We start from the raw sequence: 135,377 nt of genomic DNA, 5'->3' as shown, positions 1-135,377 counted from the left end.
TATGCATTGGGAAAAATCTTCCTCTTTGTTCATATATTCTTAAAATATTGTGATTTAACCTATTGCTATCTCATAACCGACTTCTTACTAATATAAAAAAATATCGTCTGACCATCACTATCTTCCTCTCTTTTATGAAAAATTATCCTAAAAAATTTTTTTGATTTAAGTTAAATCAAAAAAAAATGGTAATCAATATTAATGAGCCAATCTTCTTCTGAGATGGCAATTGACACTCTTAAAGCGATAAGGAGCAAAAATGGACTTGTCGGAGACATTATTGTAAGCCACCAATGCGTTAAAAGATAATAGCCAACTATATTTCAAAATATCCGCGAGTAAAACGATAGGTGATAAAAATTACTCCTATCGCTCAGTATCATTAGCTATTTTCGATGAAGAAACCTACTATATTTATCCACGTATTACTGCAACAATGAAGGCCATACTCAATAGGATTTTATTATTTTGGAAATAGTAATTTTATTGTTGTTGTTCCCTAGAATCGAGGGAATGTAATTTATTTAATTCATATTAGGTGTGGGCTGCGTTGTTTGCCCAATCCCTTTTTAATCCACAGACTTTTAAGTAATAGCTCTAAGATTATTAATCGTGCAAATACAAGAGGCTTTCATTTTTTTCTCAATATTAAATATATAGTTTGTAGGATTTGAGGAAAATCTAGAATAGCTCTGTCGTTTGTCAACACTAAGAAGGCTTAACGCTAAAATCATGTATCAAATAAATAGTAGATTGGTCGAGTATGGTACGATTATTATTTTTACTCAAGTGCTGCACTAAATAAACCCATTAAATCTTTTTTATCCCCTTTAATCATTTAATTTATCAGGCCCCAATCCCTATACCTATGATGTATATAGTAAAGATGTTGTAAGATGTTATGATATAAAAATCAACATAATATAGACTTCATATATTACACCGAGGATATCCTATATTATATATATATAATAAATTATTTTTTTATACCACATTATAAAAGTAATCTCTTTTATAATGAAAAAATTTTAAGTTTAGTTTATGATGTTAATCAATATAGCGAATTTCAAGATTTTTTACAAATAACACATAATTATTTAAAATCCAAAATTAAATTTAAATGATATGTCATCTTTCTCAATACCTGAGATTTGTAAGGGTTGTGATAATTATAAATTGCTCAAGCTGTGAGATAGTTTAAATAATAAGAAAATTATCAATCATTTTAATTTACGCAATAAATTAAATGTAAATTAAACCATGATGTAAACTGAATTTTTAAACAAAAACTAAATATAAGTACAAATCCTATCAATGATATTTTTGTTACTGCTGTGAGACATTAAAACTTTAAAATTATAATAAATAAAAAACTAAAACTTAAAATAAATTTATATAACAAAAATAAAATAAATTCCTAAAACTATGTTAAATCATTTTCCGCATCTAATATTATCCCTGAGGTGCATTGTGTTATTCCTGCATCAACCTAATAATTGGATTCTTTCAAATGCGTACGCAGGAATTTGGTCTGGGGGGTGGGGGATAATAAATTTTTTTAAGAAATATTATTGTTAATTAAAAATATCAAGCATAAATTTATTAGGACTAATAACTATTTCTAATACACAATATTAAATTATATGAATTATAAAAAAAATTATATATATAAACCGGCAGAAAAAACTATAAAATAAATGTGAATTAAAAAATATAAAGTGAATATAACCACCATATGAATCACTTAAATGACCCAAAATAGAAATTTTGAGCCTTTAAAATTTATATATAAAGTAAAAAAATTTAATGTTGGAAATATAACAATTAATACACAAAAAGTTTCTAAGGAATAATTGTATTTTGTATTATATTTACAATGTAAAATCCAATCTTCGTTGGGATTGAGCTAATTTTTCAATTACTCATCCTTGCTTGGCGCCAAATGCCTATAAATATTTAAAAGATCCAAACCATGCAATCCACTTTTATAAGTTGTACTTCTTAGGTATGTTTTCAGAGAAGTGCAGGCCCAGTTCCCAGTTCTGACCGTATTTTAATTTTTTAAATACACCCGGGCAGGGCCCGAAATTTTTTTAAAAAAATTATCCGGGCCCGGCTATATATTTTAAAACCAAATATTTGAAATTAGCTATAAAAATCAAAAATAAATATAATTTCTAAAAACCCGGGCCGGGCCGAAAAAAAATTTTGTAAAAAAAATCCAGGCCGTGCCCTGCAAATTGTATCCTTCAGATGTTATTCTTCTTAAAAAGAGAATGTTCTCTCATTAGTTTACTAATGGAAAGAGTTGCTAATATATATATATATAATCATTTTAATACATTGGGAATAAAATCTAAAATGTGTTTGAAATTATACAGAGCATCCATAGCATTTTTTGGGACTATAAGTTAATCTTTTAAACTTAATTATTCATTTGATAAGGCATCAAACAAATATTATTTTTTTCTATCACCATCTGAAAATGATTGGGAAGGCTTTTGTGGAAGTAATATCTGCAGATTGGTAAGTGCTGCATGATGAATTAAAAACCATTCATATATTTAGATTATAGTTTTATAATACTTTTCTACTGATCTTATACTAATGTTTTGACGATAAGCTTGCCTTGCTACAAATCGAGTGAGACTAATATTAAACACGTATAGCTCTCATTTTGACTCAACAATAATATATAAAATTGAAATTCTTTATCAACATTAGCCCTAATTTCGTTGAGTTCTAATAAAATGCTCTCCGCTATTCTCATCTTCTTAATCAAGTCAATGCCATGTTTTTAAAAAGTATTACATAAAATAGTTGTATAATTGAATAATACATTCTAATGAGAAAAAAAAATTGAAATAAGTATTGAATCCAATAAGTTTCTTGCTTCTGAGGAAATATTTCTTTCAGGCCATTGTGATATTTCAGTAATAGCATTAATATTCATTTCTTCTAACTCCATAAAAGCTGTTACTGCTTGATGGCGGAGACTCCATCTCGTTGGACAAGCTTACACTTTCTTTCTCCCTGTTGGACTCAGGAAAATTATTATTTGACTAGAAATATGGAAATGGTAGATAAATATTACGCCACTAGAAATTTGAAAATAATAGGTAAATATTACGCCAATGTAAACTTGAAATCGAAATTAATTGTTAAAATAACTTAATAGATGAATGTGATAAATAAATGTAATTAAATATATATTTAATATGAGATAGGAATAAATATTAACAAATATAAATTAATATAAACATTAATATTTTTGAAAAATATATTAGGCATCTGTATTTTTTGGCTTTGGGGGGGGGGGGAGAATTTGTCCCCCTGCCCCCCCCCCCGCTGCCTACGCCAATAGATTCTTTTTGCCTATAACAACATTTTTGAAATTTATAGAAAAAAAATTTACATAATTATGAAATATTCGATTTTTTGAGATTAGGCGCTATTTATATGAATATATGATTATTTAAATTTGACTGTGATAATATCAAGTCCCCTTTTTAAACAATTATTTATTAAAAACCAATAAAAATGAGAGGTTCATTTCCAGCCAATAATTTCATTAAAATAAACAAAATACAATTGAAACAACGTTGAATAAAAAATATTTTGATAGAAACTATCCGTAAATTTTAGTCTCAAATTGACCTAATAACAAGACTATCATTTAAACTTAGAAATTACCAACAGATATTTTTAAATAATTTCTATTTGTTATCCAGTGTGCCAATCATATTTTTCAGAGTTATCGATAGAAAAATTAAGAATGCAATCATAAATTTTGTAAAGTTTGGGTTGGTTTTTCTAGTCAAAATATAAATATTTTTAAAATTTATTTATTGAAGTTTATTTTATTTATTCCCCAACGTTAACTTTTTATGATAAATATTATAAAACCATTCAAAATTATTTTCTGTCTATTTATTTTAAAAAAAGCAATTTTATATTCCCCCTTTGTTTATTTTTAAAAATAAATAAATACAACAAAAATATTTCCCAAACTTCCTTGATTTTTTTTTTATTTAATAAGAAAATCTGAGATGATAATTTAATGGGTTTTTTTACGTAGTATAAATTGAATTTTTTAAGAAAAATTAAAAAGGAAGCAATGCTTTCCTTGCTTTTATTGATACTTTGTATCTTAATACATATATTGGTATTCATATAAATTATATGTAGATTCTTACATATCTACCACCAACCAAAATGATTAATTAATAAATATAAGAAAAGTTCAAATTTCTTATAATGAGATATAACTCAAAAAAAGATTTTTAAAAAATCTCAAATTTACTTCCTATACTTATAATATTCGAAATCCTCTTCGTCTTAATTTACACCTTATTTTTAATTTATGATAATAGTTCACTTACAACATATAATAATGATAAAATATATCCCCAAATTTTGTTCAACACAATATTAGCTTATCAGTCATCAATTTCCCGACATCTGACTTCTTTATAATATTGAAATATCGTCAATCACTATTGCTTGCTTGAAAATACACTTAAATGAAATGTTACCCGAATATAATTATTTTAACTCCATAAATTCTAAAACTAATAAAATACAGCAGCTAAATAATTTCTCGCCTGTTCTCCTATATTCCTTCCGATATTATTAATTTATTCTGGCTTCCAATCTTAATTTTTTTAAATTATAGAAGAAAGCTTGATTAACCCAAGACAACTAAAACAGGATTACTGGTTGTTTCATATACCCTTTTGAATCACTCCAACCACCATTCGCATATATAAATTTTAGTACATATATATAATTATTTTTAAGGTTTTGCCTTAGCTAAGCCTTCAGTCAGATAAAGTAGGACCTGTTAAAATTAAATTGTAAGATAATTTTGAAAAGAAATACCAGCTGAATTATCAACAATATAAGATTTAATCTAATTTTTGAATCTATACATTCCAAAATTGTTGCATATATTCCATCCTTTATCTTTCTTTGCAAACATTAATTTCCAGATTAAAATTCAGTACAAATTCAAAAAATTCGTTGAAAATCGGGCTAATAATAGATTCGAAAGGCAGATATGACCTAATTGTTTGAGTAGTCAAGGGAGATGTCAACGTCACACTTCAATAAATCATGTCATAAATAAATGTTTGATAACCGCTCACATACCAAGCAATCTTGAACCCCCCCCCCCCACATAGATGGATTAAGACCTGACGGAATTACTACTATTGATTGGGACCTAATTTATGCCTCATCACTTCCCTACAACATAAACATAAATTTATTAACCTAAACCGAATAAAGAAAACAAAAAAAACAAAGATCTCAACAATTTTATATTTGCCCCAATGGTCATCTTCACAAACGACCACTTTTCGCCTAAAAATTAAAAATTTGAATACTCCTAATTCTCAAAAATAAGACATTTCACCATAGCAATGAGGCTTGGAAATTCCTTTATCCGATGAAAAATTAAACTAGAAATATTTTGACATAACCAACTCCTTGGTATGCAAATAGTCAATATTTTAGTTAATTATAATATATATTCTTTAAAATATTTTATTTTTATTTTAAATAAATTATACAAATAAAGATGATTAAAAAAAATAAAATAAAAAACGAATAAAATCTAACAATGAAAATATAATAAATAAATAAAAATGATGAACTTTGGTAGTTGATCGACTCCTTTCCTTCAGAAATTAATTCAAACCCACTTGCTAGCGGGAAAGATAAAAAGATTAATAAATATTCAAAACTCAATAATTTTATATTTCAGCCAATAGTCATATCAACTAACGGCAATATTTCCCAGTCTACATATTTTTTTCTAAAAATTTTATCGCTTTTTAAAATAACAAACAAAATCGCGAATCCATATTTCTTAAAAAAAACTTTAACTATAAATTTTTAAACATAATTATACTTGTTTTTTTAGGTACATATTCATTATTGAATTAGCTCTTTTTAGCGCCTTCGATACTTATAATATATTTATAAATTTACTTTTATTTAGTAATTTTATATATATTTTATATACTGTTTTAATATTTTATGATTGAATCAAAAATTCTGCTTAAATTATTTTAAAACTTAGAAAAAAATACATTATTTTTAAGAAATAATTTAAATAATTAACGAATAAATTTTTGCATTACCATTATTCAAATTCCTTACTCCTTAGTTGTTATCTTTAAAAACAATCAAATGGCGTTCTTATACTCAAAAAAGGTAACATATTAGTAATGACGTTACTTTTATCGACATTACTTTACAGCTCTACAAGTAAGAGATGAATCAGATATAGTTGTAAATCCCCAAAAAAAATTTATAAACATTATATATTGACATGGAATGAATATATTTTAAGTTTTAACGTTTTTAGGAGAAGTAAAGATGGAATAATTAGAAATAAAAAATAAAAAATATTAATTAATAACATTTTTTTAAATTATAAATTAAAAATTATACATATTTTTTATTAACATTTTACGAAATAATTATTATATCAAGTATAGAGATTAATATTATTCGAGAAGATCTATTTGGAGCTACATATTGGGAAGATAGAAATTTATATAAACTAGTAGATAGCCGGCCAAAAAATGACTGGGAATGAGAATTTTCTTCTTATATTTATGCTAGATGTTACCTGTTATTTGAAAAATATCCAATTTTATTCTTTTTACCTCCTCCCCCTTCAGGTCAGGTTCAATCCATTAAAACTAAGACTAAATACTATGGTTTGAGTAAGAATAAATTTAAAGCTTTTATTAGATAATACCAATATGTCAAATTTACTGATCATTTTATACATAATATTTAATATTTAAAAAAATTCCCAGGTAAAGTACAAAGTCATAATAATTTTGAAAAATTCATCCAAGCTGAATGAAAGATCATAATAATTTTGATAGTTGAGAACTTAAATAAAACATTTAAATAATCATAATGAATTTAAAAATACAATAAAAATCAGATTTTCATGAGCCTTGGTTTTTTGGGGAAGATAGAAATTTATAAAATAATAAAAATAGAGTACTATATTATACTAGTTAATAACTCGTCAAGAATGACTGGGTTGTGTGGTAATTAATTTGTGATGGTACTAAATATCATTTATTTATATATTTTATAAAAATATTAAAATTTAGGCGAAAAAGTGGTAAATTTGTGAATCACACCTCATAAGATATTCTTAATTTCTAATTAATCTATCATCGAATAAGGGAGAAAATTATGATGATCCGTCTTTTTTGAAGGGTAAAATGAAATATATAACTAAGAGTACCAGAGCTCCCGTTAGTTAGCATTGCTGAGTCTGTCAAAAATGACTGGAAATGAGAATTTTCTCCTTTCTCTTATGATAGTTGTTACAATATTGAAAAAATTCTCAAGCAAGGTCCAAGGCCATAATAACTTTGGAAAAATTTCCTCAACCCCACCTAAAGATCATAATAATTTTAGTAGTTGTTGAGAACTGGAATAAAATAATTAAAAAATCATAATGAATTTAAAAATACAATCAAAATCAGATTTTATGGGCCTTGGTTTAATTGTTTTAGGAAAATATCTGATCCATAGTTAATAATAAAAATTTCCAAGTCTCCAAACAAAATTTTCCCTAAGCGTAGCCCAATATAATTCAAATAATATTTTCCAATTGTAGTCGACCTATTATAATTTTTTAAAATATTTTCTCAAACCTGGCCAACCGACAATAATTTTGAAATTGTTATCCCAAGCCGTGGCTTCCAGTAAAAAAAGTATTGATATAATTACATTATTATATCATAAAATAGTTTATATATAATATATAAGAAGAATTGTATTGCAAATTTAATATAGAAGGGGGGGGGGGGTGACTGGAAAGAACGTTTGCCGAAGTCAGTGGTTCGAATCTCATTGATGTATAAAAAAAATTTTAAGAAAGTTTCTTTAAAAAAAAATAATTTAACATTAGAGGTATATAGTCCCCACATTAAGATGATAGGAAAGTTGATAACAAAAATAAAAATTAATATTAAGATAATAGGAAAGTTAATATAAAAATAAAAATTAACATTAAGGTTATACGAAAACGTTTATTTCTTAATTAAGGCGATTATATATAATAGATATCGTACTTGCGTCAGATATACAAATAATCAGAAGGGAATGACGAAAAAAGGTTTTATTTATTATGATTAACAAATGATAATTCCAAGAAGATAGACTCTTATTTATAGAATAAAATTAGTTTTCTATATATTCATATATATTCCTTTTTAAGCTATGCAAAATAAGTAGGGAATCATGAATTGAGAAGAATATTGTTCGGGGAGATGAATTAGTAAGCTTTAAATAAGTACCAACCTTAATAATATATGTAAATCTTATACACATAAATAATGAAATATATTACTAAGTATCGTCCACTTATAAGTTAATTACCAGATTCCGAAGCGAATTACAAGTAGAAATGAGTATCTTTCAAATTGATTGACAAATTTAAAATAAATGTAAGGTCCCTGAGAGAGAAGAAATAGGAATTAAAATTTTTTAGTCATCAGGTCTTAATTTAATGGTAGATTTTATTAGTAAATTATATAAATGAATATAAATATTAGGTTATCATCTGACGATATAGCTAGTTATTAATACTTCTTATCTTATCATTCGTCATAATTTTAAATTATGAGGAGAATATACTTGATTTAGGGCTAAATATAAATGAAAAGGAACCATAATTAATTATACTTAACCAATTTACACTTTTTATAATCATCAATGTAAGATATAAGTTGCCAGTGATTGTTTGTATCTGTCACTCAATTTTTAAAGCTGGTTTCAATATGCTTGAAATTTTAAAAAACTTCAGATGGAAATATTGAAAGTAGCTATCGAAGAAGTTGCTTTAGAAGGGCTAGAAGGTATAACCTTAAATTCTCTGGTGCATAGATTACATTGTAGATTTGAATCAATCAATCCTCCTGAAGACCTTCAATACAAATTAATAAATTTATTAGTTAATAATAATAATGTAGAGTTTTATATATTACCTTATCAAAAATCAACAATTTTAATACCAAACAGTGATGAGTTTACTGCAGTTAATATAGAAAATAAATTTTTTGACTTTAACATTGTGAAAAATCAATTCAACAAAGGATCTTGTTCTGATATGGATGTTAGAACAAATGTTTCCAATATAATTAGGAAATTTAATATTTCTTCTCTTAAAAATTATATCGATGAAAAACAAGACAGTTTAATTATAGTAGCTACTCAGAATATACGTTATAGAATTTTATTTGGGCCATATTTTACCAATTTTGAAATAATAACAGATGAAGCATATTGTATGTTGGAAGCAATAGCCAAAATGAGAGATACAGGTTTTCCTTCATGTGGATCCTACAGTTTTGAAAATTTTAAAATTAATCATAAGAAATCATCTTATTATATACAAAAATATTTAAAAAAATATAATTTATTAAATAATCAACGTATTGATGCAAATATGCATCATGGTGTTAATTCTTATACACTTTTTCATTTGAAGAGGTATATTTTATTGGAAATTTATTTTTAATGTTTTTTAGGTATAAAATATATAAACATAAAACTAAGTATAAGGAAATCATTGAATATCTGAATAATTGTTATGAGAAAACATGTCTAAGATCTAAACTTGTGACAAAGTTTAAAATGAGGGTATAAATGTAGTATAAAATATTAATATAATTTGATGATTATAGGAAGAAAATATCAAAATATTAAAAAAACTTGGCCAAGATGTTATATCCTTTCAGTACTCACAAAAAGTTAAATTATTATTTTATATTTTACATAAAATAATAATTATATATTGAGTCTGTCTATATTCAAATAATATATATAAAAAACAAATAGAAACTTAATCGTAGACCATTCATCATGGTCCATTTATTGAATTATGAAAAGGCCCTTTCAGAACTGCCCAAGTTTATAAACATCAATCCTCATCCTCCCCCCAGATCAAACAAACTTCTTTTGAAATTAAATTCTACATATGACCAAGATTTTGATGAAATTTCTGAAAAAGATAATTCTGCTGGGACTAGTTCTCATGACGATAGTGTAATATCTGAAAATAGCAAAATCAACAAAGTCTTTTTTAAAAGACAAAAAAGTTTAGAAAACATGGAAAATATAAATTGCATGCGACATTATTTGCACATCAAAACTCCAATGATGGCACAAGCATACAGGTTAGCCAATTAAAAATGTTGACTTATAGTTTATTATATCTTCATTTTTTGTTAAAACACAAATTTATGATTCTGGTTAAAACTGTTTGATATTTTTTGGGTAAAATAAAATATATCGAATATATAGAGTGTGGGTTAAAAATTTACCAATACCATGATACTTTTTTTACAAACTGCATTAATGTGAATGTTGATTAATAATACAAATGAGTATTACTGTAAAGGCTTCAAAAATTTTGGCCCACTAAACTTTTATCGTAAATTTGTTATTATTTGCTGGTATAAAATATTCCCTCTAAAAAATATTTCCTCCAAAAAAACTTTGCCCACCCCCTCTCACCCACTCCACCTTAACTGAAGCTTCCTGTTTATTAGCTTGCTACCTGACCTTTGCATGCGCCTTATTTCATTAAAATTAAATGGCATATTTTTACTATTAATTGATATTAATCTAATTATCTGATAGTTTGGATACATGTTTAAGGGACAATTAGATTAAGAAAACAATTATTAAATCGCTTCAATCTACAGATCTTCCCTAATCTTTTGATTTTAATCACGGGTATCAACAAAACACATTTTTTTTTATCTTTCAAAATTTTATTTTTAAATCACAATTTAAATAAAATAAGATTTGTTAATGTTAATATCTCAATATAATTATACATATACAGGATAATATTTTATCATTTATTAATTAAGGCCATTTTGTTTTGTTTTAGATCTTTAATTTATTTTAAAGAATTTAAGCAATATTACAAACTTTTAGATTTTAAAATATAACGTAGACAATACATCTTCCCACACAAAGTAAACGAAACTTTTTCCTACAAATAGACATTTTATTTTTAATTGTTATGATAGATCCATCTCCAAACTTCTTCCAGGCATATCTATTTTGATTAAGACTTTGTAAATTAGCTAAAGAAAAATTAAATTGTTTTTTGCCTCTCTTGAATTCGATCTTACAAAGCTTATAAAATTGAGACCCCTGGTATTAATATAACGAAAAAAATGAGGGTAGATACAAAAAAAATGTACATAAAGTTATATAATCATAATATTACAGGAAGTTTGAGCTAGTATAATTATGGCTTTTTTTGTAAAAATAATTTATTGTTACTCCTAACACAAACACTCACACACATATACAAGTTACATAGTGCAGACAAGCTTAATCAATGGGGGCTTAGGGGTTAAAGAAATAGATTTACGGCAAGATCTAGGCTTGGATGCCTTGGAATCGCGACATTTCGTCAAAATATTGGGAAGACTTTCTATTATCAAGGGTATCACGACTAGCGAAGGCAGACAAATGGTTAAACGATATGTGCCCTCGAATATGTCAATCGATGCAAAAAATAATCCATTACCCGAGTTATTATTACGTTCATTTTAATTTATTCCCCATTTATATCTTCTTTTGCACCCCTCATTTAGCCGCCATTTTATTTATATTTTTTGTGCATAAATACATTTATCGAAAGCATCTTTATCATTTTAATGAAATAATATAACCTTAAAGCTATTTCTTAGCGAGAAATTAAGATCGCACAATTTTATTTACATATAATTTAATTTTGTTTCAAGTAAAAATGGGTTTGGTTGCTATAAAAAAATGAGTTGAAAAGTAAATCGCACGATTAGTTTACTTTTGCCACTCACTCGTTCGCCTTATTTCTGAGGTGCAATATCTGTATCCGATACTTTTGATGCTTTAAAATGGAACATATGTTATGCATAAAAATCACAAAAGATTGTTTATAATAGATTTTTTTTAAAAAAATGTTTTTGGATTCTAGGTGAAATTTTATCATGAATTTTGAAGAGTATCTTATAAGTGTTCACCTCTATTCACGGACCTTTTCAGAGGTTCAGATGACAAAATTTATAACTGTTCAGATTCGATAAGTAAATAAAGGTTAATAAACCCAGTATCTATGTTCAGGTTCGGTTCGAGTACGAGGGTTTGTAGTGCATTAAATAGCTTATATACAAAACTATTAAGGTCTTGCCTTGATTAATTTTATTTAAAAAAAATTAAAACAGTTAAAGTTAGTCACTTTTTTTTGACCGATACCTATCTGATAGTCACAGACGTGACCTAAAACTGGCATGATACTGATTTTTTTTCACTTAGATATTTATGATATATACTGAAATCCTTATCTTACATTATTTTCCTTTGGTATTAATAAGTAAGATGATAGTCCAAATCATTCTCTGAGTCATTTTAAGATCCCCTTCAACGATTTTTTTGTGTGTACATGAGTATTAAATTTACCAGATTAATAAGGATATCCTTAAAAAGAAATTTATAATAAATAAAGTTTGAATATATTCCCTCACGTTCATGCTCATCTCAACTCTCGTTTTATAATTGCTCACTTTTTGTAAATTAAGCAGGATTATGGCTATTATCTTGTCGAACATTTTATTTATTACATTTTACCTTTTAAATTATTAGTTCGAATTTTTTTTAGCATATCACCTTATACTTCCAAAATTGGGCTGCACCGATCCACATTTTTTTCACCAATCCGATCCGATATTTATTTCAAACGGCACCGATGATATTAACATTGATTTTTTATAAAATAATGGTTTTTTATAAATCGTTTTAATCAGAAGATTTACTTTTCTCGGATCTTAAAATTTAAAAAATAAAAAATAGTAAAAGTTTAAAATTGTAAAAATATGTCATTAAATTTTTAGAAAGGTTCTTATTTATAAGATATAATGTCTTATCCCATAGAAAATAATTATTCATATAGTTCCATATTATTTTTTTTAAACAATGATCAAAATTTTCATTTAGCCTTAATGCAAATCAATATAAATTTATGTGCTAGCACATTATATAACTTCATATTAAATTTTCTGTGTAACAAACTATGTATGAATAAAAATTGAATACAAATTAAAATATCAATATCGAATAATGTAATAATGGAATATTAAATAATTAAAATTAAAATATCAATATCGAATAATGTAATAATGGAATATTAAATAATTAAAATTATATTATTGGATATTTTTCTTTATAAAGATGAAAGCCTCTAGTTTATGTGATAATATCTATATCCAGTACTATTAAGCGGCTCGATTTGAGCCTAATTTGAAAACGGATAACTCAATATTTTATTCAGAAAAATATTATGCAACTTGAAGATTTTGGTTGGTTATAGATGACGCATAGGTTTGGACATTAATTAGCTCGAGGCCTAGGCAATGTTTTTTTGGCTAGAATTATGAGATAGCCCTTTTTAAATATAGGCTTAAATCGAGCCGTTTAACAATATCTATATCACCAGCTGTATTGAAGACTAATTCCGATAGAACACCTTGCAGGAGATGCAAAATACTTAGATGTAAAGTATGCCAAAGTTGGAAACCTTTGAGCATTAACCCACCAATAATCAATAGGATCGATGGGAGATAAAATATCGATATTTTTGTAAATTAATTAAATTTAAAATTCGCAAGATATTTTATTTAATAAGTTCTTTCGTAATAAAAAAACATTGGAATAAACAATAAACAAATAAGAATACACAATTTTTGGGGTATATTTTCTTTTATATTAATTTATTAATATATTTTACTTCTTCTATCGTTAATAAAAATGTTAAAAAAACATTAAGATTTTGTCCTGGGTCTGCTTAATTTGGATACTTAATTTCTTTTTATTGGCTAAAAGGTTTTTGAATTAGGACTATTTTGGTTTGTTTTAAGTATTAGGTGGTATTGTTATTTTTCGTCTTTTTTTTAAAAAAAAATTTCTTTTGCCTTTTTGGCTATTTAGTTTTAAGCCGACCTAGGACACTGCCTGAACATTTTATTATATAAAACACTTTTATAGAAATTATGAAGATTTTTATTACGAGAAAGGGAAATTAATTCAAAAATAAATTTAAAAAAATGTGACAAAAAAAGAAAATAAGATATGTGTAATAAAAATAAAAATATGCATAAAATCGGTATCGTTCCGATCCAATACCGATATTTAATATCGATACAGCCCTACTCGAAAGTTTTTTTTTTTTGAAAACTGGTTTACTTATTTCGTCGGCTGAGTATTATATTGTTCTATATCCATTTTTCAAAATTTTTCTGGAGAGTTTTTCTAAAAATTAGGGCTGTGCCGATATTAAATAACGGATCGGATCCGATACCTGTAGAAAATCCGATCCGATCTTTTTACTTTTCTTTTTTTTTTGTTGTTTTATGTGTATTTATTTTACATTATTAATATTTTCTAAATAATTTTTTTTAAACAATGCCAATGCACAATACCCCCAAAATTTTATTTATTTTTTTAAATAGATTTATAGTAATTTAAAAGTTTTTTATAAAAAGAGAAAGGAACACCTAAAGTTTTATTTATTTTAAATCTTTTTAAATAATAACGCCAATTTTATTATTTATACTTTAAATAAAAGAATTTTTTAAATATGGTATCTGAATTATGTAAATATTTTACAAAAGACAAAGATAATTTTGTAAAATGCTTTACTGCGGAATTCTAATTTCACGGGTAGGAATAATAAAAAATTCATTTAATACTACCAATATCCGTAAACTTTTTTTTAATTATTGTAGAAATAAGAAAATTAAATTAAATTTATAATTCGATTTTTTGCATAAAAAATATTGATTTCTTAATTACATTTAGTTCAAATGGGGTGGTGAAAAATCAATATAAACATCGGATCGGTTTTGAACTAATATCGGATAGGATCGGTGAAAGATAAATGGATCGGCACAGCCTTACTAAAAATAAATTATCTTATATTTTAGTTAGGAGATGGCATCATTTGAATGATATTTTAACATTTTTAATGGTGATATGGAAGAATACAATATATAAGCATTGATTTGTTTGGCATTTTTTTAAAAAAAACAAAAATAATAGCTTCGAGGTTTTATCTGATATTTCTTTTCTAAATTACTTTTTTAAGATTTAACAAAGCGGAAACAGATTTCATAAATTTTTTCAAATCTACGAATAACGAGGAAGGATTACGACTCTTTAAGCAGGATAAAGAAAAAATGATTTATACCGCACTTTCGCTCAACCGCCTCCTAGAATTATCTCAATATATCCACACTCACCGGTTTAAATATTATCATGATCTTATGCCGTTGGCGTTTTTTTTCTCGCTCTCTCTTACCAAAGCATATTGATACAAAATATTTTTTAGGCATGTCGCGCACCTATTTCACTATCATAGGAACCGCCACTAAAACTTATTTTTGATAAATGGGGAATAGGGGAAGAAAAAATCCATTTAATGTAACAGATAAACATGGTCCCTTTTATAAGCTACCATATAATGTTTGAGTAAATTTTCCATCCGAAGTCATCTTTAAAAAAAAATCCATCTCAATTTGACTCTTCTGATTTTTTTTAAAAATTTTCATAGAAGGTTGTATGCATATCAACTAGGGCTATTCAAAAACTAATTGCTATCTGAATCGTTAATTATTCATGTTTGATTATTTTGAACGAATCGATTAATTTTGCTCTTTATAATTATACCATTCGAAATAGAAGAAGTGGGTTTAATTAAATTATTTATCATTTCAAAACTGATTAACGAGAAAAGATTTTTGTATTCCATTGTTGAGAGATCCCATTACAATATTAAAGAACTCATTGTAACCTTTTCTTTTTCTGGGATTATATTTTATAACGGGGTTTTGGCATATTCTTATTAATAAATGTCGATTATTTAAAATTAATTATATTATTTTTTTTAATAATCTGTATTTGGATTTTATACTGGAACCGGAAATTCAGAGTTATTGGTTCGCAATATTGTCTGGCATCACATTTGCGAGACAAGGAAAGTCAAAACAATATAGCTTTTAAGATGTGCCTTAAAACGCTCTACAAGTTGGTGTCTAAATTGGCCGAATTCAAAATTGTCAAATTGATAAAACTCGCCTTATCATCCAACAATGATGTATTTAATTTTGAATATTATTTATAAAAATGCCAGACATGCAGAAGTACCATATGAACGGCCCGGATTTTTTTTAAAAAAAACTTTCGACCCGGCCCGATTTTTTTATGATATATTTCATTTATTTTTATTTTTTTATAGATAATAATGGTCATTTAAGATATTCGGTGGCCTGGCCCGGGTATTTTTAAAAAAAATTTTATGCCTGATATTTAAAAAAAGAGAGAAAGACGATTATTAAAATTATATTTAATTTAATCTATCCATAAATTTTTAATTTAAAACAGCTGCAAACCACCATAGTATGTGACGCAAGTGTACCACTAGATGACCCCTTGATCGTTCGGTACACGAGCGAGATCAAGTTGTTATTTTTGAGCCAAGCCACTGATAAGAGACTTAAAGATGGCGGAGAACAGAACCTTATACACGAAAATATCGAAGTTTGAAAAAAAATAAAACATTATCTATTTAAAAAAGTCTTTTTCGAACCATTTACTTAAAGGTAGGGATGGAAAATAAACATTTTTTTTTCAGTTTAAATTTTTTTATATTTCTAACACAGTCCCATGGAAAATATAATCTACCAATATTTTTTTGCAAATTTATCATTTTCACTAAAAAATTTTTGATATCTTCATTTATCGTTTTGGTTTTATAAAAAAATAAAATAATTTTATTAATTTAATCTTTGTAAAAATTATTGGCTTTTTTTTAAAAAATGTTTTTTTTATGATATTAGATTATTTTTAACAAGTAGGAAAATGGAATTAGTTGATGTTTACATTTCACCAGCTCAAACATTAAGGCATTTATGTATAATAACATTTTATATTAAGTCTTGGTATTCATATTCAATTTCCTTTATTTGATTAATCATATTTATACATTACTTCATTTATTACCATTTTAAATTAAAAGATTAACGCATCTATCCAACATTTCAATGAGAAGATTTTAACATACGACAAAAATGCAAGAATTTTGCGAGGCGTTAACGAGATTATATTGAATCCGACCTCTAAAATCCAGGTGGAACCTACAAGTTAAACCCTTTTGATTTGTATTTAGCTTAATAATTTATAATTTAGTTCGAAAGAAAAGAGTGAAAGAAAGATAAAGAACTAAAGACTAGATATAGACATTGCTTATAAATGAAAGGGGGTTCCTTTTTTCTGTAAAAGGGTGTTGTATTTGATTTAATAATGGTATTTAAGATCACCCCCCCCCCACTCCCCTACCAAAAAAACGATAGAATGTTTTCATATTTGTAAAACAAACCGCGAACTAAAAATTATAAAGTATTTCATAAATTTTCCACTATTTAATCTTTTTAATACATTCTACTCTTTTTTTAAAAAAATAACAAATGACACGTTATCAGATCTATACTACGGGAGGGAACCTAGAATGATACGTTGCGGTTTTCTTCATCAATATTTGCTATACCTAAATCAAATCGAACTTTTACAAGATCACATATCGCCATTACAACCCGTCAAAGAGCCTAAAATATATTATTCTGGTGACAATAATTTATACCCGTGGAGAAAGTACATTCCTTTCAAGGCCTATAAACCCAAATCTAGAATCGCCGAAATGGGTATTGAATATTTCTTTTGTTTTAAAAAAAATGATAAAATAATCCCTCATCTTAATTCACATGACCCTTTATTTACCTTAGAGCACGGTCTCGAGATGACGCATATAGTTTTCGAGTAATTTGTAAATATAAAGAATATATCAGGAACGCAAAAAATGCATTAATTGTCATCATTGTTAATTAGCAATGTCAGGAAAAATTAAGGTGGGAAAATGAACATTTTAAAGTCAAGAGGGGGGGCTACTAAATGATGATACCAAATTTTTACCCATTTTTGTCTTCCTTGGACAACCGTAAATTTAGAACCAGTTGATTAGTTACATTTTTTTTAAAAAATTCAGAATATATTTTGACGAATTTTTTTTTAAAAATGGAAATAATAAATATCTTTTAGGTTGTTTGTCAATTTCCAACGTTTAATTTTTCGCAAAAATTTGCCAATTTTTTCGTACTTTAGCTGCCCCATAACTCCAAGTTCTGACAAAATTTGATAGCTAAAATGGTAGATTATATAAAATTATTTTTCATAAATGGAAATTTGGAGGGTCAGACCGTTGACTGATTTGTCCCACGGAATGCGCCATATATAATATAAAAAACACTAAATTAAAATGCACGTTACTCTCATTTTAGAGAAAATGGACATTCAAACTGTTGTCGATTACATGCCCCTGTCATTGTTCATCGCCACAGTTTTCATATCGTGGAAAGTGGACGGCTTAGAAAACTATTTTTGTGATAAAGATAAAAAACATTATCTTGTGTCTCATCTTCCTACCAAAATTCAGGAACAGGTATTTTTTATTTAAATATCATAAAACAAAATGAATTTATCCTGTTTGAGCATTCTCAAAAAAAATCTTGAGAGATCAAAATTTTTTGAAGATTTATTATTTTCTATAGCATTTCAAACTGATATTTTTTATACCGACACTTAAGAATGAATGTATCTGTAATAACCCTATTTTTGTATTCTTCGCCCTGAATTCGCGCTAACTATGAATGCAGTATAATACAGGTACATAATTATCAAAAGTATCAGGATGTTTATATAACATAACAATCATTATTATGCACGGATTTATTATTTTTTTTAAAGTTATTTGTGAGGCGCAAATACCTTCGGAATGTAGTGGACTGTATTTTATGTTTGGTGACTATAGGCTTGGTAGAATTGGATAAAAGTGGCCGGATATACAGTAAAGTAAAATTAAACTATTTTTTTTAAATCTAACAATTTGAAACAAAAAATGACGCATTGCTTAAACAACCCCTATGTCCAAGGCTGTTTTATAGCGCTAATTTAATTAAGAAATAAAGAATTTTCCTTTGTAAAAAGCAGATTGACGTGTCCCCTTTTTTAAACGAAATAACTCCAAAAAGATTATATGATTTTTTTTAAAATTATTTTAAAATTTCTCTTTTTTGAAAATGATTTTTTTTTTATCAAAAGCCTTTCAATCTTTGAATAAATTTATTTATTTATCTACCAGAAATGTAAAAAGCTAATTTTGAAAATAATTTTAGAATAAAAAAAAATCACTAAGAAATGTTCATTTTTTTAAAAAATAAATAATATGTTGTTAACCTAAAGGAAATAAAAGAAATAAAGAAAATAAAAAATCTATAGTTAATTTTATAATGAATTGTATTCTACAGTTCCTCGTGCAACCCTATCCATGCGCTACACTGATTGACACTCGGATGTCCCTTCCCGGCCATTTTACCATTAAAGAACCATTTAAATCTTCAAAAAAAGTATGTTCCAGCAAAGGGGACAACGAAACGGGTACAACTTTTTTCCCCCACAAGCATTACGATTTCTTTCGAGACTTCGAGGACCCTCACCGATATTGGGAAGATGTGAAATTCATTACCAGTCATACGTCTTTAAGTAATATATTTTTATCTACTTTCTAAACTTATGATTTCCTCTCTCACAGGACATTAGAGTGCGCACAAATTGACCTTTTGAGTTTTTCCGGACTTTTTTAATAAAAAAACGAAACGCATTCGTTGTTTAAATTGAGATTGCTTCATTAGTTTCCTAAATTTTAACTAAGGGCGAATTTATAGTAAACGCGTTATGTTTTAGCGGTGCGTTATATAATGCAGGGTTATTTACAAAATCAAGCTAATAAATATGGAGAGTTATGATGTTTATAGATATGAAAAAATTGAAAAACATATGTTGCAATGCGATGATAATAAAAATATATGATACAATTTTTAAAATAGTAGCGAATTAGTTAAAAAGGTATGTGATATTTCTGAAATATTATATAAGATATTTATCTCTTAAAAAATATTAACGTTATTAGCTCTGATTTCAATAGTGTTAAATTACCGTATCAGGTCAATTCAGCGAAACTTTTATCGCGAAACACTTTTTCGCGAAACTTTTATCGCGAATGTCGTTTATCGCGAAGGAATTTTATAGCGAAGGCAATATCGCGAAACCAATTCCGCGAATTTTTCCGCGAAACTTTTATAGCGAAGACAATATCGCGAACTTATTATCGCGAATTTATTTCCGCGAAACCATGACCGCGAATACTTTATAGCGAATACATTATAGCGAAACTTTGATCGCGAACTCGTTATAGCGAATTTATTTCCGCGAAACCGTAACCGCGAATACTTTATAGCGAATACGTTTTAGCGAAACTTTTATCGCGAACTCTTTATAGCGAATTTATTTTCGCGAAACTTTAACCGCGAATACTTTATAGCGAATACATTTTGGCGAAACTTTGATCGCGAACTCATTATCGTGAATTTATTTCCGCGAAACCTAAACCGCGAATACATTTTAGCGAAACTTTGATCGCGAACTCGTTATAGCGAAACTTTAATCGCGAACCATTTATAGCGAATTTTCTACCGCGAATGTATTTGCGCGAAATTATTATAACGAGCGCATGACCGCGAAAATTGTGAATTCATTTTAAGTGAAATCGATATATTCAATATCAATTTACCAACTGAAGTTTCTTAAATCATAAACGCTAATGTTTTAAGAATATTTTATTACGTATTGTTTATTTAATAAGCATGTAACCTCTATCTGATGTGATAGAAAATATATTAGTCTTCCTGGTCTCACTCACTCATGGTTGTAAGTATGGAGCGGACATTTTGGGTTAAGTTTTTAGCAGAATAAGTTAACCCCCCCCCAACATAAAATTTAAAAGTGTGCTTTATGTCATTTAAAGTAATACTTTATTTCTAATCTAGATAAAAAAAATATACTGAAAGCTAAGAATTTTTTATTGATTTTCTCAGATTATTTTAATTATAGAAAATTTTACTGATAATTAATGCCTCCTAATTACAATTTTGAGATAATGCACATCGATATGACTTTGATATAATAGTAACTAATTCATTTGAATATTATGACCTTTCCTTTTTCTTCTATTCGCATTTTAATAAATAGAAATAACTGCAAAGTTATGATTTATCAAAAAAAAAATTCAAAATATTCTAGATTACATAAATTTGTAATATTTATGAAGAATAAATTTTGGAAATAAATCATTAGATCTTCAATTATTTTAGTTTTTTTGCTGATTTCACAAGTCAAACTAAACAATATAAAAAAAAAATTAAAAAACGTAAAATAGTTTTCATCATTTTTTAAAATAATACCAGTTCAATATAGCGTATTTGTGAAAACATCGCTAAACGCTTCTACTCAATTTGTAAGCACTTTTACTCATTTTTTCTAATAAAAATGGAATTAAAAAAATCAGGGTTTTTTGAAAATAAATAGAAAATCCAAATCAAGAAAATAAAGATATTCCAATATCGGGAAATCAGGGCAAAATGGGTTAAGTGTTTATTTATTTACTTTTACATATTTTACCACGACAAGGGTGGGGGGGGGGGGGGGGGTTGATAAAAACATTTTCTAAATTTTGAGAGGAATTTATAAATGAAGGATAATAAAAAATAATTATAAAAAGTGGCTATATTTTAATTATATTAAATAGGTGTATTATTCAATTTTCTCATTCATTTTGTAAATTGCAAAAATTTTTAGGCCCGGCCATACCTCCCATATTCTAAGAGTGAGGTGGGATTTTTAATGACTAAAGGATAAAAAGCGGGAAAGCGCCACAACTGCAATCCTTTTATATATTAATATTGGTGAATAATTTTTTTCAAATTATAATTTACAAATTTTGAATTTGAATATAAAGTCAAAATATATAAAAATTAGATCCAAATCTACATATTTATCGGAAGGAATTTATTTTATTTAAAAGTTTATTATATATGAAATAAATTTTAACTCTTCGCAATTCATGTCAAAATTCTGCTTTATCATTAATTCGGCCTCTAATAAATCAAATGAGACGGAAGAAAAATTTTTTCGCCTAATCATATTCATTAAACTCATTTCTGAGCCAGCATTTGAATGTAGAATTAAAAATAAATTTTTAGATATTTTTTAGGCTTATATTTACATTTTTATTTAATTCTTTCTAAATATTCTAACTTAATCGTATCATTCAAAATCAAAGGTTTAAGCTATTTATATCTATAATTACCATAATAGTTTGATAATTCTGAGTAACTTCTTTATATGCTTCAACTTGTGTATCACAGAGGAATAAACAAGATTTATATATTTTAATATCAGCGCCGTTAAATTTGGCGGCTGAATAGTTCTACGAACTAATTGTAAATTATATCATTATTTCTTGCTTTATTTGTACCAATTGAGTATTTAAACGAGTATAGTAGCTCGTAAAAGGAATAAACTATTAGTAACAAAATTTTGGCAAATCTATGATTTAAGCGACGGAAATAATTTATTCAGAAAATTTTATCGATGTTCCGAATTAATTATAATTTAATTCGTTTAAGAGACAGTATAAAGAAAAAGTTTATTAGCAAAATAAGAAAAATTGCCTAATTTGGCATTATTGATAGAATGGAAAATAGCTGGTTTGCGCTAATATTTATTAATTCTTCAGTCATTTTTTTCACACACAAAAAGGTAATCGTACTATAAGAGAAATAAAATCTATATCTCCCATTAAAGCGTAAAACCAACCAAATTTCTGGAAGCATTTAATCTGGAACTTAAATCAATAATTGAAATTTATTACATTGATTATTCAATTCATTAGATAGTTTTTCGACAAAATAAGATAAAATTGCCACGATTGGCAACATGCGAAAAAAAACAAATATTTTTGGGTGAGCTCATACCATAGAAATGCCAGATTAGTACTTACTATTCCATCAATCCGTTTTTCTAGTCAATAAACAAAAACTAATTTTAATAAGAGAAATAGACAGTAGCAACCTTTAAGTATGAACAGGGTTGCCATGTCTCTCCCCATCAGCGGGACTCCCGCAATTTTTTAGTTTACACGCAAATATCTCTCTCCCGCAAAACTACGGCAATTGGAAATCTCCCGCAAAAATCTACCGCAATTTAATTTCTCCCGCGGTTTTTAAAAAAAAGTATTTTAAACGTTTTTAATATGTAAATAATAATTTTGAGACATTAATTGATTATTTTTATATTTTTAAATTAAATTTTAAATATTTATTCGAAAAACATGTCTAGTTTGTAAATTTCTTTCTATCCTGTTTTATTTTTATCCAATAATAAATCAACATTATTTCAAAACATGTCTAGTTTGTAAATTTCTTTCTATCCTGTTTTATTTTTATCCAATAATAAATCAACATTATTTCATTAATATTAGTCAGTACAGGGGAGTATATCAACATCGATTGCAATACAAAAATATTCTCAAAATGAAACTATATTTGCGGAAATCGTATACATCTATTATGTAGTTCAATATTCACAGAGCTCTATATATATCATTACAATGTGGGTAGAATCTTTTTCTCATGATATTTAACGACTCCAATATAACTGCAAACCTTACTTGTGGCAATAAAAATGAGCAAGGCTATCACAATGTTTTGGTACCTGAATCCTAGAGGTCAATTCTAGACGATTTGAAAGATGGGCATCCATATGCAATTCTAACAAATGTATCTAATAATGGAAATATTAAAACATTTCCCTCGATCCTTTGCAATTTCAACAAGAATAAGAACATTTCAATAAAACTGTTAAAAAAAAGTCCTCAAATAGTGAAAAATCCAACGATGTAGCTAGCCACATAAGGGTAAATATAGCTGATTCAAGGTTATCAATGATTTGCATGCCAGCTTTCTGCGCTGATAATGCCTCTGTAAATTTGGGCCAAAACTAAAGTTACCGAATTGAGGCAGCACAAATGAATTATTACCAATTGGCTGTATATGCCATATATACTACATAGTTCTTGCAAGAAGGCAATGAATGTACTGTCTGTGGATGTCGAAATAATTGTGATGAAATATTTTAACGAATTTAGTTCAACTAAAAGAGTTAATGAATTAAAAGAGTTGGTGAAGTGGTCTGACTTGGAATGGTGTGAGTTGTTGCGATATATACCTATCAGGTGGTTGTCATTAATACCTGCCATCGATAGAATTTTAAAATTTTACAAACCCTTAAAAAAATACTTCCTAAATAAAGATTTTAAAGGCTGTCCTAAAATTTGAAAAAAATTTTCTAATATGAAATGGCAGAAGTATATTTGGGATTCTTTTCACATGTAGGAAATCTACTGCATGCAGTTAATATTCAGTTGCAATCAGAATATTCTTTATTAAAAATGATTCACAAAATTATGCTACAGCTCTGTTCATCTCTATATTTAAAAATTGAAAATAAATTTTATGGCGCTATTGCTAAAAATATTATATTAAAATGTTCAAATAATACTCTAATTAATACATATTTAAATAATGCAGATATTTTTATTCAGACAATTTTAGAATATTTACAATCAAAATTTGATTTTAATAACTCTATTTACAATTGTATAAATATTATGACCTTGGAACAGAAACCATCAATTAAGGTTTTTGTAATTTAATAAATATATTAAAAATACCGAAAGACATTGATGTCTTATTTGAAAAGATTTTAATTCTCTCTATTTTTTATGATTCGCCAAAACTTCTCCTTACCTCATTCTACTCATCTGAGCGCATTTTTAGCCTGAAGATAAGAAATAATTTTTAAAGGTTTATAAAATTTTAAAATTCTATCGATGGCCGATATTAGGAACATATCTCAACCAACATTGTGTAGACTCGCTTCTGTAAATACACTCTGTTTTTTCCAAATTCACTGAGGCATTAACAGATCAGAAAGCTGACATGCAATTTATTGATCATCTCGAATCTGATATTATATGGTTAGCTATGTCTTTGGATTTTTCACTATTTGAGTGAAAAAATTTAATAGTTTTATTGAAATGACCTTAATTTTGTTGAAATAGCGGAAGATCAAGGGAAATCCCTTTAGATGCATCTGTTAGAATTGCATATATATGCCCTCTTTCAAATCGTCAAAAATTGACCTCCTGGATTTAAGTCTTAAAACATTAATGATAGCCTTGCTCATTTGTTCTACAAGTATAATTTTCATTTATATTAGAGTCGTTAAATATTATGGAAAAAAGATTCTACCAACATTGTGATGATAAGTACCTCTGTGAATGTTGTACTACAAGATAAGTACAATTGCCGCAACTGTAGTTGCATCTGTATTATATCTTATTTTGGAGTACCTTATTATGTATTTAAACGTGATACTTGATAATTAAGCGCCTATCCCTATAATGTTATACACACACACGGTAGATTTCCAATTGCGGTCGTTTTGAGGGACATTCGCTTAAAATATATTTTTAATTGTAAAATTAAAATCGTTTTTTATATTTAAAAAAGATCGTTGGTTTTTTTTATAAATTAATATAATTTAATAAATCAAGATTTTATTGTATTTTGAAAAATAGTTACCGACTTTGTATTTATATAACTAATTATAAAAAATAATAGGCGGATAATTAAATCAATTCAAAATCCCGGCCGAAGGCCGCCCGCAAAAAATTTTTTTTAGCAATTTTTATATTTCTACCGCAATTTTCATGTTTCTCCCACATCTCCCTCAATTTGAAAATTTTGACCTGGCAACCCTGAGTATGAACCAAAAGTTATTAGAATTTTAAAAATTATCAAATTTTGATTGAACAAAGAATCTAAAGAAAGCAATTATAATAAAAAAATTAAATGAAATTATCATTATTTATAAAATCAACTTTTTTCCTTATTTCAAAATATGAGGATAAAGATAAAAGGCTAACTCGATATTTTATACAAAAGAAAATTAAGCTTGGAAACTTTTCCGACAGATGACATAACTTGCGGCAACTTTGGAAAATGTTATATCAAAATGAGATGGATTGGTTATGGTAAAATCAATTAGGATAGCTAATTATTTTCATCAAGCCGCGAATAGGTTGAGCTATTAATAAAAAAAATTTAGAAAATAATTTTTAAAAAATATAACCAAAAAAAATGATGTATTTTAATTTTATTATTCATGACATGACATGAAGCCACCCAAGCTCATTTACATTGTTATCAAATCAAATGAAAATATAGTATATTAAAAAAATTTAACCAAATTCCAATATTTAAATAATTAATAACCTTAAGGAATTTTAAAGCTATATAACAAAATTAATACAACCAATTTTTTCCCAAATTTTTATAGCAAGGTCAATATCGTAACTTGAACTGCCAACTCATTGGAGGAGCATCATTGAAATTAGAGGGGGGATAGTTAGTTATGAAATAATTATCATTATTTGAAAAATTGGAAAGTGGTGAAAGGTATTTTTTTTTTAAATTATTTATATTTGGCAGGAGGTTAAAAGTTTTGAGAGGGTTGATATCATTTATTTAAAAAATAATTTTTTTTTTATTGAATATGAAAGTAGAGCATTGTCATAACATATCGTCTAAACCAATAGGTTTGTTTGTTAAATATATAACTAAAGTGTAAATTTTTAAAAGAATCACTGATTTGAACAAAGACTGGTTAAAAATAACCATGGGAAAAAAATCTGACAAAAACACCCCGATATAAATTTATATGCTTTAATAAATAAAAGGAAAATGTAATCCTCGTTTTAAACTTTGCCCTTTAGTGTAATACTTGAGTATTATTTTAATAGTACTTTTCTAATAATGTTGCTCATCAAAAATGATCATATTTGTAAGGGGAAACAACTATATGACTCAAGGGCTAGGAATATGAATTTTAAAATAATTTTATAATGCATGACGAAAGGTAGTTATTTTTGAAATATTAATCGTGGGATTGATGTGGTAGATAAAGAATGTGTCACACACATATAAAAGAATTTGTAAATACCCTCATAAAATCTATATCTTGATGAATGAGTCTTAAGTAACCAGCTAAATTTTATACCAAAGTATCCTATATTTTTGTCACAAAAAAATAATGAAAATATAAAAATTTTGAGACTATTATATAAAAACAAACAAAATTTTTATTATTGTAGATAAGAATTTAAAAAATTAAACATTCAATGTTATATTAATAGCGATTCCTTTAAGATAATCTAATCTTGATCGATTTTCGAAGTCAGAAACAATTGTTACTATTCTCGCATGTAGATTTCGATATTTTTTTCTCGGGGTAGAGGGTGTTTCACCAGAATTATATTGAGCAATTTTTAACTCTGTCAACCCTTGTTGTTTTTTTAAGCCTAGGAAAAATTATATAGTTTATTAGTAAATCTTTATACTTTTTAAATCATTTTAAAATAATAGATATATAGATAACTTGATATAAATTTCCACATGTTTGGATGGTAACTTGTTAGGAGGGAACTGAAGCATCTATGCCACCCTTCAACCGCGTTGTTGGTTTTCGCTTCCCCGTTCAGTGTTGATTGGTAACAATTCCAGGGTTCAATATTAAACAAAGCAGGTAGTCTGCCTCTTCCAAACGTTTTACCAATATAAGCTTTTTCAAAAGTTTCAATTAGAGGCTGAAGTAACAATTGATTATTAGAATAAAATTCGGAGTTTATTAGTAATTCAAATGTTTCAACTACATTTAAGGGTGGCACAAACGCCAAACAAACCATCATTCTAAGTTGTATATTAAATTCTACATCTGTTTTATATTTATGCGATATTTCTGGATATTTTTGAATGTTTCGCCAAAAGGATTGGCCAAAATGGAAATAGCAACATTTGTGTTGCGAATTGGGAAACACTTCATTGAAAGCTTTTACACTGGCCATTTCAAAATCGGTCATAATTTTTTTTGGAGTTGATATTAAGTTGTCACCTATAATAGTAAATATTCTTTTATAAGTTTCATAATCCTTTCTATTGGTCAATATATATATGAGAGGTAAAACATTATTATTTCTAATCCCATGAATTGTATAAATTTGCATAAATAAAGGTGGCGACGATTTAAATGTACCATCAGAAAACCAATGTTCGCATGAAGCTAAGTCCAAATTTTTTCTTGTTCCAAATATGATAACACGGTCGGGAACCTGACACACATGATAAATAAATAAGCAATTATAATAAAGTGTTTCTTATCGGGCAGCTTATCGCAACAAAAATGAAGGATTTAGTTATATTTGTTCAAAAAATTTATAGAAAATCTTACGGAACCATCATCATGAAGTATGAAATCCTCATATTTATCCGTAATTGAATATTCATGCGGAATTACCAGCTCAATAAGGCTGCTAGGATTCGGAGGTGCAAAACTGTTTGAACTCCGCGTTCGGTGAATTATACGTTTCATAAGATTCGGTGATGGTAGTGCCATTGATATAGAATCACTTAATTGAGATACGTGTTTCGCCACAATAAAGTTTGGAGTTTCCATAGTATTATTCAAAGCTTCATTTTTAATTGAATTGATTATTTTCTTGGTTTCCATTTCGATTGGATTTTCTGGATGATTGTGTATTTCATTATTATCTTTTATCTTACCATTTTTTTTTGTGATTCGTACGGGACATTTAAAAATATCCTGATTGATACATCTATAATAATTAGTATCTGAGACTACTTTATCCAGGCGGAACAAATAATTTTTAAAGGTTAAGATCTCCTTATTTTTGCTTGATAACATATTTTATAAGACTCCGAAATAAAGAGGAAGGAATGGCGAAAATATTTATAATTTATAACCAAAGGAATGGCACCAGCCAGACGGGAAAATTTTTTTTTTTAAATTTCGGCAATACTTTTTTTTTAAAATAGTTATAATTTATCAAATATGTCATTAATTATTTGTTAATTTTTAGTGTAGCTATTTTTTTTATTATATTTTAAAATTATTTAAGATTCAATAAGAACCCATATCAAAATATTATATTTAAATTAATGCCGAGTTATTAAACTAAAAATTTTATCACGCCTCCTCCCCCCCCCCTTCAAATAAACAGAAAAGATAAAAAGATATCTATAAAGATTGAAAATAATAAAATTAATAAATATTTTAAATTGGGGAAATCCCTTATTTCACTTAGATGTAATTTATTTTTGAATTGCCATTCAAAATTGATATTCTAAACAGTAATGTTGTAGACTTTATTCATCTACACTGTTTAAGAATAGTGACTGCCAAAACCACGGTTGTGCATTTGACCGATCAAATATAGTTAAAATCAAATAAATATTATTTTATATTGAATATCATCATTTTCTTTAATATTTTTTAATCAATTTTCTTTTTGTCTAAATCTTCAATCGATTTCTTTTTTAGTAAGATTATTGACACAAATAGACCAATTTCTTTCTGAAGAAGAAGTAGATCAAGAAATTGTTAGTAATGTCACTTCTCTTAATGGCCATGGTGGTCAAAGCTAATTCCACTGCTTGAGTTTGAAATCTGATTGTTTCTTATGGAAGTTACTGCTATCCCCATGATTTTCTATTAAACAAGCCGCTTTTATTTCTGAAATTTATGATATAGCTTGAAATATTTTGATCACCACCTTGTATGCCTAATTCTTTTATTATATTACATACTTCATTAAATTCACTATGATTAAAATGCTCTCCTTAATATTAGGAACTCAATAAGCATTGTGATCACATTTCACATGTATTTATATCGTTTTTTCTTTTTCAAACATATTTTTATATTCAGATCTTATAGAATATATGACCACTTGACCAGGTCAAATATTCTCCTTTTCAATTGACCCGTCAAAATCTAGTCATTTGACTGGTCATTTGACTGACTTGCTAACCCTGGCCAAAATTGATTGATAAATTTATAAATATTAAGTCATCAGACAATAAATAGGAATGCTACCCAGATATCTATTTCGCCAATAAATATCAAGATTTAACTAATAAACTCAATGATTAATATATTGATAAAGCTGAGTTCCTTGTGCGCGATTATTATAAAATAAGAACTTCGAAGGAAAGGATAGGATAGCGAAAAAAGTGTATTTCAATAACAAATTTCATAAACCAGTCTAAGTTAATTAATCATTGTAAAAAATTTTTAAGGTTATAAGAAAATTACAAACTATGTGAATTAAAAAAATATTATTCAAATAATATAATTATAAAAAAATGATTCAAAATAAATTAGTCATTATTAGCAATTACCGCGATATTAAATTCTCTATAATATCTTCGCGATATATGTTTCGCGAAATAATTGTCGCTACATTGTCTTCGCGATTTGGGTTTCGCGATAATAATTTCGCTATAAAATTTTCGCGATTAAAGTTTCGCGGTAATGTATTCGCTTTAAAGGTTTCGCGATAAAGGTTTCGCTATAAAATTTTCGCGATTATTGATTCGCGATAAAAGTTTCGCGGTAATGTATTCGCTTAAAATGTTTCGCGATAAAAGTTTCGCTATAAAAAATTCGCGATATTTGTTTCGCTATATTGTATTCGCGGTAATGTATTCGCTATAAAGGTTTCGCGATAAAAGTTTCGCTATAAAAAATTCGCGATATTTGTTTCGCTATATTGTATTCGCGGTAATGTATTCGCTATAAAGGTTTCGCGATAAAGGTTTCGCTATAAAAAATTCGCGATATTGCATTCGCGGAATAGTATTCGCTATTATGGATTCGCGATAAAAGTTTCGCTATAAAATCCATTCGCGATAAACGACATTCGCGATAAAAGTTTCGCGAAAAAGTGTTTCGCGATAAAATTTTCGCTGAATTGACATGGAACCTTAAATTACGTAACCCTTGAACAAAGCACGTTTACTATAAATTCAACTTAACTCCTCATTTATAGTAAACGCGTTATGTTCGAGTGTTGTGTTATTTAACATAGCTTTCTTAAAAAAATCAAGTTAATAAATAAATATGATTTATAAACATGGAACGTTATAATGCTAACGCTATAATAAAATTTGAAAAAGTTGCGACGTATTTTTAAAAATTATTAACTCTATGAAGAATTAGCTGTGATTTCGATAGCGTTAAATAACGCAACGCCTTGAACATAACGCTTTTACTATAAAGGAGGCCCTAAGTTATAAAAAAAATTTTGATGAATTATATTATCGTTTGCCTTTTATTTCATTAGTTTCTGGATATTCCATTTTAAAGGATAAGTTATTTTTTAATATTTTATATATTTAATTAATTTACATATAATGGAACTAGTTTTTAATGCCTTCCCCCTTATTATTCTTATCTGGGTAATTTCACCTCTCTTGCGAAAAACTGAGTAAGAAAGAAAGAAAAAGAACGAGTCATAGACCAACGTGCAAATTGAATGAATAAAAAAACAAACAAGTTTGTCATTTTTTAAAATGGTTTCTAAAGCCATGCCATAATTTGACTAATTTGCACGATACCTTTTGAAATGCTTTACTGGAAACGTTCAATTTGTGTGCACCATTAGATATTTATGATAATATAATATTTCTTTTTAAAAAACATACTCATATTTAAATTTAAAAGGATCGTATTATTATTACTATTCTCATTATTCTGTTTAACCCAATGATATATATATATACTACTAGTAGCGATTCATTGATCTCAAGTGTCCATTCACAGGAGTCAGCTATTGCGCCATTTTGTGGGTTGAACTTTGATCAATTGTCATTAATTATCATTATATGAATGCAAAAAAATTGGGTTTGGTTAAATTTTGTTTTCAGTTTTTGATTTTTTAAAAGTTTTATGTTTAAAATATTTTATTATTTTTTTTTATTCAAGAATTTATGTTGAGATTTTTAGATTTTATGGTTTCATATATAAATGTAAGAATTTTATTTAAAAAAGAAATATTTCTTGACCTTTACCCCAAAGTAAACCCCCCCCCATTCAATTTTAATAACGATCTTTCATCATACATCTCTCCCCCCCCCCAGGAATAGAAACCTCTTCCCTTGACACTCGATTACCTATCGGGCCTTATCCAACACCTAGTTTCTGTGAAATTACGCTACTATTTATTAATATTTATTTTAACTCCAGTCCAACTCATGTCGTAGCTTTAGTATTGTTAAATAGCCTGATTCGGATCAATTTTTAAAAATGGTCCGGTTAAGATTATAACCATAATATTATATAAGCTTGGATGGCAGATAGGTTTAGACATCTATTTAACAAATCTCGAGGCATGCGTTATATTATTTTGGCTAAATCTTAATCGGGCCGTTTTTAAAATCGACTCAAATCGGGCTTTTTAACAACACTACATAGCTTAGATCAGGAATAAATTTAAAAATAAATACTAATGGTCGCCGCCCTAAGACATCTGTTTGATTTTTACTCACGAGGCTGGTTTTCCTTCTATTTGTTTTTGATCTTGGGATTTTCTCCGGTGTTTTATTTCTTCCCCATTATCGATTAAAAAAAATGATCGGTTAATTAAGCTAATATGGTTATTCTAAATTCGAGATTCTTTAAAGGAGTTTTCTTTATGTTTGATGCAGGGCAAATGAGGAGTTCATTGGAAATTATGGCACCCGGGAACAAGTTTACAACTGACAATGTAACAGAATCGAAAGACGTTGGAACAGCTTATGTTATAAATGTTTTTCTGTCTCAGCTAATGAAACTTTACTCCGATAATACCTTTCTATTTGGATCGCCTCGCGAGTTCGATTGCAAAAGTAACCCATATATTCAATGATACATATAGGAAAAAAATTTACATTTGATTGCTTTGTAAAATCAGGAATCCTCATTCATAAACATAAATTTTTTTTAAAATAGACAAAAGATATTTTAAATCAGCCAAACAAAAAAAACACATTCTATTTTATTAAATTTTGAATCAAACAACACCCAATAGGAATTAAATATATCACGTGACAAGATAATAACTCCACCTATAGTTTTTAACCCCCAACCAAAAACTTTATTACAAAAGCAACTCGCCTCGCCCTATAAGGTTTTTAAGGGACTAGATTTTTTTAACGTTTTAAAGGCTGGAAAGGGTAGAACTAAGTAAATCCTTTGTAATTACACGAAATTTCTGTTTGAAATCAAAACGTTATAAACTTAATATATTGGGAAGATTGCTGGGTGGCAAGCATTTCGCTCTTTTACGACAAATATATTTTTATTTCCGGTTCTAAAAATAGTTATATTATTGTTTGATTACAAAATAAAAATTCTGAGTCCAATAATTATTATCTATCATAATCTTGGGCACTAGCTAAATTTTTGTAAAAGAATTACCTTTTTGTCCCACCTTAGATCTGAGTAAAATGGCTATATACCTGGGGTAAAATAAAAGTAAAACGCCTATAACTTTTTTTCTTATATTTTATGTTATATTATTTAATCAAATATATTCTAAAGGTCTGATTTGATAATAACAAAATCCCTGTTAAAATTATCAATGTATAAATAATATAACACATTAATCTTAACAAATTAACCTAAATTAACAGTTGGTACTCGAAATCCGGCATATTTAGAAGTATTCATAATTTGTTAAGATTAATGTGTTATATTATTTATACATTGATAATTTTAACAGGGATTTTGTTATTATCAAATCAGACCTTTAGAATATATTTGATTAAATTTTTAGTTTCTTTATTATAGGAATAAGGTGGTAATGTCAAAATTTATCTATTACACTGTTAATTAATTACATGTGTTAGCAATCGGCATTGTACATAATTATACGACATGAATAAACATTTTATCCAGATGATTTAATATTGTTACAATAAAGTTACTACTGCGGCACCAACTGTTATTTTATTGTATGTAACAATATTAAATCATCTGGATAAAATGTTTATTCATGTCATATAAATATGTACAATGCCACTACCGATATAACAATAATAATAATTAAATGATTGATTGATTGATTGACAAGCTTCATATCAACTACAACTATTAGGGGGATATATTATAATTTGATTGCAAAGGAATAGGGAGCCTTGATACTGTTGCATCTCCTGTTGTCCTAATTTGAGGAAATTGCAGGGCTCTATTGGATTGCACAGGAATAGGGAGCCTTGATACTGTTGCATCTCCTGTTGTCCTAATTTGAGGAAATTGCATGACTCTATTGGATTGCAAAGGAATAGGGAGCCTTGATACTGTTGCATCTTCTGTTGTGCTCAGAAAAACAATGATGTAATTGTCTATTTGGACTATGAATATTTAATCAAGGGCAATGGTCAAAATTACATTTACCTAATATGCAGAGGTAACTGTAGGGGTCGAGCTAAGCTTTCATTAGTAGATGTTGTTGTTACAAAACAACATATTGACACTTGTAAATATGCAACTGTATCAAGGCTCACTATTCCTTTGCAATCAAATTATAATAGTATCCCCTAATACCTCAAATAAGCACAACAGGAGATGCAACAGTATCAAGGCTTCCTATTCCTTTGCAATCCAATAGAGTCCTGCAATTTCCTCAAATTAGGATAACAGGAGAAGCAACAGTATCAAGGCTCCCTATTCCTTTGCAATCCAATATAGTCCTGCAATTTCCTCAGATTAGGAGAACAGGAGATGCAACAGTATCAAGGCTCCCTATTCCTTTGCAATCCAATAGAGTCCTGCAATTTCCTCAGATTAGGACAACAGGAGATGCAACAGTATCAAGGCTCCCTATTCCTTTGCAATCAAATTATAATAGTACCCCCCTAATAGTTGTAGTTGATGTGAAGTTGTCAATCATTTAATTATTGTTATATCGGTCGCGGCATTGTACATATTTATACGACATGAATAAACATTTTATCCAGATGATTTAATATTATTACAATATCATAACATTTTATATAGCTCATTTATTGTATTATAATATTATTTCAATATAATAGTTTATATTAAATATAATTATCATTCTCTAGTATGCATTGAATGGAACATGATAAAATCTAACCAAGTACATTGGCCTTTATGGCTTTTATACTTAGATACTTGATTAGTAATTATAAACCGAAAATTTGGTTCCAAGTAGATCACAATAATGTGATAAAAAGTAAAATGTTAAATATAAGTATAAAACAATTTCAGAAAGAAAAACAACAATAAAGTACGTTATTAAAATGCGCGATATATATAATAAATCGAGTGAATGAATCGTTCTAAATATTATGTTGTTTGTTTTCGGTTTATGGTCTTCAGTTCGGATTGTATCGGGACTTGTTCAAAATTTCACGTTGTTGTAGATGATTCCTATAGTCCGGAGATAAGTGAGAAAGTTCCGACAGTTTCGATACCAAATATTGAGGCGTTGGTTTCCATCAGGTATTTATGCCCGTTGGTGGATCTGCAAATAGGTTTTAGGGAGCCCGGTCTCCTGTCCAATTCCTTGAGAGGTCGTCCGCTGGGTTTTCGCCTGTCGGGACCCATTAGATGTTTTGGGAAATAGCGGTGAAGATGGGGATTCTGATCCTCCTTTCCTAAATACATAGCAGCAGACCGTAGAGTCCTTAAAGATCATAGGCGGTATCCCGTCTTTGTTGATTGCTAGTAGAACTCCAACACCGGCGGCAAGTACCTCTTTTGCGTTGATGTGGGCTATAGAATGCATGGTAATATTGAACAGAAAGGTTGCTTCTTGGAAGGAAACCGCCATATTGTCATATCTCCAAAAAGATAGACCTATGAAGTTGTTTGAGGCGTCTCCGTAGAGTAGATTTATTGCGTGATACCTTAGGTTGATAGGGTTGCGAAGAGCGTCGATTATTACGGCCTTCTTGAACGCTAGGTATGTATCCACTACTGGGATGATGGGAACGCTGTTCATAGTTGTATAGTATGGCGAAAATAATCTGGAGTCTGGACATACCTGTGATGGTATAGGCGTAGTAGTTTACTACTCTTAAGACACGAGCTGCTAGCTATCGGCCGACATCTAGTTGGTATGAGTGGCGTCGAAAAATTTCTACACCTGGCTAGTCGCCGTCTAGTGTTGTTATCGGCTGTTGGTGTCTGTTTCAAATCAATAGGGATACCCAGGTAAGTTATACGTGGCGTTGGGTCAAGGATGGATTTGTTGACAGCGATTGTTGGGCTTCAACCTTCTTGAGTGCATCGGAGAGATCTAGTGGACCATTTGACGTCGAATTCGTTGTCTCCGTAAATTAAGATGTCATCTAGGTATACGTTGAACGAGGCTTTCCTCGCGGTTTTGGTACAGGCATCACGGGCTAAACAAGGCTCCCATGGGTAATACCTTATATCGATATTTGGTCCCTTGGAAGCGAATGCCGAAAAAACGTCTAACCTGCATCGCCAGTGGGATGGAAAAGAATGCAGATTTGATGTCTATTTTGACAGCAAATTTGGCCTTTTCAAGATTGGCGACATCGAGGGAATCGATTTGAGTCTGAATGGGTAGTGAAGGAAGTTTTTGATACTTTGGAGAAATCGCTAATGACTCGGGGTCCCGACTTGGAAATGATGTACATAGGGGAGCAGATTTGGTTCCGCCTCTTCGATCACGCCAGCTGCCAGGAGTTGCTGGATGATCGGTTGGAAGCAGTCAGGAATTATCTGCCCTCATTGCTTCGAGTGCGCAAATGGTCAAGTCTGGGTCTGAACCCCCCTCTGGCTACTGCTTTTGTGAAGGTCGACATATGAGGTCCCACCATGAGCTTAGCCTCAGCGATGTTCAGCCTGAAAACTCCTTCGAAGTTAGCATCTGCAGAGGAAAGAGTAGTAGAAGTAGCCAAGAAGGAAGGAAAAGGTTTGTTTTTATTGGTATCACGGGGGCTTCTTTCTCTTCTTACCCCTGGTGGCGGTCGTTTCATTCTTGGGACGGCGGTATGTATAGGTAGCTCGGCTGGGCCGTCCATTTTTTCGAAAGGGCCGGTCTGGGATGACCTTGATTTTTTCAGCATTTATGTGTCATTGAATAATGATATTATCGTTTAGATACGTTTTATCTTAAATTTAAACCAAAATGAAATAAAGTTGAAATACTATTTAATTCCGTAAAAAGAGAACATTCCAAAGATGGATGAAAAATATTATTCCCCAAAGAAAATTGAAGATGTGCTATGGTCAGAAATAGTTTAAAACATCTAAACAATTATGTCAAAGATGGTCGCACACGTTTTTGCGTTAAAAATAGATTTTTATTAGAACGATTCGTGAGCTAACAGAAACGGTGATAGGCAACTTAAAGAAATCGAGGAAATGACTCTATACGAATTTAAGAAAAATATAGAAGTGCATATCCATGGCCAATTTATCAGGGCTAAAGATATCCAATTAGACAAAGAATTATGATTGAAATATCCCAACACCAAGGACGAATGTTAACACTTAAGGTTTAAATAAATTTATAATAAATGACCCTTGTTATGAAATGCGGAGGCTTAAAATTATATAATTCAAAAATAGCATATAAAATTAGAGTGATGACAAAAATACAATAATATATTAGATACCAAAGTAATAATAATAAGTAATAATTAATAAACATAATAATAATACTCGATCTTATCAAAAATTATAATAAAACCTATATATACAATTTAATAAATCAGTCCAAAATTCCAATATCATATACTTATAAGAATAACAGGAAGACATAGCTGTGATTGCAATCAGTGCCATCCGATACGAAATTGTCCTGCGTATGGGGAAAAAAACTTGTAGAAAATGTAAAAAAATTTAAACTACTTTTCTGTACGCTGTTGTTATAGTAAAGGAAAAATCAATGTTTACAAATTACGACGAGAATAGCAACTGAGGTTATTCGAACTACTCAATAATAAAAATGTTTACAATTATGGGCAGAATCCAACTAATGGTCTTGATAAACATCCATGAAATCGAGATGGAATTATGATATAGGTTCAGCAGTATCCTAGAATTAATTTATTAATTTAACCATATGGAAAAAAATTTGGAGTAACCAAAGTTTAGAATAGTCAAAAGTCCCCACATATCACGAGAATCCTAATATTACGAGAGAAACTTATTGGCAAATAGGGCTTTCACTTTTACAAATTACAAGCCAAGTGGTTTGGCTTTTTACATTTATTAGAAGTTTTTCTAAACTCTCTACAGTTTCGTATTGAACGACACCGATTGCATTTTTAATGGTTATTGTGATCTTGGACTCGTTTTTAATCGCGTTTATATGGTATAGAATGATCATCATGTTGATTATATTAATTAATTATTATTAATAGGTATCGATTTATATTATTTTATTTTGTCGTTCTCTCATTTTATATATCATTTTTGAATTATTTATGTTCCAAGTCGGCGCTTTCCAATATCTAGAGCCATTTATTATAACTTTATTTAAACCTAGAGGTTGACCACCACATTTAGTGATATCTTAATCGTAATTTTTAGAGACCCAATTCTATTTATTTTTTTTTAAAATAGGAATTCTGAGATTATTTTTTCTAGAGTTAGAAAATTATGGAAGGGGTTTTATCAATTCTAAAAGAAATGAAAGCAAATTGACGTCTAGATATCAATATAAAAGTATTATGAACATTTTTTTTTAAATTTAATCATAACCCCCCCCCCCCCCCGTCAATGCCCACCGTATATCCTCGATTTTGAATGATTAGAAACTATTTAATAAAAATTATTTTAAAAATTAAATCTTTAATAAAAATTATTTTAAAATTTGGTCAGAAAATGAATTTTGATACAATTACAGGGTTTGGACAGTTGTTACACCATTTATTTAGATTTAAATTAAATATAATTGTATTAATTTTATTATTCACTGATAAATTATATTTGCATGCCCACATTTTATTATCGTTCTTTTCATAATTTCGTTAATATTTTACTCTCACAATTGTTGTATAAAAGATTTTGTAAAATGTTTTGTCATGTTACTGGCGAGATATTTTACCAGAGGCACACGAATGACTAGCGCGACTAAATAATAAACAAAAATCCAATTTTCGGTAAATATTAGAAAAATGTGGTTTCTCCTCTTCTCAATATTTAAAACCATAGAAATGAGGGATATTATTCCTATTCCAAAGCGAATCAAATATTCGATTCGTTTAAAATTATTTGAATCGAACATAGATGCGGAAATAATTTAAAAATTTTTTTATGAAATAGTGGATTATTTCCTCTTCAATTTTAGGATTTTTTTTATAACCCCGCCTTTATTTTGAATTTTATAGCAAATTTTATGGAAGACTTTACACATTTCAAAACTCTAATAAATAAATTAATAACATTTTTTAATGAATTTGATTTGTGACAACATTTAAAAGCTGCCATAATTATGGACAATGCCTTATGTTTTTCATTTATCTTTATGATCAAAGGATCAAATTGATAATAAATTTTCATTGTGAAAGTGCTACTTGCAATAATTGAGAAGGAGAGTTATAAAACTGTTAGGGAAAAGCAACATATTTTAATTATTAATCATTAATAATCGTTTCTTCACACCCAAATAAAGGACGTTTAGTAGTAAAATTGATTTTAGCCTAAATCATCAACTTACGTAAGATTATATCTTTACGTAGATTGTATGTTAAATTTTATATCGTAGTTTTTAATTTTTATTTTGGCCTTGAAGGAAATGTTGATAATCAGAAAACAATATTATATTATAAGTATTTTATTTTTTTCCTACGTATTTGTATTAGTTTTATTTATAAAAAAGGAAGATATTTTTTATTAATTAATTATTTTATATATTATTTAAAAAGAAATATTTGAAACAAAAAAAAATATATTTACAGGAATTTAAAAAAATATAATTATCAAGAAAAATAAAGGAAAACTTCATAAAGAAAAAGTGTTGTAAGAAATAATTAGTTTATAATTTAAATATTAACGAAAAAATATATTTAAGAAATCTTAGAAATGATAATAAAAAGTTGCCATATTATATATTAAGGCGCGAATTAAAACATTAAGAAATATGAGCATTGATTTAGTCAGGTAAGTAAAATTTGTATAAAAGAAAATTCTTTCAACTCAAGCTTCTCATTTTACTAACAGCCCATTTTTTTATATTAATTCTTTATTCATATTAGTTTGTTTTTTTGGGTAATTAAAATACTTTTTTTTGTACGCATTTCATCCCAAACCAAACTCTTCTACTTGGCTAAACGTTTTAAAGACTGGTTATACTTCGTAATTAGAGAAAAGATTTGTTATTCGATTTTAAAAATTATTTTTTGCTTCGAAATTTATATAATATATATATATTCTTTAAATATTACAGAGTCGACTAACAGCTCAGAATGTTATTTGCCGCCGGGAGACAATTTAGGAACTTGCGGCTTTGATTCAAAACTAAGAATCCACGGTTCCAACAATTGGGAACTCACCATAGAAGACGTTAAATGCAGGAACAATTATATTGAACAATACAAAATGAATATTGATGACGTTGCCGTCAAACGCAAGAAAGAGAAATCGAGTTAAATAAAAATTATAATCAATAATTCTAACATTATTACTATTAGTATTCCTATTGGTTAAATTTTTTGAATTTTGAATATTTCGAAATCTTTGGCTCACACTTGAGAGCTTTTTAAGTCCAGCCCTAAGAAGTTTTTTGGGCCGGGACGACTGGGTTGGGCCTAAAACTAGGTTATGAAACACAGTTGGTCAAGAAAAGAATGAAGGAAAGGTAAAATCCGATTTTTCAGATTAAAAAATTATCAACGGTAAAATGAATTATAATTGGGAGACTCCCAATTCTCGCATATTCCGAATTAACTTACCGCACTGAATCTCAATTTTAATTCATTTTTACTTGTAGTAGGGGTGATTTTCAAATTTGAAAAAAAATCTGATTTGACTTTAAATGTATTCTAAAACAGGGCCTTTCAAATTTCAGACAATTTTGCGATGACTTTCGAAAGTGAACTTGCTCTTAATAATTTATATTAACTTTTATAGAAATTTTTTTCATAATAATGAGTAAAAAAAATACACAAAAGTTCATGGCACACATTATGCAAATATCGTAGGATAGGCACTACTCTACCCATATTGAATTTAGAGACCTACGAATTCGATATTTTTTGGGACCCGTCTTCATTTTTAAATTTTGTTTTAGCCGGATTTGAATTTTGACCGAGCCCAGAACGCATATCTTAATTGAAAAACTTCTTCTTTTTTTTAAAGTTAAAATAAAATAAAAATTACTAATTGTGTGTCCCTAATCTCACTGAAATCGTAATTATCTATCTTATTATTTGATATTAAACCTAAAAGATTTTATTTTTTAGAACTTTTTTAAATAACCCTAAAGCCTGTGCATGACGGATTCAGAAATAAACTGAGCCGCAATCCCAGGTTAATACTTTTTCGACTTCGGACTGACTTGCAGGGCTTCAGTTGGAATACATTTTCGGTCAAATTAGATTTTTCGAATTTAAAAATCGCGCCCTTAGCAAATGAGAATTAAAATTAAGCCCTCGTAATATTCCAACTCAATATAAAAATATATTTTTTAAAAAAAATCTAATGAGAACCATTTATACACAGATGTTTCAAGAATAAAATTTCGAAAGCTCGAAAAAGAGAAAAAAAAAAGGTAAAAAAATACTTAATATTTTTTAGCATTTATCCCTCGAGAATATTCATAGAGTTCATACATGCCCCAGAGTTTAAGAAAACGTTATTCAAATTCTTTCTGATTTTTTTTTCAAGTAGTTAAAAATATTTTGGCTAAAAAACATTTAATATGCAAAATTTAGTTTACTTTTTTAAACAGGTGCTTTTTTGAGTCAATTAATTTTTTAAATGATTTGGATGAGTTATTATTTTATTTTATTTTTAAAATTCTATAAATTTGATATAAATAGAAATTAGAAGAAAGCGTTTTTGAATTGATTTGATTGATAAAATATTTAAAATTATTATTTATTTACTGATAAAATATTTTTTTTTTGACTCGAAAATAGCCCTTATTAAATTGTTATTAATGGATTGAGTTTTAAAATAATCATCATGTTAGATTGCTGAATGTTTTATAAATATCATGACGATAAATAAATAAATTAATGAGATATAGCAGTTCAAGATTCAGTTCTCACCTCTTGGAACGCTCTCGTGTAGTATTGTTAAACTACTCGATTTTTAAAAACGACTAACCCAATTTGTTATTTTTAAAAAATCGAGCCGCTTAGCAACACTATTTCTCGCGTTATTTATTTATTTTTCTCAACGAATATTCACAAGGTATAGAGTTGTATCTAATTTCATTTCTAGTCTTAATAGATAATTTGGAAGTCAAAGTCGCATTTTAGCCTGTGAATCCAAGAATTATTCCTCTAACTCTTTAAAATAAAATGATATAATAATACAATATTTTTTGCTTGAGTTTAATTCATTTTAATGAAATTCTTATACTACATAAATATATAGTGTCAATGGCAAGTCTATATCGTTTTTACCGTTGCATCAACAATATGTTCGTTCACTTCAAGTATACCTTTTGACCAAAAAATTATTTAAAAAATTAATATTATAATGCAAAAAAAACCACTGAAAAAATATCCCATGGAAAATTTTTTTTTTATATTTTTAGATGAACGAACGGTTAATAAAGAAAACACTGGTTGAAAAAAAAACACCAGAGCATTATATAACATTTCTTTCTTTTTTTATAATAATTTCCTACCTTGGTTACACCTTATGAATTAAAAAAGGTTTTTAAAAACGTGAAGGATGGGCTGAATGATTTTATAAAAACGATACAATTAATATTCAAACTTTTGGGTTTAAGATATTAATTCTAATTAGATTTTCCGGAAGTGAGTGAGTTTATCAATTTTTTTAGGGTGTAATGTTTTCACTTGGTATTAAATATATATTTTTTTTATAAAAATCGTTCAAGAAGGTAGGCAATAAATGCCTTACAAATTTACCATCACAATTCAGTCATAAGTAGAAGTTTAAACTTCGGCGAAATAAGGGTTTTAAGATTAGCTTAGTAAAAAGATTTGGCCCTATTTTGTCGAGATCTCGAGGCTTCAGTTGGTTATATTATTTAGTTAAAATCTTGGTTTCGCTTTTTTTTAAATATAACTTAAATCGAGGTTTTAACAGCATAAGTCAACTGAGCGATCAAATTATATTATTTTTTAAAAATATTTCGATCCAAAAATATTCGCGTATGATCTCACTAAGTGGTAAAATTTTAATATACTTTTTTTTTGGCTTAATGTTTTGCAGCTAATATTGAAAATCGAGAAAATTTGTTATCAAACGACCAGCAATAAGAGTGTCTAGCAAAAAATTCTAATTTTTTGTTAAAATTTAATATTATTTTTTTCCCTCTCAAAAAAGATAAGTAGGAAACCAAGGATAGAAAAAATGGACAAAGTTGCCAAGAATTTAAAAAAAATGTGTAATCTAGTTGCCCTATTTGGAATCGTTATCGAAAAAATTATCTTCCTTTATACTCGCAAAGCCCGAAAAACTCGTACCTTAGCAAGTATATTTTTTTGCATATCTTTTTATTGATTAACTTTAGATGAGGGAGCTGTGTCTTTATACTTCCTCCCCTCTTATTTAACCATGCATTTATTAACGCGAATTAGCTGCGAAATATACACCAAAATACAGCATATTTTTTATACTTTGTAGTGAATCACCTCATATATAGTTAGCACGAATTTGCGGCGGAAAATACAAATATACAGTGTATTTTGTATGATTCGCCGCATTCGCGAACTATGATGAGAGGCAATAAGAAACGGCAACCTTATTTAGAATTGAAAAAAAGATTTTTAAAGGTGATCAAAATTTATAATTAATAAGATAGATATAAACAAAAAAAACGATGTAAGGTAGAAACCCTATGCGGATTTACTCCAGACGAATTCGGATTTTTGGTGAACAAAATAATTTCTTACCGGAACTCGACTCACCATAAGATATCTAAACATAGATCTTTGTAAATATCTACGTATTGGAATGTGGAATCCATGTGGGTTGCAATCTCTTAATTTTAAACCATTTTACTGAGGGGAATTTTTGAATTTGGAAAATCTGATTTGACCGGAAATGTATTCTAGCAACAATTATTTGTCGCAAATTTTTGAATTACTCTTTAACTTTTATATTCATATATATATAAAATGTTCATATAAATTGTTTAATACACAAAATATAATGATAAAAATTGTGTTATATGTAGGGGGCAGCTATTTTACATATGCCTGAACACTTCCAGAAGCAAATTCAAAAAATATTTTTGTTTTTATTAAAAAAAAAATTCTTTTGGTTTATTTGTTTTTGAATAATCAGAAATATTTTATTTTTTGATCTATGCCCTGTCTAGAGTAGAAGGGGCTCAACTTTTCAAAAAATTTCTAACATTAGCAAGAAATGGAGGTAATTCTATCTAAAATTTGCACACAAAAAACTAATTAAACCTAAAATTAGCCATAATAAAGTGATTCTACCTAAAATTTGCAAAAAAAAGGTCATTTCAAAAAACAATATTTTTTAGGGGCCTCTTAAAAATTTTATAGGGGCTTGACCTTCTATCCCCTATACGCCATTATCTTCAACGGGCGAGGCTTAGCCGTCCGCTTATCTATTTTAGCTTATGGTTTTGGAAAGATATTCGCCCCACTCCATAAAAATATATTTGTAAAATTTTAAAAAAAATTAATTATATTTATAATTCGCCCATCCTTCTCACTCGAATAGTAAAATATTTTGAGTTACCCCGCCCAACCGCAAAATATGAATTGATTTTAAAAAAAATTTATTTAAGAAAGAATATTATGTTCAGCCTCAATACAATTTAAATATTTTTAAAAATCTTTCAGCTGTAAAACTATATTTTGGAAGAGAAAGAATTTCGATGGCCTTGAGAATCTTTCTTATACTCAGCTATATACAGTAATATTTAAAAATTTTATTGATATTCATTAATCAAAACTAATTATTAATGCTTTAAAAGAAAACCAGATTCTCAGACTTTTTTAAACAACTGATTTAAAGGCCATAAAATCTTTTAACGGTTGGTTTAGGTTCGCGAATATTAACGGTTAATAACCGGTTTAAGTTCGCTTTTATCTCTTAATAAAAAATGAATCTTTTGAACGTAGCTTTTAAATTAAGAAATAAAATACAAAAATACCACGTTGAGTTTATTTAATTTTAATATTTTTAAGTCATTTTTAAAAGATTTTTTTCCCTATGCATTGAGAAAAGATTTTAAAAAAATTTTTGCCATTTTTAATTGAAATTTGATCAAAAAAATCCTTCTTCTTCAAAATAAAAAAAAATAAGATTTTTCAAAAGTTTTTTGAATATTTATTTCAAACTCTGAAAAAAAAACACACACAAAAGAATCGGACTTAATATACCATTATCTCTGCAAACTGATAGAATCTTTAGGGTATTACATACCTCCCGTATGTCAGAAACAAGCTTACAAAAAGCCTGGGAGTAATTCCGACTTCGTCATTATGCTCGCTAGCAGAGCGTCGACATTCCGCTTTATACATCATTACAGGAAATTATTAATCGGGGAACAAAAAAACGAGGATCATTTGACCAATTTTTGCGTCTCCTATTTGGTTACCACGAAAAATTTGACCCAACTTTTTGTCAAATACAATTCTAGCTCGGATCAGGTTATTTTTTTTAACAACCTCTATATTTACCTTTCTAGAAGACGCAAGGGAAGAACCGACAAATCCCAAGTCATTTTTAACGATTTTTTAAAAAAATTATTAATTTTGGTGTAGGCAAACAATGTGAATCTCAATTTTTTATATTATCTTTTATACTTTATAAAATTGTTGTTGTTTTAAAATGGGAACATCAGGAATTTAAACATGTTAAAACGGCAAAAAAAAATCAAATATATAGAATATTTTTTAGACCATTTTCCATTCTAATCCCCTTTCTCTTTTTCCTTTGTCATATAATTATTTTCGAAATATTTTTCGTTCTCAAATCTCAACATATTATAAATGGCCGATGTATTATCTTATCTTATATGTAGAAGAAAAAACTTCAAATAATTTTCTATAAAGATCAGGAAAGAGAAGTGGATAGAATTTTTTTTCTCCAAAATGAAACTATTCCCATGCCGGAATATAGAGCAAAAGAGTGTTTATATATTTTTTTTTTAAATAAAGAACTATAGAAAAGGAGGGAAAGGAGGTTTTGCATCATCAAAAATTCAAACCCAGAACCAACTTGTCTGGGCCGCACCTATCACATATAATACTTACCTATACTGATGGCTCATTTTTATTAAATGTATTTTGAAGTGGCGTAGAATACAAATCAGCTGGTTACACGCCATTTTTTAGTAATTGAAGCTGATTTTTTTTTAAATAAAAATTTTCATAAAATTTTAAAAGTAAATTTTTTTTACCAAAATGACGTGTCAACAGCTGATTTGTATTTTTTACAAATTTAAATTAACGAATCATTGGTTTAGGTATTATTGCATTCTATTGGGCCCCACTGTTTAGGCCAAAAAAATGGTAATTTTTATTATATTTATTTTTACTATTCTCAAAATTTTGCTTTCTTAAAAAAAAAATTTCCATCTTATCCCGGCTGCCCATAAAAGTTATTTTACTATCTGATGAACGATTTGGTCGATTATTTTTTGATACCCGTTGAAATTTTTGATTCCGACGTTCCTATTCGATTGAAATTGTCGCCCAAAAACCGTCACAATGCGATAACTTCTAAAAGTTATTCCTACGAAGCGTTCATCAAATCTTTATCATTCTGGGACGAGTTTCAAAACGTGGCGAAGAGGCATGCCGATAAGCCGCTTTCACTAAACAATAGTTATCAAGTTTTAGAAATAATTTTATCGAAATTTCTCATTTGAATTTACCTTTCGGAATGATAATATTAAAGAAAAGAATTGAATTTATAAAAAAAGAAGAAAATTACATGAAATATTTAAAAAAACAGTATTTTTTTAAAAAAACAGTAATTTTTTAAAAAAATTCTTATTTTCTTATTAAAAGCCTCCCTCGGCCATCCTTTGTTTTGATATATTGTGCAGCCATGTAATTGGCAGAGCGTTCGATCAAAAGCTTCCTTACAAATACACTTTTAATCCCTTGTGGATGGTAAGACCTATCGAAATGACGAAAATGAGGTTTAAAAGTTTATTTATTTATTGAGTTTTTTTAAACAAAAAAAAAAGAGGATGATCGATCATGTAAGAAATTAAAGTTCTTGGTAGGATCTTAGAGCCCTGTAAAGACCTCCTTTGAATCGTTCGAGTCGGATATTGATTTTTTAAAGTTTCATTGAAACCGAACTGAGATTTCAATTTTTCTTAGAAATCACCCCATAATTTTTTATTTTCCTCTAATACTTATAATTTACCCACTTTAATTCATATATTTCCTTTGTTTTTTTGCTAAGTTGGACTCTTATTTAAAGTTATGTAGTTGATTGAAAATATTAGTTCGAGCTGTGCTGGATTGAAGTGTGGAGGGGGGGGGGTCTTGTAGTTTGGATCAAAAAATCACATTTTATATAAAATAACGTATATAGCTAAAAGTTTCAATGCCAAATACAATATTATTATCACAAGGATAATAAAAATGCACTTTTAGAAGGAGGGGGGGTTTAAATGATTTTAAAAGACTTAACAAAGTAAAGAAAGAATTTAACTATTAGTCGGATGATTATTATAGAATCCTCACCCTGTAATAAGTGTTTTTCCTAAAGAAATCTACATAAAGATCACACGAGTGGATTTTATAAATAAAGCTAGAATGGGATAGATCGGCAAATTCAGGAGCATTAAATTTCAATTGCATTTTTTTTACCTCTTCAAGATTATTTTACGAGTTAGAAAAGATTAAAGATGAAAGGGTGCCAAGATCATTAAATAATTCTTGGGTAAAAATTCTTAGCGGAGGGGGGGATAGAATTAGATCCCTAAATTATGGTTAATGTTAGATACCGCTAAAGACAGTGTTGAATGAATCGGTATTTTTATATTTTTCGTTTGGGTCATCACTGCCACATATGGTTTATAATATATATTACAAAACTCCTCGTTTTTAATAAACGTATCTGGCCTGATCGGTAAGGTGAGAGCTTGGATCACTAATCCGATAAATATGGGATTTGAATCCAACAAAGACCGATTTGTTTTTCCTGAAGCCAACTAGGTGGTTCCCTGCTATGGGGTACTATATATAGTAGAATCGGAAGTGATGAATTCTATCTCTTGATATATAAAAAATGAATCTTATTGATTGGTTGTTGTTTAGAAAATTGCTCTATGTTGACGTGGCAGTATAGCATTAACCCAGAATGATAAGATTTTAACCATCTATCGATCGATGGAATTTTGCTCGAATTTTTTTAACAAGAAAAAAATGTTTTATTAAATGAATATCAAAATCAAAAAAATAAAGAGTCACGTGGAACGCTGTGTCGGCCATTATGTGCGAGCGAAGCTTAGTTTATTTCAAATCTATCAAAAGAATTAAACCAGAATTCCTTTTAAACACATCACGGTTTTATAAAATTATCAAAGAATACGCTAAGCCAGACGTTTTAAGTTTATTTCTCTTTTTTTTTATTTAAATTTATATTTTTTTTTTCTAATCCCGCAATTTTTAAGATTGGGGATGTTTGCTATAAATATTAGGCAAAACCAAATTGTTAAAATATTTTTTTGCCAACAAATGTTATTATTTAAAATAATGATTTATTCGAATGGTCGTACCAATTCACGATTTTTTTCCGAATCGATATATTTTCATATTCATGCAAAACCGATCTTTTAATATATACCGATCCGATATTTGGAATGATATTTTTTATTTACCACCCTATTTTAAATCAATGTCATAAAAAAATTATATTTTTATACGAAAAAATAATAATTAACTGTAAATGTAGGGGCAAAGCAAGAAGCACTTTAAAATTTTCCATTTCTCATGGCCGAGGCGATATTATGTTCATACTGTATTATGTTTATTTTATTCACCTAAATATTATTGTTTAAACGTCTATTTAGCTAATATAATATTACGGAGACCTCAAAATTTCGTTAATAAAGTGTCTAAACCTTTATGCCATCTATGAACAACACCTTTCAGGCTTGGGTAATATTTTTTGGCTAAATATTGGGCTAGCCGTTTAACAACACTACCACCCACCCCCTAATGTTACAAATCATTTAAAATATGAACGGTTGAATATGAATAACGATAATATCTGATCCGTTTTTTTTTGTTTTAAAATATTGCCATATCGGCACAGCCCTATTAATTAATCAAAATTATATATTGTAAAGATATAGAATTAATATGTATTTTATTTGTAATAATAACAAATAAATTTAGAAATTTCAAATGCCGATTTATAAAAATTTTTAAGTTAGTTTTAAAAAAAATCTTTAATTTGGTAGATATTCTTACTCCTCAGGGAAAATAAATCATATACATTTATATTTTTTAAAATAAGCCCAAATCTTGCCTCTCAATTTAATTTAAGCGTCCATTTATAAAAAAATTTCTCATTTGAATATTAAAAATAATAAATTATTATAATAAAAAATGAAATTAATATTTAAAGAATTATAAAGTATCTTTAAAATATAATTTTTTTGTAACCTTATTTTCGACATGCACCAATACTACCCCTTTAGCCGATATTAAGACCCAAAGATACTAGGACAGTATCGGTCGATAATAATAAAGTATCGGCCGGCACCCATATTTTTACGAATTTTTTATAAACATAAAACAGATAATATTATAAGCTTGATTCCTGAAATTTTAATAGACTTTATAAGCCAATAGTTTTTTTTTCTTTAATATGATTGTAGAATGAGAATTTATTATTTTACACAATCGGTATATTTTAGAAAAAAAATGTTTAAATATTTTTTATATATAGAAATTCTTATCGATACATACATACGTTTTAAATTCTCTCCCGGGAAAGCGTTGTTACAAATTACTCAGAATTTTGACGTCTTTCCCCTCCGCGATGACGAATCTGATGGCGATATTCATATCCTAACAACTTTGAAATCATCTTCAGAATCTGAAAATCCATGCTCGTCGAATATTCTTCTTGATATAGGAGCAGACAAAAATGTTATAAAAAAATCGGAGATACCCATAAAACAGCTGATTATCGACATGAAACATGGGACTATACAAGGTAATTATTATATTTCTAAGTATGTGGCAAGACATGCGCTATCCTGGGGGCAAAACAATATGGACACTTTACCTTCTTTAAGAGAGCGCTCAAAAATTTATAAGATCGCTCTGCGTTAAGTTGACGCCACTGAATTTTATTCTGTTAAATTATAATACAAATTATGTTAAAGTTTTATTAATATGAATTTTACCATTTGCTATTCATATATATTTTTTTTTAAATTTAAAAATGGCAGGTGCCACTACTGAACCTTTATATAACGTCTACGATATTTCGAGTATTATAATATCCGGAGAATCGAATTTTAAACGTATTTTGAATTTTCAAAAAATTTCGCTTGAAAATTTCCATGTCCAATTCGACAATGACGATGACAAAAAAAATACTTTTCAAAATGATAGTGGCAAAATATCGAATTCTCTCTCTAAAAGTGTCGACAAATATAAAGATATCGATTCTATACCCAAACTCGTTGCCAAACTTAAATATGTTCCTAGGTTTTCGAGATGTCAATTAGCACCTGTTCTCTCGCGTTTTTTGGGCCAAGACGATTCTCTATCAAACATAAATGTGATTTTAGACCCAGGTTCTTCTTACTCCCCCCCCCCTCCAAACTAAAAAAGATAATTTGATATATTTTGTACCAGTTTTTTCATTATTATTTAATCAACTATCATAATTTTATTGAATTTATTTATTTCTTTTTCTGGCGTTTAATTTCAAATAAATCACGGACCCGGTAGTTCGAGCCGAAACCCGAAATTTGACTTGAACCCAAATATTAAAAATCGGGTTCAACAATTTTTTTCTTAGAATTTCTTACTAATTTTTTTAATTATCGTTTATTAACATGAATAAACATCCATTTGACAAGAAAATATTAAAGTGATTGTGGAATATATTTTTTGCCAAATTTTTAAAATAAGGATAGAATTGAAGTTTTAAATAATAATGAAATAAGATACTTCTGTTTGATAAATTAGCTTATGAACTTTTAAGATATGATTAAAAAAACTTAAAATCTATATAAGTTCCAAAAAAACGCCTCTTAAAAATATTCCACCCCCCCCCCCACCTGTTCTTTTTAAAAATATTTTTCACCCACTCGTTTCCAATGCTAGATTTATTTTTATAGTTCGCTTGAATCATAAGCCAAAACTAGCCCTTTGAATACCTCTAAATCTGATAATTGTTTAGTTGAATTAAAAAGAAAAATTATTTGTGATATCTTATAAAGGTGTACATCTAGTCAGTCCAATGGTTATTAATGTTTGTATTTTGACCCTAATCAGTTGAAATATAAAAATGTTTAGAAAAAAGTTGCATGTTATTGTTTGAAATGATCGGCCATTCTTACCTAAGAAATTTCTACCCGAAAAGGTATATATCAAAAAGAAAAATATTGGAAATATTAGAATCGCTAAAAAAATCAAAATGTTTCGGTGTAATCGACATTCTCGGTAATGTATGAAATAAGGCCAAATTAAAAAAAACAAAAATATTCAATAATAACTATCGAGAATATTTAAATGTCAAAAATAATAAAAACAAGTATGTAATGTCGCGACCCTCCATTTTAATATGGACTGAACGGAGCTACGGTCAACTAAATATTCAAAAAAACTGAGTGATCCTTTTTTTATATAAAAATCGAGATTTCATTTCCAACACTAAAATGTTTAGGATGTTTCCATAGTCCTAGCTACCCTCACTAGAGGTCGAGCTTGTATGGTTGGGGTTGTTTAGGCTCCGCCCCTCTAACCTTATCTACTGAGTACCTTTCTGTCTATTTTTTATTATTAAACAATTTATTAAATATTAAATTTATTTTTGTAAAATATTTTTTTATAGATAGTAAACGTATCGGCGTTGCCCAGCACAAATCTACCCACTTAGGCTCTCGTAAAAACGATCCCTATTGCTATTATTCTGCCAGAGTAAAAAGACTTTTGATGTTGGAAGGAGCGGATGAGAGAATTGAGCAAAATGATCTAAAATATACGTTCACTCATCTCATTCAAGAAGCATTTTTCGTCCCTTTTAAACTGAAGATTCGCATGAAAAATGAATGTGTCAAGGAACGTTATAAACACAGATGGGACTTTAGTTTTTTTTAAACATATTTAAATTTATATTTTTTATTATAATTAGAAATACTTTGTCTACCAGATTGAGGAAATAAAAAAGAATATATTGCCTATTCCATAAAAACATTTTAAAAAAGAGGAGAATTAGGCTCCCAGAAAATTTTATTATATGATTCGTAAACTTCAAATCGAACAATTTAGTATTCGTTTTTATACGAATAATGAATAAAATTTTTTTTATAAAAATAAAAACTAGATTTTTTGGAATATTTAATAGAACAAAACTAACAAAAGAAGATAAAATTTAAATCTTTTATTCCATAATCGTACTTAAGTTATAATTAATAATCAACAAAATTTCTTTTTGGTAAAAAACAGACATTCCTTAGTTCTCTCTTTGTTCCTTCTTTTAATAATGTGCAATGTTTGAGGAATGTCATAAATTTTTGGCCTATAAAATTTGACTCCGACAATATATATAAAAGAGAAGCCCTATTGGTGGTCCGCAAAAGGCAAAATCTCTTCAGGTCCGGTAAGAATTTAGGTTTTGCCTGGCCCGAGCCGGTTTCAATTTTTCACTAAGGTTGCCCGGCATCGGGTTTTTAAAAATCCGATCAGTATATTTTAAATTATTTGCAGTTGAACGTCAAAATGAATAATTATTTATAATATTGGGGAGTTGTTAAATTAAAAATACAATACTTTATGTAGTATCACTTATTCAAATAATCAGAATTCATATATAAGTCTAAAATATGTCCTATTTATCCCAATAATAATTTAACCGTGTTTTGAGATTAAATTAAAATAATATAAAACCTGATAATAATTTTAAATCCAGGGTTATTTATTTTGTAACCCCCTCCCGTTATATTCTTTCCCCGCCCTTACATCCCCCCCCCCTCCTCACTTATTATTAAATGAACATAAAGACTGCTATATCACAATTAATATGGAAAATTCCAATGACGTTTAGGATTTAGCAAAAAATGTAAGAAAAAGAAATCATATTTTTATGAATTACTGGTAGCAGGTCATAATTTAATTATGAAATTTATAAGGCAATAAAATAAATTATTTTAGCAAAATTAGGCTTTAGAATGACTTTCTTTATATACTCTTATCTCTATTAAGCTGAGCTGGCCGGATATCTCTACCTTTTGCCCCATCCTACCAGTTAATTTTTTGCTCCAAAAAATTTGGTTCAGGTAACGGGTCAGGCCGGATATTGCAGACTACTGAGCTCTATTATTTCCTCTCCTTTATGATTACACAATCTTAACAAATTTTATAAAAAATATTTTTAACTTGGTTTTAGAAAATAAAAAGAGTCATTCATATCACAAACAAAAAAAATTACAGTGGCTTTAATAATTTTTTATAAATTTAATTAGGAATATTTGCCTTCTAATTTATAATTAACAAGTGAAAGTTTACGAATCATACGATATTTGCCCTCTAATTTATAATTAACGAGTGAAAGTTTACGAATCATACTAAAAATTCTTACTAATATTTTTTAGTATTCATTATATTACATGATATGTTATTCGTAAATTTCAAATCGAATCGTGTTTCGGATAATTTTTGATATGCCTAGCCACAATCAGTCTTATTTTGGAAGACTTCTGATATTTAAGTAACTTTTTTTTTAATTTAGGAATACATATTTAGAGTTCCGCTACTTAAAATTTTCATATTTAGAGAAAACCGGTAAGTTATGGAAGGTGTTGCCAGAATTTTCCGGGAATACTTTATAGTCATAATGACATTTCATCTTCATGGAATATGTTGAATATTTAAATCCGAAAGTAAACTAGAACCTGAATTTTTTTGATTTCAAGACTGCCTCCACAACTGATTTACTCTTTCTAAGCAATAACGCATTAAAGATGTAACCTGTCCAAACAAAATACTAAGGGCAGTTGTGGCTTAACTCATTATTTGCTTGCTAAAAGTAAATCAACTTGGGACTAAGGATAAATAGAACTAGATATGAGGGGCGTTCACCGACCCACTATTTTTTTATAAGAAACCGGACCGGAAGTGGAACGAAAAAAATAATATTCTATGTTCCTGTATCCCCGATTTAAAATAAGGATAAAAATAATATTAAAGCCTTGGCGGAGAAGATCGATATGTTGATTCCACTATTAGGGTTCGTGAAATATGAGAATTATGTTTTAGCTTTGCATCCAGACTTCGACGTTACGCAAGGTTTATTACTATTTTATTATATTAACTACTCGCATATATTATTTTTAACATCGCTCGCTAATATATAAATGGTTATTTCCCATCCTTTATTCGCCTTTTTTCCCCGCTTTTGACATTTATATTTTTCTGGGTCATAGGAGCTAAAAAAAAAATTTTTTTTTGGATAAATTAAATATTTTTGGGCTGTTTCGAGCATTAAAGTTTATCGACTTCTTTTAGGGGCCGTTTTACCTAGGTTTTTTAAACCAAAATAAGAAGAGTTTCGAAATTTTTGATCACTTTTTTTTGAATAAGCGGTTATTAAAAAAAAATATCGCTTTTCTCGCAAAGTTAAAAAAATTCTATTTAGATTACTACGTTGGAAAAAGGCGGGGATTAATAAGTGAGCTAGGAGGGCCTTTTAAAAATAAGAAACTATAGATAAAACTGCGGTGAAACCTTTATAAAGTGTTATACTATGCTTGAGTGACCACACTACGAAGCTTTCACTATATAATTATATTTTATTTTGCACTTTTTGAGCCCTGTTTTTTTTCATCATTTAAAGCATCGAAACTTGATATTTTATTTTTTATCTTAATGAATGTAAAATATTTAGATATAAAATGATTACATTTAATCAAGCTTGGATTTTAATAATAGTACTAAAGTTTTTTTTATTATAAAAAAAATCTACCTAAGTAATTAAAAATGATGATCCGACTATCGATCCATTAACTTACGCCGATATATTGAAAAGTATCTATCTAGATATCGACACGAGTGGCCAGAAAGGAGTGTCTGAAAAAGAATTGCTAGGAAAATATGGAAGCGACCATCTTATATCTAACACAAGTTTAATAAAATATGTTGTAACTATTAATACATACTTTAGCTCCATGACCTATCCGAGATTCATACAGACATTCCTTAGGGAGTTTTCAGACTGGATCCTGATTCTTATGCTGATTATACTCACACGAATTTTTTTTATAAAAATTATATTATTTTCTTGGTACTTTTATCTTTTATTATATATTATTAAAATTTCCTCAGCGCATGTTACTTTTTCGCCTTTTCTCTCTTACTCCAATAGTTTTCCTATTTTTAGGATCAGGTCTTTGAAAAATAATCCTATCGGGCTGATAAAAATATTTTTAATATAACTTTTTCTCGGACCGGAACGGATTTGAGTTGGTCGGAATCTGATACGGGTTCTAACCGATGGCATAATTTGAGCAAACTTGGTCATCCCGGGAAAGAATGTTAGTTTTTAATACCATGCTTAAATTATACAGATATTTATTGTGAGCAGTTATTTTTTATAGTTAGATGACACCCTTTTTTTTATAATTTGTATATTTTAAATTGTCATTTTGGAATTTGTCCGTACTTTAAATTAAATAAGGACACAGTGTATGTTAGCACTCTAAATGTTTGGTCGAGAAGGATAGTTAAAATTTTACATCTTTTTTTTGGATGATAGCTATTCCTCCTTTAGTGATATAATGTTTTATCATCACCGATTGTTACGAATATATTATAAATTGCCTCTAACCCCCTCTTAAAATAAAATAAAATAATCAAATAAACATTCAATCTTAGAAAGAAAGAAAAGAAAGGAAAAAAAGAATTGTAATGCTTTTAAAATAAGGAGGAAAATTATTAAAATATGATTAATTGATTTATTACTTATTCCTTTTTATGAAGAAAGAAAGGTTCCTGAAATACTTCATAAATTAATTCATTCCGGATTCGTATTCATGGTTGGAATAATGGAAGTGACATACGTTACCTTAAAACACATATCCCATTGGAGTATCGACATAACGCAAAATAACTCCGAAAATTTTCTAGTTAAGAATTTAGAAAATTATATCGATTGCTCTATACTCTTCAGGTATATTTATATAAATGAACTACATATATGCATAATAATGGCTCAACTCTAGGAATGGTCAAATAAACGAATTTTTTTAATTGGTTGAAATATAATATAACATTAAACAAGTTATATGAAGGAAAGAGTAGGATTAAAAGATAAGGGTATATGGGTTAGAATTAATTGATGGTTTGAGCATATAGGTTAAGGTTAAGATATATAAAATAGTTTTTGATCAAAAATTTATTCATTTTTATTAATAACTTGTCAAATCTGACAGTTTACGTGATTTTAAATAGACATAGAAATTTAAATAAAGCTGCTGTTGTGACGGCAATTTCCTTGAGTTGGACCATTATCATTATACATGAAGTTAAAAAATAAAACATTCATGAAAAGTCATTCAATTTTTGAGTTTGGATTGATTTATATTGAGTAATTTTTGAAATTTTTCTTTGTGTTTAGAAATAAAATTTTTGATTCCTCATTTAGAAACTTAAAATTCAAAATAAAATATACTCCATGAAAAGTTATTATATCAGACTTAGACTCAAAATTTTATCTTTGGCCCGAGTCATGCCTGAAATGTAAATCCCAATAAAATAATTTATTTTCTGATCTGGGCTCTATAAGGCCCAAATTGAGTGAGTTTAATCTAAAAATTTAAATTAAACTCATATTTTATATGTATAAAGGTTTAATAAGTTAAGATTTTTTTAAAAAATGACTAATTCACTTTTTCCCAAATCATAGAGAATTTTAGCACTCTATTTAAGATAATAATCTGTTTGACTTTTTTTTGAAATTAACTGTTTGCTTAGGGTATGATTAAAAAGGTCGCCATATATGGGATAGGGTAATAAAATTTGGTCGCTGTTTGATTAATTGCTATATATTGTCTGACCACGTGTGCTTTATCATTGGTTGAAGTTTTACTTAAATCTGTTATTGGCATGTCCGATTATTTAACTGTCATATAATCTATCAAATCTGACAGTAGGATATATAGCATAGCACACATCAATTGAAATGTTATAATTTTTATCTTACATTTATATACTTAAAAGCTTTTTACTTCATACCTCATTGTTTTGAGAAATAAAAACTCACTGAAACCTTTAATAATCCACTCAATCGCCCCAATTTTTTTAAAAAAAATTTAAGTCCAGTCCAAACTAAATACTACGCTTTTAAACACTTATATTTAAATCTAAAAAATAGCGCTATATTTACCTCATCTCTCACTCAAAACCGGTCAAATGAGGTTTCATCCATAACTATCCCCAAAATTTGCAAATTTGTGAGTCAACCCTGGCTCGACACTGAAACACTTCTACCGCCTTTAGTTATCACCGAAGATCCGGACACCAAGCTTTATGACACACCTTGTTTTTCTTCGGATCCTGTTAATCGGGTATTTATAATTTTTTTTAAAATATATTATATTTATAAATATCAGAGTTGTTAATAGATACTTTTTAAGTGTATCTAGATTAATACTTTTTAAATATGTCAAGGTGTACATACGTAGTCTAAAGATTTATCTGGATATAAATATAGAATTATATAAAAGTGTATCAAGTTACCGATACCACATTTTTGTATCTAGACTAGATACATTAACAACTCTGATAAATATAAATGAAATAACCAATCATAAACTTGTACTCGGTCTTATTTTTTGTTTAAATAATATTTTTATTATTTGTTTTCAATTCCTATGAGCTGGCAAACATTCTAAATCAAAGTTTCACCTGACTTATCTTTTCAATTTTAACCTATATCAGTGACCGATACCCAAAATAGTAATTAATCCTTATAAAAAAAATTCTTAAAAATTGACCTAATTAGGTTAGGTCATTTTTTTATATGTAAAACATAATATCGAGGTTGCAATTTTTTCCTAAATAGATAAGAAAAAAAGAAGGATAACGTTTTAGAGGTAAATTTAGGCTAATACTGTTTATTTGAAATGCCCTAATTATTTTACTTTTCATATTAATAGCCATCATAAAAACCGATATTAACCCTTGTGTCCTGCTATATTAATAACAAAAGATAGCTTTGATAATTTTTAAAATTTTTATTGCTTATATTGAATTTCCTTAAAGAGGAATAATAAACATTCGAGAAAGTAAAATTACGACCACAAAGCTACATTAGAATTCGAAGGGACGTAGGACTTAAAAAAAATATTTTTTTCCTAGAAATTAAGGACTGAGGAAAAAAAATCCTATAATACTTTCAAATAAACTTAAAAAATTTGTTGGGATTATATTTTCTTTATAAAAGGGAGCATTATCTATAGTTGGTATATGAATAAAACGGGATGCCTTGCATCTTAGAATGTGTATAGGAACTTTGATTTTGTCAAATTTTGTTAAAGTAATATATTTACTACATTTTGGGTAAATTAAGGGTTAATGATTATGATAACCAAGTGGTGGGTTGATATTGTGATATTATTTTTCAGAACTCAATAAAATCAACTATGATTTATAATCACGCTATTAAGAGTACTTAAAAAGTAATTCCTGGTTTATCTGGCTTATTCTAGGCTGGCAAAATAATTAGTAAATTTTTCTCTGTCTTGGCAGCAGCTTCTATAACATAATTACCAAATTATTATTAACCTTAAAAAAGCTATATACAAATCTAAACATGATCATAATTCATGATCCAATGCACGGCATAACCTAAGATTATTTTTGTTTTAATTCTGTTATGCTTTTTTTTTCAATGTAAAAATTTTAAAAAAACTCTTTTAATTTTTTTGTTTTTTATTTTTAAATAATTTTTGTTTGGTTTATTTATTTTTAAATATTTTGTTAAGTTTTTTAAATATTTTATAACCCGATTTTATTATAGATCAATTAATAAAATATATGATAATTTTAAAAAAATCCAAAATTTATAAAAGCCGATCTAGCCAATATAAATTTATAAACCTACATGAGCCAATATAAATTTGTTACAAATAACCGAAATAAAATTGAACCGATTTTAAACTAAGAACAGGAATGGAATCGAGCCCTTATACCTATCTATTCGACATCTTATAAAATATGATGATTTTATACAGGCACCCGAATCGTAAACGAATATCAATTCGGTTCAAATAAGAGGAAGTTTTGACACCTTAACTACTGATGCACTCTACACTATAGTTATATTCTTAAATGGTCCTCTTTTATTATGCTATATAATTACTCCTATAAATATTTTTAAATCAAAAATTACCAAAAATCTAATTATATACATATATATTATGACAAGATTAAATGCCACGATTTCACCTCCATTATTTCCAACTTCGTTTTTTGGTACGATTTGGTCTACCGAGCCGGCTGCCTCCCGATGCGAGAGCTATTGATCCAATCTTCGGTCACTCTGACCCCTTCCAAATTGCGTTATTTGTTATCGTTTCTGGTTCAAGCCCGCTTTTTAGCCATACGACCCGCTCCGATCATTCATAGTTTTCCACTTAACCCGAAAATTAATCCCCTGTGTAGCAATAAGCGACCCATATTTCGCCTAACTGATTCTGAGGGAGAACTCGAATTTGAAAGGAATGTGGCAGAGATGTTTGAAAATCGAGCGAATAGATGGGAAGCTCAAATAAGGGATCCACTCTACGGGTTGAAAGACAATGATTCGTTTTACGTTTGTGATGTGACAGTCTCACCCATCGATGCCTTAAAGTTTTTCTTCCGAGGGCTTGTCATGAAAATCGATTTTGGGTGAATGGAAAAATTATAATTTGAAGGGTAATGTCAAAATAACTATCAGTATTTTCGTCTTATGGTCAGAACGTAAAGTGATTGACAATCATTTACTATCATTCTTTGTTTAATATCATAACATTGATAGAGTTTGTGATTATTTATTATCAAACAAAATAGCTGGCTATTTGAATATATATTATAATTTTAAAAAAAAACAAAACGAAATTTACAATCATTTTATATTTTAGATAAGTCTAATAAATCCAATAGAATTATGGAGTTTAGCACTTTGGTTTTTTTTGTGAGGGCTAATTTAATTTTAATATCATTATAATTACTTTTTTTCTGGATATCATGATTATTATATATAGTCTAATAATACTATTGCCAGAATATCGAAAATTATACTAAACTTACATTTTGTTTAAAAAATATATCTCTAGATCGCAATAAACTTTACTCAACTCAGGAAAAATGCACCGTTTTCAAATTGGGATGTTATAAATTTTGCATTCTATAATTATTTATGAGTGGATCGAACTGAATAATGATTATATTTTTTATTTGCTTTTAAAATTTAATATTTAAATATAATGTAAATAATTAAATAAATTATATCAGATCTATATATTATTTGAGTCGTAGGGGAGATCGGGGCATTACGCCAGGTGTGGTAAAAAGGGAAACGTCTTTAACGTTATAAAGATATATTTCTATGCATACTATCTAAATTTACCATATATTCATTTACTAGCGGGAACTTCTCATTTAAAGATTATTAATCACAAACGACTTTTTCGTACTTTTTTATTTAGTGTTTCTTGTTTTGAGAAAAAGTACCCTCACGAATGTATGAAATTTATAAGATATATTCATCAATATGATATCCGTTTTAAACAAATTCTTCCACTATTTTTCAAAGAATCAAATAGTAAATGCAGAGGTTCCCATAGACATTCGATATTACAAGGGACTATATTATGTAAGATGGTTGGAAATTCATTAAATATATATCGACCCAGTGATATATATTACTGGATTAACGATTCATTAATTTAAAGCGTACATACATAGAAGCCATCTGTACCGTCACTTTCTGATTTCCACGTTGATTCAATAACAATTGCCAATCGAGTAGTATGTAATATAATTATATTGACCTTATTTACTTTTTTTTATTTTTGTAAATATAAAGTGCAAATTTATTTTTATTATTATAATATTTTATCTAAATTTTGTAAAGATTTTTATTTGTACTTTCATTTTAAGGTATGCCTAAAAAAATTAATAATAAAAATTTAGAATAATTTTAACCCTTGGCAAATAAGGTTGAAAAGTTAGATCATAGTCTTTTAGACCACAAATATTTTTGGAGCTTAGGAAACCGGGGCCTAATGTATTTTCATAAAAAAATAGATGAATAAATTTGACATAATTTTTATTCTTTACATATATATCTAAGCTTTTTATGGCAAATAAAAAATATTACAATAAAAGCGATTATCATTATGTATTCCAAAAAAAACGTTAAAAACAAAATAGAAATTAAGGAAAGATATTAAATAAATTTGATATTTGTGTGCGATGTGAATTCAGGAAATTAATAAACAAATTATATTGGATACTACAAATTAAATAAGAAAAGGGGATTTATAAAAGTTGATTATGATGGATTATTTATTGGTTAGGATGAAGAATTTATCTGATACAAAAATCTATTGATGTTAAAAATATAATGAATTGATATATATGAAAAAGTATATACGTCGAGATTCTTCAATTTTAATTATACTGATAGTCTATATTCCACGCTATTTCTTAAAATATTTCTCACTAAATCTTTTACAAATTTTTAATTTAATCGAAGCGACATACCCCTCAGCCAAATAATATTCTACTTTTCCAATCAGAGCTCTTTCAAGATGTTTTTCTTGTTTTTTTAAATTTCTTATTTAATATCAATTAAATCAGATGGCTTGATTATCAATTATGTTATAAAAAAACATGATTCATGGATTCTAAATTGTCAGTCAATAAATCAGTTATAATAGTATTTCTTAAGAAAAGAGATATACACATAATTTTCAACACTTTTTCTATTCTTTTTGTTTAAAATATTATTTGTCAAACATCAAAGAGTGATTAAGCCAATCAAAAATCTGAAAGAGATGACAAAATTAGGCAAATCTTCATTACAAAAAGCAAAGCGACGTAAAAGGCACGAATAAGTACAATCGAAGTAGCCTTATAAATTTTAAAAACAAGCATCATTATTTAATTTTGTTAAAAATTTTCTTAAAATTTTAATACTAATGAATAATTTAAGCAATTTATTCAAATTTAGAGCTAGCTTTCACAGAGTACATCCGTACGTGGATAAAGATAATTGTGTAATTAATCATAAATTAAATTCAAATATATACTTAAGATATTATTAGTATTGAGTAGTTAATCATTTTTTTAAGATTGTGTATTAAGGCGAAATGGGTTTAATATTAATGTAAGTCATTTATTAAGTAAAAAAAATGTCAATATATTGGAATAAAAAGGTATAAATCCCTCATTTCATGGTTGAACATGGACGAGGTAAGGTAAGGATTATTTAAAACACCTTCTGTATATATATATAAATAAAGTATTTATATCAATTCAATTTTATGTAATAAATTCTAAAAGAGCAGACCAGAAAGAGTGTCAATGACAAATACTATCAACTTCAAATGTAAAATTGAGGTATTGTATTTGTTGTTTTCCCTTGTAAATAATTTGCATTTTAAAGCATTTTTTGCTTTTAGTACAATACCAAGTTGTTATGGACCGTCTAGTCCCAATTTATCCAAACACAAACAATTAAACGTAATTTATTATTATAAATCGAATATATATTTAATAGTTATGGGAAAAATTAATTGGTATTGGGTACGATCAGACATAGTTAAACAGCTGATAAAGTTTATAAAATCTTGTAATTGAGAATGGTTTTACTTATTGATCTTAATTTTATCTTTATTTTCAATTATAATAATATTTTAAGGATTTTCGATGATCTGTTAAATAGCGTCGAGTTACTAAGAATTTCGTCTAAAGTAAATTTATACTAATTTAATTAAAATAAATAGTTTATTTATTGAGTGCTCTCTTATATATTTAAAAAATCTGTTTTTTTTTATGCAATTATTCATATTTATTATTATAAACAGTTTAATTTATATAAAATCTATTATAATAATTATTTATAATTGTAATCAAAATAAAATGCTTATAATATAAATACATTATAAATGAATGATTAGATTGATTAATGATATAATTCAATAATCATAATTGTACAGGAAAAAATCAATTTAATTCATATAGAAATTAATATTTGAGAAAAGAAAATTTTTTTTATATATAAATGATTAAAAAAACCACATATATTTCTTAATCTGAGAAAGAAATAAAAAGATCATAACAATGAATGGAAGGAGAAAAAAATTTAGATCATTCCGGCTTGCTAGGGATGAATATTAAATTTGATTTTATAATCAAAATTTCTAAGCTTTGACATTAGTAGACGTCTTTTTTAGGTCTCATGATTGAATTCTTATGGCTCTGCCAAGCTTTTTAATTAGGTTAAGAGCCTGGCTTCCAAGGGATGTTATGGTTGTAGTGACAATTGGTACGATGATTTTCCCTGTAAATTTTTATTTATTTATATCAATATCTGATCTAATCACTCATTTATAATGTATAGTCATATTATTTAATTTGTAATTAATATGTTTTCATTTATAAAAGTTATTATATAATATGTATATTTATTTTTTATAATATTTTCTTATTATGAAAGCAAATAAAAATTTATATATATATACTATTTTAGAATGTTCTATTCTAATATAACAAATATCAATACATTACATGAAACAAATTGATAATTATTATATCTTTATAAAACAAATGTTTTATTTTAAATGTGGTTTCTTAAACTATTATTTATAATAATTTAAGAAAAATTTAATAATATAAAATCATTTTTATCATCTTTATCTAAAAGTTCATGTATAATCTTAATCAACAAAATAAAAAATTTATAAAATTATTTTTTTTTAATTTTATTTAACTATTTTAAAAAGATGGCGCTAAATTGCTTTATATTAAAAAACATTTTTGAAAAAAAATCGATTTGAGACCGGAGATAAAACTTGTAAAATAAACTTATAGCGTTATTGAAATAATGCGTTGAAAACCCTGAAATGATGATGCATGAACTGTTAATTTCAATATATCCTTTTTTTGACGAGGAAGTAGAGGATGGATTGAAGGAGGATTAATTATTTCAATTTTTTGAAGCAAAGGACAAAACAATAAATGTTTTTAATAAATTCCCCACGTTAAAAGAGTTGTTTATTAAGTATAATACTGCAATCCCCTCATCTGCCCCAGTAGAACGCATGTTTAGTATAGCTAATGCCGTATTAATTGCCAAGCTTTCATGTCTATCCCATGAAAATCTTAAAAAACAATTGTTATTAAAAATTAATAAGGAAATTTTTTTTATAAATAATATCTTTTTATTCGCTATATAATATTGTATTTATAATTATATTATCAAATAAAACTATATTATTTTAACATGGCTAATATATTGTGTTAAAAAATATAAGACATTTATTTATATTAAATTAAATTTAAAAAAAAATTTATCATAAAATTTTGATTTGAACAATTGTGAACGCGTTCCTTTTTTTTGAAAGTGAACTTGTAAACATTTTTTTTGTCAAGGAATGTAAAATGCGTTTGATTTTTTTAGAAATGTTTATAGCACTAAAATGATATCGATTGAAAGCATTTCATATTTTTGATATATCTTTAAAATCCGCTGTTTTGGTCTAGACAACTATAATTTCTCTCCCTTTTTAATAAGATTTTTTATTTTATTTATTTTATTCCCCATCTACTTAATGATACTAGCTTATGTAGTCCATTCCCCAAAGATAAATGATGGTAATATTCCCCTAGACGAACACTTTTCTTTACATTGGGTCGTGCATCAGTAACCATTTGAATTTTCTTAGACCCTAAATTGAATTTATTTTCAATTTTATTTATCTTTAAAAAAATAGTTTCAGCGATATGTTTTTGAGTGACATGATGCAGGGCCAATGTAAAAAATGAGGTATTAAAATTATTATATATTTTAAGAAATGTAAAGCTAATGTAATTTCGCCGTCCATATTTGTCGGGCCACATATCAAAAGTTATTGCAAAAAATAAAATCGCATTTTTTAATAATTTAAAATATACTTAATATTATTTCTTATTTACAAATAATATAAGAAATCAATATTATTTTTAATAGTAAAAAAATGTATCACATCGCCGCGCCACTATTTTTCCATCAGTAGCGGCGTGTTGAACGCTGACACTTTTATGGCGGCGTCGTCATCGTGGTCAAAATATACCGGCTTATTGGAGCGGCCACGCACAGATCTAAGTATACCTATGATATTATCATTCCGGATGATAGGAGAGGATTAAAATTAATTCGAATAAGAATAAGTTTTTAAATACATCTGTGGAACATCTCATTTTAACGTTTTAATATTTACTTATTTTTCCCTTTTTTTTTATTTAGGCTTTTTTTGCCTGAGATTCTCCACTTTTTTTTATAGATGAATTGTACTGCAAAATTAAAATTATGAATCTCTTGAATCCGTTATTTGTACTTTACGTTTTTTATATTTTTTATTTAAAATTTTAACTTCATTTTTAATTTTATTAATTTTAACCGTTATTTACTTTTTTTAAAAAACATATTTACGCGTTTCCTTTATTATTTACCATATTTTTATTCTCCTTTGTATTTTATTAATTATTAAATTTATTATTTCTAATTATATCGATCTATTTTCATTTATGAATTTATATTTATTACTTTTTAAAAAATTTTGAATTTATCATCCCATGAATTTCTGGAATTAAATTAAATATTATTTGATTGATAATCGCTTATTTCTTTTTTGTTCATTTCGATAGATATATGTCGATGAGTGCCGATTTTATTTTGTTAGTTTCTTTTTTTTATTATAGCGCCGTTTTATTCCCTTGAATTTTATTTATATCATAATTTCTCTATTTTTTATTTTTGCTCTGTGTTTTCCCAAATTTTTTATTTTTAATCAGACTATTCCTCGTCGCTTCTGTAACAAATGGAGTAAAAGATATTGAACTACATTTTCTTAGAAAATAATTTATAATTAAATTTATTACAAAGCATTCTATTCTAATATCAAATATTTGATATGTCATTGGTTTGCAGACGTTATACATAATTTTTTTTTTTTTTCAAAACATATTTTCTTATTTATCATAGATTTATATAAAACTATATCGTAATTTTAAAATAATACTTTGAACGTTAAAAGTAAAACTTATATACTTAATTTAAAAATATATATTAAAAATATCATGTAAACTATTTGTAAATTAAAATCTATATAAAAAACTGTATAATAAAAAAAATAATTAGTATACAAATAGTAAATAATTCCATTCATTCATTTATATTATTTAAAAAAAAATATTCAATGAAATGGTAAAATTATATTATATATAATAAAACTTATATATCCACTTAGTCTGAAAATATAGAAAATATTGATCATGATAAAAAACATTATTTTACAAAAGAACTTAAATGTATGATGTATGGTTTTGGTGATGATCAAAACCCATATACAGAAACTGTTGAAGTTTTAGAAGATATAGTTATCAAATTTATTCTAGAAACGGTATATTATTTTAATATAAATATAATTAACCTTATTATAGACTAAAAAGGCCTTGGAAATAGGCCGTGTGGGTAGAGTTCAAGTTGAGGACTTAATCTTTATAATACGAAAAGATCCTAGAAAATTTGCAAGAGTTAAAGATCTTTTGACAATTAACGAAGAATTACGTAAAGCCAGAAAAGCATTTGATGAGGCAAAATTTGAATTTAAATAATTTGAAAATGAATGCCATTAAACAAATGTTTACCATAAATAAAATGAATAACAAAAAATTTAGTTTTTTAGCATATTTTAGCTCATATTCTAACATACAAAATATGATTTTTTACCATAAACCCAAATTTTTTAAGTTAAGATCATGCTATTTTTGTTCTAACATTCAAAAATGCTGGAATTGTAAAAATGATGTTATATATAATAATTTATTCTTCTGTTTAAAATGTAACTCTATTTTACCTATTCCTAAAAATAAATCATACTTTGAAATATTTGGCTTGCCAAGCCCTAGTTTTGATATTGAAGCTTCAGAATTGAGTAAAAGTTATCGTTATATGCAATCATTATTACATCCAGACAAATATACACTAAAAAATACAAATGAAAAAGATTTGTCAGCAGAGAATTCATCGTATCTTAATAAAGCTTTCAGGTTTATAAATAATCAAAACTCCTAACTTATGTTTTTATTATTAGTGTTTTAAGTCAACCACTCTCAAGGGCTAAATATTTGTTGAACTTACTGGGGAAAAAATTTAGTGAAGATGATAAAATGAATGAAGATTTTTTAAATGACATTTTAGATGTAAGATTGATTTTCATATTTTAATTTATGTTTATCAGTCACCATATTTTCATTGCTACAATCAATTAAAAAATGGTTATAGTGACTAAGTAGGATTTTCTTAAGGTTGGTGTAAATCATTATGGGGGGGGGGGGGGGGGTATTTATTTAATCAAAATATTTTAAAACTCATTCCCAATATTTATATCGTTGACATTTTAAATGATTATTTAGTTAATCTCAAATTTTAATCAAAATTGATGTTTATAAAATTTATTTAATTTGAACCACAAAAGTATAGTAAATCAATAAAATTTTATGAACCTTAATATATATATCAGTGTCTAGCTCAGATTTTTAAATTTTCGGCCTGGTCCAGATTTTTAAAAATATTCCATTTATTTTTAAAACTAATAATTGCAATTTGAAATATTCGGTATAGAATATATGGCTTAGCCAGGGTATTTTTTTTAAAAAAAATTATAGGCCTGGCCCAGGTTTATTTAAAAAAATTAAAATACAGCTCAATCCATATATCCAGGCCTGATGGTCTCTGATATATATTAAATTCTCAAAATGAATCATTATTAAATAATAATAAACAAAGCTTATAGCATCCATATTCATATTAGTTTTATAATAAAATAAAGAATTTCAACTTATTTTCCTAATTTTTTTTATCAGATCAAGGGTCAATTATAAAATATTTATTAACTGGATCTATTTTTTTAAAAAAAATTAGGGACATGTTTATTTTGAAATATAATATGATTCAATTTTGTGAAATAAAAATAGATATTTTTTAAAATTTTTGCAAGGAAACTTTTGGTATAATAACAATGTCTAAATTAATAATAAAACAAAAGGTAATAGTAAAAATTTATATATTTTTTAATATATTCGGGCCAAGCAAAGAATTTTTATCTTATATTGGTCTTTTTTGGTCAAATAATAGGCCATGCAAATTTTCTAAAAAATATTAGATTGGATACAAATCAATAATTTTTTAAAATTTGTAAAGGCCAGAATCAATAAAAATTTATTCAAAAAATAACCAGAATGAAACAAAAGTGTATTAATATTTTAAGCTAAGAACTGGAATGGAACTGAACCATACAGAAAAGAAAATGAATGAAACTTGATAGGCTACTAAACCCCACCCCATAAAATTTTTTAAAAGAATATGAATCACATTTATCCCAAATTATGTATTTTTGGCTTCATTTATTGAATATTTTCATCTTAATATTCATGAATGTTATTCGAAAGTTGGGATTCTAAAGATTTGACACCCACAAATTTAAAGAGTCAGCAAATTCAAAGGTTTTTTTAAAAAAAGTTGGCATTAACTTTTAAATCTCTTTGTCAACTTTAATTTCTATAATATTTCTATTTTTATTAATAATTAATATAGATAAATCAAAAGTTAATTGAAATTGACAATAAATCTGATCTTAAGACAATGGAAACGGAAAATGAAGATAGAATAAACATGATTATAAAAGAAATTTCAGATAATTTTAACCAAAAAAATTTAGAATACGCATATCAAAATGCAATTAAACTTACATACTTTATTAATCTAAGACAAAAAATAAATGAAAAATACTTCATTCTCACTTAAAATATAATAACGACAGATTAATATTGTAATGTATACATCATTATTTTAATTTATATTTTATATAGTGATATAATTAAAGTATATTATAAATATAATACATGATGATTAAAAAAGCATATAATTTTTTTTTATCTAATAAACTAAGGATTGGGTAAATTAGATATACATTATATATTGGGGGGAAAGGCATAACATTATTATCTAAAAATATTGGGTTTATGATTCAATAAATAGGACTGATGTTATTTTATATATATATATAGCTTTATAAAAAATCTGTCAAGTCTAGTTCATTATAATATATTTATTATATGTTTGTGGTTTTATTTAAATTTTAAAAACTAATAAAAAAAATAGAATAAATAAAAAAAGTCATCCAAGTGTTATTCCAAATATAATCATACCAATCACTGAAAAAAATATTTTAATTTAAAAATAACTTAAAAATTTTTTTTTGTTAAATAGATTCACAAATAAAATATTTAATTCTATTAGATATAATTATAGAGAAATGAGTATAATAATTTTGCAAAAAATCTCATTTTGTTAAATAAGGAAGCCCAAAATGATGCGGAAAGAAGATGCTTAATAGAAAATGAGGGTAGTGTTTTTGGGGGGCCATAGTATTGTTGAGTTTTCAAGATAACCGGTTTATCGACAAATTTGGCACTTTGAGAAGGAAATTCGCATGGTGGCTTAGCCTCGAGCTCGAAAATTATTAAAACGTTTGATTTAGGGTAAGGTTGAAGGTAGATGCCCGGAACGTAGAGCGTGCGTTGAGGCCCTTTGTTGGTCCAGTAACGACCCAAGTTGTGATTGTTTAAAAAGACTTGACCCTGATGAAAAATACAAGGTATTTGTTTTATATAAAAAAAATTTAGAGGAAAATATTATATAATTGATTTAAAAATTTATAAAAAACCTAATCAAAAAAAAGGAATATTTTCTATAACTGATAATTTGAAGATTTGCATAATATAAATTATTAGGTCCAGTAGAGAAAAACAGTAAAATATTAAAGTATTAGCAGCTGCACGAATTCCAAGTTCATATTTGATCAAACTGATAAACTTATTAATTAGTATCCTAATTAGTTATATTTTTTTAAAGGGATGATGTTTAGAATATTTTTGAAACGTTTTTAGACTGCGTTTCTTATTTTTTTAGGGGGGGCTCCACACACGCTTAAAAATATGAATTTCATAAAAAACAGGACCTTTCAAATATAAAAATGGCATGCTATAAATGATCTAAGTTTTAAAAAATTTGGTGAAAACTAATATCAATAAAAGTAAGCCATGAATTTGTCTACCTCCAATGATATGTTAACCACTATTGGCCCTAGAAAATATAAATTTGCTTGATCAATCTAAAAGTTTAATCACGGGAGCGTCTCATTATATCGTATTTTTGTTCCATTTCGATCGACGAGATCATTATTCATATGAATTTTTTTTATTTCGGGCAATTATTCTAAGCAAGGAATTGTAAAATATATCAGATAATTATTCAGAACACTTTATATTGTACAGTACAATATAAGGAATTCTTTTTATACAGCAGACAGCTAATTTTAATTATAATTAAGAACAACTACATGATAGACACAAATTTTTCTTTGATGTTGAAATATATTTATTGATTACTAGATAAGTTAAACTGGGTTATATAAGTTTTGTGATCATTATAAGATGCATTAATTATCCAAATAAATGTAATCTTCTAGACCAGCCTGGAAGACATAAAAAATACTGAAACCTTATTAGAATTACAAAATTTCAATAGTAATTCAAGTAAATAAATTTTACATAATATGATAATAAATAATTAATAGTGTTCCTTTAAAATAGATACACATTATAACACAACATCAAAAGGAAATTTGTGTCTATATTATGAGAAATATAAAAAAAAGTATACTACATATTACAAATGCCGTCAACGTCTATGTTTGGGATAAGCAAATATAAAGAAGTTGAATGTACTTAAGTTTGTAATAAAATGAAAATCTTACGATTGTAATTGGTGTTGTAAAGTAACGGCGTTACCTTTATTGAGAATAAGGAACACCATTCATTACTTGTTTCAAAAGGTTTTTTAAAAATATTTTCTAGATTATGGCCAAAACGTTCAATATCCATTCTGGATTTTTTATATATCCATTAATCAACATAGAAATAGTGAAATAAAACTTATATACATTTCCATTATATAATTTTAATAGATTTTTAAGAACGTTCTGGACTCTCCCAGAAAGGAGCCAGAATATATATTTCTGTAAATTTACTTACTCAAAGGTGCGTTCTCGGACTTTTCAAAGATTCCAGGTCCCTAATCCTAATAAATTTTGTTATCAAATATAACTTCTACCAACTTGGGTAAACCTGGAAATCGCCATTAAATGGAGAAGAAGAAAAATAATCAAAATAACTTCACAAAATAAAGTATATAAATCAGCTGTGTTATATTAAATAATTGTTTGGAATTATCTGAAAAATTTTTAAAAAATTGACTGCTTAAGAATAAATTGCCTGACATAAAATAATGGTTATGAATAATGATCTCCATTTTAACCAAAATGGCTGAAAAATTTTAAGCTCAAAAGAGGTCATCCATAAATTCCTTGGAATAATTGTGTGATATATTTATAAAAAAATTCTCGGAATTATCTTATATAAAGAAATATCGCTTTTGCATGACATATGAATTGAATGACATTTTTTTTTTTGGTTTTTGAAATCATTCAATTTATATTTTGATTGCTTCACTTTATGAAATTTAAACTGAAATATAAAATTGATTGATTCATTAGTATAATATAAAATCAATGCCGTGTTGTAATTAATTTTATTACTAGACATTGGAAAAAAAATTGATGAACCTTGTTCCAATTCTTAAGGTCTAGATACGTATCGTTAGGAGTATCACCTATGCTAGGGGGTAAATGAAAATGAGCTGCGTAGAAGGTGGGAGGACAAGTGTTTCCTGTCGTATCCTTTTGTTCGTTCTCGAAATATTTCCTTTCTTTACTTTTGCCTTTTTTTAAAAAAATAAATAAATATGAAAGTATAAATAAATTAAAAAGAAAGTTTGATTTTGGGTTTTTTACTAATTATCTAAATACTATTGCTTATAATATAATATAATATAAAAGAGCATGTTAGTAGGGAAGGTCAAACGTCCATCCTTTCCATATGTAGTGTTGAATGTGACCACATCTTGAAAATAAAAGATGGGGTGGATGCTTGACCTTCCTTCTAATATTCATTTTCTCTAAAAGCTAAATCCTCTAGTCAATCGATTACCCAATATAAGTCCTTTTGATTTGTTTGGTGTGCTATTGGGATGATTTGATATAAATTCTATATCACCATGAAATAAATTATTTGTGGAGTTATTTTCCAGTGTGACTTTATCGGTTATTGTTTTAGTTAGTTGGTCAAATTCTAGTGGATATGTAACCTTAAATTATATTATAATGTATTTTAAATTAAAGTAAAGTATGGTGGAAACAATATCATGAGAAGTGGTATATATATTTAATTACATTTATTTATCACATTCATCTACTAAGTTATTTTATCAATTAATTTCGATTTCAAGTTTTCCTTGGCGTAATTTACCTATTATTTTCAAATTTTAGTGGCGTATTATTTATCTAAATTTCTAGTCAATAATAATTATCTCTGAAACTCCTTGTCCAACAGAGAGAAAGAAATTGCAAGCTTGCCCAACGAGATCGAGTCTCCGCTATCAAGCAGTAACAGCTTTTATGGAGTATGAAGAGCCGATTATAATGCTATTATTGAAATATCACAATGGTTGAAAGAAATATTTCCTCAAAAGGAAGAAAATTATTGGATTCAATACTTATTACAAATTTTTTTTTCTCATTGAATGTATTATTTAATTATACAACTATTTTATGTAATACTTTTCAAAAACATGACATTGACTTGATTAAGAAGGTGAGAATAGTGGAGAGCATTTTATTAGAACTCAAGGAAATTAGAACTAATGTTGATGAAGAATTTCATATTTTATATGTTATTGTTGAGTCGAAAGCAGAGCTATACGTGTTTAATATTTGCCCCCCCCCCCGACTTGCAGCAAGCAAGCTCATTGTCAAAACATTAATTTAGGAACAGTAGAAGAGTATTATAAAACAAATGGCCCCTCTCTTAGATACATTTATAACTCAAATAAATGAATGGTTTTTAATTCATCATGCAGCACTTACAAATCCGCAGATATTACTTCCACAAAAGCCTTACCTTTTTCAGATGGTGATGGAAAAAAAAAATATTTGTTAGATTTTTATCACGAAGATGTTAAAATATCTTATGATGCCTTATTAGCTGAATAACTATGATTAAAAGATTAACTATGGTTGATACATTCCCAAAAAATGCTATGGATGCTTTACATTATTTCAAACAAATTTTAGATTATATTCCCAATGTATTAAAATGGTTGTATATATATTAGCAACTCTTCCCATTAGTAAACTAATGAGAGAACATTCTCTTTAAGAAGAATAACAGAGCCCTGCAGAGGTACCATTTGCAGGGCACGGCCCAGATTTTTTTTAAAAATTTTCAGGCCCAGCCCGACTTTTTTGAAAATAAAATTTTCAGGCCTGGCCCAAATTTTTTTAAAATAAATTATTTTGATTTTTATAGCTAATAATGGCGATTTCAAATATACAGCTCGGCCCGGATATTTTTTTTTAAAAAAAATTCAGGCCCAGCCCGGGTGTTTTTTTAAAAAAAATTTTGGGCCCGGCCCGGGTATGTTTAAAAAAATTAAAATACGGTCCGGCTCGGAGGCCGGGCCTGCAAGTCTCTGAAAAACATACCTATGAAATACAACTTCTGAAAGTAGATTGAATGATTTGGATCTTGAATATTCATAGGCATTTAACGCCAAGCAAGGATAGATAATTGAAAAATTAGCTCAAAACATACAAAATACAATTATTCCTAAGAAACTTTTTATGTATTAATTTATATTTCCAAGATTTAAATTTTTTATACTTTATATATATTTTAAAGGCTCAAAAAAAATTCAAATTTCAATTTTGGGTCATTTAAGTGATTCATATCGTGGTTATATTCACTTTATATTTTATAATTCACATTTATTTTATAGTTTTTTAATGCCGGTTTATATATATAATTTTTTTGTAATTCACATTAATTTAAAATTGTGTATTAGAAAAATTATTAGTTTAGCCCCCTTATAAGTTTAATGATAAATTATGCATTAAAACATGAGATTTACCCAATCAACAAGCTTGTCGCCATTAATGGAGAATGATTCTAATCCCTTGCTATCGTTCATGAAAGGCCCATAACATATTCTCCCCTGGTTTTCTACGAGTATGTGAATATTTGTGTTCACTGGGAATGGCCATTCATCGGTTATGTACTCAAGAGTGTATGAATTAGACATACGATCCATTATTCCTACTACTATCTTAGAATTATATATTTTTTTAAAAAATTTATTATGTTTCGATAAATTTGTTAGAAATTTTGTCATGAAAAATATTAGTTTCATAAATTGATTAAAAAAGTGTTTTCTTACCCCCAAAATTATCCGAAATTGTTTGATGTGTTCAAAATAGTAACCTTGCATTCAGAGTTAGCGCGAATTGGAACTAAAGTATACAAAAATTAATGTAAAATTATTATATTAATATCATATTTTGCATACTTTACAGCGCATGCTAACTGAATGCAGGGTGATGATTCCAACATATACATAACTGGATTTTTATTGGATGAGAGCTATTTTAATATTTAACCTTTCTAACAATATTTAAGGCTATGGAAATATCTCAACAGTATTCAGATAAGTCAGAGATTGTAAGATCTAGTCCTGTGGTTTCATCCCAGCCCCCCCCCCTCCCCAATAATATTACCAAATAAAATTTGGTTAAATCGATCCATTTAAAAACAAAGCAAAAACCACGAATTTATAAAATAAAAACATTTCCATTATTAGTAAAGTTTTGTCATAAATAAATAAAAAATATATATTACGCATTACCCCATCTATCATAACCTGAGCTCTATCGTACAAACCCGCAGCTTTAAAAGCGAGGGTATAATTTTTATCGTCTCTAAGTCTATGTCTGTAACGTAGAAATTTATTCTCTTCATGGCTTGTATCAATAACTGCATTACTTATAAATTCCACATTTATGGCATCAGCATGAGTCCATGAGTGCTTGTAAAGGACAAAACCCCACGGGTGATCTAATTTTTCGAAAGAAGGAGGCGATTTAAAATTCTGAGCACCATTAGGAAAATAATTCTTATCCGAAAGTAGGGAAATCACATTGTTTACAGGGTACAGTGTTATTGTCCCATACCCAACTTTGCCTTCTCTCGAGCTTTGAGGAGGACCACCGGTAGGCAACTTTTTATACTAAAAATGATTTTAATAAATATTTGATGAATTCCATGACAAATCAACAAAAAACACTTTTTTTAACCCGACCCCAAGGTATTTTAGGCAAAATGCACTCCCTAGCCATTAAATATTTTATGTTTAATATTTAAAAGATTAGTTATTTAAGATCTGAAAAAATTCTTTATAAAAATAACTACTAAACACAAATCAATTTAAGATTATAATTTTATCAGAAACGATTAATTTCATAAAAATTTTAATATTATTTCTTTTTTCCTCATCCATATGCAAATTAATTCCAATGATATTTGCTTTACGAAAATTAAATTAATCTAAGGTGTTTAATATTTGATTCTAATATGGATGCTGGAGGCTAACTCTTGCCGCTAACTTTTGGCAATGTTAGCCATGGGATATTAGGAAGAAATGTCATTCCGCTTTGATTCCAAAATCAAGTTCAAGATGGCTTATATTATAAAATTTCTAATTCTAATATTGAGTTACTGCATCATCAGAAAAAAAATCATTTTTGAAATTTTGATTCTAAAAAATCAAACTAATCGAAATTATGAAATTTTCCAATAATATCTATAATATAGTCTCGAAAAATAACTTTCAGCCTTTATAATATTTGGATAAGATAAAACACCTTTTCCTTGACCAATTTTTTTGCTATGTTTGCCTTGAGTCGTAGAAAATTCTCCTTGCTTAGAGGGACTAGAATTTGGTAAAATAATCAATATCTAAATTTTTTCATTTCGAGAATGTGTTGTTTCAAATTTATTTTTCAATTGCTTAATGATTTTACATTCATTGTTACTATTAAAATTATCTTCTGAAATATTTTTCAAAACATATTTCTTAATTTTTTTCATTCAGATAATGCAAATTTTATCGTTAATTATTTATTCTGGTTAATCATCCAAGTTTCTTAGGGCTTCACAAAGCATATGTTTGTCCAAATTTTGCAAATTTTAGGAACGAAAAATATATTACATAAATTAACAATAGCCCCCTCCCCACATCTTATTAAACATAAAATAATAAATATTTAAAAAATTTTAGCTTAAATATATTACAATTAATGATGTATCTTTATTAAAAATGTTTACAATTAATTATGAGTTTAGCCCAACATAAAAAAATTTTAGCTTAAATATATTACAATTAATGATGTATCTTTATTAAAAATGTTTACAATTAATTATGAGTTTAGCCAACATAAAATTTTGGATATTTATTAATCGGTCCTATATCTATATACATAAAAAATTTGAGAAAAAAAAATGCCGTGATTATATGATCATTTCCGGTTTTTGACATTTCAATTTTTTAAACAACATTTATAATTATATAACTTTAAAAACCTACTTTCTATATAAAGAAATGTAAATGACGCTCTTAGCTCAATTGTATCCAAAATTAAAGAGAGGGCATTTTGCCTGCTCCATTTTTTCGACCTTTAGAGGCCTGTATCTCAACCACTGTTTGGAGTTATAGACTAAAAAATTTTTCTTAGTTATAATCAAAGACCTGCAGGCCGGCCCTAAGCCCGAATACAAGGGTCGGGTAGTATTTTAATTATTTTTAAATATACCCGAACCAAGCCTAATTTTTTTTAAAATATCCGGGCTGGGCTTAAAATTTTTTTTGAAAAAAAATACCCGGTATATTTTAAAACGGAATATTTTAAATCGCCATTAGCTATAAAAATTAAAAATAAATGTAATATAATTTTTTTTAAAACCAGGGGAGGCCTGAAAATATAAAATATGGGCTGGGCCGATAAAAAATCTGGACCAGACTGGGCCATGATACCTTTGCAAGTCTCTGGTTAAAATATATGCAAACTCTAGTAAAAGAAAACTCTAAATTTTAAAATGTTATAAAGTTCAGTTCATAATTTTAGGTAAATTTAATTGGTTTGGATTGGAGATGGTATATCTTAAAGTTTGACATTTACAAAATAAATACAACATTGTAGTAATACAAAAATATTGCTAATAATAAAAGAATTGAACGATAATAGGTCTACTGAGACTGGTATTTCTAAGATCCCGATCCATTCCAAATTATAAAAAATAAACCTGTCCGATAACATCTCTGATCGCCCAATATTTCGGGGTTAGGTCCCCACCCTCGGTGATGGGCGCATCGAAATCGTAGCTAGTAGGGCTGGGCATATATTCAATCATTCCAAAGCGAATATTTTCCTTTTTGCCTATAAAATTCAGACGTAATATATATTTTAAAAAAATCATAGTATATTAATGAAGAAAATAATATTTATTTTTCTGTCTTTTTAATAGTTCAAGTTAAATATAATACAAGTCCCTTCCCATTTAAGATTATAATTAAAAATAATATGTTATAAATTTTTTTTGGGATATTTTGGTAACTTTTAGTTTATCTATATCAATCAGTTTTACTTAAAATAAAATATGTACATATCTTGTAAAATAAAGATTATTATTAATTATGTGTTTAAAGGTAAACAAAAATAATATTTAAGAATCCAATCCGAAAATTACAAACGATATTTTAATAAAAGAAAAATATGAATACAGTCATTGGAATTTGTAGAATGATATGACTATATTCTTCGTTATTGCAATAACTATACTGCAGTGTTTGAGTTCAAAATATTATCATTTTGGCGAGACATTTTTGTATTTATATTTTCTTCGTTAAAGAGTAACAAAAAAAACTTGAAAAAATTAAATAAATATTAAAACCAGAATAATTAATATTAGCTCCGTTGTAAAAGGCGAAAGATGTTCCTCCCTCTACGACATACAGGTTAACGCAAGTTGAATTGGCAGAATCCAACATGGCCTTCAAAGTCTTGGTGACCCTGGCATGATCCACTAGAGAGTGCGGGTAGCCCCAATGATCAATCCAACCGGTATAGTACTCGCTGTTTATAAGAGGTCCCTTGGGTTCGACCTGCCTTTGGACTTTGAAAGAGGCTTCAACATCCGAACCTATTGTTTTTTTTAAAAAATAGGGTTTGTTTCCTTTTAAATCAGATTTTTTTTAGAGAAAAGATACCGTTCAAAAACAATTAAAACAAAACCACGATAAAAATTTTTGTTCAATTTAAAAAATGATGATAACATAAGGATCACGGGGCCGTGAAAGGGGTTAAACATTAATTTTATAGAGGAAATATATGAAAAATTGGTAGTGTTCATTATTTATATATTACTAGATTGGCATTGGTGCATTAAACGCATTTAAAAGTGTATTGTACAAACCATAAAATAGTTACAGCTAACTCACTTTTAATTAAAGAATAGCCAATCTAAAGGTGTATATATATAATCGAATATTGTAAATGCATTCAGTGATCATTTTAATTGATTCCAGGGTTTATATATCTTGAATCAGCGAAAGCAAAGTAGGGTTTTTCTATTTTATTTTTAAAAAATCCCATTTTATAGTTATAAAAAAAAACTTTATGTAAAAATAAAAAGGCAGGCACGTAAAGGATTTAATTATAATCTCCATCATACAAAAAGCACATTTTGCATATTAATATTTAATGAATATTGGAGGTATATAATTAAATATATTCTAGATTGAATAGCCCACGGATATTTCAAACCTTATGAAAGACTTAAAATATATCAATTTATATTCTGATCTTATGCTTATTGAATTGAATCAAGCACCCTAAATCTCAATTTTGTCATAATTCTGAAGGGATTGAAGGAAAATAAATATTTTTAAAGTTTTTAGGTACCGTGTATGTCAGAAAATTGTTGTGAATAGATAAAATTTAAATATCGGAGAAAGTGTCTTATTTATATAAATGTGTATATGATAATTAGATAATCGAATTTACATTATTTTATGGTGATGCAAATGTCGTGCATTATATTTTTATTTTAGTATGTAAAGAAGTTCAATTATATAATTATATCGTTTCAAGTATATAAATTAATTATAAATAATATGAGCCAGAGACCTGCAGGTCATTTTTATTTTTTTAAATAACGGGCCTAAAATTATTTTTTTTTAAATACCAGGGATGAGCCGTATATTTTAAAACCGAGCTAATCAAATCCGGGCCGAAATTTTTTTTATTTTTTTTTTAAAAAAAATCTGTGCAGGGATGCAAATGGTACCTTTGCAGGTCTCTGATATGGGTCTCAATTTAGTTGATCATTTTTTTATTTTGTAAAAATGGTGCAGAATTGAGGCTTATTGGGAAAAAAAAATTGTTTGGTGATTATTATAAAAATGGCGATAAAAAATTGTAAAAAGGAAAAAAAGTTGATGATTAAAAAGGAGTGATGGTAAATTGCGACAAAGAAGAGGCAAAAAAGGAAAGGTTATCGGTGGTTAAAAAGTGCGAAAGTAGAGATTTTTCTTTAAAGTGTGCGTACGCAATATTTTCATAAAGTGCGATGGAAGAGTAAACAAAAAATTTTTTTAATTTATGGTAAGGACCTTATGATACATCAAAATGGTGGATTAAAAATGGTTGTCAGAGATAGTGTTGTTAAAAGACCCGTTTTGGTTCGATTTTTAAAAACGGCCCGATTAAGATTATAACCAAAATAACTGAGAGAAAGGTTTCAAATCTTGAGGCTTACATAATATTATTTTGGCTAAAATCTTAATCAGGCCGTTTTGAAAAATCGACCCTAATGGCTTTTTAACAACACTAGTCAGAGATTAGGATCATTACTGGTAGTGGTAATACTGTCGTTAGATGAAACAAAAGATGGACAAAGAACGAGGAATAATTATTGCTTAATAATAAACACTCTGTCGTTGAAGGAAGCAAAAACTAAGAATAAATAATTGGTAGTAATGGAGACAAAGATTTGAATATGAAAATTTATTATTATTATTAAATGTCCTAATTTTTGGCTGTCAAATTTCCTATTATTATATTTTTTTATTCTATTATGTAAATGGAGTTCGAGAAAACTATAATTATTTTGTATTATAATTTTATATATATTTGATTTTTTTTTTAAATATAAGTTTGTGACTTAAATTTATCTTACAATAAAAATAATACGAGCCTCAACTTGGCAGACCCTTGTTTTATATAAATATTAAGGAGAGTAATAATAGCTAAAAGAGAAAATAAGGGGATGTGTAAATTTATATATAAAGTCTGAACACAAATCGCTATGGAAATATGAATAGCAGGCATGTTGATTAAATGCGACTGAACAACAAAACTGAAAATGGTATAATAACCTATTTCTTATAATAAACTTGGAATAAAAAAATTTTAAAATAATAAATAACTCCATCCTTTTTTCTTTTATTTGATAAAAATTGTGCACCATGAAAAGCTTTTGAGTTATTTTAATTGGATAGAAGATAAATTTTAAAAACCGCTTCCAAAATCAATGGTAGCATAAACCCCAGGTATTTTGCCGCACTTGAGATAACCTAATCCATTACCATCGGTCGTAAAAAGAAAAATGTCTTCCCCCAAATGTTCTTTGAGTAGATTTACCAGTGTTTGCAAATAGACCATATCACAAGCGAAGTAACTACCATACTCGTTCTCCACCTATTTTGATTTATTTAATATTTATATCAATTTTTGAAATAAACAGATATATTTTGTCAATGGTACCGCGCTGAAGGGGGAAGGGAGTGCCGCAAGTTTTCAAATTTAATGTTGGATTTTCCCTTATCCCCCTAAATGATATTTTTAACCCAGAGTTTGGAAAAAAGAGTTCCGGTTTCTAGATCTCGTTCCTACAAATTTATTAACTAAAAAGTTCTTGTTCCAATTTTTAATGGTACATGACGCGCTCCTAAGAGCTAGTGACGACACTGCTAAAAGTCATTTTATGTAAAATCGATCAAAAAACATTATTGAAGGAGGGTGGCCCTTGGGAGTAACTAAAGCGCTCCCAAAATTTAGTATCCCAGCTTGTGTTGTTACTCAGCATTCATAGTTAGCGTGAATTCGGGGCGGAGTATACAAAAATTTAATATATTTCCCGTTTGAGCCGATTTTTCAAAAAGGGTTAATTAAATTTATCCAAAAATATATTAAAACCTTGAAGATTTTAGCTATAGATGGCACAAAGGTTTGGGTAGCCATTAAGGAAATCTCGAGGGTTGTGAAAAAAAATTTTTGCCAAAAATAATAAGTCGGCCGTTTATAAAAAAATCGGCCACATATCAAGCCATTTAACAAGACTTATGAAAAGTGGCCTATTTTTATGCTTATCGATTGTCCTTCAATTAAAGATTTACTAAAGATTATAGATATTGTATAAATAACGATTCTAATTAATGATCTGCATCAGGCCTAATTTCAAGCCCGACTCTGCGCGAAATATTTTTTAATGTAGTTTTCTATTTTTACACTAATCGAGTTGTTAATCATTGTACAAACAAATAAAAAATATTGGCACCATGTTTCTTGCAAAATTTCTAAATATAAACCCAATTCGGCTCAATTTTTTTTTATAAAAATATTAGTCCCAGCCCAAAGCCCGCTTAAATATAAAAATAAAGTGTATATATGATATATTTTTTAAAATATTTTCCTTTTTCTTATAATGTGGCAGTCCATTTAACCCCATTCTAAAGTTTAAGATTCGTGTAAAAATAATGAATCCCTCTGATTTTTAATAAAAATTTTAAAGATTTATCCCTAACACTACTTTATAGATGTATAAAAAAATTAAAATGACAATAATTGACTTTCATGATGGAAATCGATAAGAAAACACTAAAATGACAGAATATTTTTTAGTTTTATATGTAAAAAAATTATAAATTGTATTTTATTCGAATTCGTATTAATACAATTGATTTAACATTTAAAATTTATAATACTATAAAATTTTACGATCCAATCCGATAAAATGGCGTCTTAATTTTTGAAAATTTTTTTTTTTTAAATGTTATATATCTAAAAAAACCATTATAAATAAGATTAAAATCTATTTTAATTATTAATTCAAATATTTATTTTAAATTTATAATATATTTGTTTATTACTTATTATGTAAATAGCTTAAATTTCTTTATAAATAAGCGATTTATCAATAAAAAATATTATACATACTTTTAGATTCATCTTAAAAATATATTTAATAATTGATTTATTTTATGGCATAGTTAAATTATAGATGCTAATTAAAAAGTATGAGATGAGTAGATTGTATGCGTTAAAAATTAAAACGATTAGTATGTTTACAGAATACAAAATCAGATATGATACCGAACCGGTATTCGGCAGAAATCAATTAATCGATAATATCGTATAGGCCTAGAAATGTGGTATCGGTATACCCCTATTCGATAGAATAAAAATATCATTCTATCTATTGAATAAAAATATATATTCCTTTGTTTTTTCAGTATTTTTATAGATTTTTCCCATATATGCGAAAATTTGGCATCCCAATTTTTTTCCGCACAAATATAGATCGATTGGTCTTAGTGACATTAGCTTAAAATTATATAATAAATTATTTTATAAGGCTTTCTTTTAACTTTAGAATAGAGTTAAATGGATAGTTGTACATTAAAAACGGCAATGGATGAGAGCAAAAATAGGTCATTTTCCATATTTTGACCTCGATTTGAACCGATTTTTAAAATGACTAACACAATATTTTATCCAGAGAAATATTACGCAAGCTTGATAATTTTTCTCATAGATGGCACAAAGTTTTTGACATCTATTCGTGAAATCCAATTAATTTGGCTTTATTTTCTTAAAAAATAGGTTCAAATCGAGCCATTTAACAACACTATTTTGACCTTTTGATATCTTCAAAAATATAAGTTAGGATGCTAAAATTTGAACACTGCTTTAATTACGTGCACTCTGGTTTATAGAAAATTAACCCAAATATCAAAGGGGTCCAGAGAATCGTCTTAAATTTTTTGAAGGGAAATATATCATCCCCCTTTTAAAAAATTTAAACTTACCAAAAATTGGTATAAATTTCTTTCAATCATACACTTTTTTAATCAACTCAACGGTTTTTGGTTACCTCAATTAGTCAGAATTCAAATTCAACAAATCATTATTAAAATACTAAAATGAACTAATGATGAGATAGGGGTATGAGCAGCTATGTGCTAGTAGTCAGCCTCTTCAAGGCAGTTGAGCAGCCTAAATAAAAGCTGCTACCAGGGTTAGATATAAAGCGAGAATAAAGGTGTAATTATTAAATAAGGAGATTTTAATACTAGTGGTTATACCAATATTGTTAGGGCTTAAGAAATATATAGATAGAATAAACATAATATCTCCAATTTGGTTAATTTTTAAAGTTATAGTAGCTCTTTTTATGTTTATTCGAGATATCATAAAGCGAAAATTATATTTCCTTTCCGAATTTTTGTTAACATTATTAATAAATGTTTGTTATTATATTCATGAAATGAAAAATATAAGCAAGATAAAAAAGGTAAAACATCTTATTTTTTTTAAATTATATTTTATCGGTAATATTTACTAATTTGTATTTTAAATTTGTCGCTAATTGCGTAAATAAATTTATTGGACATGATTTCTGATTAATTGAAGTAGCCAAAATCATTGAGTTAATTATTTAAAAAGGGTAAGATAGAAAGAATAATATATTTCTATAAATATAAAAAATATGATAAATGACTTTAAATTTCTTTACAAATAAACTATATTTATTTTTTAAAAAATTGTTTTTAGGGAAGTGAGACGAGATAAGTATATTTCACCCGGAACCCACCCCTAAACCCCCTTTAACCAATGATGTCTGATGGCTAAAATGGGAATAAATATATAAAAGATTCCAAGCGTGGGAGTCTCATTTGAGATTCTTGATGATATTTCCCCTCCCTATTTTCAGTATTTTTTTAAAAAATCAATTTAAATATAGGAGTCTACTTCCCTAACTTCTATTTATATTATTTTCAAAATTTAAATTTTTTTCTAGGATATGTAAGTAAGCGTAATTCACCATTTTTCGTGATTTTTGTTTTCGCAAATAAGAATGGGAACCGATCGATTTTTAAATCTATGAGATCAATTTTCTTTTTTAATATTAATTTTATTTTTTAATTCTTATTCATGTAATCGCTCCGCTGTTAAATCGTGTCAAATCGGATAATGCAAATCGCGTCATATATATGTAATGGATGTTAAACAAATTCTAAACTTGAACAGAGATGATAGGTCCTCCATTTTTGTACAAATAAGGGTTTAATTGCGGAAGTATATAATTGAACCAGGATACAACGTGAGACATATAACTCGAGTCAGAACTTCGAGCCGTATTTTGTTTAAGGAACTTTTCGTCTTTGAGCAACCAATATGGCAGCCCACCCTTTAAGGAAAAATTTTTTTAAACTTAGTATTAGTATTCGGTATCGGCAAATAAAATGGTACCGATGCATCTTTGCCAAAAAACCGGAAGTAGAAAAAGATTTAGGCATTATAATATTTTTGTTTTAAAAATTAAATAATATATCAATTATGTCAAATCGTTTTGAGATTTCGATTTATTATTTTGGCCCTTTAAATAAAATAATACTTATTTGTGTATCGACTAGGTTAATGATGCTTACTACCAAGTGAATGTATGGAAATATTCTAAATACCAACCTAATTTGCTAAATACCGACCAAAATTTATTAAAATGTAATAAGACCCTTATTATTTAATATATTAATACGGAATCACGTGGTCGAGTCCGGCCTCCTATATATTATCCCCCCAATGATGGAACCACCAAGTTAGCATAAGAAAAAAAACATGCCCATTCCCGGGATTCGAACCCGGAACCATGATCAGTAAACCAAGCTCTTGCCTACTAGGCCATAGAGGCTTTCCAAAAATCATGATTTTTCAATTATATATTATAAATATATTTGGTAGTGCCTATCCAAATGAAAAATGAACAAAATCAAATTTGATAGGTATTACCTTAAGGTAGTAAGCATCATTAACCTATCGACTAAATAGTCAAAAAGACAAAAAAAAAATTTAAAAAACGAAACAAAAAAAATAACAATGCCAGCAAATACATAATACAAACAGGGTCGTAAATTTACATCATGATGGACGGAATTTTTACCTCCCTACAATATTATCAAAATAATCATATGTGCCTGTATGTTGTTTAATAATAAATCGAGGGATCTTTGAAATATGGTAGGTGTATCCTTCATGTCCAATGTAAATAGTATCTTGTTTTGTCCAATTTAAAATATTTTGTATAGTAGGTAGTGGGTACTTATGTCATAAAATATTCTTTTATATAGAGTATCTGAAATCTCAACAAATTGATAGGTACCACAGGTGAAACGATATAAGAATAAGTTATTTTACTTTTAATTCCTTTCTGCATTAGTTGATCTATCGCGTATTTATATTCGTCTTTATAAGCATATGGAATTTGTCCGGATCTGGAAAAATTGTTCACTGGTACGTTGTTTCTTTATTGTAGATAAGCTTTGAAGTTTTTAAGGGTTACTAGGCGTATTTTCGAATAATTTTGAAAACTCTTTGAACCAATTGCACTCACCTATTTCATTGTTCTTGTCAATGTATTGTTAGTAGTTCTGAATTTGGCACTATAATATCGCGTCCTAAAATATTTTTACCAGTTCGTGATATATAGAAATCTTGAGGTTGGATTGTATTGGCTATTCAATAAATAATTCAGTTTTTTTTAAATCTCGATGGAATTTCCCTAATATGACTTTAGACGAATAGAGGATGGTAATTTCCCGGTTTTACATTTTTTGTAGGTGTCCCAATTTCTAATTGAAACCACGGCTCCCTCAATTAAGAATTCAAAGGATTGAGATTGAATTATCAATTTTTCATAAAATCTTTGGATGAATTTAACCTTGATTCTATGAATTGTTCATTGCAATTGAATTGTTGAAATTCGTGTGGATAAGCCTTATCGTCTTGTCTTCAGAACTTAATATGAATTGAAGGATAATCTTTTTTTAATTCTACATACCTTAGTAATATGTCCGACTTTATTAAAGTTGAAACATGTATGCGATCCCTCACAACCTGTAAAAGCTCCAAGATGGCTTTTAACAAATTGCTTTTAGGTTCGATGTTGATTGCAGCCTCGCTACTTCTATTCTTACATTTTCCATCTTGTAGACATTTCTAACGCTTTACCAAAAGTCCTAATAAACGTAATGTAATGTCGACTATCTGGTAAAGAATGATCTAAAATATCCTCAAATAGGCAGTTAATGGCTAAATATTTTAGTCTTTGGTAAATTGAAGTTATAGATTCATTTTTCTTTTGTTTGGTCGCAAATTTCCACCTTTGTAATATAGTATTAGTTTTAGAAGCCAGGTAATCTTTTGAGAATTTCTATCAGCTCTATTAACCATTTCTCCTATGGCTTAGTAGGTGAACAAATATTATACAATTGTATATGTTGTGACCTAGGTTAGTTAGAAATAGGGAAAGTTTTTGTATCTCCTCTGTAATTTTTAAGGCTAAAACTTTTAAACCAAGATAAATACGTTTCTAATTCTTCTCCCTCTTATAGTGCAATTTGTATATTTGTATTTATCACCATGTTTTTAATTGCAGCGTCAATTTATATTATTACTAATTAAACTAGAAATTGAATTTGTAATTTGAAATTAAAATTTAAAAAATTAGAAATAATAAACTGTTTTTAGTATAAATTTTATTTATATAAAATTTATCCAACTAAAAATGATAAACATACTACTCAAAATTATGGTTAATGATAGATACTAACATAGAGCAAATTTCTAAATGTTAAACTAATTTGCTAAATACCAACCAAAATTTAATAAATTGTAATTAGGCCTAAAACGAACTACTTTGTTTTCGTATTGAATACGAATAGCACAATTATTCGATTCGAATAATCGAACATGAATAATAAGAAAAAATATCGTCGATAGTAAACTTTTTATTATTCGATTCGTATTCAAAATTCGTATTTTTCTAAATTATTCGTATTATTTGAAATTATTTATAACAAAGCTTTGACAATTACCTACCTCAAATATACAACTTTATTGGAAAAATTTAAGGAAATATATAATGAATACAATACATCATCTGATAAAACAATAGTCCAGTCAAATATGGATAAAATATTCAAACAAAATATCGTCTCATCAATACGTGTGGCTGAAATATATCTTAATGAATTAAGAATCACTTCTAGTAAGAGCCAATTAGAATAGTGGAGATTGCATGGGGATCGTTTTCTTGTGTTGTCAAAGATGGCAACTGATATATTGTCCATTCAGGGATCTTAGGCTTCATGTGAGTGGTTATTCTCAGTAGGAATATGATAATGAAGATTAGAATGTCTTTGAAGGAAGAAACCATTAGAAAGACTTTATGCTTGAAAAACTGGTTGTTGTCAAATATTTTTATAAGAATTTCCAACTCCAAAAATCGGGTGTTTTTGGTCAATTATTCGGATAACGGTATGAAATCCAATGGGTTTTATTTAGTTTGTTATTTTCTGTAAATTTTGATATGCTAATGACAATTAGTTTTAGTAGAATCCTCAAAGATATCATTTTAAAACATCCACATCTATTTATAATTATTTTGGCAAAATATAATTATTTTTTATAAGCTTTAGAAAAATTTCCGAATAGAATATTCGACGAATCGAATAAAGTAATGATTTTATTATTCTTATGAACATGAATAATGAATAATGAATTTACGAATAATAAATTATTCGATTCGTTTTTTTGTAGGCCTAAATGTAATAAGACTAATAAGACCTACTTATTATTTAATATATATTAACAGAATCACGTGGCCAAGTCCGATATCCTATATATCATCACCCCAAGGACAGAACTATCAAGTTGGCTTCAGAAAAAACATGATCCTTGCTGGGATATGAGCCCAAAACCAGCAGATTGGGCGACGCTTTTATCGACTAGGCACATATGCTTTCCGAAAATCACGATTTTTAAAATATATATAAATAAATTTGGCAGTGCCTATCCAAATGAAAAATAAATAAAAAACCAATTTGATAGATGTTGCATTAGGCAGCACCTCACACTAACCCCAAATTATAAGGCATGTGTACAATAATAAAACTTAGATAAAACACAATTCAAATATAATATAAAAAAGAATATCATATTCAAATATAATGTTAATGATGATATAAAGATTTGTGGGGTAAGGTAATTCTATTTCAAGGAATGTGAGCCGATTCCTGGTGAGTTACTGGGGTTTTTAGGTTAGATAAAAAAATATAAAAGAGATGGAAAAATAAGAATAATGTGATAGTAAATTTTGGAAGTATTTATTGTCAAAATTTTTATAAACTAAATTTGACATGAATAAAATTAATTGATCTTTCAAATTTGTATATATCAAAAGAGACATAATGCAAAAGTAATAATTTTATAAAAAAAAATTATGTCAAAGCTTATATATTAATATTATTAATAAATAAAAGACTAAAATATAATCATTTAAAAAAATATATATTTACGAAATGAGTGAAACTGGGACAATATGATCAATTTAACTACGTTTCAGAGGGCCCCATAACTCGCTTTGAGAGAAAGGGATCAGGAAAAATTTGTTAAGTTATGGAGTCATCATGAGGTCATAAATTATGAGAAGCCCCAATAAAAAATTTGTTTTTTTTGTGGAGGAAATGAGGATGCAGCTGGATTCAATGAAAAACTTATATATTAAATAAAATTGTTCATTTCTATCATATATTAAATGGTCTATAGCCTTCTCGATATTCTGCTACCTTTAAACTTGAAAAAGTTTTAAAGTGGTTAAAGCAGGTTAGTTAAAAGGTTCCCTGAGATCTTAAGCAGAAATCAGATCACTGTTCCCTCGGCGGATTGCATAGTTAACTAAAAAGTTTGGTGTGACGAAACAAAAATCATTTCAAAACTATCTATAAATAACACAAAGGTTGAAGGTTGTCTATATAGGACATGAAAAGAATGGGTATTCCCAATGCCGATGCCCATGATAGCAGAATGCAGAGAAAAGGAATTAAAGAGAAAAGTGAACCACCAAGAGTAGACTGGGGCGTACTATAGAAAGAAGTTTAATAATTTGAAGATAAAAAATATTGACTTTTATTTCTCTAGTGGAATAAAAACATTTAGTTCACGTTTCAAGAATTTGCATGGGGTTAAAAAAAACTCAATTTCATGGTAAATTTTCGTAATTTGGTTCATTCATCACTGTTCGTGGTCACATTATATATAATTAACTTCGCTGATATTTTTTTACATAAGATTTTCATGAGTCTTGCAAGTTTGTTTCTATCTCTTAACAGCATTAGTAACGTTTCCTAAAATGTGGTAGCCATTTTTTTTACGATATGTGGTTGCAAGGAAAATGGTATTCGACTATGATCCCAAAAATATTTCGAATTCTTTTGAATAAAGTGACACATTTCTCCACCCATCTCTCAAATGTTATAGAAAAAAAAATTTTTTTTAAGCACCTTATTTTGTTTTGACAGAATTTTGTAGGAATCATTATAATATATTTGAAATATGAATTTTATTAATATTCGTAATTTAACGAATTTTGTTTATTAATATTCGTAAAATAATGAATTTTATTATTTTCATAGATATTTTAAAAAAATAATTTTTTTCTAAAAAATTTACGAAATCCCATTCAGCGTCGATGTAAGGGCCAGGTCTCAATATCACGTTTAAGCCGACTTTTTGAGCTGTTTCCAAAAATTTGAAAATATCGTGGTCACCGGTAAAATTGTAAACGCCTTGAAAGGTTTCGTGAAAATTCCAAGCTATGTATCTAATCAATAATATAAAAGGCTAAATAAATCATTTGAATGAACAAGAAACAAAGTTGCTGTGTTTGTTGTATAAAAATATAATTCGTATTATTAAGAGTTTATCGACCCTTATTAAATATGAACAAAGGGAAACAATTAAAGAAAGAATGGTTACAAAAATGGAGATCGTAATAAAAATTTAACTTAAGAAATGAATATTTTTTCATCTAACTTTCTTTAATATGAACTGAACATAAAGATACTGGACAAAAATAAACCAGACAGAAGGATAGAAGAACAAAAATACTCTAATTTTCAAAAAAAAATAATTTTAACGCTTATAATATTTTTAATTTTTGGAAGGCAATTACGCCAGGCCTTAAAGGAAGGGGATGCCAGAAAATAATTTTAATGATACACCCCCTTTTAAATTTTTAAACTATTTAAAAATTATGCAAATCTTATATTGCTGATAAGTTTCAGCAGATAGAGGAATTATTAATTGCCTTCCAAAAATTAAAAATAACGATTATATAAATTCGAGATCACTTATAAAAATATTAAATTTGAATTTAGTGTCAAGTACATCTTTATTTAAACCCCCAAAAATATTAAAATTAAATATATTTTTAAACACTCTAATTTACACGAATTATTTGTTATTTGATTCGATTCGATTCGTATTTTACGAATACGAATAACACAATTATTCGATTCGAAATTTCGAATCGAATATGAATAATGAGGAAAATTATTCGTATTATTCGAAATTATTTATATATAAATATTCGTAATTATTCGCAAATATTTTATTGCAAGTAAAATAAAAAGAAGTGATTACATTTTCCTAGTGGATATCAGTTTTATTTTATTTCCTATTATCAATAATCAAATCATAACATGTTATATTTGCTGAAAAAGTTTAATAGAAGAAAAGGAAAAGCTTCAAAGTAAAACATAATTATTTTATTTTGATTGTTTCTCTTTAATCTTTTTTGATGATATGAACAAGTCAAAACATTTTTATAGAGTGTGCCTCTTTCCCATATTCTCGAGCTCCTGGCAGATAAATAACTAAATTTTTTGACTAGTTCTTATTATTTGATTAGGAAAATCCTTTTCCCATTTAGTAACCTTATTTTTGGCAAATTTTAAAGACAATCTAATTCAGATAGTGCATTATAATATCTTCATCCTCTATTACATTGTCATAATCACCTCTAAAAATTATATTAATAATTAAATAAAGGAAATTTATGCTACTAAAGTATTTTTAATAAATAAAATCTATAATGAAATACTTTCTAAAATTTTGTTATATTTTATATGCAAAAATGACAATTAGTTTAGAGAATCCTTAAAAGTGTCATCTTTAAACATCTGTAAAAATTTTTTTGCAAAATATTTTATAAGCTTTAGAAAAATTTTCGAATTGAATCGAATCGAATATTCGACGAATCGAAACGAATAATGATTTTATTATTCGTACGAATACGAATAGCGCAATTATTCGATTCGAATATTCGATTCGATTCGTTTTTTTGTAGGCCTAACAACACAAGTTATAATTATATTTGAAATAGGAATTAAACGAATATGGCATTTATTTATTTTTTTTAAATTTACCAATGTTTAAAAATCTTTTTTAAAAAAAGGATAAAATTTTCATGTTTGTTAAAGATTAAAGCGATTAACTTATAAATTTAGATGATTAAAGGTTTTAAATAAATAAGATGGAGGTACATTCAATCTGTTCTATTTAATTGCTTATAAATTGTTATTCCTGATATGGTTGGGAAGATGTGGTGATATCCATATTCCACTTATTTTATAAATAATATTTTTGAAATTTTTTAATTATATAGATAAAAATAAGCTTCTTCGCTATAACAAAAATAAAAAATTATAAGTAGTTTTTTTCAGCACCTGAAAGGGTAAGGGTGAGCATGTTTAAAATTACTCCCTTTTATGCATTTAAACAAATTTCTAAATTGGGGCATTTTTGTCCAGTGTTTTTTTATTTGTGGCTATTTTTTTCAGGGGTATTTTTGTCCGAGTCCTTTAGTTCAGGACATTTCTGTCCATGATTTCTTTCTTTAAAAAATGGCAAATTTCTTGCATGTGGTTTCGGTGATTCAATATAATTTTTCGTAAGTAATAAGCTGAAAAAATTACTTCGTTAAAATATAATTTTCGTTACGTAAACTTTATTAAAAAATTAGGAGGAAAATATTTTAATATTTTTTGGGCACCATATGTTTTATAACCAACCAACTTATCAAATTTTGATGTCCAGATCTTATAATTTACCATCTGTCTAGAATATTTTTAACGAATTTTATTTATTATTTTTTATCGTCTACCTATTCAGTCCTTTAAGAGTTTTCAAATTTTAATCATATTTAATATTTTTTTGATTTGAATCAACGAATATTAAGAAAATATAGATTTTCTAGCAGGATTAATAAAAAAATATATTACATTACTAAGATGAAAAAAAACTGCGATTAAAAAGTAAACTAGGTCAGCTATTAATATGTCATTATAATTCTATGCCAAAAATTAACGCACACAATCATTTGAAGAAAACAAACAAATTTGAACAAAATGTAAATAAAATAATTATCTCAATAAATAAACAAAATATAAAGGAACGCCTGATTTTCTTTTTCATTCGTGATTCATCGAGATAACATTTAGATGACTCATTAAACATATATAGAAAATACGGGATACCAGGATTGGATTAATAGACCACCATTTTAATCATAGCTGTCGCGTGTCCCTTCATTTATTCTGCTGATTAGTATTGCAATAGGCTAATTTTAGCCAACGTCAAAACGGCTTAGCCGAGTTTTTAGGTAAAAAATCAAGCCTAACTATATTAGCCTAAAAATCGGCTAAAAATTTGTCAAAAATTAAGAGTCTAAGGAGCTCAGCTAATCACCCACCATCCTTACGCATGATAAGCCTAGCCTAAAATTTTATCCATTTTATTAAAATTATTTTATTTGCTAATGGAAGATTAGCCGAGCTCCTTAGCCGATGCCTAACTAGTTTAAGCCGATTTTTAGGCTAAGCCTAATTAAACCTACCCGATTTTTTATGCGTGGGTTTAATCGATTATTAGATTAAGCCAAATTAAGGCTAAGCGAGATTTTTTAACCTATTATTATTGCTAATTTTAATTCCTTTTGTTTTTTTGGCTAATAAGGTATTTTATTACCTTTAAAATAAAAATGGCTGTGATTTTTATATAGAATCGGAAGCCTAAGAATATAAGTGTTCTTTTAAATAGTGCCAAGTGTTTATTAATTCTTAAATGAGTGTAAAAATACTATGAATTTAATTAGTGTTGTAACAATTTTTAAAAATATCATATCAGAATCATTCATATTTTATGAATTGTTTCATTAAAAAATAATTTTATATTTTAAGTTGTATATTGATTATAAAACTAAGATTAACACCAAAATAAATCAATACCATTACAATAATGGGAAAATGTTTAAACCAATAAAATAGTTTGAAACCAGAATAAATATCAATACAATAGTATAAGTCAGTCCTACCTCCATGGTTTTTTTTAGTTCAGCCCTATTTCAATAAGTTGAGTGTTAATATTCAACCCTTTGCCTCTGGTATGAGGTCAAGTGTGCCAATTTTCACCAAGTTTGCAAATATAATTGAGTTTATAATAAAAAATAAGATATGATTATATAAACTTATATATTTAATTTATAATTAATGTATGAGCTTAATAGTTTTATCATTGGGAAGGGGAGGGGGGGGGGGGGGGAGTAAACAAATTTTTGTTGCTTTTGCCTAAGACTTTACCAAATAGCCTTAATACTTTTTCTTAACCCATCTCTAATGTGCCATGAGTGAAGTTAAAATAAAAATGTTATTTTTTTTGCATACCTTTATAAATTATAATTAAAAAATAAAGGTTCAATAATGTTTAATTTTTAAAGCTTTCATACTTAGAGGGGGGGGGGGGGAGGAATATATTTGAGATAAAAAAAATCTGCCATTAATAATATATTTAACCGTTTTTAATTTAAAAAAAGGTATATTACGTTTGAACAGTATCAAGTCCAAGATATTTGAGCTTGAGCAACCTGTCTTCCCAATACTCATTAGGAACTCTAAAGTAATGCATGGTCCCAGATATATATCTGAAAGGTTGTCCATCTTTCAAAAACTGATTATTTTCATAATCTATAATGAAGGAACGAGATGGGGTCAGCTCTGATTGCACTAAATAAACCTTGCATTTTTTATTATATTATATAAGATATAAAAATTTATTGGGTAATTAGGGCTTTTAAAAGTTCAATTTTTTAAAATGACTAAGATTTTAGCCAAAATAATACAATTTAAGCCTATAGTTTGGCAAATAGAGGTCTCCAAACCTTTCTACCTAGGCTGATATAAAATTATTATGGCTAAAATCTTGTGTCATTTTTAAAATTGGGCCAAATCAGGCTTTTTAACAATTCTAGGTATTATAATATTTTGAAATTCATCTAAATAGTAGATCCAATCTACATATTGAGATAAGTCAAACTTAATTTTTGGGCTAAAATGACTGAGTTTAATACAAATAATTTAACAAATATTTACTCAATCAAAAAATTTTTTTATAAACATTGCTAAATATTGCCCTAATTGTTAAAGGTGATTAAAATTATAAAGTTATATTTTGAAATCATATATTTCTAAATTTCTAAGTTGTTTTAAAGGTAAAAATTTAAATGTAAGAGTAAATGAATCAGTTCAAATTAAATAAATTTAAAATTAAGGCCTTAGCATAATATTTGCTGATTATATAAACAAATGGTATGCATCCTATTTAATAATCAAAATAACTTCATACAAACAATTTATTAAAAAATGTCAAACCATATCATGGAGAACATATTTAATTTTAAAAAAATAATCAATTCATTGAAATAAAATGGATTTATATATATAATTTTTATATTAATTAAGTTATATATTTTTTTAGTATTGTTTTAATTAACTAAAGCAACTGTCTAATCAGTTCAATTGTATCTGACAAATTACAAATATATCTATATAAAAATATTCATTTTGTCTTCACAATAAATTCTAATTATATGTAAAGCATCTATAATAGTTTAAATTTAATGTTACCTTAAATAAAACAAAAAGTAAGAATTCTCGCATTTTTAATGAATAGATGGAAACCAACCACGGTGTAACTAAACTGAGAATTGACAGGTAACATTTATTTTTATTTTATAGCCTATCAATTTTATTTTAAAAATATAAATAAAATGTTTTTATTATGTAAATCAAATTTATCCATAATTAATTTTATCTAAATAAATAAAATAGAATATAGAAGAAATTGTAGTCTGTCGTATTTTTATATACAAATTTATATTAATTTTGCATAATGCCAATCAACCAAAATAAAGATTGATTAGATTATAACTAATATTGAAGAACACGTGATAAAAAAATATTTTTCGTGTTTGAAAATAATTGTAATAAAACATTTTTAAAAATTATGAGATTTTTTTCCTGATATATTTTGATTATTGAAAGTCTTGTAGATTATTCGTGATTATTTATTCTGATATTGCTGATGATAATAAAAATTAATTTTTTTTATAAAATTAATATATATTTGTTTTTGGAGATTTTTTAAAATTGTGCTTTGAAAATTACTAATAAAGAATATTTTGTTTAAAGTATCGGAAATTAATTCTAGCTCCAAAAGGAACAGTTATAAATTACCGGTTAAGTATAGGAAAGGTGGAGAGTAAGGGATTTTTGTTTATTTTTATATTTATTTTTTTACAGTGGTGTCGTGACGCGGATCGGAAGATTGGAGTGATTCGGTTTTAAAGGTAAAACAAAATTTTTGTTGATATATATTTTATCTGATAAATTTTTGGCAACGCAGTAGTACTAACACTAAATGCGTATTTAATTGTGAATTTTTTTGGCCATAATATTCATATATTCTTTTGATATAAACATTTTTATTTGATTTGAATTAATTGGGCGGTGATCTTAATTAAAAATTTATGAGAAAATGGTTTATTTTTTTAGACATGATGGGGATCATAGTTTTGGTGATAAGGTTCTCTTTTATAAGGATTTGGGTTATAAAGTTTTGCATAAGAACTTATGAATTGGATTTAGGTAAGCAGTTGATTACTATTGGGCTATTGGTAATTGTGTATTTATTGATAATTGTATTGAAATACTTAGTGAAAAGGGGTACTGCGGTACTGGCAAAAATGTATTGTAATTTTAAGGACACTCCGGTGTTGGCTGTTTATGTTAAAAAAGTAGCAGACTTAGAAAGTAGTCTAAAAGATGTTTTAGATGAAATCAAGGCTGGGAATGGTTTGGAGAGGTCCGGGAAGATCCTCCAGGACGAAAAGTGAAAGAGGTCATCAATGCGTTGATGAGGTTGAACAGAAATTCTGTGAGGTGCCTTGTATGTGAGCGAAATAATAATAATTGGAAAAATAGTTACTAAGAAAATAATGGAGTGGCAGTAAACAAAAGATTTGAAGAGATTATCATTTGTAATCGTTGCAGGTGGAGGGGACACAAAAGGGATACTTGCGGGGTCCCAGAGAAAAGGTTTAAAGATGGATTTCCGTGAAAGAAATTTGAAGTAGGAAAGGCGAATGTAAAAATGGTCAGTGTGGACGGATCCCGATTATGTTTAAAGTGTCAAAGGTCAGGACATGTGGCCATGAATTGTATAGAAATGTCTCACAATTTGCATTGACTATATGATTGCAAAGTTAATCATATATGGGTAGGGGTTTCGTGAAATAGGAAAAATTTTTATAACAAAATATATGACAATCTTAGTCGTGATAATGGGAGTGATAAAATAAAAATAAGTAGTCATGCTAGTTATCCCCATGGAAAGGAGGTTAATCAGTTCAAGTGGGAACAATATCCGAGAAATATTGTCGGTTATTCCCTTAGAAGGGATGTCAGAAAGTTTAGTTGGGAGAAATGTCCCAGATATCTTGGTAAAAAAAATATAATTGTCAGTAAAAGGCCGCTAAATTCCGAGTTGAATTTAGGGGATAATGTGGATTCTAATGGAATTGTTATTTCAGTTAAAATAAACACGGGCTCTCTCATTAAAACATATGATATTTTAATGACGGAGAGATTAAATGGACCATGTTCGTGTCCGAGGGTTAACTTGAAAATTGACCATATGAATATAGAGATGCTGTTTGACACCGGGGCTAGTATTTCTCTAATGTCTCAGTAGAATTTTTACAAGTATTGGCCTGGGGGTAAACTTGAAAAAGAGGCTATGTGCGTCAGGCAATTTGATGGGTCGGAAGTTGCCATGTTGGGAAAGGCCAAATTGGGGGTTAATATTAATGATGTAATCTTTTTCCTGGATTTATGGGTGGTGAAGGAAAGTGTGGAAACCATTATGGGGTGGAGTTGGATTGTTCAGTTGGGTTCCTTTAATAACTTTTGGAATATTTTTGCAATACCGGAGGCTACAAATTAAACTAAGAACATGAGGATGGCTAATAATGTTCGAGATAAAATTTATGAAATAGAAGGGACGGATTCAACTGTAAAAGAAAGGAATTCAACCTGTAATTCTGAGATGTCTATACTTTCTATTGAATTAATAGTTGACGACAACAGTAAAACCCAGGGAGTAACCGGGGTGAAAGGGTAATTATGTGCTATATATATAATTTGGAGAAATTAATGGGAAAGATACTCTTAATAGGCACCAAAAGTGTTCCGTGATTATGAGGAGTTGCGGGGTAACTGTTATGTAAAAATAAAGAATAATCGGGAATTAAAATGTACGTGAACTGTTGGTAATCTTTTTGTTTTGGTTTATTTATTATTACACGATGATAGTGTGGTTGCTGATAAAATGCAAGTTTATTGGTTTTAATTTTTGCATGTTTTTCATGGCAAAAGTTGGTATTCATTGAGGTTACCAGTTGTTAGTCATAAATAAGAGTTGAAATATATAATGTAAGATTAAAATGGAAAGTTGATGAATCTTATATTGTTAATGGTTAAAAGGGAATCATGTATTGAGTTAGAGAAACCGTTTTGGTATTTTTATTACATATTTGTGGTTATTTTTCATCTTTGGCAAGCCGCAAGAAGAAAGTGAAAGGGGAGAAATATTTTTGTTGTAATGTGAGATAAGAGCGTGCACCTGTTTTTTTTATATTTTTTTAAATTTATATATTGGTAATGTTTGTTTCGTAATAAATAAAAATGTATATTGAAGAGTTCGTGTACAATGAACTCCTATCTTTGGCCGGGTCATTTAAAAGGAGAAGATTTTAATTGTTGTTTAGGTGATAAGGTATGTTTTTATTTTGTGATTTTTCGCTTTTTATTATATCCTTGTGGGATGCCTTGATCTGGGCAAGCTGCAAAAAGAGAAGAAAAATGTAAGATATATTGTGGGAATGTGGGATGGTACTGTACATGGATTGTGTGTTTTATTTTTTTTAAATCTTTTCCCCCCTTTTAAATTACATTTTTAATATTCCTTGTTTATTTTTGTTATCTTTGCCAGGCAGCGAGAAGAGAGGTTCCATAATGTAATTAATGTTTATGGAGAGAATATGGCATAATTTGTTTAATTATTTTTTTTTTAAATTCCCCAAAATTGTAATTTGAAAATTATATTTAAAAAAAAGAGAACCAGTTTAATTATTTTTTTTTAAATTCCCCAAAATTGTAATTTGAAAATTATATTTTAAAAAAAGAGAACATAAAATAAATTTTATTTTCTTTTTATACTGAATTTACTCCTTCTCCAATCACAAAAAAAAAAAATTTGCGTCGTTTTAAGTATTCAAATCAAGCCCACAATCACCTGATGACCATCGATACCCCTAATGATCCATGATGACACACATAGGACGTAGATGTAGGCAATTGAAGATCAAACCTTCGCATGCTATGAATATGATAGGATGGGGAATTCGTATTAGCAGATTACAGTCTTAACCATATATGATATCCCTATAGCATACCTTTGTAGGACCATGAATATTCAGTATTCTATTGTTGTAATGAGAATTCATATTAGCCGAGTACTATTCTAGCAAGTTATATGATGGTGTCCATATAACCTACCTTTGGAGGACAATAAATATTCATTATTCTAGGGATGTCTTTAATAATCAAGAGGCATAGTATTAAAAAAAAAATTTTCTCGTATTTGGGTAACATCATCTATTGTATATAGTAAATATGATATATATTTTTTTTTTAATTTGTAGGCATGCCATTGGCCCATAAGGGGTGGCATGTCGTATTTTTATATACAAATTTATATTAATTTTGCATAATGCCAATCAACCAAAATAAATAAGGTTGATTGGATTATAATTAATATTGAAGAACTAGGGATGTAAGACAGGGGAAATTTTGAAATTTCCCGGAAATTTCCCCTATAGTTTCCCCAATTTTTATAATAGGTTTTTTTGCCTAAATCAACATGATTTTTATAACATTAACAGTTTCCCAATTTTGAAAATGATCTTATGATAAAATAAATACATTTTTATTTGATTTTATAAAATCATTTTTTCCTCGTGGTTCATATCATAAATTATAATTGTGTTTTGTTTTTGAATTATGTCAATTTCCCTATTTACATTTGCAAAATTTTAGAAGATACTTGTTAAAATTAAATAGCTAGTCTGAAAAGTATATTTATATTATAAATAAATACCAATGAAATTTATAAATAATATATGAAATTTTAAGTTATGTTAATAGAGAATATTTATAAAATTAGTTTATATAAGAGCCAATCTACATTTTATGGGAAAGTAAATTTCTGAAAATGACAAATTGCTGGATTCCAGAATTTCAAGCTCTGATCTGGAATCATTTTCATCTTCAAACGAAGATAATTAACTATTCAAAATTAATTGTTTAAATATTATTTAGTCTATATATAATATTTCAAATGAAACATGTAAAGTAATTGCAAATTAGTTGAAAATAATTTATATTTGTTTAATTATAATGTTTATAATCTATATATTTTCAATAAAACATAAAAAAAAATCATATTGACCTGTAAAGTATTATAAAAAAGATAGTTTCCCGTTTTTCCCCGTTATTTCCATTTTCCCGTTTTTTTCCCAAATTTCCCAGGAAATTTCCCCGAAATATAGTTTCCCGGGAAATTTACATCCCTATGAAGAACACGTGATAAAAAAATATTTTTTGTGTTTGAATATAATTGTAAAAAAAGTTTATTAAAAAATTATGAGATTTTTTTCCTGATATTTGATAATTGAAATCCTTGTAGATTATTCGTGATTTTTTATTCTGATATTGTTGATGATTATAAAAATTAGTTTTTTTTTAAAATATATGATTATAAAATTAATATATATTTGTTTTTGGAGATTTTTTAAAATTGTGCTTTGAAAATTAAATAAAGAATATTTTGTTTAAAGTATCGGAAATTAATTCTAGCTCCAAAAGGAAGTTATAAATGACCGGTTAAGTATAGGAAGAGTGGAGAGTAAGGGATTTTTGTTTGTTTTTATTTTATTTTTTACATAGTTAATAAATTTAAAATATGTATAGAACAGAAATAAATTTTAAAAATCATAAATATATTTCCGTTAGATAGGCGTATTATATTAAAAATTTAGTTTTTAATTAAAAAAAATATGAATTATAAGAGCACTAGTTAATAACCCGTCAAAAATGACGGGTTCTTAAAATCTCCCTAAAATATATATGTAAATTTAAGGCAAGGTCTTTTTTGTTATTTATGATAAAAAAAATGGATTAATATTTCCTCCATATATAATTTAACAATGGCTTACTTTATTTCCTTGTGTCCAACAATTTCTTGAATCCAGCAAAAAAAAATTTTGCAAAGATTTATATTAGGGATTATCTATTTGCCCATTCCTTTAAGTTTAAATAAAGTTAGATGGGAAATGAAATAATTCAGTTATTGAAATTAGAGACCTTCACGGGTCTTGATTTATTCATCAACCTCCCAGGTCAGCGGTAAAAATAATTTGCAGGCCCATTCCATATTTAATAAAAAAAAATCAAACCCAAGCCCATCATAAGTTTAAAAAATTTTGTCCAAGCCTTATCCAAAAATTTAATTTATTTATTTAAATGAAAATAAACCACATTTAAGTGTATTTAGGAAATCACTTTGTTTGCAATATTGAAATTTATTATCATTAGAAGAAAAAAAAATGCAATATATTTTTAATAAGTCACAGTTTAATAGGCTAAATTTAAATTAAAAATTTTTAGGCTTTTTATCAAAAACCTAGACCTGGCACAGGCACATTAGTAAATACATTATTTATGCTAAAAAAAATATAATTGTAAAAAAGGTTTCCAGATTTTGCAGGACTTTTTATTTTTATGTGCTTTCCAACTAATGAGCCAAGACATTTTGGAAATCCATGTTTCTCAAAATATTCTTGTGCAATCTAAAAATATATTAATATCTAAATTTAATACCTTCTCACAATGTTCTCTAGTTGGAACTGGCATATGAATATCTTTTAAAGTTTTCCATATAGCATCACATACCTCTGGAATGATGGTAGCAATTTTTGCTTATTCTGCTACTATAAGATAGTTGAGAGTAATTAAGGCTTGTTCTTAAGTATCTTAAATAGTTTGCCTATTCTTTGGATATACTAAAATAAATAGTGTTTAATTTGGTGTTCAGCAATAAATATTTTAAAAATATTATCTAAATAAAATTTGTTGAAAAAGAATATTTTATCTTCGCCATATTATAAATCACATGGGAATTACTATTGGCTTAAATTGCTATGATGATTATCATTGGACAAATATTTTTTAAAAAAACACTATTGGTTAAATTTAATTGACGTTTTTTGAGGATTATTATAATAGATAATTCTTTACTTTGGATTAATTTATTTGGTACAAGCTATATAATCATAAAATGAAAAAAATTTTAAGTTTCCATCATTATTTTTGGAGTTATGATGTCAATTCTCAGTTTAGTCAAAAAATTTTAGATTTTTGGGATTTTAAAAATATTTTATTTTTCTGACTCATTATGTATAAACTTACTCATATAAACATAACATGAAAAAAAATTTAAGTTTCCGTCATTATTTTTTAAGTTATGATGTCAATTCTCAGTTTAGTCAATTTTTTTATTTTTGAGATTTTAAAAATATTTTATTTTTCAATAATTTATATTCGTTATTGAATCGGAAAACTTGTTTACTTCAGTTAAAATTTAGGGGCCCTTAAAAGGGCTGTTGGGTATTCATTGATCTTAAAATAGACCTTTGGGTATTTTTAAAAAAGTCTATCTTGGGTAAATTAGGATATGAAGGGTCGTACAATTCATTTTTTCTACTGAACTACAAATGTTTTTGTATGAATATGGTTCCGGTCGAATGTAATTATTAGACGAAATAAAAAATATTCTAGAACCTATTCTAGCTTTAAAAATAATGGTACATAAATGTTGGAAATATAAAATTCCAAATTTCTTCACTTTCGTAGATTTTAGCAGAGCTTTTGATAGCGTAAATCATGATGCCCTGTGGAGAACACTTTTGGAATGCGGGATTAAATCTAATGTTATCTACATTCTAAAGAATAACTATTCTAATTTATCCGCTTGTTTTAAAATAAACAATAAAGTATTCCCCTCTTTCAGAATTAAAAAAGGTGTAAAACAAGGATGCACACTTTCACCTTTCTTGTTCAATATCATAATGTATAAAATCGTAAAAGAAGCCCTGGGAGCTGCAAATCTATTAGATATAGGTTCAAATGTTACAATAAGTGTGGAAAATCGAATAATATCTTATGCTGATGATATAGCCATTGTGTCTACAAGTGTTGAAGAAACAAAAAATATGTTATGCTAATTAGAAACATTAAGTTTGAGATTGGGTCTAAAAATAAACTTTAATAAAACTTTTATTCTTCCTTCCCCAAATGCAACTCAAAATTTAAATTTTACAATTGGAGGAAATGCAATTAAGATTGTAGATAAAATAAAATATTTAGGAGTTATGCTTGACAATAAAGGATGCTGTAAAGAAGAATTGAAAATTAGAATACAAAAGGCGAGAGGGGCGTTTTATAAATATATGAAAATATGGAAAACGAAAGAGATTTCTGTACACACCAGACTAAGAATTTTCAATTCTACTATAATTCCTATATTATTATTTTGTGGAGATTTATGGGTAATTAATAAAACAGAAAATAGAAGATTACAATCATTCATAAATAACTGCCTCCGTACTATAAATGGTATCTTCTACCCAAAAGTAATATCTAATAATAATTTATGGAGAATATCAAAACACACTCCAATTCATATTACATTAAAGAAACGTTGCATTCAATTCCTAGCTCACATCATAAGGAACTCAGACCATAATCTAGTTCATGACGCCATTATATGGCTCTACACTTATAATAGGAAAGAATATTCAAAATATAAATCTTTATGGTATTATAAAACCATAAAAGATATTATGAAACTAAACTTAAACATGAAACAATTTATCAAGTTAAACAACTGCAAAAATTCCATAAAGAAGCTCTTCAGAATTAAAGACAAATATTTTAAATAAAAAACATCTGGGCTTGTTTTTATAATGTTAATTATTCTCAACTAGTATTTTCCAAACCTTTTCAGGACTTCAGGACAAACCGAAATGGAATTGGTATGCTCTTTAAATTTTTTTTTTAGTATAAATTCACAGCTTTAATTATAAAAAATTAAATTTAAAATCAGCCACAACCCACCTTTAATGTAATTAATTTATACTGCAGTTCTTGGGCATGGGCTCTTTTTTTTGCCCCGCTCTTTTTTTTGCCCCGCTCTTTTTCTTAAATCCTATGGACGTCTGTAACATTTTTCGAAATGTTACGCGTGCAAGTACATACGGCTTGCCCACAAACGTGTAGAGGGCTCCTCATATTTTTTTAAACTTTCACCCCAATTAACTTATGTTCCAATTAGATGGAAATGAACCTAGCGTAGCTCTGTTGTTTATTCGACGTCAGAGGGCATATGCGCTAAACATTACGGATCACGGAATTATTTTTTATTTTAGTTAATTTGAATTATTTGATATACATGAAAATATTGAATACAAATAAACGGTTAAATAACTTTAATTGATAAATATACTAATTCTTATATGTTATATAATATATCTCCATTTAAGGATATAAACATATATCCCCCACACTCTATTGTCTCCTATTTTTCGAATAAAATAGTGATTTTACCGTTGTCGGTCTGAAATAAAGTAACCATAAATGGAGCACATTTGTATAGAATTTAAGCCTAACGACGTTTAGCCAACTTCACGGATCAATTTATTATCATTTAAAAGTAAGTTTACAAAACCTTCATAATACTATTTAAGATTTGGTGAAATCAGAAGCTTGCAGAGATGCCAATTGCATGGGCCGGTCCGGATTTGTAAAAATATTTTCTAGCCCGGTCCGGAGTTTAAAAAACTTTCGGTCCTGCATGGGCGTATAAAAACTTTCCGACAAAATGGTTCTAGCATGATATTGGAAATTTGGGAAGTGAATAAATGTGATATATTATCAATAGTACAACAGTTTTCATTTATTTTATGTATGCATATAATAATCGCGATTTAAAATTTTCGGTCCGACCCAGATTTAAAAAAATTTTTTGGCACCCATTTTAAAAAATTAGGCCTGGCCATTTTTTTTTAAGAAATTTACAGCCCGGCCCATGTATCCGGGTCGGATCTGCAGATCTCTGGCTGAAACTATTCATATCATTGAAAATTTAGGAAACGAATAAAAAATAGAGGTGAATTGACTACTAAATTATTTGATGATTACCAATACTTTATCATTTATATTTTTAAACAGAACCTAATATGGTTAATAGAAGTTTCTCAGTATAATTTTGAAATGAAATGGTTTTAATGTAAAAATGCTGTGATCGTTTTTAATTTGGGAATTTACATTATGAAATTTTGTTAGTATTGATAAATAGAACAGATTTATGACTTATAGTAAGTCCATTTATCATTATTATTTCTATAAAAACCAATATATCAGCTGTGAACATGAAATATTCAATATTTCTCAATCACCTGAATAGATAGATTTTAACAATTTTATAAACAAAAGAGCTTTTTATTTTATGCAAATATAAATATTAATAAAATTATAAACGAATAATTAAAAAAATTCAACAATGCGATAAAAAGAATATTTGAATTCAAACTATGCTAATTTTTTCTTAAAAACAAATAAAAACTTTCAACATTTTTTTTTGATTAATATTTTATACATTACAATTAAAGATAAATAATATTAATGTTATCAGCGAGTAATCAAAATTTTCCTTTGTATGGCCTAAATTCATATCAAAATCAATCCGGACAATTAGTCAACTATTCCAACGCATGTCCGTTAAATTGTTCGAATAATTTAACTGTTCCAAGGCCGAATGGGGACATCTCAAAGTTCGGGTTATTTAATCAGAGACTAGAGAATGTTAATAGTAATTTTCCTTATGTGATGAGCAACCAATACAAAGGAACAAACTTTACGTGTAACAATGCGCCTCAATTTACCCCTCCCTTTAATTTGCAGAAACCTCCGTTTCCCACAAATTTTAATTTTAATCCAAGAGGCTTTACTCAGAAAAATGAGCATCCTCCATTAGTTAACAGTGGTCAATCACCACTATGCTTAGATTACAAGTTGTTAGGCCAATTAACAAGAAATTTTCCAAATGAATTAGCCAATCGCGCTGTCAACGATACGTTAGAATTTTCAAAATTTTGTCCACACGTTTCAAGATGTACCCTGGTGAGTCTTTGCTGCGATCTGTATGAGGGTTATAGCCATCAAATGCTTGGACTGCCTATACCTCCTATAAGAACTATATGAACAACCGTATGCTAATAATTGCTAATGGGTTACATAGACATTATTATGATTATGAATGAATGTTTTTTTATTATTTATTCCTCAATTTGTGGTAATAAAATTTTATAATAAACATCTCTTATTTTTTTTTAAAGTAGTTAAGAGAACATTGGTTTAAAAAAAATAAACATATTTATGCATCTATATGGCGTCCTGATAATTAAATATATATAGTAATACTGTATTTTAATATATAATTGATATCCACTAGTGATCTGCATCGGGCCGGGCCCAATTTTTCAAGCCCGGTCCGGCCCGAAAGTTTTTTAAAAAAAGTTTGGCAGGCCCGGCTTGATTTTATTTAAATATAGAAATTAATTTTTATAATTACTGAAAATAAAAGACGTATGTTATATGAAGTCTAGTTCTATAAATAAAATCAAATATTTTTATTTTATATAAAAAATTTAATATAAAATTGAGAAATCTAAATATATTTGATTAAATTTCCAAAGCCCGACCCGATCAGGCCCGAATTCTTTTCAAAAATCGGGCCGGGCCTACTTTTACAGATCTCTACTACCCACTATATAATTTTTTCAAATATATATAATATAATAAGTATCACCTGGTTAATTCTATCATATTTAAAGTATAATATATTTAATTAAAACTATAAATAAAATTCTTCTAGAATGTATAATTAATATAATTTTCGTGTACTAAATTTTCTACAACGAATGGATTCAAATATAGAAGAAGATAATCCCCTATTCAAAGGGGTTTTGGTTTTATTTGCCATAGTAGCCATTTTGATAATTGTATTGTGGATAGCATTCGTTCGTTATTTAAGATTGAATCAGAAAAAAGAGCTGCACAAAGAAGAAATAGCAGAAATAAGAAGCGAAATTTTGATGAAAAATGGAAAGGTATACAATACTCTAAGCCCTGCGGGAAATCCTTTAAAGCAGAAAAATGAACCATTTATCAAGTTTAAGCCCGAGTCGAAATATAAAAATATCGATAAAAAAGCGGGTTCTCCTTTATCACCGAATAAAATGGTGACGGGTGGGGAGATATCTCGATATAAGAATGACGAGGGCTTAACACAGAGTAGAAAAAACATGGGAGATGATCCTTATTCAAAATTTGTATCGTCGATGTTCAAAAATGAATTATCCAAGGAATCGGGAAACGTGAGCGGGGATATTAATAGAAAACATTCCTTCTTTATTCCTCCTTTGTATAGTAATGATCGTAAATATTCCAATTTGATATATCCCTACTCTCCTATCAATGAATTGAAATATAAATTCTATTTTGGCGCGGGTGGTAATAGAGAAAAGAAAGTAGAGCCTATAGCTGTATCGGAACTATTTGATTATATAAATACTATGAAAATAGATCCCGAATCGTTTAAAGCGGAACACGCCCTTTTGCCCGAAGGTCATACGAAGCCGTGTGAAATTGGGGCCAAACCTCGTAACAAATTTAGAAATCGCTACGCCAACATATTGGCTTACGATGAAGGAAGAGTCGTTTTGCAAATCACTCAAAGGAATCCCGACGGATATATCAACGCGAATTACATTGACAGTTATATGCATCCCAAATCGTATATCGCTACCCAGGGTCCCCTGAGGGATTATATTGACGAATTCTGGGAAATGATTTGGCAAGAAAACAGCCTGAAAATTATAATGCTGACCCGTATATTCGAAAATAAAGTGGAAAAATGTGATCGTTACTGGCCCACGTTCGAGGAAACATATGGTAAAATCAAGATCAAGGTGTTGAAGGCGAGCAGAACGGCTAACTACGTCATATTCGACCTAGAACTTTACAACAAAGTAGAATTGAAGAAAAGAATCGTACGCTTGTATTGGTTTTTATCTTGGCCAGATCACGGGGTAGATATTTTTTTTTTATTCTTGTTTAGTTCATTTATTTTTGAATTTTAGGTGCCCGAAAAAACTACAGAATTTTTATCCTTTTATAATTTTGTGAAATCCTACGATCCACCATACTCGGGTCCGTCGATAATTCATTGCAGTGCGGGAGTAGGACGTACGGGAACTTTTATCGCTTTGGATAGTATGATTGAGATGGGCAGGGATAAAGGTGAAATCGATCTATTTAATTATCTAATGAAAATGAGGAATCAGAGATGCAATATGGTTCAATCACCGGAACAGTATGAATTTCTGTACGATTCTATATTGGAATCGTTGGTTAGTGGTGGCACTTTTATATCTTGCGAGGACAATCAATACGAATATTTCAACAAAATTTGCAGCGTGAATGCCACAAATGGTAAGACACTACTCGAAGATCAATGGCAAGTGTTAGGAGAAATGGCGCCACCGATAACATTTGACCCCTATAGATTGATTAATACTGGCCGAAAGAAAGAAAACGTGGGGAAAAATAGGGAAAATAAGGTTATACCAAAAGAGAGTAGAAGAACAGTGTTTAAGATAGTAGGAGGTTATAAAAACGCGACCGATTATATAAACGCAACTTTTGTAAATGGTTACGATCAGAGAGACCAATTCATCGTAACACAATGGCCCATAGGAGACACTAAAATTGATTTTTGGAAGCTAGTATGGGAATATGATATAAGAACCATCGTAGTTTTGGTCAGACATCGTGAACCAAAAGAAAAAAAGGACGACAAATTTTCCTCCGTCATCGATAGTTATTGGCCAATCAAACCTAACGAGGTCCTATATTTTGGCATGTTTTTCGTTGAATTGATAAATACTAGCATGGTTTTAAACGAAGATTTTGGCAAAATGATGGTGATAAGGACTTTCAAGATCGGAAATATGTTGGAAAATGGAGTAGGTGATAACAAATCCTTTGATTACAAATCCTACAAAAAATTTGACGTGAAAAATTACAAAAACGTGAAAATCGTGAAGCAGTTTCAGATTTTGAGTTGGAAAAATCGCGAAATAAAACCTCAATCAACATTGATAATCCAAGAGGTAATCGAAAGATCCAATTTATGGCAAAGAGTGATAAGCGATGAAGAGGAGTCCAAATCACTTGATAGTCGCCCTATATTAGTTCAAGATTTAGATGGGTACAGTAAATCGGGGCTTTATATTGCCTGCACTCATTTGTACGAACAAATCAGGGTAGAAGATGGCCTCAACGTTTATTTAGCTGTCAAGACTATTCGTTCCGATCGACCCGAATTCGTGAATTCTTTTGAGCAATACCAATTTCTGTACAAATTTTCGTGGCAGCAAATATTATTGATAAAATTTCAAGAACAACACAGGACACCGTCACTACCATATGCATCCATAGAAATGTTTGACGATAAATATATGGCAGGGAAATATAGCTCATCGAAACTTGGTTTTAAGCCGGATATTATTAGGGATCCAAACGCGATAAAAACTATTGATGACCTGACTGAAGCCATAAATCTACGTTATGATAATTATTGAAGTTTTAAGATATATAAGGATTTTCTATTATAGTTTTGATTCGGAATATATCCCAGAGTATACTATACACCCAAGAAAAATAATTCCTCCAAACTAAGTATATATTATTATCATTTGAATATTGATAGTATAAAAAAAATTAAAATAATTTAAAAAATAAAATTAACTTTTTTAAATACACAAATCCTATTTCAACGTCCAATCCCCTACCAAAAAAATTATATATTTTAGAAATGGCGCTTATTAATCAAACTTGTATGATTTTAGTCAAGAACAAATATTTTATTTTTCAAAAAAACATGGACGAAACAGAAGCACGCGTCTCTGAACAGAGCCAACCTAAAAAAAATATATTTTCAAGTTTCGGAAACGTGTTCCTGAATAGAATATCTCATTTTATTTTATTTAATATACAAACAATTTATTAATCTTTATAATAGAAATAAAACAAAACATCAAGGCTACTAGTCAGACGGGAAGGAGGGGGTGGGGGTGCTATGATGCAGAATCGTCATTGGAATTGAAGGGGGGCTAGAGTTGAATGAGGTGGTAGGGACGATGGTATAGCCCAATAGGAAATAATAAGGGGATGTAGAAATGGTTGCATATTTATATTGGTGGTCTTTTATTGTGTCGAAAACACCCTTCATCACTAGACTTGATAAGAAACTTAATTATCGGGTTGAAATTTAAAATTTTTATTATATTAATTTTATAAGATACAGTTAAGATTGTTCTAAATAGATCTTAAATGTTCCTTCCCATGTCACTGATAAATACTAAGAAGTCGTCCTAGGTTTAAAAAGAAAAGGTTTTTTCTCCTTAGACTAGACTAGATTTAATGGGCGAACATAAATTAAAATAATCTTATATATTGGTTTTCTAACATAAATATGAAGCCTAAGCAAGTTATTCTTACATTATATTTTACGATTACTATTATAAAATTATCATTCGGTTAAAGTAAATATATATTGTTTACAACAGCTGTCATTAAACATTTCTTGAATTAACGATCCGTGTTAATTTTGGAAAATAATATACGACAATGATTGTTTTTTAAAATAAAAATATTACCCCCAATAGTATATTTACATATACAAAAAAAATAACAAGGATGGCTAAGAGGCTAGAACTGATTGAGTGATGGGGTTTCCATTCCCGATGGTAAATTTTTTTCTAATCAACCTTCTTTTCTTCTAGATAAGGATTAGAAATTAAAATGGGTGTTACGGAATTTTTATAATGAGCGTTGTTTAGTAAATTGGTATGAGGTGACCGAGTCATATATAATAATCTTTAATTTGTTGTTTTATTAACTTTGCCGTCTTTTCGATCTAAAGTGAACAAGGGTTATAACTGAAAAACGTTTAAGGCTATTTAGGATTAGCTATGATTAAAATTCCAAAAATCGCAGAAAAGTTAATATACAGATTTACAAACTGCATTAAACTATTTTAAATAATTCAATCGCTTTAATTTTTCGTATTTTATTAATTTGCGTAATATACTCTGTGATAACAAAAAAAGAAGTTTATTTCAATATATAAGACAGTGATATAAAATTGATAGTTACAATAAATGTAATAATTAAAAATAAAAAGAAGAAATAATCTTTTTATAAAATATAAAAAAAATTAATCATTTTTATAACTTTAAAAATAAGGAAAATTATTTTCAAAAATCATGTATAAAATTTAATAAATGATAATGCGAAAGTGAAAAATAAATATATAAGGCAAAATTAAACTATCAAATTACACTGGACTTCTTTTTAATTTTGTGGAAAAGGTGATATTTCTGCGGGGAATGAAGCATGCAAGCTTATAAAATTTACCTTTCCAAGCAACGTTATGATTACGAACCAAAGAGAAAAAAAATAGTAAAGAATATACAAATCGTTTATTTTAAATGTGATATATCTGCGGGCGATTGAAGAATACAAGCTAATTAGGTTTTCAAGTAATGGTTACTAACCTAAGAAGAAAAGGTTGTCTAACAATATACAAATCATTCGTTTTAAGAAATAGGATCGATTTATAAGCTTGTTAAATCTAAATTTTAAGGTTTGTATAATTGAAAAATCAATTTTCCAAATAAAGGTTAAATAGAAAATAAAGAACAGCTCACATTTTAAAATTTTGCACGCAGAAATATTTTGTTCAATTTTAGCACCTCTATATGCTTTATATATATATGTATACACATACAAAAAATTTCAAGCCATTCCTTTTATCTCATATAGATAAATAATTTTAGAAAAAAAATTGTTATGACAAATAAGTTTCCGCAATAAAAAGAATGTTAATAAGAAATGTGGGGTAAAGCTAATTTCTGGCTGATATATATATAATATTTATTGATAAGGTATGACACTGTAATGATATGAGGCCCAACGACGAAACAAGTAAGTATGATTGATTGGCATGTAGATATGTTAGTTGTATAAAGCACTATTATAATCACAAAAGGAACCGCTCATGAGAGAACTTAATATAATTATTAACCAAGCACACATTAATAAAATAAAATTTTTTAAAGCAGTTTTATATTTATAACAATAAACAATTTCAAAAAAAAAAGAAAAAATTAAAGTTTCCTGGCGGACAAAAATATTTCTTTTGAAAAAAAATAAAATAATGAAATAAAGTATATTAATGTGGGGCAAGCTTAAAAGCAGGATGGTAAAACGTGTTAAGGAAAATCATAAAAAAAACATTTACATTTTCATCCTCTAAAACAAAGAAGAAAATATGTAATAAATACAAACGTATGGAACAATCATTCATACAATCACATATAAACATTTAGATGTCCGTTAAAAAAAATCCCAAACAGATCCGAATTTTTTTTGTAAATGGGCTAGGCCAAATTTTTAACACTATTCTTTCTGATCAGGCCGGGTAACCATTTCGAGCCGAGCTCCGAGTCGTACATAAACCGCGGATGTACTCAATACCTCAAGAGTAAAATTTTGCGATTTTGAGTTTTTTAGAAGGAGAGAAAGAGAAACGAGAGATAAATAGAAAAGGGTGCATCCAATATTATTTGAATTGTAAACGTTTTATAATATATATATATAAATTTACAATATTTTTTTCCCTATTTACATAAAAATAGGATATTCTAAAATTCGTTTGTATTGGCCAGCCGTTAGCGTTGAAAAAATATTTACATAATCGGCATAAAAACGGGCTAAAAGTTGCGATATCTGGAATAAAGAAGCGATATTTAAACATATTCTGGATTCCGAATCGAACATCTGAGAAAGGACTTGATCAATCTGGCAAAGGAACTTTAAAATAAAATGGATAATTATAATGAACTCAAAAAAGAGCAAAAAAAATTAAGTAATATTAATTTGCGAATAATGAATAATAAATAAAAAAAATTGGCTAGAAAAAAATGAAATTTTTGTTGATCAAATTTTACCTAAAAAAATCCAAAATCTTTTGTAATTTTCATGTAGAAAAAATCATTCACGATTAAAATCAAATAAATTTTATCAAAAAATCAAATTTTTTGAAAATATTTATCAAACTTTGATATTGAATATAAAATTAGTTAAATATTTTACCGACAATTCTTTTTTCGATGTTCTTCCAAACTAAAAATGTAAATATTAAAAAAAAATTTTTATTTAAATTTAAATAATTAATTATAATTTAAATCATAAATTTGTCAAATTTATAATATAGTCATAAAATAACTAATCTTGCCAAAAAAAAATAAATAAATGGGCAATCAATTGCGAAAATTAGCATCAATCTGTTTATTACCCCTAAAATAAAAAAAATAAGATTTACCTTATAAAAAAGGTAACCCAATTTTAAATCTTAAAGTATCCTAATATTCTCAAATAGAATCCCGTATAACCGGCCTGTCATCTTGACCCTACGGTAAAATCATTAATAAAATATAAACCCGACCCGTGGCCGAAAAAAAATTAATGTACAAATATCACAATTATAAAATGAAATAGAAATAAAATTGTAATCAGGCCACAGGCGAGTTCTCGACCCTCAGGCTCTTTAAGCGACACCATTTTTCTCCTCCCCCAATGTTTTACAGTAAGGGTTATCTATTGTTAAGACCTATTCAAAATTAAATACGATCAATAAACTATTTATACTAGATTCCTTTAAAAATAAATCAATTAATACCCGTGAAAATATTAAAATTTACTAATCTTATTCAATTTGTATAATTTCGAATAGTAAATTATCTATTCGTTAACAATAGAATGTGAAAATCTTATTATCCAGATTCACATTCGAGTTTGAATAAGGCCATCTTATATGTATGTATATAATAAATACATATCAAATGTGATATTTCCCGGAATTGTTGTATAAATATAAATAGCACGATAATTAATAACAAAGTTTAAATATTGACAAAAAAAATAAATAAACCTGTTTCAAAATAATTTGCCAAATATAATAAATCATCGTTGTTTGGTGAAGATATTGCATCGTAATGTTTTAGATCTAAACATTATTTTTAAAAAATGTATATATTGTTAGAGAATATAAGAAATTTTCAATGTTGTAGCAAGACTTGAGAACTAGTGTTTTTAAAAACGTCCCGATTAAGATTATAACAAGAATAATATTATGTATATCTGAAGATTTTGCTTATATTAGTGATGCAAACTGCTCCATTTGAGCCTATTTTTAAACTATTTGAATATTTTTGCCAGAAAAATATTGCTTAAACCTCGAGATTTTATTAATAGATGTCTTAATATTTGTGCCATCTATGAGCAAAATCTACAGGCTTGAGTTATAAGGTTTTAAAAATCGCCTCAAATGGAGCGATTTTGCATCACCATATGGTAAGAAAAATTGGGGCATCTATTTGCCAAATCTAGAGGCTTACCTAATATTATCGTGGCTAAAATCTTAATTGGGTCGTTTTTAAAAGCGACCCAAATCGGGCTTTTTAACAATCTCTTATTGGGGAACCAATTGCAAAATAAAAACTAAAAATAAGACAGATGTACTTTTTTTAAAAAGCCAAAATAATAAAACCAAGTGTAAAATCTTAATATAGATGTCCGAACCAATCATAAAATTCACTTTTTTAATTGTTATCACGAAACCTCGAAAACTAATATATTATATAAATTATTAATATTCATTTTTTTACCCCTTTCTTTTTGATTGATTTTCTTTCCACCGCCAATAAATATGTCGATATTAGCTTTTTTATACCTCCCATTAAAAGATTTATTAAGAAATATCCCACCATTAGTCATTTCGTCGAACCCGCCAATATGAGTTTGTTCATTGCGAATATAGAAATTAACGTTATCAAAAAGATTACTACCCCTTTCTCCATCATCCTTAAAATCACGTAGCTTGTCGCTATCCAAATCGAACCCGAATACGAAGTCGTTACTTGGTTTTATGGCGTGTTGTTCCAATTTATTGTTAATCAAGTGATGACTTGTAGGGTTAATAAAAATTACTACGTTATCGTTTATGTTTGATTGGTCGTGGTTAATTAATAAGGGGATCTTCGATGTTATCTCGATGCTATTTATATGCATAACATTGATAGCTGAAGTGGTATTCTGTAATGCAACGGGATGTTGTTGTTGTGAAAGGCTAGGAAGAGAATGTGTAGTAGTTTGACTTTTGGCTACAGTTGCGTATGAATGCTTTCCTAAATTCGAATTTATCATTGTAATAAATATATAAAATTAAAACACATAGTTTTAAAAAAATCGTTAGAAGAATTATTAAAAGGGAGATAAAAAATCGCCATTGAAAATAAAATGGAAGTCAGATGTTGACAGTATCAGATTTTAAAAATGTAATAAGTTAATATATTTATAACTTATTGGCAATTTATTTGTAAAGGTCTTCCGTTTCATATTTTATACTAAAAATTCTCAGACATTAAATTAAAAACAGTTAAATTTACCAATATTTGATGAGTTCGTATGAATGTTTGTCGATAAAATTGCCGTCGTTTGCGGAGGATAATTAACTTCGTTTGTCTAATTAATAATTCAGAATAATAAATGCATTTTTCGAAAGTCATTATTTAAAAATCTATTATAATGAGGTGATTAATCAACACTACGGGTCAGCAAAAGCTTGCCCCGCAAAGTATTGGTGGAATTCTGTAAATATTGTCGGGCCCGATAATTAGTTAAAATTATAGGTCAGTTTTTAATTTATGAGTCTACTCTTCCAATCTCCGTGTTACATAACACCCACCTTTATTATTGGACAGAATCATTAGTCCCAAACTACCCCACCACCGCTATATCAAAACATTAATTAAACTTTAAGGGGAAAAAAAATTTCATAAAAATATTTGGGCTTGAAAGGGTTAATAGGCATACTATGGTAAGAATTTGTAAATAAGTTTAATTTTTATTGGGTGTTTTAAAAAAATATCAGAGACCTAAAAATGTACGATTTGCTTTACCCGGCGCGAATTTTTTTAAAAAAAATTTGGCACGGTCTGCGTTTTATATTTTTAGGTAGATAATAATGGCAATTCAAAATATTCGGCCAGGCCCGGGTATTTAAAATATATATTATTAGGCCCGCCCCGATGGCCCTGGTCTCTGAAAAATATTTTTTCTTTAGATTATAAAGTAATAGGAGCTTTAGAGAAAATGTCTATAGTTTTAATTATTTTTGAGACAAAAAGTGAAGATCCGGCCAATTGTGTGAAAACACTGGATTATAAGCCGGTTTCAGTTTTTATATCTATATTTCACTCTTATGATACTTAATTCACACTAGAACTTGTAATTAAAAATATATATTATCTGTATTTTTTACACAAGCACACCAAAAAAAAAATTTTATTTTACAAATTTTGGCCTTTGATTACTATGAACTTTTAAATGCAGGGGTTCGAACCGAACCCGGAGAAGAAAACCCGGGTTTTTGGGAAAAATCTTGAAGCCAAACCGATCCTGAACCCCGTTTATAAAATTTCCATAACCCCGAACCGAACCCGGGAATTTTATTTGAACCCGGGTTCAACCGGGTTCAATGTATTGTTTAAATTAATATAAGATATTTTGTATAATTGTAAATATACAAATATTAATAATTTACTTGACATTTTATATTTTCAAATTTCCAATTAGGTGAAGTGTTAATAAATTTTAAACAACTTAATTTATTTACTCCATTTTTAATTTATTTTAAATTTATTCTCAAAGATTCCTATTGGATTGTTAATAAATTTTAAAAAATTAAATTCATTTACACCATTCATTTTTAATTTTTAACTTACTCTCGAAGATTATTAATTAGAGGAAAAAGAAAGTAAACAAGTTAAAGTAAAAATTATTATATTGGATATTGTTAATTTAAAGAAATACGTCTAAATAAAATTTTTAAAATCTATACATGACTATGCTTTGTATTTTTAACTATATTTTGCCTATAAATAAAATAAAAATTAATTTTTATACCAAATTTATGTCTAGTTTTTTAATTATGATTTAAATATAGAATTTTTTTTTATCAATTCGAAAATTCTTAAGCTCGAGCTGAAACCGGAACCAACCCCGGGTTTAAAAATATTTCCCTGAACTGAACCCACCTATTTTTTTTAACCTTAAAACGAACCCAAACTGAACCCGAGCCGAACCCAGGCAAAAATTTTGCCGGGTTCGCATCCCTAGTTAAATGGAATATCTCCTTAGAATATATATTTTTTTTTGCAATTTTTTTAAAAAAAATCAAATTAAATAACTTCATCATTATATGTATCGAGGCATAACAGGTCGGAGTTGGGAATGAAATCCTTTTTTTCGATGTTTTTACTTTCGCTGATACTAGAATCTGGTGATGTATCAGCATTATTTGCTTTGAGTAAAGGAAATTCGCGTTCCGAATCGATCATGGGTAGAATGGCTGATGTCGGATTATTATTGGGACAAACATTTTGATTCAAAGATTTACAAACTTTTGTATTGGCACCATAGTTAGAATTATGGTAAACGAATGATGATTTTAATGGAGGCTTCAAATTATTAGCAGGCGCCTTGATGCTGTTATAGCTAGGGCTCATGTTCCTGCTTTTCTTTAAAAAAGGAACTGGGTAGCCTTGCAAATTTTTCGCAATTTTTATGTAGCTGTTACTCTGTGGATCAGGATTTTTGTTGGCGAGATAATCGGTATAATAATTGTTTTTGGGATCATTTCTGTTCGTTTTATTATACGGGTTTGAATAAAATTTATAGGGTTTTGCAACGTTTTGCGAATCTTCGGAAGGTTGTTGCTGCTTGTTAGAGATTATGAAATTGTCGGGAACGTTAGAATGAGATTGGGCATTGGAATTGGTGACGTCTGACAATTTGGGATTCTGGTCTGTTAGATTATCGCTAACTTTATTGGTGTTTTTAGCGGTATTACTGTTATTGGAAGCCGAAACAACTTCACCGATTTCTTTGCTCGTGTGATGGTCCTCGGTATTCGGGGCGGCTTGTTTTAAGCCATTTTTAGCTTGAGAAGATATATTAGTAACAGAACTCGAAGTGTTGCTCGTGGATGAAAATTTATTCCTGTGCTGTTTTTTGGTCACCACCTTGATTAATATTATAGATTTGAAGAACCGAATAATGTTTATATATATTTCTTTTTATAAAGGTGGTAATAATCGTCTAAAAAAGTATTGCTTATATAACTTTTAAATATAAACCTTGAATTTATCTTGGAATTCCTGTGGCGGGGTAGTGTAATCCTCGTCGCTTTTCAGGGAGCCTTCATCAATTTTATTAGCTTCATAGTTTCTAAGAAAAAATAAATTAAAATAAGCTAAATGAGACACTTTCTTAAATGTCAATCATTTTCAACTTGTAAACTGAAAGGTTTGACTCGGCCCAGCCCGAATTTTAAATTAATTTTTTTGTGGAGAGGGAGCGGGCCAGGTCGGACCTAATTCAAAAATAATTTAGGGCCGGGCAGAAATTTTTTTCCCCGGAATCGAAATATTATTATTTGAGAATATGTGGTACCATTAGAAAAATCTGAGCATCTTGACGTGAGCTGGGGAATACAATCATAATTAATTTTTTTTAAATGACCGTTGTTTTAAATTTGTTTTTTAATAATAAACTCTTATAGATGGATAAAACTTCGCCTAATAAATTCGGGTGGAGGGATCAATAATTTCTTTTTTTTGTTCTGGGTTAAAATTTCCAAAAATTAGGAACCAACCCTGGAGAATTAAGGCCGATTTAGACCTTTAGTGTAAAACTGCAGAGCGCATGTCACTCATTATGATGAACAATTATTTTTTTGTGATTTTAAAATTGTCCAAAATATTCTATTTAATATTTATCTATTTTAATTTTTACTCAATTGGAAGATCGAATACGATTTCCTTCATATGAGAGCAATTCAAATCTTCGGAAGAGTGGTGTTTTTTGACATTCGTAGTTTCTGAGATAAAAGATATTAATATTATAAAACTCATGATATAAAAATCTTATATAAACGGATAAAATATCATGGACAACTATTTTTTAGTTGTTCCTAAAAAGGAGCTATAGTTATATTTGAATAAATCAATTTGCCTTTTTTGCAATAAAAAGAGAAATTTTCATGGTTCATTAGTAAATGTCTTAATTTTTTGAGCATAGAGTTAAAAATTTGTATGTTATGGGAGAAAAATGTTTGTTTGTTGATAATACGTAGTATGAATATGTAATTTAATAATTTTGAATATTTTTTTATTTTCCTTGTTTAGGCTATTGGTAAAGGATTCGAATTTTTATATGATGGGAAAGAGCAGACATAAGTGAGTCCCAAAGAAGAGATTTTTTTAGTTTAAAACATTTTTTTTAGATAAACTTAATTAAACCAACCTTATAAGACAGATGCTTACTTTAAACATATAACACCTAATAAGTACTTCGAATCGAGTATAGGATTTTGTACAAATTTAAAGGAGCTTCACTTTTAATGGCCATTTCGGGTTTCCGATTTCCGTTTTTTTGAAATAATAAACTAATTTTCATTACATCAGGAAGTATTATCAAGCTATTATAATATAATTCGAAAAATTATTGCTGCCAGATTACATTTTATATATTTTTTAAGCACATAAATGAGACTGGAATAAAATGAAGAGTTTTATATTGTTAAGAGATATAAGATTCTATTTGGAAAGTTTACTAAAGGCACCTATTTCTCTCTTCAACATAAAAATTGGAAGAAATCGTAAATAATCAGAGCGTGGACAAAGCGTAAGTGAGAGCTAAAAAACCAAAATGTTTCCACCAAAGTAGGCAAGTATGGCCACCTTATCCTAGATCGTATTCATTTGTTTAAAAAACCCGATGATTAAATTGGTCAAAAATCTCTTAATATAATATTAAGAAATAAATTTTTTTAAATAAATCATGAGCTTAACTGTTTTTGTCAATTTCCGAAATACCGCTAGTACCATCGTTACCACCCTGGCTAGTACCGCAATTTCCATCTAAAGACGAGGTTCTACCATGAGGCGATGCTATATCGTTGGCCGAATCTGATTTAAGGTTGTAATCATTATGATCAATTAATTTGCCATTATGGTGGTGTAGGCTTTGATTTCGGATTAAGTTGGTCTAAAAAAAAAATTTAAGCGCGGTTAGTAATTATCAATGAAAACGGCTAGCTTCCTCTTCTCTAAATCGAAATAAATTGAGATCTTAGGCGTCTTATATCTATAAATATCGAATATTTTATGTGAACTGACAACGCACCCCCTCCCCTCTCATTCTTTACCTTTAAAAAAGAAAATAAGAAAACCATTCTAGAATTAAAAAAAAGAAAGACTTTCGAGAGTTTGCTGCAAGTCTCTTTTTTTAAAGTGTTCCAAAAGTGAATTTTCTATCATTATAAATTATTTACAACCTTATTTGGATTATTTTTAACGTGGCGGGAAGCGTTATTACTGTTATGGCATTGCTTGACGCCTCCTTCAATAAAAACGACCAAATCATTAATATCCTTTTTGCCCTGATCGCAGCAGGCGATATATTCTTTCTTGACCTAAGATATATGAAATCGAGTTTATTTTAAATCTTTATGAGGTAAAAATTTGAACGCTTTGGGCATTCTGCATTGCCCAGTTTTTTTTTTTTAAAAAATGTCAGTCGGAAAAAATTAAATATAAATTAACAAAAAATAATAATTCAAAATTTTTAGCTTGCGAGGTCTAGAAAAAAATTATAAATTCTATGGGCAAAAGTGTAAGGTTTGTTATAAGCCACCGCCCCAAACATATCAACACTTTTTGTTGTTTTTTTAAAAAAATCTTACATTTTTATTCTGCGCATGATGAAGCTTCGATTGCAGAGTAGCCCCTTTCCTTGTTTTGTAACTGGCTTGAGTGAATACGTTAGGGCTAGGACCGTCACTTGATGGCCGAATAAAAATTTTAGAAAATAAATTATAATGTAATATACTGGAGATGCACCCGATACCGAAACTAAGAGTGTTGTAAAAAAAAACTTCGATCTAGCCATTTTCAAAAGGGCGTAATCACAAATTTTACCAAAGCCTCAAGATTTGGCCAAAAGAGAGTCCAATCTTTGCGCTATCATTTGGCTCATGTTTGGCAAAAATCTTGATTTCATCGATCACCAGTATGGTGTCAGTCTATTGTAATGTTGTTAAGCGCTCGATTTTAGCCGATTTTTTAAAAACGACTAACTCACTATTATATCCAGAAAAATATTCAGCAAGGCTGGAGATTTTCGCTCATAGATGGCAGAAAGGTTTAGATAACTATAAACGAAATCTCGAGGCTTAGGGAATAGTTTTTTGACTAAAATATTGAGTTTGCTGTTTTAAAAAATGAAACAGCCGTTCAATCAACACTAGTTGATACCATTGATAACCGAAAAACAATATTATTACATTTTGGTGTTTAGAAAGAAGAAGAAGAAGAAAAGATATAATTCATTAATATTTATTTATCTAAAATTATTAAAAATTTATAAGTAAAAAAAATTAATTAAAAGTATAATTGCAAAATAGGATGAAAAAGAAATTATAATCGTCTTCTTTCTTTATTGTTTAATTAATTTCATGGCCTTAAACGTAAGGCTAAAAAAAGTTAATTATTTTTTGACGATATCGGTTATAATTGAAAGTATCCGGCAATATCGATATTGACCGATATCATCGGCCCGGATAATATGTGTAACTCTGAAAAATAACCCATGGTTTTATTTTATATAGTGTTTCGGAAATTTTTTAAAATTTTTAACGAAATTGCAATAACAACAAAAAAATAATTAATATTTTTATAAATTACTATGTTTGAACTGATAAGCCATTTCGCGTTTCTTCTTGACAAATAACATTGATATCGTTATGATCTTAACATTGAAATTTAATTTTTTTTAAAAAAACATGCAAAATTTCATAAATTAATTAAGTTTTAAAAATATGGTGGTAGGTAGCAATCATGCGTTAACAAAAAAAAATAAATTATTTATATATTTGAATAGTGATTTAAATTTATTAAATATTTGACCTTAATTTTTATAAACAATGAGGATTAGATTAATTAATTGTTTTTTGTTTTGAACTTAAACACAGATAGAATTTATATAATACGGTGAAACATCCGAAGGTAACAAACCCTGAAGTCACAGTTAACGCAAATTCGCGGCGAAATATATAAAAATACAGCATATTCTCTATATTTAGCCGCAAATTAGTGCTAACTTTAATATTAGGGCAACTCCTTATCTTTAACCCTTCACGTAAGTTCTAGCACTGATATCCCATCCAAAATTCGATTAAAAACAGGGTCACAAAATGTATCTCAATGTCAATCAAAATGTAACGTCCCTTGAGTGTGCCACGTTATAGGGGTTTTAGGGTAAAATTATACCAATAGGAATTCGAATAAATCATAAAAAAATTCACTAAATTCTGAACCTCAGCTAATTTAAATTAAAATTTATATATGAAATTTAACTGGTGGAACATTTTTTCTTTCTATTTTTGGTTTTCTTCTTGGTATCGATAATTTTTGCTTCATTGTCTTCCATTTGATAACAGCTGACATCGCGATCGCAATTGGAAGAAGCGTGTGTATGATTATAATCAGTATATGGAGCCTATAATGAATGGTTTGTATTTATATGAACCATTTTTCTAATGTCAAAATATACAAAATTTTATTTTTAAAGGCGTTAAGGTTGTGTCCTGCTTTTGGCACGTCTTTTTTCTTTGTAAAAATTATAAATAGATTTTCTAAATAGTGATTTTTAGATTCAAAAATGGAAATAAGTACATAAGCGTATTTTAAAGATATCAAACCTAGTGTCAAAATCTATATTTAAAAATAACCAAAAATGATGTCCAAACTGCTTTTCAGAGTAGAATTCAGAATTAAGAACAAAAATAAGGTCTAGATAGGATGTGGTCTAAGTTCCATCTTTAAAAAAAATGATCCCAAAACTTCAATTTATTATATATATAAAAAAATATTCTAAATTTCAAAAAAAAATATACACCGCGAGCCAAGAGAATGCCCGAATATGTGCATACATTTGTAGAGTATCTATTTCTATCCTAACACGTTTCACTTTTAGAATATCTATTAACTTTACCGAAAAGTAAAATATGTACATATTTTTTTTTAATTTACCAGCAAGTTCATCTCGATATCGTTAACTCGATCGCCCTCTAGACTCTCCTGCCTGTTCACCAACGGATTATACTTTTGATTAGAAGTCGTCAATTTTTGTTGTTTGGTAGCGATTCCATTCGCGTGGAAAGAAAAATATACGGGCTCGTCCACTTGTCGATAAGAGGAGGGATAATTGTAGGCCGGTTCCTGTTGTCCTATTCCTCCCCCGCATTCTAAACTCGGTATTGCACTCGGCGGTGTGGTAGAGGCGAGATCATCCTTCCCAGTGTTGGAAAGGGATCTATGACATGACGAATCGTTTTCACCCTTTAAAATCGAGTTAGGAAAAAATTGGTTAAAAGATGGTGATCAAAAAAGGGGGTGATAATGATAAAAAGAAGGCAAGATGTAAGTTTAAATGAAAAGGATATTTACTTGATGTAAATGGCTTCCATCGTCGATTATTCTAGTATCACCGTACCTACGAAATTTTATTGGTTCCCTATTTTTAAATATAAAGCAAAAGAAAAAAAAAGGATTAGTTAATGATCTTTAGTATAAAGACCTTCCGAGGTCAAGCCGTGCCTATCCTAAACTTTAACAATCACAGCATAGCTTATATAATTGAGGTCACATCTATTATTTATCTATTTTTAGAGATCATATCTAAAATATTTTCCATTTTCGCCATTTTTAAACGATAAACAATTTTGTTTTTTTTTGTTAAATCAAATTAAAAATACAGTTTCAGGTCCAAAAAAATCTAACAAAAAAAAATGTCGATTTAAATTATTTATATGTGCAATATATTGAATTATAAATTTTTTTTAAAAAAAACCTAATAATAAATTAATTGAATGGTAATATGAAACAGAGAAGAAGTGAATTTAATTCAAATAAAATACAAATTATCTTACTTTTTTTTATAACAACATTTTTTTGTTTAAAATCAGACGTTTTCATGATTTAAAATAAAAATGCAACATTTCTTGGACCATTTTTTTTATTTAAAAAAATGAAGGTTTTACCGATGAGATTGATAATGGTAAAAAAATTTATATGAATTTTTACAAAAATTAACAAACAAAATAAATGCGTGTATCAACTAATAAAATTTTGGTAATGGTTTAAGTCGGCTAATCCACAAGGGTGTGGTAGAAAATTCACTGAGCATCGAGGTGCGAATTAAGAAAATCTGCTTAAAATTGAGAAAAATAACTTAACTAATTCATATATAGCCATAAAATAAAAATTTAGCGAATAAGTATTTAAAATATACAAAAATAAGGTAAAAATTAAACAAGGTAAGTTTTTAAAATTATAATATATCACACTCTTTGAAATATGGAAATTATTAAAATATTAAAATATGGAAATTATTCGTAATTAGCAGAGTTGTTAAAGAATCTAGATACAAGTAACTAGTTCCTAATGTGGTATCTGTATCTGTATCTAGATAGATTTTTGATTAAAATATCTGTATCTAGATATTATTTTAGACCATTTAAAAAGTATCTTTTAACAACTCTGGTAATTAGTAAGCAGACGATAAAAAAAATTAAATGTACGAACGCTCAAAATATCCAAATCTTTTGGAAATGATATTTTATAACGTTAGAGGCTTGATATATTTTAGTATCCACTCGAACGCTTCCACTATGGTCTTAATCTTAGCTAGAGCCCCTGTTTTTAATAGAGATAATCTGATTAAGTTTTTATTAATAAAAGAAAATGTCCAGGCTAAAATTATATTTTTTAGCGTCTATTATTTAGAGTATAATAAATGATATTTCAAGATACTATAGTGTTTTATTGTATTAATATTAATTTTAAATACTATGGAAAAATTCAGGCTCGGCTCTTGGTAATATATAAAGTGCCGGCCCGGCTCAGTTTTTTAAAATCCGGAAATATATCCTATAGATACATAGCGAATAATTATGAGGATTAAAGGTTTATGATTTTTCTTATCAAAGCAATAAACACAAAATGTAATGAAAAAGGAAATTGTAAATATTAATGAATGGATCATAGTAGTAGGTCATAATATCATTAAATAAATATGCAAAATAAAAAATATTCATTTGTTAGGCCTAATAATATTTCCTGGTATCTCTACATTTTGCCAGCCCGGTCCAGCCCAAAAAAAATAAAAATTTTTAATTTTATTTTTATATTAAGTATTTAATATAGCGTAGACTCGACTGAGTATTATAGTGTTCTATATCCACTTTTTTGCAAAATGGTGTTATTTTTGTATGATGTGAGTTGTTAAATGGGTATAAAAAACCGTCGACATCGAGATACAAAAAAAAATATATCCTTCCTCCTTATTCCTCCCTATTTCTCATTATCACCCGTTAAATTACACTACTCGTATCCTTGTGTGATCACGGTAACAAACAAGTGAGCCTTTCTATTTCCAACAAAAAAATGTCCCATAATATAAATTATATGTTAATGATGCATCATTAGATGTCATCTCTTTTATTGTTTCCTAGCGTACCGTTGAATATCTGAGTCATCAACGTCGTAGGTGTAGATTGCTCAGTTATATTATAATAATTCTATAAACAGTGGGGGGTTTACTCCAATTCAAAAATTCTTGAGTAGAAAAACTAGAGTCATATTGGATATTTTAAAACTAAAGGGCGGTAGTGATGTTCTGGCAAAGGTACAAAATGTACCAACATACCCTATCGACCAAATAGACTTGATGGCATCATAATAAAGATAGATTATGGGAAAAGGGTGTAACAATAGAAAAGTTAGGAAAAAAATTAAATCGTATCCAGTTTGAGGACGGGGGGAGGGTATTCGTCACCGTGATCAAACTAGGATATGAGTAATATAATTTAACCTCGAATGCTAATGAGAAAGGTAGAGAGGAATAAGGAGGAAGGATATTTTTTTTGTAGCTCGATGGCGACGGTATTTTATACCCATTTTACAACTCACATCATGGAAAATGTGATAGCACTAATCGATTCCTATCCATTTGCGCAAAAATGGGAGGATAAATGGAGGCAGCAGTTGAAGCTGGACACTTCCGGATAGGATTCCGTCGTTCGTAGAAGGAAGGAAGATTTGCTAATTAGCGTTCAAGCTTATGGTGGCAAGAACGTCGTCAATGTTTCCTATGTCGGGATTAGAGGCGTATGAAGATCCATTACCAATGGAGGATATATCGAGACCGTCGAACCAAGAAGCGTCGGGAAGAGCCAAGATCCATTACAAACGAACATGTATTCAGGAAGGTTCCAACTACAATGTACAACGATCCAGTATTTGCACGATACCCGTTAGATTTAAAGAAAGTGCCAGCTAACAAATCAGAAAAGCCCTGTTATTTAGGGAAGCAAGCAGCCGTACTCCTACCTAACATAATCAAGGATATGGATGAAGCTGAACTGTTAGCTATTACGAGGAAAGAGATGGAAGGTGAATTGGTTTACATAGTGAACTGATTGGAAGAGATAATACTACTCGAAGAGAAGTGATAAATAGGACTGGTCTTATTTTGGGTGGTCGTGGTATAATTTTTAATAAAGATTATATATTAATTAATGTAAAAATAAATAAATTTATATATATCTAAAGTTTTCAATAAATAAATAAGCTAGTCTTCGGCGATGTATTTTATTTAATTTATGAAAAGAAATAAATGCAGTGGACAAGGAAAAGAATTTTGAAAAAAACATATATCGCCATTAAAAATTATAAGATTTATATAATATATTCAAAATTAAAATAATTTGAAGAAATATTGAAATAAAATAATATCTGAATTACAAATATTATATTAAGAAAAGATAGTGAAATAAGATTTAAAGCAGAATTTAGAATTAAAGAAGTAAAGCAAAATATATAAAATAATATATGTATATATATTGTATAATAATAAGGTTAAATATTTAGTCAATATTTTACTTTTAAACTAAAGTATCTAAGAGACTTTTTATTAATGAGGTATTTGATTGACTTTCTTTTTTTTTAAATGTTAAAATTAAAAATAGAATTTTAGAATGATCCTTTCATTTGTATCATTATATTGTGATCTTCTAGCATTGTAAAAAAGTCCGATTCGGGATGATTTTTAAAAATGGCTCATTTAAGATTAAATAACCAAAATAATATTAAGTGTAAGCCTGGTAATTTTGCTCATAAATGGCAGAAAGGTTTTGGACTTCTATTCGCCAAATCTCGAGGCCCCCAACAATATTATTTTGGTTAAAATCTTAATCGGGCCGTTTTTGAAAATCAACCCAAATCGGGCTTTTTAAACAACTCTAGTGATCCGCTATCTAAAATACAAGAAATACTTCCATTTTTTAAATGCTCCGACGAACAATTTTAAAAAATGGGAAGATAATTAAATTTTCTCGTATTCTTTTAGTCTGTTGAAACATAATACTCTAAACCTTATCGATAATTTAATGTATTAAATAAGAGAAGTTTTTGATATCAAATTATGCTATTTTTTTTTAAATAAAAATTCAAAGCTTAATTAAAATTATAATTTTTAAAAAATTAGCTTTCTCTTTATCTTATAAAAACTAGATCAAAATTAAATTTTTTTTCAAATAAGCAGAAACAATATTTGAAATATGAACCATTCATAAAATTTTTACACCCTTATATTTGAACCTTAAACCAAAATGACCGCACATTAAGAAAACATTTATATTTAAAGGGAGGGGAGGGGGTACTTTTTAATTCAGTAAAAAAAATAATCAAAATGTCTTCACCCTATGTTTCGTTTCAGGAGTATTAATAAAGAGATTCTATATAAAATAAAGATGCTCAACGTTGTATATCAATTATATATATAGGATCATTCGAGATTTTCGGCCGACGCCTTTTAATTGTGATAAAAGTTTATCGGCAGGTTATATTGTTCTAGTAATATCTGAAACGAAATTTTAGTTCATTACCAATTATATTACCTGAGATAATGGGAATTAAGGGCTCAAAATTGGGGTTTTTAACCTTTTATTGATGTTAAATAATTCGTTTAAATTAAAAACTAAATTAGGTCGAATATTGAATCAAGTATTAATAATTAAAGCCATAATTGATAAGAAAGAAAGAAAGAAAGAAAGAAAGAAAGAAAGAAAGAAAGAAAGAAAGAAAGAAAGAAAGAAAGAAAGAAAGAAAGAAAGAAAGAAAGAAAGAAAGAAAGAAAGAAAGAAAGAAAGAAAGAAAGAAAGAAAGAAAGAAAGAAAGAAAGAAAGAAAGAAAGAAAGAAAGAAAGAAAGAAAGAAAGAAAGAAAGAAAGAAAGAAAGAAAGAAAGAAAGAAAGAAAGAAAGAAAGAAAGAAAGAAAGAAAGAAAGAAAGAAAGAAAGAAAGAAAGAAAGAAAGAAAGAAAGAAAGATTATTCTTAAAATATGGCTTTTTTCCAATGCATGATATTACTCGTAGATCAATTTTATAGCCTTGAAATGATTTTAAAAAATAAAAAGAAGCTTTGCATTAAAATGTTTAAATATAGAATCATCTTTACATTTTTTTATATAATTCGCGAACTTTTTTTTAAAGATTTGAAAATATGACCAATATTTTAGATAAATTTAATTTTAATGTTTCCCCCTTAATTATCAATTGTTGACTTAGTTATTAATATAAGATTCAATAATGGAACTAATTTAGTTTTCAAATTTAAAACTAATTATTTAATATCAGTAAACGGTTCCAAAAAAATCAATTCTTGCACATTTTAACTTCGATTATCTCAGGTAATATAATTGCTAATTAGCTAAAATTTCGTTTCAGATATCACTAGAACATATATTAAGTGCCTACAAATTTTTATCAAAATTGAAAGGGGTCAGCCAAATGGTGTTTGATTTGACTGGAATGTAGAGGCTAATTATAATCAGGAACAAGAATCTTCTAGAAAAAGGGAATCATAACCCTCATTTTATATATAACATCTGTTATTTAAATGCACGTGTTTCATTTTAGATTTTTTTCTGATTGCTTTGAACAAAGTTTGAAAACTTGAACCTGGAACAGCGCCAAATTTAAGATAACTTGAACCCACTTTTCAAAATAAGAACCCTTGTTTTTACTTGAGGTTCCAAATTCTGATCCAGCCCTCAAGACCCCCTCCTCCCTAAGCCAATAACGCGGAGACTTCTTGATGTTTAAAATATAAAAGAATTCAATTATAAAATGGACACTGGCTACCTAAATGACTAAGGGTGACGGCTCTGTTAATTCAATTTATTTTTAGTTTTAGCCCAGCCCAAAAATTTATATATTCTCAAGCATGAACCTTAGCCGAAAAAATTTTAAGCCTGAGCCATAAAGGGATATAGTTAGAGAACTTAGACTTTGATTATAAATAATTCGGAAGTATTTTATACATGGTATTATTATATTCTGAGTGAGTAGTTCTTAAACTTGTTGTTTAATCAAGAATTTTAATTTTGTATCAATCATAAGTATTTTCACGAATTAAATTATCACAAATACATTATCATAATTCAAAGTTTGGGCCCATAAATTCTCAAAAAACTGGGATAAATTTAAGAATAAGAACATAAAACCCATCTCTTTATATTTCCAGTAATGGGAATGCATTTCAAGGTATTCGAGGACTAGAACTGATTCTAACAAGAGGTACAAACGTATAATATTAGTGCGTTAAATAAAATATATAATTTTTGATATTAATTAAACATTTACCAGATCCAGGACCGGTAAAGGATCTTTCTACTTTGAATCTGACTTCTTTTAAAATTATAAGAAGTATGAAGGCTAGACCGCGTATTTTAATATTTTTAAATATACCAAGGCCAAGTCAAAAAAATTTTTTTTAAATACCCGGGCAGGGCCGAATAACAAAACTAAATATTTTAAATCGCCATTATTAGTATAAAAATTAAAAATAAATGTAATTATATATGTTTAAAAAATTCGGGATATGTCGGGCAGAAAAATTTTTTTTTAAAAAATCGGGGCCAGGCCACAAATGGTACTTTTTTGTAGGTCTCTGAAAGTTATATATTTTACTTAAAATATTTTTATATTTTTAACACATTTATTTTTTATGAAAAACATGAAGATAAATCAAAAAAATAATTTTTTTTTCTAATGCCATTTCCAGACAGAACGTTTTTTCAAAGAGGTTTTTGGGTACTAGCAAAAATGTTAACTTATCGAATTAATTTTTTTTATATTATATAATATTTTTAAAAAAAACAATCCGGAGCCACATTTCAAAACGCCATTTAATCGTTATTAAAATTAAACAGTTTGTTTTCTATTTACGATTAAAAAATGGGGATCTGGATTGTTCTTTTATTTAAATATATTATATTATGATAAAAAAAATTAATTCGAGAAGTTAACATTTTTTTGGAAATAAAAAATTGATTGGTGGTAACATTACCTAAAGCTTTAAAAAAACGTTCTGTCTGGAAATGGCCTAACATTCATTTGTTTAAAATATGTGAAATTAATAAACAAAGTAGTTAACAACACAAGAAATTCATAGATTATTTAAAAATTGAATACCGTTGATCAATTATATTTATACTATTGTTGAAGATATACTAATAAATTTGAATATACTTTATTGAATTATATTAATACTTTGAGCAAACCCGCGTAGCTATTTAGTGGTTGTTTAGAGGGGGTGGGGGTCAACAGTTTATTTGGGAACAATATTATTTAGGTTAATTTTCCTTTCATAGGCCATTAGAAACAAATTTGGAGGCCATGTTTGGAGAGGGGGAGCTAAAATTTTTGGGATGTCCTAGCCCATCATGCATCCACATAGGTATAGAGCTGATTATAAATATTTAAAAGCCAATAAATATTTTCTGTAACATCTGGTATTGGACCTGTCAGGGTATTGTAACATTTTAAAATCAGGTGTCAGAACTGATACTGGTAAAAAAAATGATCTTGTGCATCTTTAATATTTATTTAAAAACTGGGAACCATTTTTTTTAAATATTCAGAACCAAACCCATTTTTTAGTCCTGATTTCAAACTTTTATTATACTTTTATATTATTTGAGGTATAATAAATAAATATGTCATATTTTTATCAATATAAAAAAAATTTAAAGCAACTCTTAAAATATCTAGTTAATTTACTCTGAATTATCATAATATAAACCTATTTAAGCTATTTTTTTTAAAAAAAATTTATTAAAATATCAGATAAATATTTTTAATATATTGATTTAAATAAGATATTGGCTGTGTCCTGGTTGCACTTATTACCAAACAGCAGGCTACTTTGACTAAATAGCCTAAAAAAAGTAAGAGAGAGAAAACAAAACAAGGAAAAAAATATGAAATATAACAATGCCATTAAACACTTAAAACAAACCAAAACAAGATGTCTTAATTCAAAAGTTGTTTAGATAGATTAAAAGCATCAAAAAAAAGTTGAATCAGAACACAACCATCAGGCTCTTTAGTATTTCATTGGTTAAGAGTCCTACTGATATTATATATAAGATTCATATTTATAATATTTTAAAAAATATCAAATGAGGTCAATATTTTAATTTTTTTTTTATTTGATTCATAATTTCATTCAGATAATAAATTAATAAAAGGAATCAAATTTGATTTAAATGTTTCTAAAAATACGAATGATTTTAAAAGATAAGTAGCTAAAAATATGATACTATTTTTTATTATATTATCTGCAAAAAAAAGAATTTAAAAAAATATAAGGATTCACAATCAGCTAAACAACTTGACTTATCTGATTTCTATAAATGGCTAACTCAAGAGTTTAGATAAAAGTATATTACCCAAGCTTGGAGATTTTGCCCTCAAATGGCAAGAAGGTTTAGACATCTATTGGCAAAATTTTGAGGTTAGGTAATATAATTTATGGCTAAAAAATATACATTTTGCCATTTTTAAAGATCTGGTAAATCGAGATTCAGCCATAAATATTGCCCATTATAAAATGAGTAATTAATTCTTGGATAATAAAAAATAAAATACACTTAATCATTCACAAAAGTTAGTTTGTTTTTTTTAATAGAAATATATTGGTTCAAAGATGGGTGGTGAATAAAAATCAATATAATATCGGATTGGTATTGGATAGGTTTTGTAATATTATAAATTTTTGGATTGGCATAGCTTTATATTATAGTATAACAGATTAGTCCCACAAAGCTAGCCTGCCAGCCCAGTGGTGACATCCTCATAGGCTCGATCCAACCCATAATGTTATATCGTTCCCATTTTTTTTCTTTAAATAGAATAAAACATCAAATTATCAAAGTCATTACTAAAAAATATTTAAATTTAAGCCATAATTTTAATAGATATTAAAATATTTTAAGTTTGATATTTTTCCCCAATTTTTAAAAATTTGTACCATGAACTAAAATATGTCAGGCTTAGATCTAAGAAAAATTACCACCCAATTATGTGCAGGCAGGCTTGAGCCAAAAAATTTTATGCAAGTCTGGTATGTATATATATATTGTCATCAAAAAAAGAATAAATATTTATATAAATAATATATATTACTTATCAGCATTGAGTGATGAATATATATCTTTATTGACTAGACTTTTGGTATCATCCAAATTTGATGCACATTCCTCATCATCAATCATAACAATACAAGAGTGTGAACTGTTAATGTTTTCATTTTTAAGTGGTTTGTGTTGTGGACTGGGTATTAAGGAAGAAATTATGTGATTCTTTGAAAGTGAATAATCTTTTGGTTGTGAACATATAGCAGGGCTCAATGTACAATATTTGGATGATATCTTTGCAAAATCTGGACAAGAATATAATAGAGGAATATGTGTTGATGAAGGTGTATTTGAAGCACATGTTATAATCATAGTTGAAACAATGATTGACGATGAATTCTGCAAGTATGTAGAGATATTTAGTTTAGAATTTACAGAGGATGTAACAATTGATGGCTTATTAGCCAACTTTGAAAACATAGATGTTTTAGAATCTTCCATTATTGGTGAATATCTTGATTTTAAGCTATGATTAAACCAATGTGATCCTGTATAATTTGTACTTTTATATCCATTATTTTTCTGGTTAGGAATATTGTTAATATTATTTGTTGCTAAAATTGAATTACTTTCATTTAGATAATGAGGTAAACTTTGATAATTTTTTGAATATAAAATATCATTTTTTTGAGCATAATGTTTATCACAATAGTCTGATGTCGAACAAATATCCAGAACATGAGCAAATGTTTCAGTTGTGGTATTACTTACTACCAAATCAATATTTTTAGATATACTGCCATTTATCATTGAAGGTGAATCATCATTAGAATATGAACTACAATTACTGCTATCACTTATGTTATTAAAATAGTGGGAAGATATTTGACTAGATGATAATGAATCCCCTGAAGAATTCAATATAACATTTTGCTGAATAAAAGATGAATGAGGTAAGGAACTATTAATAAATATTTTTGACTTTAATGAATTTTTTTTTAAATGCTCATTATATGGACCATTTGCTTTAGATTTATTGTTATCATCCATATGATGTGGCTTATTTCATAGCGAATATCATGCAAGTTGCTAGGGCAACTTAAGTTATATTTATTTACAAGATAATTAATAATAAATATAGGTAATATCACTAATAAAAATATTCGATCTTATATTTATTTTATTACTTGTATAATATATCAAATTTTCATTATTTACGATAATATTGGCGTCTAATACTAAAAGGTCGAACGTTAAGTTAAGACACGTTAAAATGTAATTATCACGTGTTAATATTTTTCCAATATAAGAAATAACTGTAATTTATCTTCCTAAATAATAGTGATCTTTATATTCATTTTATTAACTCATTTATTATTAGTCATAATGTGTTCTTATTATTGTCATTTGATATATACAACTTAAAATTACATATTGTAGCGAGAAATCTAGTCATTGACGAGAGTGTTTCTAAATTATAAATAGTGTTATTAAATAATCAAGTATTCAGACTCTGATTATGAGTTTGTAATATTCCTATTAGTCGACCAGTCTCTTAGAAACAAGGATATTACGATACCCCCCCCCCAAAAAAAAAAATAAAAATAAATAAATAAATAATAAAATAATATATTAGTGATAAATGAATTGTTCTCCCTCATCTCAAATTTATTGGTTACAAGCTTGTACCTATAATCGAAACTACAAGTTCGATACTCGAGTTGCGAAATCAAGTTATAAACGAGTCGTAAAATCGAGTTATAAGTTTGAGTCCATAACTTAAAGTATAAACTCAAGACTTGATCAATGTGACTTATAATATTAATGTTTATTCTTGAAAATGAAATAATAATAAATTAAATTTCATTTTATTTTTTATATATAATATAATAGGGTGGGAAAAAAACTTATATACTTGCTCCAATGATAAGGTGTCATTCAAAACAAGGGATACTTAAATTCTTAAATAAAATTAATATAATTTGCATTCTTCATTAAAAATTATTACTATTTTTGCTATATTAAAAAAATAAACATTATTTTCTACGTAAAAATAAAAATATATTTGAAAAATGCGTCTTTAAAAAATATAAATAAAATATGCCAATATGATAAATATTATTGCTTGAATTCATATATTAAATTTAGAAAAATAAACAATGGGGAACTAAATATAAATTGTTTCTTTTGTGAACAACTAAAGAGAATAAACCTATAAGAATGTGTAAATAAAAAAACATTAAAAGAATAAGCGTAGAGGTAGAAAATGAAAAATGCCTATTTTTAATAAATAAA

The 135,377-nt window shown here is 27.7% G+C and overlaps 5 protein-coding genes across 9 annotated transcripts; 3 read left to right on the top strand and 2 right to left on the bottom strand.

Annotated features, from left to right (window-relative positions):
* The first annotated feature begins 9,296 nt into the window (after nucleotides 1–9,296).
* On the top strand, nucleotides 9,297–61,346 carry LOC135931491 (uncharacterized). 4 transcript variants are annotated; one of them, XR_010573053.1, is made up of 32 exons: nucleotides 9,476–9,534; nucleotides 9,573–9,684; nucleotides 9,729–9,794; nucleotides 9,883–10,220; nucleotides 11,376–11,597; nucleotides 15,185–15,340; nucleotides 16,027–16,192; nucleotides 16,480–16,635; nucleotides 17,114–17,237; nucleotides 17,577–17,795; nucleotides 18,429–18,589; nucleotides 18,895–18,999; nucleotides 19,455–19,689; nucleotides 32,670–32,849; nucleotides 40,397–40,594; nucleotides 41,671–41,719; nucleotides 42,553–42,613; nucleotides 43,477–43,624; nucleotides 45,496–45,782; nucleotides 46,736–46,969; nucleotides 47,148–47,281; nucleotides 48,561–48,706; nucleotides 50,053–50,322; nucleotides 50,561–50,911; nucleotides 52,177–52,431; nucleotides 54,531–54,629; nucleotides 55,311–55,463; nucleotides 56,319–56,508; nucleotides 57,712–57,904; nucleotides 59,767–60,257; nucleotides 60,659–60,712; nucleotides 61,138–61,346. XR_010573053.1 is itself a non-coding variant. In XM_065468633.1 (31 exons), exons 1-30 carry the CDS (start codon nucleotides 9,491–9,493, stop codon nucleotides 60,232–60,234), a joined length of 5,520 nt encoding a protein of 1,839 aa, XP_065324705.1. In that variant the 5' UTR covers nucleotides 9,476–9,490; the 3' UTR covers nucleotides 60,235–60,257; nucleotides 60,659–61,029. The 4 variants fall into 4 exon arrangements, 3 of the variants coding, with proteins under 3 accessions (XP_065324707.1, XP_065324705.1, XP_065324706.1); XM_065468633.1 differs by lacking the exon at nucleotides 61,138–61,346 and having other exon boundaries at nucleotides 60,659–61,029; XM_065468634.1 differs by lacking the exons at nucleotides 54,531–54,629; nucleotides 61,138–61,346 and having other exon boundaries at nucleotides 60,659–61,029.
* Nucleotides 61,347–69,422: 8,076 nt separating this feature from the next.
* LOC135922479 (beta-galactosidase-1-like protein) lies at nucleotides 69,423–95,883 on the bottom strand. Of its 2 annotated transcripts, XM_065456845.1 has the most exons (12): nucleotides 95,740–95,883; nucleotides 94,659–94,849; nucleotides 90,449–90,599; nucleotides 84,963–85,130; nucleotides 81,178–81,358; nucleotides 78,552–78,800; nucleotides 77,904–78,037; nucleotides 75,451–75,831; nucleotides 74,680–74,874; nucleotides 72,702–72,858; nucleotides 72,278–72,432; nucleotides 69,424–70,232 (listed from the first exon to the last, which is right to left on the bottom strand). In XM_065456845.1, the coding sequence occupies exons 1-12, from the start codon at nucleotides 95,770–95,772 to the stop codon at nucleotides 69,888–69,890; spliced, it is 2,340 nt and encodes a 779-aa protein (XP_065312917.1). In that variant the 5' UTR covers nucleotides 95,773–95,883; the 3' UTR covers nucleotides 69,424–69,887. The 2 variants fall into 2 exon arrangements, with proteins under 2 accessions (XP_065312918.1, XP_065312917.1); XM_065456846.1 differs by lacking the exon at nucleotides 84,963–85,130 and having other exon boundaries at nucleotides 69,423–70,232.
* Nucleotides 95,884–103,091: 7,208 nt separating this feature from the next.
* Nucleotides 103,092–103,514, top strand: LOC135931701 (uncharacterized). The gene has a single exon (XM_065468971.1). The coding sequence runs from the start codon at nucleotides 103,092–103,094 to the stop codon at nucleotides 103,512–103,514; it is 423 nt and encodes a 140-aa protein (XP_065325043.1).
* A 3,756-nt stretch (nucleotides 103,515–107,270) lies between these two features.
* Nucleotides 107,271–109,994, top strand: LOC135931692 (receptor-type tyrosine-protein phosphatase S-like). The gene is made up of 2 exons (XM_065468963.1): nucleotides 107,271–108,440; nucleotides 108,492–109,994. Exons 1-2 carry the CDS (start codon nucleotides 107,271–107,273, stop codon nucleotides 109,992–109,994), a joined length of 2,673 nt encoding a protein of 890 aa, XP_065325035.1.
* A 1,552-nt stretch (nucleotides 109,995–111,546) lies between these two features.
* On the bottom strand, nucleotides 111,547–134,312 carry LOC135922972 (putative uncharacterized protein DDB_G0282133). Its single transcript, XM_065457536.1, has 16 exons — nucleotides 133,132–134,312; nucleotides 124,050–124,116; nucleotides 123,633–123,941; nucleotides 122,958–123,099; nucleotides 122,286–122,349; nucleotides 121,286–121,382; nucleotides 120,878–121,015; nucleotides 120,393–120,588; nucleotides 119,335–119,419; nucleotides 118,677–118,767; nucleotides 117,729–118,562; nucleotides 115,926–116,001; nucleotides 115,146–115,664; nucleotides 114,410–114,484; nucleotides 113,572–113,601; nucleotides 111,547–113,289 (listed from the first exon to the last, which is right to left on the bottom strand). The coding sequence occupies exons 1-16, from the start codon at nucleotides 134,130–134,132 to the stop codon at nucleotides 113,273–113,275; spliced, it is 3,741 nt and encodes a 1,246-aa protein (XP_065313608.1). The 5' UTR covers nucleotides 134,133–134,312; the 3' UTR covers nucleotides 111,547–113,272.
* Between the last annotated feature and the right edge of the window lie 1,065 nt (nucleotides 134,313–135,377).

This window comes from Gordionus sp. m RMFG-2023, chromosome 1 (genome assembly GCF_954871325.1).
Source record: "Gordionus sp. m RMFG-2023 chromosome 1, tfGorSpeb1-WG-v2, whole genome shotgun sequence".
NCBI lineage: Eukaryota > Metazoa > Nematomorpha > Gordioida > Chordodea > Parachordodidae > Gordionus > Gordionus sp. m RMFG-2023.
Note: the sequence above shows the minus strand (reverse complement) of the source record. Positions and strands in the feature narration are given on the sequence as shown.

Bases quoted from the DNA above. Each gene is read 5' to 3' on its own strand.
- LOC135922972 (XM_065457536.1), bottom strand. From the start codon at position 134,132: ATGGATGATAACAATAAATCTAAAGCAAATGGTCCATATAATGAGCAT. The intron at 121,383-122,285 runs GTAATTTATAAA...TCGGCCATCAAG, and splicing joins GGCTTATCAGTTCAAACATA to TGACGGTCCTAGCCCTAACG. The intron at 116,002-117,728 runs GTTATTTAATTT...ATTATTAATTAG, and splicing joins TCGATACATATAATGATGAA to ACAAACGAAGTTAATTATCC.
- LOC135931491 (XM_065468633.1), top strand. From the start codon at position 9,491: ATGCATCATGGTGTTAATTCTTATACACTTTTTCATTTGAAGAG. The intron at 15,341-16,026 runs GTTTAAATATTA...CCGGAAATTCAG, and splicing joins CAATATATCCACACTCACCG to AGTTATTGGTTCGCAATATT. The intron at 42,614-43,476 runs GTATACCTTTTG...CTCTCAAAAAAG, and splicing joins AATATGTTCGTTCACTTCAA to ATAAGTAGGAAACCAAGGAT.
- LOC135931701 (XM_065468971.1), top strand. From the start codon at position 103,092: ATGGTACATAAATGTTGGAAATATAAAATTCCAAATTTCTTCACTTTC.
- LOC135922479 (XM_065456845.1), bottom strand. From the start codon at position 95,772: ATGCGAGAATTCTTACTTTTTGTTTTATTTAAG. The intron at 74,875-75,450 runs GTAATGCGTAAT...TATAATTCTAAG, and splicing joins CTCAGGTTATGATAGATGGG to ATAGTAGTAGGAATAATGGA. The intron at 72,433-72,701 runs GTAATCGATTGA...TTTTAAAAAAAG, and splicing joins ATCAAAAGGACTTATATTGG to GCAAAAGTAAAGAAAGGAAA.
- LOC135931692 (XM_065468963.1), top strand. From the start codon at position 107,271: ATGGATTCAAATATAGAAGAAGATAATCCCCTATTCAAAGGGGTTTTG. The intron at 108,441-108,491 runs GTAGATATTTTT...TTTGAATTTTAG, and splicing joins TATCTTGGCCAGATCACGGG to GTGCCCGAAAAAACTACAGA.